We start from the raw sequence: 144,179 nt of genomic DNA on the forward strand, positions 1-144,179 counted from the left end.
CAAAGTCAATGCGGGTCAACCCTGCTTTTCACGTCAACCTGCTCAAGCCAGCCCGGGTGTCCCCTCTGGTCCCGCCTTCCAGGACCCCTCCCCCCCCCCGGTTTGTGGATGGGGGCCCTGTCTTCACTGTGAGGCGGCTGTTGTCGTCTCGTCGGAGGGGGAGGGGGTTTCAATATCTGGTGGACTGGGAGGGCTGCGAGCCTGAGGAACGTTCATGGGTGCTGTCTGCATTTATCATGGATGACTCGCTCATTCGGGACTTCCACGTTGCCCATCCAGGGGCTCCAGGGCCGTCTGGGGCCGGCCGTTAAGGAGGGGGGTACTGTCATGGGTGTGTGTTCCGGTTTTTGTCTTCCCCCTGTATCATACACAACTGCTCCTGAGAGCATCTTCACCACCTGTGCCTTGTTCAGCCTAATTACCCCTTGCATTTAACCTCGTGTCTCATTCTTTCTCATCGCCAGTTCGTTGTACCTTGCCGTCGCGTTCCAGCATTCCTTGTTTCCACGTCAAAGACTCACTGTAAGACTAGACCCTGTTCCGATTATTGACCTCGCCTTTTTGTCTCATGTTTTTGGATACCGTTTCCTTTTTTGGGTTGCCTGCCTGTGGACCGACCTCTGCCCCTTTATTAAACCTCTCTTTTTTGAAACTGTCCATTTGTTTTGGAGTCGTGCATTTTTGGGTCCTATGCTCTGTTCCGTTCATTACAGAAATGGTTTGAATTGGTCAATGTTGAAGGAGGAAGGAATAATCTAGAATGTCTGAATGTGGGAAAACTGTGGGTAAATTTGCAAAGTTTTGAATATCATGAAAATTTGTGAAATTTGGCGAATGGGAGTGGTTCACAGGATGGCTAAAACAAGCTGTACACGAAGTTGAAAATGTGTGAATCTGTTCAGAAATAAGAACACTGTAGCTAAATTTGTAAACATTTGCAGTTTGGGCTTTTATTTAGAAAATTTGTGAAATTTTGGGAATGGGTGTGGTTCACAGGATGGCTTGAAATAGCGGAACGCATAGAAGTAGAAATGGTGCGAATTGGTTGAGAAATAAGGAAACTAACTAAATAAAATGTTTTAAAAGTGAATTTCAGGCTTTTCTTTTGAAAATTTGTGAAATTTGGAGAACAAGATACAATAGAGTGGAATGTGGGGAAATGTGGGTATTTTAACAGGATAAAATGTGAAATGTGGTTGAAGAATGTGGGGAATGTGAAAAAATGTGTTGTTGGAAAGGTTTGAATGGGTCAAGAAATGTGGAAGCAGGAGGGAACAAGGTAGAACAAAGTGGAATGTGGAAAAATGTGGGTATTTTAACATGATAAAGTATGAAATGTGGGTGAAGAATGTGGAATGTGGGGAATGTGAAAAATGCGTCATAGTTGGAAAGGTTTTAATTAACATTTCACATTTAGATTTAACATTTTGAAATGTACTTCACATTTAGATATATAACATTTAGATATATATTTCACAATTAGATTTAACATTTAGCTAAATATTGAACATTTCCATTCAACTTTTAACATTTAGATTTACCATTTATAATTTACATATATATTTAACATTTAGAATTTACCTTTAACATTTAGATATGTATTTAATATTTAGGGTTTATATTTATCATTTACATTAACAATTTTATATATATATAAATATATGTAAATGTTAAATATAAAATCTAAATATTAAATATTTTAAGCACCTCGGTGAACTCAACCCCAGAGATAGGAGAGCCCGCCTCAGAGAACCCAGACTCTGCTCCCTCATGGGAAGGCGTGTCGGTGGAATTGAGGAGGTCTTCGAAGTATTCTCCCCACCGGCTCACAACGTCCCGAGTCGAGGTCAGCAGCGCCCCATCCCCACTATACACAGTGTTGATGGTGCACTGCTTTCCCCTCCTGAGATGTCGGATGGTGGACCAGAATTTCCTCGAAGCCGTCCGGAAGTCTTTCTCCATGGCCTCACCAAACTCCTCCCATGCCCGAGTTTTTGCCTCAGGAGTCCCACAGGGAAAAAAGGCCCGATAGGACTCCTTCTTCAGTTTGACGGCATCTCTCACTGCTGGTGTCCATCAACGAGTTCGGGGATTGCCGCCACGACAGGCACCGACAACCTTACGGCCACAAGAACAGTCACGGAGTTGTTTTGAAACCACTCCTTCATAATTTTAGCTGTGTGCTTAGGGTCATTGTCTTGTTGGAAGGTGAACCTTCGGCCCAGTCTGAGGTCCTGAGCACGCTGGAGAAGGTTTTCGTCCAGGATATCCCTGTACTTGGCCGCATTAATCTTTCCTTCGATTGCAACCAGTCGTTGTGTCCCTGCAGCTGAAAAACACCCCTACAGCATGATGCTGCCACCACCATGCTTCATTGTTGGGACTGTATTGGACAGGTGATGAGCAGTGCCTGGTTTTCTCCAGACATACCGCTTAGAATTAAGGCCAAAAAACTTCTATCTTGGTCTCATCAGAAGAGAGAATCTTATTTCTCACCATCTTGGAGTTCTTCAGCTGTTTTTTTGTTTTTGTTTTTTGGCAAACTCCATATGGGCTTTTATGCGTCTTGCACTGACTTTCTAGAACTTTCTCCCATCTCCCGACTGCATCTCTGGAGCTCAGCCACATTGATCTTTGGGTTCTTCTTTACCTCTCTCACCAAGACTCCTCTCCCCCGATTGCTCAGTTTGGCCGGACTGCCAGCTCTAAGAAGGGTTCGGATCGTCCCAAACGTCTTCCATTTCAGGATTATGGAGGCCACTGTGCTCTTAGGAAACTTAAGTGCAGCAGAATTATTTTTGTAACCTTGGCCAGATCTGTGCCTTGCCATAATTCTGTCTCTGATCTCTTCAGGCAGTTCCTTTGACCTCATGATTCTAATTTCCTCTGACATGCACTGTGAGGTGTAAGGTCTTATATAGACATGTGTGTAGCTTTCCTAATGAAGTCCAATCAGTGTAATCAAACATAGACGGACTCCAATGAAGTTGTAGAACCATCTCAAGGATGATCAGAAGAAATGGTAAACATCCGATTTAAATATGAGTGTTACAGCAAAGCGTCTGAATACTTATGTCTGTGTGATATTTCAGTTTTTAATTTTTTAATAAATCTGCAAAGATTTCAACAATTCAATTTTTTTCCTGTCAATATGGGGTGCTGTGTGTACATTAATGAGGGAAAATACACTTTAATGATTTTAGCAAATGGCTGCAATATAACAAAGAGTGAAAAATGTAAGGGCGTCTGAATACTTTCCGTACCCACTGTATATATAAATAATTTCCCAAAATATGTGGTCACTGCTTTGCGGATTTCACCTATTGTGGGGTTAGTCTGGAACTTAAACCCCACGATAAATGAGGGGTTACTGTATGAACATGAACATATAAGCAAACGTTACAACAATGGAGTCCTACAGAACAGTACTAATGTGAATATTAAAATGTGTGTGTGAATATTAAAAATAGCTTCTGTAATTGTAAGATTAACATTATGATGCATACAGTAAACAACAGCTGTAAACATGAAATAGTATAAAATAAAAGAAAGAAATGTGCAAGGGATAAATTAGTTCAAGATAAAGGACAGAAAAAGTCAGGAAAGCATGCTTAATTAATACTGGCAATTCAAAATGTTAGATAGCTGTGAGTTTTAGACCCCCACAGCGAGATGGCGGCAGCAAACGCCACAACATCCAGCCATCATCAATTCGGTGTATGCACGACCTACTTCCACATTGGCGTTTTATTATTATTATTTATGTATGCACCATTAATTTGGTTTGCCAACTGCCAGTCGACCCCACAAAAGAAGAAAAAGGAAAGACATTCGGAAAAGCTAATTTTTGTGCTCACATTTTTCATGGTTGCAGTTCATGTGGAGAGCAAATGTTATAACTGTGTGTTTTTATACACCACAGTATTGTTGAGTGCAATATTTATTATGGGGAAAAAAACTTTGAAACAAACTATTTTGGGGGGTTGGAACGCATTAATTGCATTTCCATTCATTTAAATGGGGACAGTTGATTTGAGATGAGTGTTTTGCGATACGAGCGTGGTCATGTAACAAATTAAACTCGTATCTCATTGGCACCCTTGTAGACATATATTTTGAAATATTTTGTTTTATTGTTAAAGAAGTTGACATATACAGACACATTAACATTGTGGCACAGAAGTAGAATAATGATAATGCTCATTTAAAAAATGGATCGGAGATATGCTTTTACTTTGGAAGACCCACTTCCTGAAGTGCTTCTTGTTAAGGTGGTTCTGGTAAACACCATATCCGGAAGCAGCCCAGCAGAGATTTTGACAATCCTCGAATCTGACGGGTTTGTCCCATTCAGCACCAATGAGTCCTGGTGATCCAGGTCCGGATGTAAGCGGCTATGCTGATGCGACTCGGTGCCGTGTGTTGGGCTGTTAGCTTGTTAGCGTTTTAGCTCCCCGTGTTAAGTTTATCATTCGGAGTTGAAGTTCCCGAAGAAAATGTCTCGAGGAGACGTCAGAAGACACTTCTTGTACAACCTACCGGCCCCTGTACTCTGGGAATTCTGCCGGATAATGGATGGATTGTCAGACCTGGACTGGACCCGCTTTGGTGAGCCAGAACCCGACATGGAACTGGACTGTATTCATTTCTGCGCCTGGGAAAGTCGTAATTAGTTCGTATGTATCTGTTCAAACTTGTTTAGTAGTTTTTTTGGGTCAAAACCACGATTTGAAATCCTTATTAATACAGCTGAAGGCCCTTATATTAACCAGCTAACTTTTATTGACAAAACAAGCTTTTTATATAGTACAGTGTAGGCCTACAGATCAGGGTTCGCCATTTTTTTTTTTTTTTTTTTTGGATTACTGATTGGTACTTCTTGGGTAGGCTACTGACTAATACAAATAACAAATTTGCTCCAAATTACCAAAATTTGTTATTCATAATATCAGTGATATTCATCTATTTTAAGACACTGATGTTAATTCTTTCCTCACAATATTTATCAGCAACGATTTAATTATTTTTAAGTAGGAAAAAGATCAATCTCAATATGCAAGATTATTTCTATAAATCTCTTCAAATGTTAACATTTTCAATTACATTCTAAGGAAATCACAATGTCCCATCACTGGTGAGCTATTTTTAGAAGAGGCCAACAGGCTATTCGTGTGGTCATTAAGGGCTACTTGGTACCCACTGGTAACATGTTGGTGACACCTGGTATACTGTAGATACACTTCAGGGACAAAGATATTCAGACACAGCTGTTAATCTTTTATCAATCAGTCAAGCAATCAATCATTCATTCAGAGGTTTGACTAAATTCGTCCTTAAGACTTTTTGGATAATTGAGGAGGCTGTAATACATTACAGAATAATATACTGTATATTACTACTAACAACTATAATAAGTATTATCCTGTGATATTAAAACTACCCATTCATTTTCTGTAGCCTTTGTCCTCATTCAGGGATGTCATTATTTAGAATATTATTGAAACAAAGACATGTCTGTCATTTTGAAAATGGATACCGTGTGATTTACCGACGATCATTTGTGCGAGTACGTTTTAGTGGTTTAAAGTCACCTTTTTATCCACTGCAATCTTCTCCTGCGAGACAGAGAGAGAGAGAGCGAGAGAGAGAGTGAGCGAGCAAGCGCTGTGACGCCGTCTCAATTAGACATTACACCGATCTGATCAGTATCGGCTGATAATTCGCATTTTATGCTGATCGGCTTTAATGTCATAAATCGCCAACATTGATCGGCTATGCAAAATACATTTAGTTCGCGTCGCCATCGTTTACAGTATATTTGAATCCAAAAGATGGTTTATTTTTAACCTTGTCGCGTGTCTTTTGACGTACTACTTTAAATATCTGACAGCCAATAAAGTTATAAATAAAAGAAAAAAACAGACAGCACGTAATTGTGAGGGGCCGCTAGGGACATTATTCAGGATTAGATCTTACACTTACGATTCAAATGCTTTCACACACACACAAACTACTGAAAGGCTCTCATAAGGACGACTCAAACACTCTCATACACACAAGTCTTGCTCTCATTAACACTACTCAAATGCTCTCATTAACACTACTCAAATGCTCTCATTAACACTACTCAAATGCTCTCATTAACACTACTCAAATGCTCTCATTTACACTACTCAAATGCTCTCATTTACACTAGTCAAATGTTCTCATTTACACAACTCAAATTCTCTCATTGACATGAGTCAAATGCTCTCATTTAGACTACTCAAATGCTCTCATACGCACGCGCCTTGCTCTCATCAACACTACTCAAATGCGTTCATGCGAGCACGTCAATCAAATTCTCGCACACGTCACTGGCATTCACGAGTTCATGTCAATCATGCTCACACGTGAATAGTGTAAATCTTTTATTAGGTAGTTCAATTCAAAAAGTGAAATTATAGAGATACACTGCACACACTCAGAGTGAAGTATTTCATATTTAAAATATGTATTATTTTGATGATTGCAGCACATAGCAAATAAAAAAAATCCAGATATTGAGAAACTAAAATATAACGTCAAACGAAATAGTCAATTAATTCAAGAAATAAAGTGATTTTCTAATGTACAAATTAGGCTGGAATTTTCCCTCTGAAAAGTACTTCAGCGTTTAATCACTCTATGAGTACTGAAGAAAAACGTTTCAACTATATTCTAATTCATTGAGGTACCTATAGTTAAAAAAGTCATGAAATATTTGACTGACTGTGTGTAGTCTGGCGGCACGGTGGACGACTGGTTAGAGCGTCAGCCTCACAGTTCTGAGGACCCGGGTTCAATCCCCGGCCCCGCCTGTGTGGAGTTTGCATGTTCTCCCCGTGCCTGCGTGGGTTTTCTCCGGGCACTCTGGTTTCCTCCCACATCCCAAAAACATGCATTAATTGGAGACTCTAAATTGCCCGTAGGCATGACTGTGAGTGCGAATGGTTGTTTGTTTCTATGTGCCCTGCGATTGGCTGGCAACCAGTTCAGGGTGTACCCCGCCTCCTGCCCGATGACAGCTGGGATAGGCTCCAGCACGTCCGCGACCCTCGTGAGGAGAAGCGGCTCAGAAAATGGATGGATGGATGGATGTGTGTAGTCTGGAGTGCATATCGATGATACAATTTTCACTACGACAATTAAATTCCTTCTTTCCCTTTGGACACCTCACTAGGTACACCGACGCAGGGGAGCTTAAACGCGACTATCCGGCCATCCTGCCTGCAACAACGTTTCAGATTGTAACGCAGCGGTGTTGAAACTCTGTCTTGAGTCCAGGAGTAAACACACGTCCACTGCGCTTTAGCCTGAAAGGCGCACTTATTCGGCAGCATCCGCGTCGGAATAATGGCGTCTCGCTCTTGATAGATGAGCCAGCCTAGCCCTACGTCATAAACGACACGGCTTCTAATTGGCCATATCCTACAGCACTTACACATTAAAAGCAGTCATTTTAAATCAATGAGGAAAAGCGTTATTGTAACACAATAATCAACAAGTATACGACATATATACATTAACAATATATATGTATGTATAATGCTATGTAACGCTACTGCTTAAGTTATAACTATAGATAGATAGAGAGAGAGAGAGAGAGAGAGAGATTTGGACAAATATTTATAGACATAACTATAGATAGAGAGAGATAGAGAGAGATAGACGGACAGACAGACCGCCTGTCGCATTTGACACCGTTCTGATGGTCTCCGCTGATGCCAGAATGTTACGAAATAAAGCTGCTGCTTCAGTTAAGTTACTTGTGGGATGTTGAGCCGCCATAGTGATTTCAATAACGAGTTGATGCGCCCTATAAAATGTTTTATGTTTTATGGGGTGTTCTAGTTTGTAAAGGAAGTAGACGGGTAGTACTTCCTGTTAAATTACGACCTAAAATAAAACTTAACTCTTCAAGTACCACACAGTAGTACAGTATGGTACTGTACTACTGTGTAGTAGTACAATAGTAGTAGTACAGTAGTAGTGTTAGTATTAGTAGTAGTGTTGGTTTAAGCCACTGTAACATTATGAACAGTTTGAACCTTAACACTGCGCATGAATATGAGAACATAAAATAAACTGTACTGAAATAATGATAAATTAAAACATAAGGTCATATAAAATATTACAAATTTAAACTAGATATTTGAAAAAAACCCTGTACTAAATGATTAAATGTTACTGGATTATATTAAAACTTTAATACAACTGTACTGTTATTTCCAAATGTACTGTTCTTGATTAAAAACATGAAGTCACTATAACATTATGCAGTGGCACGGTGGACGACTGATTAGAGCGTCTGCCTCACAGTTCTGAGGACCGGGGTTCAATCCCCGGCCCCGCCTGTGTGGAGTTTGCATGTTCTCCCCGTGCCTGCGTGGGTTTTCTCCGGGTAGTCCGGTTTCTTCCCGCATCCCCAAAACATGCATGGTAGTGTTAATTGAAGACTCTAAATAGCCCGTAGGTGTGAATGTGAGTGCCAATGGTTGTTTGTTTATATGTGCCCTGCTATTGGGTGGCAACCAGTTCAGGGTGAACCCCGCCTCCTGCCCAATGATAGCTGGGATCGGCTCCATTGCTCCCGCGGCCCTTGTGAGGATAAGCGGTTCAGAAAATGGATGGATGGATGGACTATCTATCTATCTATCTATCTATCTATCTATCTATCTATCTATCTATCTATCCATCCATCCATCCATCCATCCATCCATCCATCCATCCATCCGTCTCTCTGTAGTTATAAGGCTATAACTATTTTTCAAAATGTGTCTTTCTGTCTGTCTCTATCTATCGAGCTATCTTATAATAAGTCTCCCGCAAGTATGTATGCGAGCATTTGAGATGGAAATGTGAAAGGATTTGAGTATATTTTATGAATGGATTAGAGGATGGTATGTGAATAGATCTGACATGTTCATGTGAGTGTGTTTGAGGTGTATGTGTGCAAACATTTGAGGCGTGTATGTGAGCGTGTATTTTACATGAGTTGAAAAGTAAGTGGTTTCAAAATAAAATATGGCATTGACTAACAGCCATAAAGTACACAAGCCTAACTTAAGCAGTAGCGTTACATAGCATTATACATACATATATATTTTTAATGTATATATGTTGTATACTTGTTGATTATTGTGTTACAATAACGCTTTTCCTCATTGATTTAAAATGACTGCTTTCAATGTTTAAGTGCTGTAGGATATGACGTAATGGTCGGCCAATCAGAAGCCGTGTCGTGTATGACGTAGGCTGGCTTGTCTATCAAGAGCAAGACGCCATTATTCAGACGCGGATGCTGACGAATAAATGTGCCTTTTATGGTAAAGCGCAGTGGACGTGTGTTTACTCCTGGACTCAAGACAGAGTTTAAACAGCGCTGCGTTACAATCTGAAACGTATACGGTTCGTTGCAGGCAGGATGGCCGGATAGTCGCGTTTAAGCTTCACTGCGCCGGTGTACCTAATGAGGTGTCCAAAGGGAATGAAGGAATTTAATTGTCGTAGTGAAACTTGTATCATAGATATGCACTCCAGACTACACACAGTCAGAGTCAAATATTTCATGACTTTTTTAAATATAGGTACATCTCAATCAATTAGAATATAGTTGAAAAGTTTTTCTTCAGTACTCATAGAGTGATTAAACACTGAAGTACTTTTCAGAGGGCAAATTCCAGCCTAATTTGTACATTAAAAATCACAATTTTTTCAATTCATTCACTATTTTGTTTGACGTTGTATTTTAGTTTCTCAATATGGGGATTTTTTTTTAATTGCTATGTGCTGCAATCATCAAAATAATACATATTTTAAATATGAAATACTTCACTCTGAGTGTGTGCAGTGTGCAGTTCATCTCTATAATTTCACTTTTTGAATTTAACTACTTAATAAAAGATTTACACTATTCACGTGTGAGCATGATTGACATGAACTCGTGAATGCCAGTGATGTGTGTGAGAATGTGATTGACGTGCATTTGAGTAGTGTTGATGAGAGCAAGACGCGTGTGTATGAGAGCATTTGAGTAGTGGAAATGAGAGCATTTGAGTCATGTCAATGAGAGCATTTGAGTCGTGTCAATGAGAGCATTTGCGTCGTGGAAATGAGAGCATTTGCGTCGTGGAAATGAGCATTTGAGTCGTGGAAATGAGAGCATTTGAGTCGTGGAAATGAGAGCATTTGAGTCGTGGAAATGAGAGCATTTGAGTCGTGGAAATGAGAGCATTTGAGTCGTGGAAATGAGAGCATTTGAGTAGTGGAAATGAGAGCATTTGAGTAGTGGAAATGAGAGCATTTGAGTAGTGGAAATGAGAGCATTTGAGTAGTGGAAATGAGAGCATTTGACTCGTGGAAATGAGAGCATTTGACTCGTGGAAATGAGAGCATTTGACTCGTGGAAATGAGAGCATTTGACTCGTGGAAATGAGAGCATTTGACTCGTCGAAATGAGGGCATTTGACTCGTGTCAATGAGCATGTTCGAGTAGTCCTTATGAGAGCCTTTCAGTAGTTTGTGTGTGTGTGTGTGAAAGCATTTGAATAGTAAGTGTGAGAGCTAATCCTGAATAAAACAAGACAAACTTGGTCTTTCACGATTGCACTATGTCAGACTACTGCAATAAAATATTGTATTCCGATACCACCGTATGCCGTCTTTTACGATTACTGGGCTTTATCTTGTTAACCCAAAGGCGACCGAATACACTCGTTACCACGGCCACGACAACAATAATCGATCGCGTCGTGTGTATTATAAGAACAAAATGGGGAAAAACTTGTGCTAGTGGTCATCGGTGCTCGGGAGAGGACTTTAATTCAAGGCTTGCTTGAGGTATGTTCACATACCTTTAATACGATACAGCTCGCAAGCAGGCAACAAAACGTAATGTAGCCTACCGAGCTAGTGCTAGCACTAACGGTTGAAAGAGTTGAATGAGGCGGGCGTTCTGTCAAATCATGCTTTAAAGTTTCGGTGTGTGTGAAGTAATTTAATTACAATAAAGTAATTTAATTACAGTAAGTTATGTTGTAATGTTGATTTGACCTTAGTGATTAGAATACATGACCTGACAAGATATTTTTGGAGAATACCACTAGTAATACGTAAATGAACAAGTCATTTAAATAGACACATTGCTCCATCTTGTGATCGGATCGGTGATTGGTTATCGTTTTTGTTTTTTTTAACTCTGTGATCGGTTATCTTTTTTTTTTTTTTTTTAAACTCGTTACCACGGCCACGACAACAATAATCGATCGCGTCGTGTGTATTATAAGAACAAAATGGAGAAAAACGGTGATCGGCCCCAAAAATCCTGATCGTGTAAAGCCTAGTCTCAATCATAGTTATGAATTACATTTGAGTTAAAAGCAACCCGCTGCAATATGATTGGGTGCCTGCTGCAACATACAGTAATTGACTGCTTCTTCCAGAAAGGACACGGTTTTATCAACAGCACCATCGTGTACATGTGCACCACATATGCACGCCACAGACAGAAGCCGTTGTACCTGACCAGTGGCCAACACATACATTCAGACCCTTACCAAAATTTTTTTTTTTAAATTTCCATAATTCCATTCAAAAGTTAAACTTTCATAGATTATATATTCAGGGCCCACAATTTAATCAATTATTAAGTATTTATTTGTTTATTTTTACATAATTTGGGCTTCCAGCTCATAAAACCCACAAAATCAAGAATTCAAAAAATTTGAATACTGTGAAGAAATCAGCCCAAATTTTGCAGGCCATAAATGTTTAAAACTGAGTGTCACACACTAATCATCGACTAAAGTCAAAGCACCTGCACAGGTTTCCCCTGGTGTCATTAAATTGTTTCAGTTTGGTTCAGTTGTCTCAGTTGGGTTCAATATGGGGAAGATTGCAGACTTGACAACTGGCCAGAAGACCATCTTTGATACCCTCCATAGGATGGGTAAGCCACAAAGGTTCATAGCTAAGGAGGCTGGCTGTTCACAGAGTGCTGTGTCCAAACATATCAATGGAAAGTCAAGTGGAAGGACAAAATGTGGCAGGAGAAGATAAACCAGCAAAAGAGATGACCGTGAGTTTCGGCGGATTATCAAACAGAGAAGACTCAAGAATCTAGCAGAGATCCTGAAAGAGTTGAATGACGCGGGAGTTACAGCTTCAAAAACCACCACATTCAGATGCATCCGGGAGATCAGCTACAACTGTCGGGTTCCTCGCGTCAAGCCACTTTTGAGCCTGACTTGATGTAAGAAGTGTCTCAACTGGGCCAAGGAGAAGAAGGACTGGACTGTCGGTCCTCTCTTCCGAAGAAAGTAAAGTGAGCCTTTCATTCGGGAATCAAGGTCTAAGGGTTTGGCGGAAGATGGGTGAAGAACAGAACTCAACCTGCTTGAGGTCCAGTGTGAAATATCCACAGTCAGTCATGATTTGGGGTGCAATGTCCAGTGCAGGTGTTGGTAAACTCTACTTCATGATTCCTTCTGCTGAGGACCTGTATGGAGATGCAGATTTCATCTTCCAGCAGGACCTGGCCCACCTGCCCTTACTGCCAGAAGCGCCAAAGGCTGGTTTGATGGCCATGCCATCACAGTGCTTGACTGGCCAGCCAACTCGCCGGATCTGAACCCCATTGAGAATCTATGGGGTGTTATCAAGAGGAAAATGAGGGGCACCAGACCCAAAAACAAAGAACTGACAGCAAGCGTGAAGGAAATCTGGGCTTCCATAACTCCCAGGCAATGCCACAGGGTGATTGCCTCAATGCCACGGCGCATCTAGTCAGTGATTAAAGTAAAGGGATTCCCAACCAAGTATTGAAGATTAACATAGTGTTTTGAAAGTACCATATTTTGATTGATTTAATGTGACCCTAATTTCTTTCTTTTTTTTCAACAAAAACTGAGAAGTAAATGGTGATTTCTTCACAGTATTAAATTTTTTTTAGTTCCTGAGTTTGTGGGTTTTATGAGCTGGAAGCCCAAATTATGTAAAAATAAACAAATAAATACTTGAAATTGTTTAAATTGTGGGCCCTGAATCTATAATTTATGAAAGTTTAACTTTTTGAATGGAATTATGGAAATAAAGAAACTTTTCTATGATATTCTATGTTTTTGGAAAGGGTCTGTGTATTGACGCTGGCCCGCTACTTTTTCATTTTAAATGGCAAGTGTGAGCCGTAAACTCATCTGGACTACTGGTGAGCAGGCTAGCTAGCCCGCACCTACCTTGTAAAGTCCAGTAGCTCTTCTCCCCGCAAGTCACCTCCAGCTTTTGTTTTTAGACACAACATTATCATTATCAATGCTGCTACATTTGTCAATGGACTAAAACCCAAAATTTCCCCGAGTGACGTCTCGTATGATTGTCTCAAAATTCTGAGGGTGTGTGTGTGTTGGGGGGGGGGGGTATACTGCTAACTGAAAAGATTACCTGCTTAATTTGTCTCTTGTTTTCATTTCTCATTATTACAAACACAGAATCATGTGCCAAGGTTTTAATAACTTTGTTATGAAGCTAGAAAAGCTAAGAATTCTATCTATCTATTTATCTTCTTTTCCTTTCGGGTTGTCCTGTTAGGGGTCGCCATAGCGTGTCATCCTTTTCCAACTAAGCCTATCTCCTGCATCCTCCTCTCTAACACCAACTGCCCTCATGTCTTCCCTCACTACAGCCATCAACCTTCTCTTGTGTCTTCCTCTAGCCCTCTTGCCTGGCAGCTACATCCTCATCATCCTTATACCACTATACTCTCCTCTGGATGTGTCCAAACCATCGAAGTCTGCTCTCTCTAACTTTGTCTCCAAAACATCTAACCTTGGCTGTCCCTCTGATGAGCTCATTTCTAATTTTATCCAACCTGGTCACTCCTAGAACGAACCGCAACATCTTATTTTCCGCCACCTCCAGCTCTGCTTCCTGTTGTCTCTTCAGTGCCACTGTCTCTAATCCGTACATCATGGCTGGCCTCGCCACTGTCTTATAAACGTTCCCCTTCAACCTAGCAGAGACTCTTCTGTCACATAACACACCTGACAGCTTCCTCCACCCGTTCCAACCTGCTTGGACCGGTGTCTTCACTTCCTGACCACACTCACAATTGATCTGTTGGACTGTTGACCCCAAGTATTTAAAGTTCTCCACCCTTGCTCTCTCTTCTCCCTGTAGCCACACTCTCCCCCCTCCACCCCTCTCATTCATGCACACTCGGTCTTACTTCGGCTAATCTTCATTCCTCTCCTTTCCAGTGCATGCCTCCATCTTTCTAACTGTTGCACCACCTGCTCCTTGCTTTCACTGGAGATCATGTCATCTGCAAACATCATGGTCCAAGGGGATTCCAGTCTGACCTCATCTGTCAGCCTATCCATCACCACTGCAAACAGGAAGGGGCTCAGGGATGATCCCTGGTGCAGTCCCACCTCCACCTTAAATTTCTCTTTCACACCTACAGCACACCTCACCACTGTTCTGCTGCCCTTGTACATGTCCTGTATTATTCTAACATACTTATCTGCCACTCCAAACTTCCGCATGCAGTACCACGGTTCCTCTCTGGGTACTCTGGCATGGGCTTTCTCTAGATCCACAAAGACACAATGTAGCTCCTTCTGACGTTCTCTGTACATTTCATTAACATCCTCAAGGCAAATAATGCATCTGTGGTACTCTTTCTAGGCATGAAACCATACTGTTGCTCGCAAATACTCACTTCTGTCCTGCTCACTTCTGTCCTGTCTTTCTAGGCATGAAACCATACTGTTGCTCGCAAATACTCACTTCTGTCCTGCGTCTAGCCTGCACGACCCTTTCCCATAACTCAATTGTGTGGCTCATCAACTTTATTCCTCTATAGTTCCCACAGCACATCACCCTTGTTCTAAAAAATGGGCACCAGCGCACTTTTCTTCCATTCCTCAGGCATCTTCTCACCTGCGAGAATTCTGTTGAACAAGCTGGTCAAAAACTCCTCAGTCACCTCTCCTAGATGCTTCCATACCTCCACGAGAATGTCATCAGGACCAACTGCCTTTCAATTTTTCATCTTCTTTAATGCCTTTCTAACTTCCCCCTTACTAATAATTGCCACTTCATGGTCCACCAGAAATGCCTCTTCTACTCTGCCTTCTCTCTCATTTTCCTCATTCATCAACTCCTCAAATTATTCTTTCCATCTGTCTGGCACACTACTGGCACCAGTCAACACATTTCTATCTCTATCCTTAATCACCCTAACCTGCTGTACATCCTTCCCATCTCTATCCTTCTGTCTGGCCAACCTGTAGAGATAATTTTCTCCTTCTTTAGTGTCCAACCTGGCATACATGTAATCATATGCCTCTTGTTTGGACTGTGCCACCTCTACCTTTGCCCTACTTCACATCTCAATGTATTCCTTTCGCCTCTCCTCGGTCCTCTCAGTGCTCCACTTATTCTTAGCTAATTTCCTGTACTGTGAGGTTCCACCACCAAGTCTCTCCTTTCCTACCAGAAGATACACCAAGTACTCTCCTGCCTGTTTCTCTGATCACCTTGGCTGTAGTGGTCCAGTCTTCTGAATGTTCCTCCTGTCCACCGAGAGCCTGTCTCAGCTCTTCCCGACAAGCCACACAACACTCTTCCTTCCACCACATGGTTCTATGCTCTGCCTTTGTCTTCTTAATCTTTCTCCCCACCACCAGAGTCATCTTACACACCACCATCCTATGCTGTCTAGCTACACTCTGCGCTACCACTACCTTACAGTCGGTAACCTCCTTCAGATTACATCGTCTGCACAATATGTAATCCACCTGAGTGTTTCTACCGACACTCTTGTAGGTCACCCTATTTTCCTGCCTCTTCTGGGGAAAATTTTTTTTCACTACAGCCATGTCCATCCTTTTTGCAAAGTCTACCACCATCTGTCCCTCCAAGTTCATTTCCTGGATGACGTACTTACCCATCACTTCTTCATCACCCCTGTTTCCTTCACCAACATGTCCATTACAATCTGCACCAATCACGACTCTTTCGCTGTATGGGATGCTCAGAAGTACTTTGTCTAGGTCCTTCCAGAATTTCTCTTTCACTTCTTGGTCACATCCTACCTGTGGGGCATAGCCACTAATCACATTATACATAACACCCTCAATTTCAAGTTTCAGCCTCATCACTCGATCTGATACTCTTTTCACCTCGAAGACATTCTTAGCTAACGCTTCCTTTAAAATAAACCCAACTCCGTTTCTCTTCCCATCGACACCATGGTAAAATAATTTAAACCCTGCCCCTAAACTTCTAGCCGTACTGCCTTTCCACCTTTCTTCTAATCATCATGTCAACCAACTCCCGAGATTTTCCTGTCATAGTCCCAACATTCAAAGTCCCCATATTCAATTCTAGGCTCTGTGTTTTCCTCTTCTCTTTCTGCCAAAGAACCCGCTTTCCACCTCTTCTTCGTGTTTGACCCACAGTAGCTGAATTTCCACCGGCGCACTGCAGGTTAACGGTGCCGGGGGCGGACGTTGTTAACCCGGGTCACGACCGATCCGGTATGGAATTCTTTCGATGAAATCTGTCTATCTTGCTATAAAGTATATAATAATTGCAGTCATAATGATTTATCCCTGTTCTATTTGGGACTATGATTTTAAATCGGTAAATTGCTTTGCAATCATTGCAAAATAGTGTGAATAATCATAAATGATACTTTTTCTATGGTTTTGGTACACTTATGTAATCATTTTCAAATGTATGTCAATCATATGGTCGTGGTAATGCTCAAAATTAGGTGATTTTCCCAGGGGAAGAGGGTTCGGAGCCTTCACTATAACTGGCCCCTCTCAGTTGAACAAATGATCAAATAAAAGTAATTCCTTTGTTTTTTTGTTTTTTTTTTTAATTTAATTGACCTGTTTTGTCTGCGACTGCTTGTTGTTGACAATCTTATGATTCACAGTAAAATATTTTGCAAATATAGCTCGTCACTGTCAATCTTCATACGTAACTGTGGTACTGTATGCCATGGTCATGCAGTACATACTCAAAAATGGGTGTGACCAAATCATGTGCTACTTGTGAAAAGTTAAGGTGTCGTGAACGGAACAGAGGATAGGACCCAAAAATGCAAGACTCCAAAACAAATGGACAGTTTCCAAAAAGAGAGGTTTAATAGACGGGCATAGGTCGGTACACGGGCAGGCAATCCAAGAAGGGCAACAGTATCCAAGAACATGAGGCAAAGAGGCAAGGTCGATAATCGGAACAGGGTCAAAGTCTTACTGTGAGTCTGTGACAAGGAATGCTGGAACGTGACGACAAGGTACAACGAACTAGCAACGAGTGAGAATGAGACACAAGGTTAAATACAATCGGTAATTAGGTATGAACGAGGCACAGGTGGTGAAGATGCTCACAGAAGCAGGTGTGTGAGAAACGAGAGAGAGGAAGACAAAACCTGGAACACACGCACACACACACACAGACACACACACACACACACATGACATAAGGTCTCCATAAACTGCTGCGCTTGCACGGCCGACAACGCCCGCATTACATCACGTGACCGACGCATTGTAGCATAATTAAACGTATCATCTGGTCATCTCAGTCCATTTGTTCTTGCAGACACTGTTCCACGGTCGCCATTGTTGTTGCGTTGTTCCTTGTTACGGAAAGTAAAGTAAAAACGGCTACAGGAAATGGCCAAAAAATGCAGCGGAAAGTCCACCCTATGGCGTCCTAGCCAATACCAGCCGTAGCGATTTTGAAAACTGCGCGCGTGGATTGCGCTCGACTATAAAGGCAAACTGCGTGCGGGATAGCTGCAGTGACGTCAGCGCGGTTGCTGCCCGCGTGAGTATAAGGAAGCCTTTAGTGTAGAGCCCTGCAATGTCTGCTGGGATAGACTACAGCTCATCTGAGACACGAATGATGACAAGTGCTATGAAAAAGTTAAATACAAATGCATTTGTACAAAAACAAATACAAATTAAGTCGGCCTCTCAAGTAAAGACCTTGTGGGCAGTAGATAGGGCAGATTCACATTCACAGGTCCTCAAAGGCATGCTTGGTTGGTGTTTGTGTGGAAGAACAACTTGGGGACGAACTGGAACAGAGATAGTCGAACATTGTGTAGAAAGTCTTCCCAGAAGAGTGAAAGCTGCTATAAATGACAGTTACTTTATTAATCCTGTGAGAAAAATTAAGGGCTAAAACGGATTCATAAGTTTGCGTAATGGCCTTCTACTAGACTACTTTTACCCATTTTGGAATCCACTTTCTGTCTCAGCTTCAGAGGTCCTGGGAGATCAACTCAACGTGCGATTGGCTGAGAGGAAGGAGAGGCGGACCGACTATGTCATGAGCCAATGGGCCAACAGGAACGGTTGCGTTGGTGAGCTGCTGGACCTGCTGGAACATCACCAGCTTCTCCACCCGAGAGACGTGATCCTTCGCTGTGCGTCTTCTGACCTCTGACCTCTGAATCGGTCACACGATCACTGCTAAATGTCATTTCGTCCACTTAGGGGCATTGTCTTTGAAGGCTTCTCCTCTTGCTCCTCCTCCTGTTATACTTTCTCACTTTGATCCTCCCGCCAAGTCAGTGGTGGCGCCGCACACAATGACGATCAGCACTACAGGTAGTACGACATGCTACCATTATCATTTACTTACTAACCACACTGAACTAACCACTGGACTGCACTACTGTTATAGACGTTTGAATTAAGAAAAACATAAAATCAAATGAATAGAATGAATAAATAGAATAGCTCATAGAAGAGAGAATAGAGAATATCAGCTTTCATTAGTCCTGCAATGGGGACATTTTTACTGCAGCAAAGTGGACCGTAGCAGCACACAAGAATCGAAAATCCACAAATGATCGATTTATTTATTCAGGCAATCAGCCAATGAGAATTCAGAACGCGAGCAGCAGTGGATGTGGCAACTTTACATGAATAATAAATACTATATAAGGTAATCGCTCTTTGCGTGGACTAAGGACCGACCTCTGCCGCAAATAGTAAAAAAAATAAAATTAAAATTATGAAAAAATTTTTTTTATAATTGTACATATTATAAACATAACAAACAACTATAGATGCCACTAGATGGCACCAAATATCTGTTTCTATTATGGCTTTGGCCCATTTAAAGGCCTTTTCACACTGCACTGACCATTATTCAAACACAACTGTATAGTAACCTGCCTCTTATTCTGTGACTATTTGTATACATGTCAGTAGATTTTAAAACAAAGATACATTTATTGTAAATATTTTTTTTGAGCAATTAAGTACACAAGTATATACAGTAAATGAACAAGTCATTTAAATAGACGCATTGCTCAATCTTATCGTTTTTTTAAACTCTGTGATCGGCCCCAAAAATCCTGATTGTGTAAAGCCTACATGTCAGAATACAGCAGTATAAAATGTGTACATATTATAAACAAAAACACTACCTGTGTAACAGTTGAGTTAAGCATGGGTCGATTGGTCAGGCCTGCACCCCACTCTGAATTAAGGTCATCACTCTGCACTTGATTTCTTGCTGTTCGCCATGAGGCAGCGCGCAAGGAAGACAGTGTCCCAAGGCAAGCTTGCCTATGTTTGGAAGCGCTTTGCGTAGCAGCCATCCGGAGAGTATCAGGGAGGCTTTTCCCGCTGGTTGGTCTAATTCAAGGATTCATCCATCCATTTACTTCCACTTATCCAAGGTCCGGTCGTGGGGGCAGCAGCTTAAGCAGGCAAGCCCAGACTTCCCTCTCCCCAGCCACTACATCCAGCTCTTCCAGGGAATTCCAGAGGTGTTCCTAGGCCAGCCGGGAGACATCCAGCGTGTCCCGGGTCATCCCCTGGGCCTCCCGGTGGGATGTGCCCGGAACATCTCACTAGGGAAGTGTCAAGGGGACATCCTAACCAGATGCCTGAGCCACCTCAATGCGGAGGAGCAGTGGCTCGAATCTGAGCCCCTCCCAGATAGAGTTTCTCACCCTATCCCTAAGGGAGAGCCCGGACACTTGGCCTGTCACGATAATTGTTATATCGACCTGTCGTTCGATAAATAAAATTGACACGATGGTTTTTCCGGACTTGATAAATTATAATTGTTGTGGTGACCCAGCATGTGGATCACACAGTGAGCTGACAGAGTTGGACGGCTGTGTCATTAGCTGCTAGTGGGCTCATGGAAGAACGGCGGACCGGTACACTTTTGCCTGTGTTGGCTCCGTCCAATACAGCCTTGCTTCATATGTAGCGCGTAGATTCACACAACAGAGACACTTAAGGAAAAGTTAACGGTTTGTTGTCGCGAGCTAACAAGGTAGCCTGCGAGCTAACGAGCGAGCGAGTTGAGCTAAACAGCTCGCTCTACCGCTGCGATGTCGTTCAAAACATCAGCACTTTGCTCTGTATTGGTGTGCGTGTCCCCAATAAACACAAACACGGGAACGAGAAGTGTTTATTAACCATAACCTCAGTGGCACACATTATTCAGCCAGTAGTTGACAACAGTGAACGTCAATGTATATTTGATTGACAGGTGAAGGGCTCGTTTTCAGCGGACTAACCACACAGTAGCTGGGTTTACATGGAGACTTTTTTGCCATTCGATTGAAATCATTCATCTGTTCATCATCGTTCGTCTTTGGTCAACTGTTTACATGTGATGTGATCTATTCCGATCAGGTATATACAACCCCAATTCCAATGAAGTTGGGATGGTGTGTTAAACATAAATAAAAACATAATACAATGATTTGCAAATCATGTTCAACCGATATTTAATCGAATACACAACAAAAAAGATATTTAATGTTCAAATCAATAATGATTATTTGCTAAAATCAATAAAGTTTAACTTAAAATGTTATGGCTCCAACATGTTCAAAAAAGCTGGGACAGGTGGCAAAAAAGAGTTGAGGAATGCTCATCAAACACCTGTTTGGAACATCCCACAGGTGAACAGGCTAATTGGGAACAGGTGGGTGCCATGATTGGGTAAAAAAGGAGATTCCCTGAATTACTCAGTCATTCACAAGCAAAGATGGAGCTAGGGTCACCTCTTTATGAACAAGTGCGTGAGAAAATAGTCAAACAGTTTAAGGACAATATTCCTCAACGTACAATTGCAAGGAATTTAGGGATTTCATCATCTACGGTCCATAATATCATCAAAAGGTTCAGAGAATCTGGAGAAATCACTGCATGTAAGCGGCAAGGCCGAAAACCAACATTGAATGCCCGTGACCTTCGATCCCTCAGGGGGCACTGCATCAAAAACCGACATCAATGTGTAAAGGCTATCACCACATGGGCTCAGGAACACTTCAGAAAACCAATGTCAGTAAATACAGTTCGGCGCTACATCCGTAAGTGCAACTTGAAACTACAATACAATTCAAAAGTTATTTATCAACAACACCCAGAAACGCCGCCAGCTTCTCTGGGCCCGAGCTCATCGAAGATGGACTGATGCAAATTGGAAAAGTGTTCTGTGGTCCGATGAGTTTTTGGAAATTGTGGATGTCGTGTCATCCGGGCCAAAGAGGAAAAGAACCATCCGGACTGTTATGGACGCAAAGTTCAAAAGCCAGCATCTGTGATGGTATAGGGCTGCGTTAGTGCCAATGGCATGGCTAACTTACATATTGGTGAAGGCACCATTAATGCTGAAAGGTACATACAGGATTTGGAGAAACATATGCTGCCATCCAAGCAACGTCTTTCTCATGGACGCCCCTGCTTATTTGAGCAAGACAATGCCAAACCACATTCTGCACGTGTTACAACAGTGTGACTTCGTAGTAACAGAGTGCGGGTACGAGACTGGCCTGCCTGCAGTCCAGATCTGTCTCCCATTGAAAATGTGTGGTGCATTATGAAGCGTAAAATACAACAACGGAGACCCCTGACTGTTGAACAGCTGAAGCTGTACATCAAGCAAGAAAGGGAAATAATTCCACCTACAAAGCTTCAACAATTAGTGTCCTCAGTTCCCAAACGTTTATTGAATGTTGTTAAAAGAAAAGGTGATGTATCACAGTGGTAAACATGACCCTGCCCCAGCTTTTTTGGAACGTGTTGGAGCCATAAAATTCTAAGTTAATGATTATTTTCTAAAAACAAAGTTTATCACTTTGAACATTAAATATCTTGTCTTTGTAGTGCATTCAATTAAATATAGGGTGAACATGATTTGCAAATCATTTTATTCTGTTTTTTATTCATGTTTAACACAACTTAATTGGAATTGGCGTTGCAAATGATGTGCACTACGTTTATTCGGAACAGTCGTCTTGAACCTCACGTCATTTATCAAGATAGTGGTCCATCGTCTATTCAGCACAGTCATTGGGATTGTTTTTATACATTTAAAAAATGCTTGATTAAAAATAACTTAGAAGTAGTTAAAAACAAGAACTCCGTTGCATACGAGCGCCGTGCGTAAACAATGACATCACCGAGCAGTTACGTCAAGACGAAGCCATCCTGTGAAACCAAATTAAATTTGGATTCGGCCTGTTTATTCCGATTGTGGTGTTTATATGGAGCATTTTCATTCAGTTTAAACCGATTATAATCAGAATAGAAGGCTTCATATAAACCAGACTAGTCTTGGAGCTCTTTATTCTTTATTTTAGACCAAGGGGGATTTATATCACCGAGTAAAGAAAAACAATTTAATTAAGAAACAAGAAAGTAAATTAAAATCATAACAACAATAATAATAATATCAACAATACTGATTTAAAGGCCAAAACATTAAATCAAATAATAAAAAATTGGCAAGGAAGAGTGATGGTATCTGCGGTTAGCCTTTACCTGACCTAGCCAGCCAGCCTGTTTTCCTCGCTTCTGCTTCCGTGAGCATCACTTCCTCCTGCTGGCGTCTCCTCTCTTGTTCTCAAGAACTGCAGTCTGCTGAGAATATTTTTCAATGTAGATGGAATAGTTGTTCTCACTAAATTGGAATAGTTCGTCCGAGCTGTACTTCACACACGTTTCCGGCGTAAAGATGGAACTAAAATCGGCTTCTAAGTCCTTATAAAAGGGCATAACCTAGGGAGCTCGAGAAGCCGCTGCATTGCCAGGCACTGCCATCATCATCATCATTTAATTGCTATTAGCACTGTGAAATCACTCCAATATCATCATCCCAGTCCCTCCTATTGAGAGGGACTCTACCACAAAAAGAAAATAATAATAATGGTAATAGAACGAAAATAAGCATACGTAAAGAAAAATAGGACATCGTTTGTAGCTGGACTAAAAATGAACGTGAATAGGTTACAGCTTGTTGAGCTCGTACAAAGTTGGAACTTGTGTGAAGCTGGTATTTTACCCCAAAATTATTAGGCACTAATGTTGTACATTCTGGCATCGATTGCCATGCTCTACTCACGACCGTAGATTAGTTGGCCCTGGGGATGGTCTGTCTCCGAGCATCTCAGGAGGACAAGAGGCACGTTTAGTTGAAGAAGATGATGCACAAAAAGTAAAAACAAAAGAGAGATAAAAATCCATCCATCCATTTTCTATACTACTTATCCTCACTAGGGTTGCAGGTGAGCTGGAGTGTATTGACATCCGGCTCGAAGGACCAATTTAATGTTGGATCTATCTTACCCAACATTATAAAAAATAGACACAAAAGGAATGAAGACGCTGGTTTCTTTTTCTCATGAGGAGGGCGTATGGGTGATTGTTCAGATTACAGCCTCTCATCACGCTCTCAACAATCTCTCCCGTCGCTCCTGTATTTGTTTGAAATAGGGAGGTTACTGAGTTTACAAGACATAACGTACTAAGCTACAAGACACAACACACTAAGGGTAGGGTTTCAAGGTGAAGACATGGGACCAACACCTGCCACGTCCTTGGTCAAGGTGCCCTTCTCTCTGATGATTCCTGCTGAGTCATCTTCTTGAAGGAGAGACATCTTCCTTTTCTCAAAATCATCCATAATACTAATGCAAGCTAAGCAAATAAATGATAACTTCTACAATATATTTAACACTATCCCAGCTGACTGGCGAGAGGCATCTTGCACCTGGAACAATTAACCCAAGAAACATGTTTTTGGAATGTGGGAGGAAGCCGGTGTCCCCAGAGAAAAACCCATGCAAGGACGAAAAGAACATGCAAACAGCACACAGAAATTCAAACCCCTGACCCTATCAGTAAATCAATATTTTTTATTTACATAACACTTTTCATACATGGAATGCAACCCAAAGTGCTTTACGTGACTTAAAATCATCCCCAACCACACAGACATACAGGTGAAAAGAACTTGTAATGACATAGAACATACATGCTCACACACATACCAGTAAAAACACCATACCTTAAATGACCGAAGATACCTGAGGTTGGGCACAAAGCAATCAGGTAAGGAAACACCACCTCAAGGAGCCCTCTGCACTAAGGCACTACCATAGGCCCACCAGCATGGAGCCCCCAGTGCAGCGGCGCAGAAAATACCCGCACACAAAGCAGACCAATGAGACGAAAGCACGACCATGGCCAACCGCAGCTCCCAGTGCAGAGTGCTCCCTCTGGGAAAGCACTGAAAGTAGTAAAATATTATAAAACAGTAGAATCAATGTAAGAGAAATGATCGAAAAGAAATTATCTGGAAGAAAAAAAGGCAGGACTTAAACTATTAGGCTAAAAAGACATAAGTAGTAGACCAGGAGAGATCAAAACATAAATAACAGACCAAAAAAATATAAAAGCCGAAATAAATAAATAACAGACCTAAGAATATAAAAGCAGGAAGTAAAAATTAAAGCGACGATGAATCCATCCATCAATCCATTTTCCATACCGCTTTTCCTCACTAGGGTTGCAGGTGTGATGGAGCCTATCCCAGCGAAAGGCGGAGTACACCGAACTGGTTGCCAGCCAATCGCAGCTACAATATATATATATATATATATATATATATATATATATATATATATATATATATATATATTATATATAAAAAATAAATGTATAGTTAAAAGCTAAATTTAAAAGGTAGGTATTTACCCTAGAATTGTGAGGTGGATGTATGAACCACTCGGCCAAGCATGCCACTGGTAGAACAGAATGCCTAAGTCATACACTAACGTGTGTGCAGACTGTTGTCACTAAAGGAGCTGCAGAGTGCATTGATCTAAAATGTGATATGTTGATTGTGTTTCTCAGTTGATGAAAGAGCACTACCCCGACCAGCCCCACCCCCCTCAAGTTTGCAGTCTGGTCAACCTCGAACACTCCAGGTTAATTAACACTCATCAATAACTAATATTGATTACACAGGGCTCATGTCACCAATCACTCAATCCTCTAGGGCCCTCCGGTGATTTCGTGTGGTGATGCTGGCTATGGGGTGATGTGCTGGTCATATGAAGAGGTCCATGCTGGAACCAAGGGGTTCTCGCCAGCCCTACAGGTCGGTGAGGGGGGCTTTGGAGTCGTGTACAGAGCGTCCCTAAGGAATACTGACTGCGCAGTCAAGAAACTCAAACAGGTCAGGAAATCACACACATTACGCATGCGACAATGTTGGAGTGGAGTTTTGCATGGATGTGGTTGGCTAGTTTATAGGAGTTAAAACATTTCACTGGACTAGTATCATCCCAGTGTACATGAAGAGTAAAGGAGTCAATGGACGTTTCTGTAAAGCATTCCGATTTTTATTTTTATTTTTTTTTATTTTCATGATTCTTGTCCATCAATCTAGATTTTACCATACTTATCCATACATCTGCAAATGACAATTGTATCCATACAGATATAACCCACCGTACCTTAATTTTACAGACATGAATATTAGTTTTTTCCACCATAATATGAATACAACATTACACTTAAAACACAGTAGAACAAGAACACCAGTGTGCAACTTTATGATAAAGAAAAACGGGATTATTGTTTAATGACTCACAATACAGCATTAAATATAAGATGGTCTTCTTCTTCTTCTTTTCCTTTCGGCTTGTCCCGTTAGGGGTCGCCACAGTGTGTCATCCTTTTCCATGTAAGCCTATCTTCTGCATCCTCCTCTCTAACACCAGAGGATAACACCCTCATGTCTTCCCTCACGACATCCATCAACCTTCTCTTTGGTCTTCCTCTAGCTCTCTAGCCTGGCAGCTCCATCCTCATTATCCTTTTACCAATATACTCACTATCTCTCCTCTGGATGTGTCCAAACTATCGAAGTCTGCTCTCTCTAACTTTGTCTCCAAAACATCCAACCTTGGCTGTCCCTCTGAGCTCATTTCTAATTTAATCCAACCTGGTCACTCCTAGAGCGAACCTCAACGTCTTAATTTCCGCCACATCCACCTCTTCTTCCTGTTGTCTCTTCAGTGCCACAATTTCTGTATGAGATTATTTCCCAGGCAAACAAAAATCAAGCTTCAAGGTTCACCATCTTAATGAAAGGTGACCAATCTTCCTTCGTTATCCATTTGCTTATTACGTTTGGCAGAGATATTTTCTAATGTTATATACTCTGACAATATTTTGCCATTGGTTAATGTTGCACGCTTGTTAATCTTTCCAGTTTAACAATATTGTTTTTTAGTAATTGCTAGAATATTGGTTGAACATGTTTACATGGAAGATCTATACCTTTCAAATCACCCAATATACAAAGATTAGGAGAAATCTGAATCTTACAGTTAAAAACTGAGGAAGGTTTCTGTGTAATAAGTGACCATAAACGCCGTACGGGTGTACTTTATCTTTCCAGTTTAACAATATTGTTGTTTAGTAATTGCTAGAATATTGGTTGAACATGTTTACATGGAAGATCTATACCTTTCAAATCACCCAATATACAAAGATTAGGAGAAATCTGAATCCTACAGTTAAAAACTGAGGAAGGTTTCTGTGTAATAAGTGACCATAAACGCTGTACGGGTGTACAATGCCAAAGATTGTTTTGTTAATTTCCTCTTTAATCTCTTTAAGATGGTGGCCATTGTCTCTCCTAAACTCCCTCAGTTCTTTCAATATCAGCCCCAAGCCCGCTTCTTCCCTCTGCTCCTTGTCGTTATCGGCGTGAGTGGCGATATCCTACATTATGGTAGCCAGGGGTTCTCGGCTAACTCCAGCCTGCTTGAATAAGTTGAACTGTGTTGACTTTCTTGGCTTTATTTTGGCATTATTATAAACCCACTATCTTAAATCAACTTCTATTTAAAGTTTTCAATTTATTTGAGTTGTAGTGGGTAAATATTTATCGAGCAGTCGGGAGCCCACTTTCCTACACCGCCAACGCTTTGTTCGCTCAACCGGAGGTCCTCCGCATCACGATGCTTAATCTCAAAGTTGATTTTTAAATGAGACCCCACACGACTAAGGATAAATGGTCATCTTTGTTCTTACTGCTTATAGTGTGTGGTGTACTCAAGATGACCAACAAACCACAGACATAACCATATCTCCACTGAGAATAGTGAGGCTCATCCCTCAAACCAGATGTCAGTTGCAGTACCAAGGCTGACCTGATAGAGGCAGCACTGTGCCACAGGGCATCCAGATTGGTGGAACATATGTAGATGAAGAAAGAGTAGTAGAAGAAGAAATGGAAGCAGCTACGCTAACTGTTAGCATATATGGTAACTACATTGCAGTGGTTGTATTTTTTATTGTGGTGAAAGACTTGTGAGACGTGTCTAGCAACAACAACAGATTCAGGTCACTTTGTAATTGGCTATTGTTTTGTTTCATGCCAGAGTCAAGGAGTAATAATAATAATAATTAATAATACATTTTATTTATAGGCACCTTTCAGGGCACTAAAGGTCACCGTACAATCGTAATAAAAGAAAACAAGCTGTACAATAAAGAACATTAAAACATCACTTAAAATGGCAAATGGTATGGGCAAAGTGAATAGGCAGTCCGGAATAGGTAAATCTTGAGTCTGGATTTGAAGATGGCTAATCCGTGGTTCGGCCTAACACAACCTTTTCCCAGCAGATTTGGGAGGCAAAATCACTGAACACACCCAGCACTACAGGATAATTACTCAGGATCTTCTTAAGAGACACCCAATAATCGGGCCTTTGCGGACTTTGATCGTTAAGGGGTAAAAACGTTTAAATTCAGCCTGATGATTAGTATGTGTGTACCCCGCTGTGGCACTAGTCCCCCTTTCAGCGTCATAGTATTTTCAATTGTGTGTCAAATGACCACAGATGCTTCTTCCTGGTCCACCAGCTTCCTGTAGTATACTTCCTATTCAAAGCTTTTCCAATTTGCTCTTTGCATGCCTGTGCATGCTAGTTCCACTTCCAACCTCATTCATCAGTAGGTTTGGTCATCGTTTGAATTTTAATGATTCCGGTTCCTCGTTTCAATTCCGGTTCCAAACATTTCTTGATTCTGATTCTTTTTGTGGACAGGGTCAAAAAAAGTTTGCACGGTTTAATTAGGGTGTGTCCAATGTACAGCCATCCATTTTTTTTAGGAGCCCGCAGCATAGACTAAAATGAATATATAGCACGGCTCTTGTCATTTGCCTGCACCGTATTCCAGTACTTGCTTTCTACACTGGGTGGGAAGGTAGGAGCGAGTTCTCATCTCTCACTCCCTTGTTTTCAATCAATCACACATCATTAAGTAGTGCCATTAGTGCCTTTTTGCTTTATTACCTAGCTGTTTTTTTAACTACATAGGATATATAAAATAAAAATTGCTTCAGATATCTACACTGATGGATTTTTATATGCCATTACATTTCTTTTCACAGCAGTATAGGTTACATTTTCACAAGAGAGCCTTATTTTTTTGAATAGCTCATTAAAATAAATTTACACACGAGTGTCTATAAACATGTTACTGAGCTGTGCTCCCACTGTTGCCTGCTGTATACTGATATCAGAGTAAGGTAAAACTTACAACAATAGTTAGCAATAATTAGCATATTCCGATTTTGTAGTTTTGTCTATTTAATTTTCATGTGCTATTTAAATAAATCAGAAATTACTTACCAGTCAGTATTTGAGTAGTTTTTCTATTATTTTTTTTAATTCAATACTCCGCTACGCTACCCACCTCTGCTTCATAGTATCACCCAATAATTTGATGTTGCAAACACACGGAGTCTTGTTGACAGGACTGCATGGTGGACCTGACCGTGGTCACGGAGAGCTTCAACACCGAAGTGGAAAAACTCTCAAAGTGAGCGTCCTCACGCATGCATACATACACTGGCATAAACTTAACACTCATGTATAAAACATGTGCTCCGGTACATGTAACTATGCAATATTTGTCATCGCACTCTGTGGCTGACAAGGTTAAGACACCCGAACATTGTGGACTTGCTTGGATTCTGTCAAGGACCAAGTGTTTGCCTCATCTACAGCTACATGGAGAACCGATCCCTAGAAGATAACCTGCACAACGTAATACATGCATGCATAGATACATAAACATACGTGCCCACGCACACACACGGCTAGAGATGTCTGCGTGTGTGTGTTTAGGTGTCTTTTGCCCTGGCCTGGAATCTGCGGGTCCGTATCGTTCATGAAGCATCAGCAGCGTTGCAGTTCCTTCACTCTCCTCCAGATGGACATAAGTCTGTCATTCATGGCGATGTCAAGAGGTTGGCACAACAGAGCACACACTGCATTCCAGACTGTTGGGAAATAGGAAATATTCTACTTGTTTCTGACAAGATCTGACATTAAAATTGTTCCAGTCAAACATAAATTAGTAAAACATGGCCCACAAGTGGCGGCATGGTTGCTGACCGGTTAGCACATCTGCCTCACAGTTCTGAGGACCTGGGTTAAAATCTGGCGTCACCTGTGTGGAGTTTGCATGTTCTCCGGATGCCTACGTGGGTTTTCTCCGGGTGTGCCGATGTCCTCCCAAAAACAATGAGTGGTAGGTTAATTGAAGACTCTAAATTGCCCGTAGGTTTGAATGTGAGTGGTTATTTGTTTATTATATGTGGCCTGCGATTGGCAGGCGACCAGTTCAGGGTGTACCCTGCCACTCACCCACAGTCAGCTACGATAGGCTCCAGCAAGCCCGCGACCCTAGTAAAGAGAAGCGGTACAGAAAAAAAGATGAATGGATGGTCCACAAAAGCATGACCATGTGGTACCTGAAAGTTGCATTTCAGTCTGTTCAGTGACACTGGTCTGTCATTTTTTGGATTGAATTTGGTCGACTTAAAATAAAAGTTTGAGTTGAGTTCAATTTTAGTCGGAGTAATTCATACTACATCTATAATAACAAAATAATTCACAGAAATGCGCTTTATTCAGTCTTGTAGTGTACTGCCACTCGCGGAGTATTTCACGATACAATTATTATGATATTTTGCCAATACCACAGTCCTCATAATAGTGGGATTGTGCAGTAATTTATATATTTAACTGGAATACCAGGAATGTCCATCTATTTTTATTGCTGTAACCACTGTATGTTTATGTAGACTTGGGCAGTATGTATAAAAACAATAAAACCGTTTTCATAGGCACGACTGAAAGTACATAGAGAATACTGACATTCACATCATATTCAATGGTCAAAATTTACGTAAAATGAACAGCAGTGATATCAATATTTGTTACTGAGATATTGACAGATGTTGTACTATGACAGAATGATACAGCACAGTAGTACGAATTGCGACTTCAGAAATTTCTTCTATGTTTTCCAGAAGACGTGCGACTTAAATAATCATCAAATAGTTTACTTGTGTCCTTGTAATTCCACTTCCTCTTGCAGTTCAAACATCCTGTTGGACCGCCACCTGGTGGCAAAGCTGGCTGATTTTGGCTTGGCTCGTTTTGTGTCTACCAACTCATCGTGCCATCTGTCCTCCAAGACGACCACAGTGGGTCGAACGTCCACGGTGAGAGGAACGCTGGCATACCTGCCAGAGGAGTACGTGAGGAATGGACAGCTGGGGACGGCAGTGGATGTCTACAGCTTTGGTGTGGTGAGTCCCTATAATAGCTAATGGTGTAGATAGATGAGATTGTTGAGAGCAGTGGCATTAGGATGTAAAGCTGCAAGGAGGTGACAACATGAGCGTGGTGACCAAACCGGTCAGACTTAAATGTTGTCTCCTTTTCCTCAAGGCCGGGTGATGCCGCTCCTCACGGTGTGTGTGTGTGTGTGTGTGTGTCTGTGTGTGTGTGTGTGTGTGTGTGTGTGTGTGTGTGTGTGTATATATATATATATATATGTGTGTTGCAGGTGTTGTTGGAGGTACTGACTGGTCGGCGAGCTCTGGAGAAAGACAGGAAGTCAGGAGATATTTACCTGGTTTGAACTTTTATTCCAACACATGCTCACACGTGCGAGTGTACACACCTCACAAAGGTTCCCATGGTTCTGCAGAAGGATGTAGTCCAGGAGGTCCAGGAAGGCTTGACTGATTCTTATGCAGCTGCCTGGAGCAAACAGCTGGACCGGCGGCTGATCACAGGTCAGTGCTTTCCCATTAGGCTGTCCTCCGACCTCACAAAGTCACCGCTGACAGGGCTTGTGGCATCAGCAGGGGGGTCCACGGAGCTGGGTGGGAGCATGCAGATGGCGGCGCTGGCCTGCAGGTGCCTGGACAGGAAATGGAAGAAGAGGCCTGCCATGACTGAGGTTTGTTTATGGTTTGCTTTATGGTGAATAATAATAATGCATATTATTTGTAGGTTCCTTTTTCGGGGCACTGAAGGTCACCTTAAAACGCACTAAAATAATTACGTGTAATAATAAAATATAATGAAATGTGTAATAATAATAATAATGAAATGTGTAACAATAAAATAATGAACTGTGTAAAAGTCAGATGGAGTATGCAGATTGAAAAAGATGAGTTTTCAGATGGGACTTATAATTGTGGAGCGTATTAGTACCTCTGATTGATTTTTTTTAAATTATTATATATTTTTAAGTGAATTTCATGGATGAGGAAATGCACAGTTGAAATAATAGCAGAGAGTATGGGAAGGAATGTATGTTTGAATGAAGGCAGAGCGGTATCGAGAGACTTGAAGGTGACTTGAAAGATTTCCCTTTTTGACGGTAGCAAGTGCAGGTTCTTGACTATAGGGGTCATGTGTTCAAAGGAAGGAGTTCTGGTAATGATGCAGGCAAGTTCTGGACAAGTTGGAGTTTATGTAAAGGTTTGAGTGACTGTGACAAAAGCCTTTTTCACACTGTAACTTTCACACAGCCACCATCGCACCTCTTCCACACCTCAGATACCACAGCCGAAGCCGGGAAATTCACAGGGCGAACCCTCATTCCATGTTGTTTGTTACCTTTAACATGGAACAGCAATATGGGGGAAAAAAGCCGTCTTTGATCGGCAGAGTTAAAGCTGTTAAAAGAAAGGGGTGCTGAGCATGGATTCCTGACACTGACTTTTGACCTCCTCTCAGGTGTATAACAAACTTCAGGACATCAATGACCTGGTGAGGAAGAGTGACCTCCTTGCTCCTCACTGTGTCCCCCCTGGATCCTGTGACTTTTCAGACTCCAGCGTGGAGGTCGTGACCCAGTGTTTGTCCAAACTGGGACCCCGAGAGGACACCTACCAGCCACCCTTAGGCTGCCTCCCCCTGCCTCCTTCCTTCTCTAATACCTCCTTCCATTCTTCCGTACCTACTCCACCACTCCCTGCTCAGTACTCCTCTCTACCACCTCACCCATCCTCCCTCCATGCTCCCTCCTCCACCTCCCTCCCTCCGCTCACATCCTCTCTCCATGCTCCCTCCTCCTCGTTTGACGGTCCATGTGAAACAGATGAGAGTCGAGGTTTCTCCCAGTATGACCTTTCTAGTGGGTGCCAGTTCAACTCCAAAATGTTATCCCCATACACCAGAGACCAGTACCATAATCAACCTGGGCCCACAAATTCCCAATCCAAAAAGCTGTCTGAGGACCAGTATAACTTTCATGACAGAATGGGATCTGGTCTGTCACACAGGCCCCCCAGCAGCCCTCAGATTGGACCAAGACTGGGACCGGTTGTCCCAGAAATCTTTTCTCCTCCAGGTCCTCTCCAGTCACTGTGTCCACAGACCTCAGGTAAGATTAAAAAAAATCTCTGAAATGACATCCATCAGTACATGCCTCACATTATTACAGGCCATATATTGGTTTGTACTTGTGGAACACTAGACGGTGTGCGTTCTCGCAAGGAAATCAGGGGTCCAGAAGAAAGTGACGAACTGGAATATCTTGCTGCTACAAACACCTGACTGGTGGATATGATGGAAATACATGGACTTTTTGCTCGAGTCAACTTGTTTCGGCCAAGACACAATCAAGTATCTGGCCTACTCACATGTTGTATCTGGATTACATCCTACTTGTGACTCACAATGTTCTCACTTCCTGTCTGGCTGTGTGAAATCAGAAAAATGTCCCCTGAAAGCTTGCGGAAGTTTCACACTCCAAATGTCACATAAAGATGACAACTGATTCATTCCTCTTGATTGACACTCAATCAGTCCCTGTTTTCAATGATGAGGGCTGGAATACCAAACAGATACAGTTAAATGTATTCATCCTGTTCATTTATCAACAGTTTATAAAACTGTACATTGCAGTGTACAAACTGTGTCTTATCCAGAGAATGACTTGTGTTGAGTGCTAATAACATGACCAAAACTTGCAGGGTTCTGCAACTAGTTTTCTTGAGACGCCGACCATCGGTCACTTGTTTTGATGCTATTCGAAATTTTAATCAGAGGTGAATGGTGTCGTAATATTGCAGATGTAACTGCCACTCAAAAATTTAATTTCTTATCAAACGATCTTTTACAACAAAAATTACATTTCTGGTCCACAGAGTTTTACCGTTAACACGCACACAACAGCTGAAATAAGTATTTAACACGTCACCATTTCTCTCACTAAATATATTTCCAAAGGTGCTATTGACATGAAATTTTCAACAGATGTTAGGAACAACCCAAGTAATCCATACATTCAAAGAAAGTTGACCAATTAAGATTAGAAATTAAGTTGTGTGTAATAATGTGGAAAGACACGGAAAAAGTATTGAACACAAAGAAAGGGAGGTGCAAAAAGGCATGGAAAGCCAAGACAACACCTAAAATCTATCAATAATCAAACAGCCGTCCAGCCCCTTCTCACTGCAAATGAATATTAGCTGGTTCAGTCCTAATTGATGGCTGACAGAAAGGTCTCATTGCCAAGGTGTGAGGCAAGACACATCTCATGATGGGGAGGAGCGAAGAGCTGTCTCAAGACCATTGCAAACTTAATTTTTGCAAAACATAATGTTTTGCAAACATCAGGATACTTTTTCCCTGTGTCATTTCACATTATTACACATTATTAATTTGTTTTACTGTATTTTCACGACCATAGGGCACCCTGCACAGTCTCAGTTACGGGGTCTATTTCTGTATTTAACACATACATACATTATTGGGCGCAGGCATGGTAAAACATACGCTAGCTTAAAACATACGGTAGCATGCATGCATGCACGCTAAGACAATGTTTTAAAAAGGCAGCACGAGCAAAACTGAGTTCGGTTGTACTTTATTGACGTATTTACCAATGTACTCATGTTATTTTTTGATCAACCCTTATCCACAAATCCATCAAAGTCCTCATCTTCTCTATCCGAAATGAACAGATGGGCAAGTTCTCAATCAAACGCGCCAGGTTCGAGTCAGTCTCATTGCCGTGCGGCTCCTCAGAAATGATGCCGGCTTTTACGAAAGCTCAAACAACAATGCAAGCAGACACGTTAGCCCCAGCATCCACAACCCATTCACAAATTGAGGTGTAACTCACACACACACATAAATTGGAGACTCTAAATTGCCCGTAGGTGTGCATGTGAGTGCGAATCTGTTTGTATGTGCCCTGCGATTGGCTGGCAACCAGTTCAGGGTGTACCCCGCCTCCTGCCCGATGACAGCTGGGATAGGCTCCAGCACGCCCGCCACCCTAGTGAGGATAAGCGGCTCAGAAAATCGATGGATTGATATATGTCAGCCTCACAGTTCTGAGGACCGGGGTTCAATCCCCGGCGCCGCCTGTGTGGAGTTTGCATGTCTCCCCGTGCCTCCGTGAGTTTTTCACATAAACGTCCTTCGGCTGGGCTGGGAACGCCACGGGATCCACCCCGGAAGAGCTGGATGAAGTGGCTGGGGAGAGGGAAGTCTGGGCGTCCCTGCTAAAGCTACTGCCCCCGCGACCCGATCCGGATAAGCGTTAGAAAATGGATGGATGGATGGATTGGTAACAACATGGTGCCCATAAACCATGTGACGCCAATTTAACCAATGACAGAGCTGTAGCGGTTAGCCACTTGCTAGCACCCTGCTGCCATATAAGTTCGTCTCGCGCTGTTTTGTTTGGTTAGCGTTAGTAGCAAAATGGCGGCTCCCTTCCCTGCGCAGAGACGTGCCGCTATGTATTTTTAACTGCAGTGTTCTGCTTCCTCGGTCCTCTGCTGCACGTGTGCATACAGCCGCCCGTGAGGCTGTCGCTTAGGTCAGAAGAGATGCACGTCCTTTTCTTCGTGTTAACGTGAACCTGCAGCGTCTGGCTGCGGTGGTCACTTCCCTATCGCTCTGTTTTTACCGGGCAGAAAATGGTAGACTGGCCGCTATGCCAGTAAGCGACACAATGTAACATTTAAAAACGATTGAGCCGGGTAAAGATGTTTGTTTACACGGTGGTATCAAAGGGAATCCACCTAGAGTAAACAGCAATTCGTTGCCGTACAATTTTACGAAAAGGTAACTGGTTAGCCGCTGAGCCACTTCGAATTGGCCGGCTCGTTCGCGAGCGAGAACTAAACCACTGCGACTCAAGGCACGGACGAAGCCTTTTAAGGCAAACGTTTCCTTCGGTCCCCTCTCAACAAAGTCCATTAGTGGTGGACTCTGACAAAAGCGACATGGAAGTCGAGTCCGTGGTGCTTCATCCCCGCTGGAAGCGTGTCCTTGGCTCGAGCGGTCCAGTACCGCGGCCCCGTCATGGACACCGGGCCGTGGCAATCAAAGAGCTGATGGTGGTGTTTGGTGGAGGTAACGAGGGCATCGTGGACGAGCTTCATGTGTACAACACAGGTACCGGTAACGACGATCCAGACTGAGCTTCTACACGTTCGAAAAGTGGCTCTTGTTGTGCACATCACTTATAGATGCTAGCGGTACTACTTAGGTTGCTGAACGCTTTTGTGACCGTGTATGCGGTTATGGTAATAATGCAACTTTTATGTTCGTATTTCAGGGAATTACATTCACGTAGTTGTGAACACACAATGTTGTATGGTTCGAGGGTGGACGTGTTAGGCTAACTGCTGGTTGCTAATTTGGAGGCAGGCAGGAACTCCACAGAGAAATGGCGCGTTTTTAATGAAAACAATCTCACGTCACCGCGACACTCCCCACCCACACCTTCTGTGGACGAAGATATGGCTTCCACACTTCTCTGAAGGCAAAACATTGGCAATCAATTCATATTGTTACATATCATTCTTGATGCAGAACATGAAATTTTCTATAATTAAATTGAAATGTTATATGTTTAAAGGAGAAAAGAAAGAAACCCAGCATATTCGCTTCAATTCTTTTTCAAGTTTTTGTGGGACACGCAAAGTGGTGGCATATCCCTGCTTATTGAAGTTTTTGAGGTATATTGTTTTTCAATGCAATTGTAATGGGTATCAATTATTCGCTGATTTTTGCTATTTGACATAGGGCCTGGATGCTCGCCCCCGTGAATAGCTAGGATCAACTGTAAATCTTCACTGTTACTGGCTTGTTTGTAAATTGAAAGCTTTTGTTGTTGGACAATTTAACATGCATCCTCCCAGCATGCCAGCACACCCCATCACCCCTCTTCTCCCCATCTGACCTACCTACCACCCACAGCTACCAACCAGTGGTTCATCCCTGCTGTGCGAGGGGACATCCCGCCTGGCTGCGCTGCTTACGGCTTTGCGTGTGACAGTACCAGACTTTTGGTGTTTGGTGGAATGGTGGAATATGGAAAGTACAGCAACGACCTATATGAGCTGCAGGTTAGCGAGAATCTTGTGGGGGAGAGGGGTAACAGGTATATTAGTGGAAATAGTTGTGATATAAACTTTAAACATTCCCATCAGGCCAGTCGCTGGGAATGGAAGCGTCTGAAAGCTAAGGCTCCAAAGAACAACCCGCCTCCTTGCCCCCGCCTCGGCCATAGCTTCTCTCTGATTGGAAGTCGCTGCTTCTTATTTGGAGGCCTGGCCAATGACAGTGAAGACCCCAAGAACAACATTCCCAGGTAAGAAGCGTGAATCAGTTGTCCTTGTGTGTTTTTGTTGTCTTTGAATGATGTCATATTAGTGAGCACATCAGCAGTCAACTGACAGCACCAGGGTGACCTCGGACTTCTCCTCAGGTACCTGAATGACCTCTACTTCCTGGAGTTGCGGCAGGGCTCCAGCGTGGTCAGCTGGGACATTCCATTGACGTCTGGGCAGCCGCCGCCACCCAGAGAAAGTCACACGGCCGTGGTGGCAAGCGGTTGTCGAGGCAACCGTCTAATAATCTACGGGGGAATGAGCGGCTGCAGGCTGGGGGACGTATGGGTGCTCGACATTGGTGAGTCCTCCGTCACAATGATGCCACGCCATCACGGGTCATGTGGTGCATGTACAGTGACAATCATTGTGTGTCCTGATGTCACAGACTCTCTTGTCTGGAGCAAACCAGCGTCCAGTGGGACTGCCCCCTTGCCTCGCAGCTTGCACTCGGCCACCACTGTCCATAACAAGTAACGTTGCTCAAAAGAGCTTTGTACCTGCCCCACTTCACCCACCTGTTTGCCTCACCCTCTCCACCTGTTTGTCAGGATGTATGTGTTTGGAGGTTGGGTTCCTCTGCTGACGGATGATGTCAAAGTGGCAACACATGAGAAGGAGTGGAAGTGCACCAACACACTGGCTTGCCTCAATCTTGGTAAAAACAACAACTGCTGCCATTTGATGTATATACACACACACACACAAACTTTTATTATTATATGGTTGAAAGAGAAAGTAATGTAAGTGTGTGAGCAGGAATAACCGATCTAAAGCAGACTTAACTGTTCCACTTGATAAGACATAATTTCTGTCTGTGTGGGCAGACACACTGTGCTGGGAGATGGTGCAGATAGACAGCATGGAGGAAAACATTCCGCGAGCTCGTGCCGGTCACTGCAGTGTAGCCATCAACTCCAGACTTTACATTTGGAGCGGGAGAGATGGCTACAGGAAGGCCTGGAACAACCAGGTGTGCTGCAAGGACCTCTGGTACTTGGAGACAGGTGGGTGACTGGTATCAGTTTACAGCATATTCCACCTTCCTCTCACTTGTTTGAACTAGTACCACCTGTGTGTCCCCAGAGCGTCCCAGTGCACCGTCCCGGGTTCAGCTGGTACGAGCCAACACGTCATCTCTCGAGGTGAGCTGGGGACCATCGCAGACCGCTGACACCTACCTGCTGCAGATACAGAAGTACGACATTCCCGCCACGTCTGTGGCAACCGCAGCCGTTTCCACAGCTGCCACAGCAGCAAACTCTCTCAAGAGCTCTGCTTCCGTCGCAGCAAGTCTGACAAACCAAATCCCTCACATCGCGTTAGTCTCCTCTTCCACAGCAGCCATATCTGCAAACCCATTGGCAGATGCTGCTAAAGGTCTAGGTAAGTTTGTTTGACTGTCTCTCTTTGGTTCTGAGTTACTTCCTGCCTTTATCGCGGGGGGGGGGGGGGCTGACGTCATAGGCTGTTTCGTACTCCTTGAACGCTGGCAGTAAGATCCATTCCACACGTCCACCATCTGCACACAGATCTAATTGTGAATATTAGTCCGCCGCGGACTAATATGCAAGCGCATTGGCCTGCAGTTACACCTGTGCGCTCGGAACCTGCTTTGTTTGAATAAGTCACAGGAGTTGACGAGACCAGAAAAAACACTTCCGCCGCTTCTGCTAAGAAGTAATGGTACGTTTACTCCGTTACAATGATCTAAATGTCGCTCGCTCCTTTTATTGCTCAATTATTGCTTCACAACTAATTCATGCGCGAGACTACGACTTCCGCATTGGGCGCCAATCTAATTTAATTGCTAGTGATGTTTAAGTCTAGTTCACCAATCAAACGACACAAGAAAGTCACATGGCCTCACACAAGGTCTTCTATTGGGCTTCCCGGCCATAGGTATGAACACTAAGCCAGCCCGGCTAATCTTCGTGTCTAAATGGCGGCCATGTTGGGAAGGTCGTTGTTACCATGAAGGCAACGGCGCGCTACTCTTGTTTACATTTAGACGAACAAAAACAACAGCTTTCATGTATTGTGGTATTTGTCTGGCACGGTCTGCCCAAATGTGGATATTGCAGCTCACTTATAACTTTAGAAAACACCGTGTAGTAAATTGCAAATGTTGTTATTAAAAAAAAAAAAAAATATATATATTTATTAAATTTTTTATTGTTTGTGCTGTTTACTCTGTACTTGAGTAATTATTTCACGGTGTACTTTATACTGTTACTCAAGTTTTTTTTTTTGACTACTTTTTACTTTCACTTGAGTCACATTATTGTCAAGTAACAGTACTCTTACTTGAGTACAATATTTGGCTACTCTACCCACCTCGGGAGCGGACTTCCTCTATTGCTACTCTTCGTTTAAGCAACGTTTTTGCTCATCAATCAGCCAGTATCGTATTTGTTGCACTGGTCTTGTATTTTCGCGTTGAGGTGCTGTGGGTCATGGCCTTGGTTATGGTCCTAGCGGAACCGCGACGCACACGTAACATCGGCGACAAGAATTGATCCGCAAGTACATTTTGTATTAATTAGCAAACGTGCCTACCTACTAAATTGGAGGCCAGAACAAAAAAGCAAAGAAATTAGGCAAATTTAATTTTAATCTTAACTTTCTACATAAACATGTACTTTAGCAATGTAAATAAATGTTTTTCTGCGTGAAGAAATTTTATTTTGCCTTATTGTACTCTTCAGAGTCTTCCAGGTTGCTTAATTTGTTAAAATAAAAAAAATTCTCTGTGGGGGCCGGGGATCCCCCCCCCCCCCAGACGGCCCTACAATGTTTTTTTTTTTCCTTTCTTTTTTTTGTCACCTTTCTCATGCCTTTGGTGTTTGCTTGTCTGCTTTTTACCCGGTGTGGTTCCGTTTTGTTATTGTACTGACTTGTTTTTTTTGTTTTTTTTTATAAACTTCTATTTTGTAGCCCCTTAGCTTGCTTCATGTTTTGTATTTTTTTGGCATTACCTCTCCATTGTCACACAAAGTCCTGATAAGTCACTGCTGAGTGTCTTCAAATGTAATGATTTCGGAAACATAAATCCATAAATTTTTTACCGCTTATTCTGTTCATGGTCCCTAGTGAGCTCGCGTCTATCCCAGCAGACTGGGCGAGAGACATGCTGGTCTGGTCACCAGTCAATCACAGAGCACATGTTGTTATACAGCCATTCACAATCTAAGACCAGTTTCAGACAATTTGGAGTCTTAAATTAACCTAATATGCATCTTTTTGGAATGTGTCAGGAATCAGAAATAGTGTTTGAGTGTGTATGTGATGTGACTGCGCTTTATTCAAGTGTTAATGTGAGAACTGTTTGAGGGTTGTAGAGCTGGAGCATATAGAGCAGGTGCCACTGATTCTTTCTCATCTGGGTATTTCTTTGTACAGCTGTCTTGAAGGTGGCCACTCAAGGAGCAAGAAGTGACACCTCCAATGTCACAGTGCGACAGGCCATGCCAAAATACCCAGTTGCCGTGACCACACTTCCTGCAGGTGTTCGCATGATGGTCCCCGCCCAGGTTGGACAAGCTACAGTAAGTGGAGCTCCACTTTTGAGATGGTGTCATTTTGACAAGAGACATAAACATTCTGCTTCTCGTTTGCTCTCAGCCACTCAGCAGCAGTCCTCAGATGAGCGGCATGGCGGCGCTGGCAGCAGCGGCTGCAGCTACCTGCAAGATCCCGCCTGCCACAGCGACCATGTTCAACGTCCCGGCAGGGGCCTCCATCATGAAGACTGCGGCAGTCAGTTCTGGATCCGGCAGCCTTCCCGTCACAATGGTAGGCTTCATCGTTTAAGCAGATGTGACATGGTCTCACACAGTCCAGTCCTTGACGCCTTGTCCTGGCAGGTCAACAACTATGCAACTCGTATCCTGAAAACAGCCGTTGCACAGGTGGACGGGGCAACTGTTGTCTCAAACCCCGGCACGGGCAGCCGACCAATTATCACAGTGCACAAGTCTGGAACGGTGACAGTTTCCCCGCAGACTCAGATGGTCACCACAGTGGTAGGGGGAGTCACCAAGACCTACACACTGGTTAACAGCCCACTGGGTATGGGAGCGGGCGGTGCTCTGGTGAGTGATGTCACCTGATACTGATCTTAGACCTGTCAGGCTATATGCGTTTTGATCTTAAAGTGAGCTTTTACAATTTGTCTTCCACAACAGCACACAAAAAGCTTTTGTGCTAATTTCAGTTGTTCACACTAGGGCTGCAACTATTGAATATATTGGTATTCGGGTATCATACTAAAATTATCAAATAATCAGGTATTCGGATAAAAGAGCAATTCTGAATACACAAGGAAAAATAAGCCATTTCACTTAATGAATGACCAATTGCTTTTCTTTTTTTACACAAGCAACTATTTCTTTAATTGACATTAAGCAGAAAACTATGTGAAAGAGTTAAAAAGGTAGATCCTGAGACAGAAAAAAAATCCAAGAATTTTCTATACTCGAAAGATTTGAGGACTCCCATAGATCATTTTACACTTGAAACTATTTGAGTCCCAGGGTGGACATGTTTGGCAACAATGAGTCCCTGCAACTGATCATCACGGAATACAGATACAGTATACTGCCAATCAAGTTTTCCTGTTGGTTAAGAAAAAAAAACAGCACAAGTAGATCAAAGCCTCCTGTTTTGATTCAAGATTTGTATTACTTTTCAAAAGTCTGCAGTCTTTCTTTAAAAACTGCTTGTCGACATGTTAAATGGCTACATCTTTTACAATAGTGAGTATGCTATACTATACATAATGTGAGCTTACGTGCGACATATGCACTGTCACATTTGTATTTGCATTGTTTGTGCCAACATTTCCATAATTGTAAGCTGACAGGAAACGGGAACTGTCCCACTGTTTTTTTTTTTTTTTTTTTTTTTTTTTTTGCTCCCAGTTGAAGAATTTTTTTCAGATGTGGGACGCACATCAAACAATATCCCTGACTTGTTGCAGCCCTTTATCCCATGTACAAATCTAACAGCATGGCCATGTGTGGAGCAAAATAAATAAATAAATAAAACAAAAGAATTTTGACCAATCATGGCGCCAGATTCTTCTCAAAATTAACCAGGATGAGCGAGGCTACAGCTATTCCCTACATTACCATATTACAATTCAGTTGTCTAGGTTTGAGCATTTTTGTATTCTTCTAATTTATGAATTTATAGTCTTATTATTAACTACCCTAATGTAGATTTTCACTTCACTTAAAGTGTACTGAAAATGTGCATGCGCCCAAATGTTTGGTAGGACTGTGATCTTGTTCAGGTCACTCTGTCAACTGATGATGACATACTTTCGTGCTTCTTTAGATCAGCAACCTGGGGAAGGTGATGTCTGTGGTGCAGACTAAACCTGTCCAGAGTGGAATGCACACCGGTCAGACAGGGAGTAGCTCTGTTGCACAGATCCTGCAGGTACTTTTTAGAGACTAGTGTTGCCGTTAGTGACCGAATCCACGCTAACAATGTTTATGTATGTTAGGCAAAGGGTGCCCTCCCAACTGGAACTATCTTGAAGCTGGTGACCTCTGCCGATGGCAAACAGACCACTGTGCTCAGCAGCCCGCAGACTGGCTCTGTTGTAACCAAACCTGGTGCCACCATCATAAAGACCATCCCTGTGTCTGCGCTGCAGGGGGGTGCAGGTAAAAAATAAAAAATACATTTTATTTTATTTTATTTATTTATTTTTTTAAACAGAGTTTATTTCCCCAGGCTAGTAGCATTTAGACTGTCTTTACTTGGAAACATCTGGACAAGATTGGCAATAAGCATTTAATTTTGCACATGTAACACAAACTCTGTAATATCCAGTATGTTTTTGAGCTGTACATACACCAATTTACATCCAGTAATTGTGTAGCCTATATACAGTGGAGGAAATAATTTAATCCCTCTCTGATTTTATAAATTCACCCACTGACAAAGACATGAGCGTTCTATAATTTTAATGGTAGGTTTATGTTAACAGTGTGAGACAGAATATCTAAAAGAAAATCTAGCTCACATTTTTAAAAAAGATAAATGTATTTGCAATGCATTGAGAGAAATAAGTATTTGATCCCCGACCAACAATAAAGAATTCTGGGTCCCACAAACTAGCCCTCTCACTTTCATAAAGTACTGCTGTTCTAAACTCGTTAGCTAAATGAAAGTCACCCAGCCCAACTTATTACCTGTATAAAAACACTTGTCCACAGAATCAGTAAATCATACACCAACCTCTCCATCATGGGCAAGACCAGAGAACTTTCTAAGGACATCAGGGAGAAGATTGTAGACCTGCACAAGGTTGGAATGGGCTACAAGACCATTGGCAAGAGGCTGGGTGACAAGGAGACAACTGTTGGTGCAATAATTGGAAAATGGAATAAACATAAAATGAAATCTCCCCCGGTCGGGGGCTCAGAGGAAGATTTCACCTCATTGGGTATCAATAAACATGAGAGATGTTAGGCATAAGGCCAGAACTACATGGGAGGACCTTGTTAATGATCTCATAGCAGTTGGGACCACATTCACCAAGAAAAACATTGATAACACACCAAAGTTTGCCATTGTACACCTGAATGATTCAGAGAATGATCGAGACAAGGTGATATGGTCAGATGAGACAAAAATCGAGCTGTTTGGAATCAATTTGACTTGCCATGTTTGGAGAATGGGGAATTCAGGCTATGAGCCCAAGAACACCATCTCCACTGTCAAGCATGGTGGTGGAAGCATTATGCTTTGGGGGTGTTTCTCTGCAAAGGGGACAGGTCAACTTCACCACATCGAGGGAAATCCGGATGGAGCCTTGTACTGTAAAATCGTGGGTGACAACCATCTCCTCTCAGCCACAAAACTTAAAATGGGTCGTGGATGGGGCTTCCAGCACGACGATGACCCAAAGCATACAGCCAAGGGGAAATACGTGGTTAACTCATTCACTGCCAGCCGCTTCGTGAGCAGGGACTGCCAGGGATTTTCGAGCAATTTCATGAATTTTTCAAGCCACTGAATATTGTGTACTGACTACATAAACGCCAAAACCACCGAAAGAAAGATCTGACTAATCAGAAAAAGTTTCTCTAGTTTATACCGTTCTTTCGTAAGTAGCAGTCAAATATAGGCTTGTTTCAGCCAAATCTGTTTCTGAAGAAAGAAATCTGAGAAAACAGCCTTTTTGTGAAAGCAGACAGATCAAGCAGAACAATGACTGACACCAATATTTTTTTTCTTTAGTGAAAATCTCAAACATCTGAACATAAAAAAACAGTACTTTTGACAGAAAAATAATTTATTATGTATAACTATGTACAGAATTTACAATAGGCAAAAATGCATGAGCAAATGGGGCTCCCACACTTGCACTTTCTTGCTCCTAATTCTCCTCCTCTACCGTTTGCTTTATAGTCCAGGTTTTTATTACCTTGCGCATATAATCTAGCAAGGTTTTATCCACATCTGGATTTTAGTATTTGGTGGCAGTGAATGGGATCTTGTGTGGTTGTCATTGTCCTTGAAGCCAGTCCCTATTTCTGCTCGAAGCACAACTTGTGCAGTTTAGAAATATAACTGTTACGATAAAAATACCTTGTTAAAATTGCTGTAGTGGGACGTGGAGGAAAAAAAAGATTTCAATTACCTTTTTTGTTTGCACTGCGTACTGGAATGTGAGTCACATGTCTTCTGGTTGCATAACCTGTAAGTTTAAAAAAAAATACGATTACTAGAGAATACTTTTGTGTTTTGCAAGGGGGAAAAAAAAAACCCAAAACCTTTTTTTCCCGTCGCAATCTTAAAAGACGTTCGATTTGCGGGTGTTAAATTACTGCAAGATGGACCAGCTGGAAATGGAAAATTCAAATAAATATTGGCAACAGATGTTAAATTGTAATGTGAACTAGTGGGACTAAATGATGTTTAGGTATCAAGGGTTGAAGGAGCGTGTTTGATCGCTAAATGTAGCTAACGCGAGCTGGAAACGAGTTGCCTTCGTCTCCATTATCATCTGGAGGAACCTTGGGATGAAGCTCGGCTGCTTCCAGGTGATCCAGAGGGAGTTCACTCATCACGATTCCGGATCCCATTTACTCAATTCCTGGTCGGCAGACGATCAACTTGAAAAGCGGCCGAGAGCATCTCTCAATACGGCCCGGCATTTTGGGCGATAGCTTTGCAACAAAGCTTGGAGCGTCATCATTTATTCCCTTGCATGATCTAAGGCGTCATTCCTGTCGGTCGCAGGAATATTTTTCTTGCCTTGACGCAATAAATTTCGAGTACCAAAAGTTTATTTATTTATATATATATTTTAAAGATTTTGTCTTTTCCGCCATTATGCTTGCCTCTTCTCATTGTCTACTCCACTCCGCCTCTTCCTTCTTCTTCCTCTGAGGGAGGGATGTTCACCTCAAGGCATTGTTGCCCTCTACAGCGTGCTATTCATCATTGCAGTTATTCAGAGGCTTGACGATCACATAAACTGCACAAGACCCTCCCCCACCCATACTCATTAAAAAACGCCATTGACGTCTTTAGGCGGCATTGGCAGGAAATAGCTCGATTCTGAATTATGTCTTTGGACGGCATTGGCAAGGAATGAGTTACAGAAGAAGCACATTAAGGTTGTGGCGTGGCCTAGCCAGTCTCCAGACCGAAACCCCTCAGAAAATCTGTGGAGGGAACTGGAGCTTCGAGTTGCAAAGGCGCAGCTTCTAAACCTGAAGGATTTTGAGAGGATCTGCAAAGAGAAGTGGTCCAAAATTCTTCCTGAGATTTGTGCCAACCTGGTGATCAACTACAAGAAATATCTTACCTTTGTACTGGCCAACAAAGGGTTCTCCACCAAGTACCAAGTAATGTTTTTATAGGGGTTCAAATACTTATTTTCCTCAATGTATTGCAAAATAATTGTAATCTTTTGTTTTATGTGATATTCTAGATTTTCGTTTTAGTATTTTGTCTCTCCCTGTTAAAATACATCCATCCACTAAAATTATAGACCGTTCATGTCTTTGTCAGTGGGTAAACTAACAAAATCAGTGAGGGATCAAATAATTATTTCCTCCTCTGTAAACCTTCTGAATAAAAATACATCAGTGACTAAGTAGTTGAAATGGCAAAGATGGACCCTTGACTCTAGAATACAAGGTGCAATATGCGTTACCTATACAATGGAACTTCGATTTAAAAACTTGTTTCTTCAACGGGGCTTGTAAATTGAAAAGTTTGTAAACTGAACAAAATTTTACCATAAATAAAGTGAACATAAAGAATTGGTTCCCGCATCGACAAAGGTCCCTATTTTAGTAAAAGTTTGGAGACTTTGAACACAGTGTAAAGCTATACAGTACTGTGTAGCGTATATTGGTTTTGGATAAAAACGTAATTTGGAAACAAGATTAAGCCTGAAGTTAACGCCTGTGTTACTTCTGGTTTAGTTTGATTTACGTTCAAAGTTAGAAGCAAACTCTGTCTCGTAAAGGAGGCACCACGTCTCTTTTTTTAGATGTGTAAAATTTAGGAAAAAGGGACGAAAAACCTCGGATCAGTCTCATAATTTAGAAGGCTGCTACATTTATGAAATACGAGTCCTCCATTACAGAGGTTTATGACAAACTGAAAACACACACAAAACACAACAAGAAGTTGAATTTTATAGAAAATTTAATTATGTCTAAAGGGAAATCTACAGGGAAACCATACGAAGGGATAGAACTACAAAAAGAAAACACGAATAATGGTGAAATAAAGAAACAACAGATAAGGCCGTGAAAACCGATCGAAGCCGCCGGGTCGGCTTCTTTGACCGGAAAACGCCGCCGTCTGTCCAGGGGTTGCTCGCGCACGTGGTGTCAACGGTGGACAAAGGGAAAAGGGGACGGGGGAGGGTGGGCCAAAGGCCGCCCTGTAGCTGGAGAGCTGTTAGCCAAGAGCACAACAAAAAGAGCCTGGAAAGAGGCGAGAGCCAAAGGTTAAATACCCTGAGGGCGATCGAAGGGACTGAGAAACTGGAGAAGACCATGTCCATCGACTTGAATTTCGGTCTACAATTTAGCCATAAAAATGGTGTAAAATATATCTTAATATAAAATACTCCCTACTTTGAACTCTTACTCATAAATCAAGCATAAAGAATGATTGTTTAAACCTTAGTCCTTGCAGATCAACTGCTTATTGTTCAATACATTTCATACTGTTTGGCTTCAAATCAAGACGAACGGTTCTCAAAGTCTTGCAGCTAAACTTGTAAAGCTGAAACAATGACACAGACAAGGCCTACATTTGGAATATTTCTGCAGAGTTGGTAAAATATCAAAACAGACATTTATCTTCAGTTAAAGAAACTTCAAATGAGAGTCCACAGGTTTGCAGTAACTCTCAAACGCCAGTGGGTGATGCCTGTGTCCCAGCAATTGTTCCCAGTGAGTGTTGGCCGCCCCTTGCGTGTATGTTTTATTATTAAAACAAATAGTTCATAGCTGTGTTTCAGTTTGTGAAAAAGGCGGTGATTGAACATAACTCAAGATCCAGGAGAAATAGTTCAAGCTGTGGCATATCCAACGAATAAATCTATCGTTGTCGATATGACCCAGCTTGGTCTTATTGGAGAGAGGATCTCCCAACCTTTTGGTCGCTATCAGTTCTGCACATAAAACGTTTTTTTTTAATGTCTCGAATCAAGATTTGTCGGGGAGCTGCTAACTAGTTTGAGGTCCGGGTGAGATAAATAAGCCATCCATGTGGCCGTCTTGCACAGCGGGGCGGCTTGGAAGAATGCAGTTTATCACGTAGTTGGGGGGGGGGGGGGGGGTTACTATGACAACTGCACGATTGTCACTACAACTGTATAGCTATCTAATAATCTTTTTGAACCAAGTTAACAACAGAATGGAACTGACGACGACCTCATTCAAATGTAGCTGCCCTGCTGACACGCACCCAAACTGTCACATCACAAGTTCTTCGGGTGCGTTCACAGCCAGTCGGAAATCACAAAACCCCTCAACTTTAACAACCAGGTTGCTACAGTTATGAAGAATAAGTAATGAAATCAACTTTAGCTTGACTTACTGGCTTGAATCGTCTTCTCTTGGCCACAAGTTGGCATGTACAGTGGGTATGGAATGTATTCAGACCCCCTTAAATGTTCCACTCTTTGTTATATTGCAGCCATTTGCTAAAATATTTTTCCCCCCTCATTACTGTACACACAGCACCCCATATTGACAGAAAAATATGGATTTGATGAAACTTTTGCAGATTAAAAGAGAAAAAACTGAAATATCACACAGCCATAAGTTTTCAGACCCTTTGCTGTGACACATATATTTAACTCGGGTGCTGTCCATTTCTTCTGATCGTCCTTGAGATGGTTCTACAGCTTCATTGGAGTCCATCTGTGTTTGATTATACTGATTGGACTTGATTAGGAAAGCTACACACCTGTCTATATAAGACCTTACAGCTCACAGTGCATGTCAGAGCAAATGAGAATCATAAGGTCAAAGGAACTGCCTGGAGAGCTTATGGTTCCTAAGAGTACAGTGGCCTCCATCTTCCTTAAATGGAAGACGTTTGGGATGACCAGGGGCCTCATGTACAAAGACTTGTGTGGATTTCCTCCTAAAACATGGTGTACGCACAAAAATATTCCGATGTATGAAACTGTGCGTACTCATGAATCCAAGCACATTTCCTTCGTACATTCCAATCAACGTGGAAATGACCGCACATGTTGGAGTAGCCGACTCCTCCCTGACCACGCCCACATTTGAATATGCAAATCACATTTAAATGAACCCTGCACCTGAGATGCCGATCTCTGCATGATCAGAAAAAAAGGAAAATGAGCAAGGTAATGAAGAAAAATATTTTTTCTGAATGTGAAGTTTCTCAATGAAGTGGAGACACGCAAGACAATCCTCTTTGGCACGCTGTCTTACGGCGTTAACAACACGCGAAACAGGAGCGAATGGGACAGCGCTTGTGCGGCTGTCAATGTTGTGGAGACAGAATAGCGCGACACACTGAACTAAAAAAAGAATTGGTCAGACATTAAGGTGGATGTGAAGCGGAGGACAGCTGCCCACCGCCAAACTGTGGCCAAAAAAAGGCGGAAGAACCAGCGCGGAGAGCCTCACCCCGTTCGAGGGGAGAATCGCTGCGATCATGGGTGACGCTGCTCTCTCAGGGGTGATGGGAGGATGTGGCTGACTATGATCACCCCACAAGGCTAATATCATGTATTTTTTTAGGACACATAACAAATGTGTTCATACAGTAACCTGCACTCAGCCCTGTGAGATAAAGGTTCATGCGTAAATGTTGTATTTGTGGTATTTGTAATAAATCTTTTGAATTCAAATAGAATCACATCAGCATATCAAAGAGGATATCAAAAACTTTGACTCCTTTTTGATTACTCTATTATTTTAATACACAGGAGTGGACACACACACTGACAAAAAAAATCATGTTTTTCATAAATGATCGACTTGATCAATTAATAGGTGTCCTCACAAATATCAGTGGTTCATTAAATACACTGGTTAACAAATGAATTCTCAGTCCTTGCCTCAATTGCATTGTTGAAATTAAATGTTGCCGGGCATAAATTGTTCATCAGTGCTAATTATTCATGTGTCTCTGGTGTGCAGATTTATGAGAACAGTTTCCCAACATCACCTCTAAGTGTCGCCAAAGCATCAAAAGCTGCAGAAACGTGCGTAAGCCAGCCATGCAGTTGGCATGAGGCACCACACATTTCCACGGTCATTTCACTCTTGATACATCTGAACTTTGCCGTGAAAAAGAAAGGACGCCACGTTTTTGTGCGTATGAACCTTTTGTACATGAGGCCCCAGAACCCTTCCTAGAGCTGGTCGTCCGGCCAAACTGAGCAATCGGGGAAGAGAAGAGCCTTGGTGAGAGAGGCAAAGAAGAACACAAAGATCACTGTGGCTGAGCTCCAGTGATGCAGTCGGGAGATGGTAGAAAGTTCTAGAAAGTCAACCATCATTGCAGCCCTCCACCAGTCGGGGCCAGACATTGCTCATCACCTGTCCAATACAGTCCCAACAGTGAAGCATGGTGGTGGTAGCATCATGCTGTGGGGGTGTTTTTCAGCTGAAGGGACAGGACGAACGATTGCAATCGAAGGAAAGATGTATGCGGCCAAGTATAGAGATATCCTGGACGAAAACCTTCTCCAGAGTGCTCAGGACCTCAGACTGGGCCGAAGGTTCACCTTCCAACAAGACAATGACCCTAAGCACCAGCTAAAATAACAAAGGAGTGGCTTCAAAACAACTCTGTGACTATTCTTGAATGGCCCAGCCAAAGCCCTGACTTACACTCAATTGAGAATCTCTGGAGAGACCTGAAAATGGCTGCCCACCAACATTCACCATCCAACCTGACAGAACTGGAGAGGATCCCCAAATCCAGGTGTGAAAAACTTGTTGAATCATTCCCAAAAAGACTCATGGCTGTATTATCTCAAAAGGGTGCTTCTAAAAAATACTGAGCACAGGGTCTGAATACTTATGGCTGTTTGATATTTCAGTTTTTCTTTTGTAATAAATCTGCAAATATTTCAACAATTCCGTTTTTTATGTGAATATTTCCATACTCTACACAAATAGTCTTTAAGTCCACAGTGAGTCCCTCCCTCTTGCCACGCTTGTCTGTTGCATCCATGTTGAGCTAGCAAAATGCAGGAAAGGCTCACAATGATGCACTAAGCAAAGTAGTGGCTGAGAGTGAGCCACCTCCCCACGATGGGCGCACTGCCCGGCATAAAATGTATGAATGAAATGTTTGCACATTGCGATGAGAGGTTCACCCATTGGGCAATATTTTGTTCTGTCTGTGGTTTGTAAACAGAATAGTTCAAACATTGAGGCGTTCGTAAATCTGGGTTCCTCTGTACACCTTTCGGCTCCATGAGACACATTATCTAACCTATGCCGAGAGCGGGATATCTAAGACGTGTGGCGCTAATCAATCTTTTAGTTGCAATACTTACAAATAAAAACACAACCCACGCTTCATTTCAGCAGTGCACACCTGACTAAAGCTCCTCCCCCAACAGGTGGACCAATCACAATCATCACCACCAAGGTGGTGACACCTGGGGCTGCTGGGAAATTTATCACTACGGTCCCCAAAATCTCAGCGGGACAGCAGGGTGTCACACAGGTAAGACGTTCCCTGTGGTTACAGTGGAAACAAGAGGACATCGAACAAGGCCCATGCAACGCCACTTCTCTTGCTGTGTCCAGGTCGTGTTGAAAGGGAATACAGGTGCTTCAGGTACCATCCTCAGGACCATCCCGAAGGGCGGAGTCAGACTGGTGTCACCAGGCGCCATCGGCGCCAAGCCTGTAGTCACCACACTGGTTGTCAGGGGGGCGACAGGTAAACACCCGATGCTCCTGCTGGCCCATCATTGTGCGCATGTAAACCCAGCAGCGTCTCTTGCCTGTCTCTACAGGTGTGTCCAGTCTGGGGACGGTAACGGGAAGTGGGTCCACCATGGTGGCAGAATTAGCCACCAACACCAACGCCTCCCTAGGCACGTCCATCACCACTCTGCCGACCATCGCTGCGCTCACCGGCCAGGTCACCACGGCGACTGCTGCATCTGCTGGACCCAAGCAGGTTGGACACAAGCATCCTGTCCCCTAATACCCTTTTCTGTCTGGCAGCAATTTCAGTAAACATCAGAATAATTACCAAAAGTCATAAAAAATTAAACTGGGAGAATTTCAAACTCCCCTGTTACACAGCAAAACTGTTCCAGCACAAAAGGCATACAGATCCACCATTCTGCATTGCCATGCAGCTGAAGAGGACAGGTTATTATTATTATTTCTTTTAAACTGTCGCTGGTTGTGGTTCTGATTCTGAAAGGTTATGCAGTACAGCATTTGTGTTCTTACAGGTAACTTTAATCATGACACCGAGCGGAGCAGAAGCCCAGCCGCTGGTCCAGGATCTGCCTGTCTCCATCATGGCGTCACCCACCTCAGAAGAAGCAGGAAGTACGACGGGCATGCTGACAAGTAGTGGTCCGGAAGGCGTTAATGGAGATGCTGTGACTGCCTGTAAGTTGATCCTACACAACTGTAACCACAAGCATAGATGGGAAGAGAGCATCTTCTAAAATCAATTTTCATCCTAATCTTCATCAGCATTGTGGATCAAACTCCAGATGCATTGTAGTTTATTAGTAGCCAAAAAAATATATTTTTTTTGAAAAATCATTACCTGCGGCTGGCGTGGCTCAAATGAAATGGTGTGGAAAGACATGAGTTTGACACGTGTATGTTTACTGCAGTTACTGAGGTCTGCTCCAACCCGCCCTGTGAGACGCACGACACGGGAACCACCAACACCGCCACTGTGGTGATGGCAGGCACTGGTCAAGTGTTGCAGGTGAGCTGTCAAGGAAGTCAGCTCGTGCTTAAATGTAGAGATGGGGACTCGAGTCATTGCGACTTGGGCTCGAGTCACCATTTTGATGACTTGTGACTTGACAAAAACTCGGACTTGACTTGGGATTTACACTTGGGACTTGCCTTGAGACATGTCTTGAAATAATTGATTGTTGTTTATTTTATATGTTTGGTGGAAAAATAAATTACAATATCAATTAGTTATTGTCTATATGTGAACCCACGCTGGGAATGGCACTGTCATGACTGGAGGATTAGCCTGCTAATCATCAAACCCCTCGCGTCGGAGAATTACGTCTTCATATCAGATGGCATCATGTCGGCGGGAGCAGGAAGGTGTGCAGAGTGTTATTACTTTGAGCTATAAAAACTGCCAGTGTGATATTAACTGGTGAAGAGAGAACGGACAGCCAGGCTACAACGCTAAACACGTTTTTTCATTTGAAGACCCATTCTGCTCAGTAAATATTTATTAATTTGTGAGCCTTTTTTTTTTTTTAACTCAATACAGCAGTTACAGTAGCTAACGTTAGTTTATACAAAGTTCAAGGTTGCTGACATCAGACATTGACTCAAGTCCATTTTGATAATGGATATTGATAAACTGGAATTGATAATTGTAGACATTGGTTTGAAATGGTGAGTTAATTGGTTTTAAAACGAGGTACATTTTAGTTAAAAACTACATGGATTACATTAAGTCTTTAATAAGTAGTTTTAAGTGTAACACAGTACATGGAATCAATTTGGTTTTCAAATGAACTAAAATGATGTTTAGAATCCAGTACATTTTGAATTTGGTTTTATGAATGGATGAATCAAATTTATAAAAACTGCATTTCAAAACTAGTTTTCCCAGTTTCAGTGGGAGCACTTGCAGTGCCAGGATGCCAAGTTGCGATACCCTTTTTAGCCATGGTGGAATCCTTATGAGGCCACATTGTGTACGGCTCGCAGTTAACCCAGGAGTAGTTTGGTTTTTGTGCCACAGTTTGGTACATTTTCAGTATACTGTATGTTTTGTGCATAAACAGAACAACCTTTTTCTCACACATTATCTCTGTTTTGTGTGTCAGCAAAAACTGCATTTTGTAGTGTACTGAATAATGTAACTTATTTTAAGTTAGTTATTTAAACAAATTTCAAATTGTAAACTGCCGATTATTCCTTGACTATTTGTATACACATGACAATATATGGCACTATAAAATATCACAAATTAAAACTGACTAAAATTTAAACAGAAGTATATGTATATAAATGGCAAATATTCCCGTTATTTGAAATTAGTCTCTCTTAATGAAGACCAGATACTGCAGTTAAGACTGCATTAATCTAGTGTAGACGCTCTCGTACAGTGCAGACACTTTTCTGCTCGCTCTGCTTGCTTCGCCCATGTTTACCTTTTTCCTGCTGATAAGATTTTGTTCTTCTTCCAAAGAAATTAGAACTTGGAGGGACAGATGGTGGTAGACTTTGCAAAAAGGATGGAAATGGTTGTAGTGAGCACTTTTTTCCAGAAAAGGCAAGAACATAGGGTGACCTACAAGAGCGAAGGTCGAAGCACGCAGGTGGATTACATCTTGTGCAGACGATGTAATCTGAAGGAGGTTACCGACTGTAAGGTAGTGGGAGGGGAGTGTGTGGTTAGACAGCATAGGGTGTTGGTGTCTAAGATGACTCTGGTGGTGGGGAGGAAGATTAAGAAGACAAAGGCAGAGCAGAGAACCATGTGGTGGAAGCTGAGAAAGGAATAGTGTTGTGAGGCTTTTTTTATTTTATTTTTTTTTATATTTTTTTTACCAGCTTGTTCATAAGAATTCTAGCAGGTGAGAAGATGCCTAAGGAATGGAGAGAATGTGTGCTGGTGCCCATTTTGAAGAACAAGGGTGATGTGCAGAGCTGTGGGAACGATAGAGGAATAAACTTGATGAGCCACACAATGAAGTTAAGGGAAAGAGTAGTGGGCGCTAGACTGAGGACAGAAGTATTTGCGAGCAACAGTGTGGTTTCATGCCTAGAAAGACTACCACAGATGCATTATTTGGCTTGAGGTCAGAAGGAGTGTCTTTGTGGATCTACAGAAAGCCTATCTCAGTGTCCCCAGAGAGGAGCTGTGGTACTGCATGCGGAAGTCTGGAGTGGCAGAGAAGTATGTTAGAATAATATAGGACATGTACGAGGGCAGCAGAACAGCGGTGAGGTATGCTGTAGGTGTGACAGACGAATTTAAGGTGGAGGTGGGACTGCATCAGGGATCAGACCTGAGACCCTTCCTGTTTGCAGTGGTGATGGATAGGCTGACAGATGAGGTTAGACTGCAATCCCCGTGGACCATGATGTTTGCAGATGACATTGTGATCTGCAGTGAAAGCAGGGAGCAGGTGGAGGAACACTGGAAAGGAGAGGAATGAAGATTAGCCGAAGTAAGACAGAATATCTGTGCATGAATGAGAGGGGTAGAGGGGGAAGAGTGAGGCTACAAGGAGAAGAGATGGCAAGGGTGGAAGAGTTAGGATGAAGGGCAAGGTTTATAAGATAGTGGTGAGGCTAGCCATGATGTACGGATTAGAGGCAGTGGCACTGAAGAGACAACAGGAAGCAGAGCTGGACGTGGCGGAAATTAAGATATTAAGGTTCGCTCTCGGGCTGACCAGGTTGGATAAAATTAGAAATCAGAGGGGCGCCAAGATTAGAAGTTTTGGAGACAAAGTTAGAGAGAGCAGACTTCTATGGTTTGGACCCGTCCAGAGGAGAGCGAGTCAGTATATTGGTAGAAGGGTGATGAGGATGCAGCTGCCAGGGAAGAGAGCAAGAGGAAGACCATAGCGAAGATTGATTGATGTCGCGAGGGAAGACATGAGGGCAGTTGGTGTAAGAGAGGAAGATGCAGGAGATAGGCTGACATGGAAAAGGAAGATGCGCTGTGGCGACCCCTAATGGGACAAGCCGAAAGGAAAAGAAGAAGAAAACCTAAACATATGTAACATCTAAAAGGGAGGACAGAACACCAGCAGATTATCGAGGAATCCGGCTGGCCTGCGTTGCGTACTTCAACCCCGAGATAGCGGCCGTGGACGGTCGCTACAGCGAAGGGCAAGAGGACACAAGTCAATGCAAAACATTGACATCAACTTAGAACTAGATTTGAGCCACTTTTACAATACCCTGGCCAAGAATGCTCATCCCAACCACCACTGAAAGGAATGAAACTAAATCATACAAGAAATAAATGGCACCCCAAACGTTAATAGTTGGTGATGAAGCTCTCAAGGATGTGAAACGTTTTTGTAGTGAGAAGAACACCAAAGTACTGTGTTTTACCAATGATATGGTGTCTGATATCTCTACAAAAAATCCTGGAGACCACTAAGGAGCATACAACTGTGAAATCTGACATTTTACACAAAGGGGTCCTGGATGTTGTCAAGCAGCAATCAAGAGGTCCTGAAGCGAGATTACATTGATCTCCTAACAAAGGTGCAGTGTTTAGGTGCTGAGGTTTTCATAAGTGGACTTCTCCCAATGGTACAATTTAGAGATAATCGTTTCAGTAGGCTCGCTCAGTTAAATAAGTGGCTCAGCACTGCTCTATCCGTGAGCTTCATTGACAATTTCTAAATTTCTTTGGGAGCGCAGACCTCTTTACAAGGCAGATGGTTTCTCTCCATAGACAAGGAGTTAAGTTATTGGCTGCCAAAATTTTTTACTGTGTACCTCATTCAGCGGCCCGAAAGGAAAACATTGGCCTTGCTCGTGATCGAGTTGTTCCCAAACAATCGGAGGAACAAGAAAAGAGATAAGGCGACACGAGGCGCAGATGGAGTCACCAGCGTCACCCAAACAATTGGCGGGACGAATGAATAATGCGAATGAGGCAGCACTGGGAATCTCCCACACCTCTCCCTGCCCCATTGGAGCAAAACCCAATGCAAAACTCACTCTCTACTAGCCTAAATGCACTGTTAGATGTGACGGACAGGATGAAGGCTATTGTCAATATTGGAATCCAATGCACACCACGCCAAGATCTTCATCCCATCGCCTGAAACCAATGTCCACTAAGATGCGAAGGGCCCCTCCTCCACCCATGAAGAATCATATCTGCAAATCTGGCTTATATGTGCGGGGTCTTTTCCAGAATAAATCAGACCCCTATGGAGATCTGGCATTTTTCATCCCTGTAATTACAAGGGACAGAAAGTTGGTCAAAGAAATATGGCACAAAAAAAGTAGAACTACAAGCTTAGTGAGGAGAAAATGTGACTATCAAACCATTGTCTCCAGTTATACCAGTGAGACTAGCACTTTTCAATATCAAGTGTCCGAGTAATAAATCAATGTTGATTAATGACATCATTAAAACCTATGATCTAGACGTTTTGCTACTAATTGAAACGTTAACAGAAAGTAGCTGTAATACCATTTTAAATGAGGCAACAAGCAAATTGTAATTTTAATGAACAAGTATCGAAGAGACAAAAGGTGGTGGTGTTGCTGTCATTATTTCAGTGGAAAGAAATTATAGTGGGTCATTTTAGCTCTTTTCTTTTTTTTACTTAAAGGTGACCCAAAGGTCATTGTTTTAATATTATATAGACTTTGAAGCTACAATGGAAAATTTATGGAGGATTTTTCAGAACTGCTGTCAGTTATTTGTACTGACAACTATTTTGTCATAACGGGAGACTTTTAACATTCATGTTGAAAATAACATGGGGGGGGAAAATAGTGGTTGAAGTGTACACCAGAAATGTTTTATAGAATTCAGTGGAAAACCCATCATTGCCTGAAGCTCTTCTGTTGGCATATCATTTAAGGCCTTATGTCACTCTGCGAGAGTTCATGGGGCATCTAAAAACTCTTCACTTTCTGAAGTTATTTGAGGGATGTTTAGGTTATTTAAAAAAGTTTCAATGTTGTGTTGATTCGGCGTATTATGGGATGAATATAAGCTACTAGTTGTAAAATATATTAATATCCTGTGGTGATTAAGTATATTTGCCATTTGAGTCTTGGACAGATGTAATTAGTGTTTTTTCTTTGTTACGTTGAAGTTGGTGTGCAAGAAATTTTGCTGATTGATTATTGTGCTCGAAATTAGTGTATCCAAGCTGTTGTAGTAGGAAGTCCGTTCTTTTTGATAATATGAAATCAAATTGTTGTTTAGCATTATAAAGTTGGTTCCTAAGGAGGTCTGTCGGGTTCATCGCATATTCCTCTGTGAATTGTTTGATTTTCATCTCCAATTCATGGTCTAATTTTGTTTCTTGTTTTTTTCTTGTAGGTAGAGTATGTAATTTTGCCTTTGATTAGAGCGTTCCCTGTTTCCAAAAATAAGGATGGGGATAGAATCATTCATCCATCCCTCCATATTCTGAGCCGCTTATCCTCACTAGGGACGCGGGAGTGCTGGAGCCTATCCCAGCTATCATTGGGCAGGAGGCGGGGTACACCCTGAACTGGTTGCCAGCCAATCGCAGGGCACATATAAACAAATAACCATTCGCACTCACAGTCACACCTACGGGCAATTTAGAGTCTTCATTTAACCTACCATGCATGTTTTTGGGATGTGGGAGGAAACCGGAGTACCCGGAGAAAACCGCAGGCACGGGGAGAACATGCAAACTCCACACAGGCGGGGTCGGGGATTGAACCCCGGACCTCAGAACTGTGAGGCAGACGCTCTAACCAGTCGTTCACCGTGCCGCTAAAATCATTCATTTCTAGAAAATCTTCCCATTCCTTCCTGACAAATATATTGAACTCTGGATCTTTCAGGAGAGAAGTATTAAAGCGCCAGGTTGGAGACTGTAACATGTTTGATTCAAGTTTGAGGCAGAGATAAAATTGGAGCATGATTGCTAATTATTATTGGATGTATTTTGGAAGTGCTGTTTTGAGCAATTGAGTTATTTGTGAGAAAGTAGTCAATTCTAGAGAAGGAGCGGTGAACTGAAGAAAAGAAAGTGTATACCTTTTTGTATGATTTTCTATTCTCCATATGTCAGCAAGTCCGAAATCATGCATATATTTGGGAAGACTGTGATTGTTTGGAATTTTTTTAGTTTGAACGGTCTGTGGTTGGATTAAATACAATATTAAAGTCACCACTGATAATAATTGTTTAATTAGTTGACAAATTGGTCAGATGTGAAAAAAGTGTGAGTAAAGGTTGGATCAATATTAAGGGCGTATACATTAACTAATCCGAATCAGAATCATCTTTATTTGCCTTTATGTATGTCCAAAAAAACACAAGGAATTTGTCTCCTGTAGTTGGAGCCGCTCCAGTACGACGACAGTCAAATGACAGAGAAGACTTTTGAGACATAAAGACATTGACAAAAAAAAAACAGTCACTGAGCAATAAAGGGTTGCTAGTTGTCTGGTAATGTTTAGCATTATAAAGTTGGTTCCTAAGGAAGATTTTTTTTTTGACAATTGTGCAAAAGATGCAGAGTCCTCTAGCACTTAGAGCTGTTCGAATTACTAATATTGCAATAGTCCAGTGCAATGACCATTGTGCAAAGGGCGGCGAGACTTCAAGGAGTGTATGCAGTTTAAAGTGACGAGTAGTGCGATAATCTGGGACAATGTTGATTGTGCAAATGTTGCAGATACTCCTCAATCAGTGTACAAATGGAGCAGATGCTACTCTGGCTTGAGTGGCCAGTTTTGGTGAGCAACAGATATGCAAATAGTGCAGCATGGCAAGACTACTACAGTGAGTGCACGAGTAACATATAATTGGCCCCACAGAAATGTGACACCAAACTCAAGTAAAAAAAATTGCCAGCATGTTGTAATGGAATTGTAGGTTAGGTGTTTAAGAAGTTGATTGCAAGAGGGAAGAAGCTGTTGGAATGTCTGCCAGTTCTAGTTTGCATTGATCGTTAGTGCCTACCTGAGGGAAGGAGCTGGAAGAGCTGGTGACCGGGATGCGGAGGGTCCGAGAGCATTTTGCACGCTCTTGTCTTAGTTCTGGCAGCGTGCAAGTCCTCAAGGGTGGGTAGGGGGGTACCCACAATCCTTTCAGCAGTTTTGATTGTCCGTTGCAGTCGGAGTTTGTCCTTTTTGTAGCAGCACCAAACCAGACTGTGATGGAAGAACACAGGACTGATTCGATAACCGCTGTGTAGAACTGTCTCAGCAGCTCGTGTGGCAGGCCGTGCTTCCTTTTTGAGGACGTAGTTGATGTTGATCGCCCACTTCAGGTCCTGAGAGACTATAATTCCCAGGAACTTGAAGGTCTCGACGGTTGACACAAGGCAGCTGGACAGCTTGAGGGGCAGCTGTGGCGAAGGATGCTTCCTGAAGTCCACAATCATCTCTACAGTCTTGAGCGTGTTCAGCTCCAGGTTGTTTCGGCCGCACCACAGATCCAGCCGCTCTATTTCCTGTTGATATGCAGACTCGTCACCGTCTTTGAAGAGGCCGATGACAGTGGTTTCATCTGCAAACTTCAGGAGTTTGACAGCCGGGTGCATTGAGGTGCAGTCGTTCATGTAGCGAGAGAAGAGCAGCGGAGAGAGGACACAACCTTGGGGTGCCCCGGTGCTGATGCTGCGTGTGGAGGAGGTGGCCTCCCCCAGCCTCACCTGCTGTGTCCTGCCCGTCAGAAAGCTGTAAATCCACTGGCGGATGGCAGGCGAGATGCACCATCTCTAAACAAGCTCTTTATGTGCATTGCCCAAAAACTTTTTTTTTTTTCCTCATCTGTCCGTAAAATTTTCATTTGGTCTTTTGTATCAAACGCAAGTTCTCCATAGAAAGATTTTTCACTTGATTTATTTTCTTCAAGAGATATTTCACATTTAGTACTGAAACTTCATGAGTGCCAATAATGGTGACCAAGACTGTAAGTAACATATATATCACATTGTCCAATTTTCTTTTTTTTTTTTTTTTTGTATATGTATTTTTTTTTACTGGATTTATTTGTATTTGCTTGTATTTTGCCTTGTTTTACTCTGTTCTCTGCAGCTAGGTCGGCATTGCAAATCGCAATCTGTTCTCAGTTGCCTTACCTAGATAAATAAAGGTTGGAAAAAAAAAACTGTGACTTGACTTGCCCAGGACAAAATGACTTATGACTTGAGACTTTTACATGTGACTTGATCCCATCTCTGCTTAAAGGTGGGGACTGGCATCATTACTTTGCCCACCCACTTGTTGTGACTGACTGTCCTCTTTCTCCTCAGGTGTGCTCCAATCCACCATGTGAGACCCACGAAACTGGAACCACCAACACTGCCACTACGGTGGGAGCGGGAGGACTGAACCAGGTAAGCCAGCTGTGTCCACACCACCCGTTTGGCCTTATAAGAGGAGTTTGTCTTTCCAAAGATAGAGTTTGACAAAGATGTTAAAAAATTTCTAAACTCTAGAAACCCTTTACAAGCCACATCTGCCATTTCAAAGTTATTATATAGCAGATATACAGCAGTTAAATCGATTTGATTCAGAATGCGCCTTCTGGTCTTTGGCTCTATCCGAAACTGTATCCATAACAGTATCCAAACACCCTGTTCATTCGGCGTTGTGTGCTATTGTTCCATGCTTTTCCCGTTCTTGTATATTTGTTGTCATATGATTTAGCGATTTCATGATGGTTTATTGTGTGGCATTTGGTTGTACAAATGGTTCAGGCTGTGGCAATAGTTTTATTTTGGCTTTTCAAGTGAAAAAGGAATACCAGTGGATAGGGAAAGTCAATTGACAGGGGAAGAAACGTGGTCAGCTATGGGTGCCTAGCAAGGATTCCAAACTCTGTGCTGATCACTTCCAACCGGTGTGTTTTGAGAAAGACTTAGCAGAAAGCATTGGATACACAGGTGTGGTTAGGCACAGGCTGAAACCAGTTGCAGTGTCAACTATTTTTCCTTCTGCCATTGGGACCTCAACTGCCAGCAAGAGAACTAAATACAGCTCATTTAACGCCACACTCCATATCGGTCCAACCGGTCAACCGATGACGCCATCTCCACCGCCCTCCACTCTGCCCTCAGACACCTGGACTCACAGGACTCATATGTCCGACTGCTGTTCATAGACCTCAACTCAGCATTCAATACCATCATCCCTCAACTACTGATCTACAAATTGGACCTGTCAGGGCTCAACACTTTGATGTGCAACTGGCTGCTGGACTTTCTGACAGGGAGACTGCAGGCTGTACGGGTCGACAGCAACACATCGAGCACCATCACTCTGAACATGGGGGGCCCGTCAAGGTTGTGTGTTGAGTCCCCTCCTCTTCACCCTGCTGACCTATGACTGCACACTGACATACATCTCTAACTTCTTCAAGTTTGCAGACGACATAACTGCGGTGGGTCTCATCAGCAACGGAGACGAGACAGACAACAGGAGTGAGGTGACCCGTCTGTCTGGGTGGTGCACAGACAACAATCTGTCCCTAAATGTGGAAAAAAAACAAGGAGATTGTTGTGGACTTAAGGAGACCGAACTCCCAGCATGCTCATCAACAGTGCTGTGGTGGAGCGAGTGCGCAACACCAAGTTCCTGGGAGTGCACATCACCGAGAACCTCTCCTGGACCAACAACACCTCATCACTGGCCAATAAAGTTCACCAGCGTCTCTACTTCTTGCGCAAGCTGAGAAGAGCCAGAGCCGCGACCCCCATCATGTGCTTGTTCTACAGAGGAATCATAGAGAGCATCCTAACCAACTGTATCGCTATGTGCTACCAAACCTGCACCGCATCCTGCCGCAAGACTCTTCATCGCATCGACAGGGCAGCTGAGATCATCGGAACCCCTCTTCCCTCCATTTACAGCAACCGCCTCACCCGAAAAGCCCTCCGCATAGTGGGGGATGCCACCCATCCATCACAAAGCCTCTTCAGTCTGCTGCCATCAGGGAGGAGTCTGCGGGCCAGGACTAGCCGACTCAAAGACAGTTTTATTCATCAGGCTGTCAGGAACCTTAACTCTGCCTGCTCTGCCCCCTCTACCTCTTCTGTCCTCTGCCCACCTGAACTCTGACGGCCCACATACATGGACATGCGCGCACACACACACACACACACACACACACACACACACACACACACACATCAGGTCGGACCAGCCACTTTAGCAGCATTTGGGTTTTGCCATCTAATTAGATGCCTTGGTTCTCTGACCTTGAATATGTTGCACACATCACCTGATCTTTGATATTTGCACATTCAATTAATACTCTTTAAACTGTATATACCATAGTTTTATTTAGCTTTTTATATTGATATTTGTACTGTCTTTGTAGCACCGCGGGCCCTTGAGTACCGTAATTTCAATCCTCAGTATGTTACGCATATTGAAGAATTGACAATAAGCACCTTGAACCTTAAATCTTGCAGCCGCCATGGTGTAGCTTGTATAGTACTACGACTCTATTATGGTTATTATGCACCTGGGCAGTAGGAAAAAAAGACCCACACAGTATTTTTCAGTACTGTCGTCTGTACTTTTGCCTAAATGACAAGCCAACAGACACGTCAAAGACTTTCTGTGCTGCGTGTTATAAGGCAACTTGAGCGAGGGGCACGCAATATATAGGAATACTGCATACTATATAAACGTTTGTGCCATGTCAGTGAAACATATGAATATATAATACGTATAGTCGTGCTAAAAAATATTGGCACCCCTGGGGTGCCATTATTTCAAGCCATGACTGTATAAAAAGGCATGCTTTTGACATACCGTCACATCGAGCCAGTGGCCACCCCCTTTTTCTGTTGTACAGCTGCTACTTGGCTGCTTGTCGTCGTCATTGTCAGGTTCCGACCTCCTGATCGGCTCAAACGTGTACGCTTTGACGATGCCAAGTTCAGTTGGGTGCTCCTGTACGTCGAAAGCCTCCTCCTCCTCATATTCCAACACGTTGCTCGCCATTGCGTGTAGAGTGTAGCGCGCTGTGTTGTCAATTGCAACGTCCCTTCCGGTAGCCCTTTGCGGTGGATAACCACACCCCGGTGTCTTGAGCGTTGGGTATGTTCGGGCAGTGTTCAATACGCGTAATAAAAACCAAATTTTTAGCTAAACTATAGTTGACAACTTGCTGCAAGTGACGTGCATGTATTACATATATAAACAATGCAGATATGAATTTTAATTGACTCCATAACATCTTTGTCCTCTGACCTTTAATTCAGGCCAAAAATCCAACAGTGTGTCAAATAACAATGCAGATTTTCATTCATTATGTTGATGTATGTATTTAGATTCCTACGATCCAACTGGATCAATCTGTGCACCGCAAGTTAGCCTTCCGGATGTAAATATATTGATTTTAATCGTTTTAAAAGGTAATCAATCGATTGTATCAATACTAGGAAATAATGCATTAGATTTAAACACGGCAGGCTTTATATGGAGGTGTGTGTGTTATATTTCCAAGAAAAACGCTTGTAATTCCTTTTACTTTGCTTGCTTTTTCAGTTAGAACACAGCAGTTAGCACAACCCTACTTTCATCATTGTCTCTTTTCTTCCTGATGTCCTAACCTACACCCCACATCGAGTCACTCCTTTCCATAGTGCTCCTAGTGGTTAAACAAGACATGACAGTGTGTGTGTGTTGTTTTTTAAATAATTTTTTATTGATGTTTAAGATGTTGGTCTATTCTGTTGGATAATGGATGAAGAGGAGGCTAGCGAGAAACTATCATTAAGAAAGCGTGTCTGTGACTTGGGGAAACTCGCCATGCACTTTGAAGCCTTTCAAGCTGGTTATCTTAGCTCGCTGGCCGCTAACAACAATAGGCCAATACGAGGAGGGCAAACTAAGTCGAACACCGCATTGCATCACGTGACCGACGAATTGCCCCGCGCGGCCCCTCTGCATAGCTTGACGCGCGCACACGCAAAAATAGTTGCTGCGTGTCGAACGCCGCAGAGATCATCTCTCGTGATTGGTCCATTTTAGTCACATGCTGTGATGACGTACTCAGCGTGCCCCTTGGTTCTACATACCATCTACGCCGGCGCCTTCTCGATCGATTTTGCAGCATAATTAAACGTATCATTTGGTCATCTCGGTCCATTTGTTCTAGCAGACTCTGTTCCACGGTCGCCATTGTTGTTGCTTTGTTCCTTGTGACTGAAAGGTAAGTAAAAACGGCTACCGGAAATGGCCAAGAAAATGCAGAGGAAACTCCACCCTGTGGTGTCCTAGCCAATACCAGCCGTAGCGACACCCCGACTTGGAGGTGACTGCAGTAGATTTTCAAAACTGCGTGCGTGGGTTGCGCTTGAGTATAAAGGCAAACTACTAGTCCGCATAGAGGATAAGATGACCGCTGCCAAATATAGAGAAAATCTTCAAGAGAACCTGCTCCAGAGTTCTCTGGAACACAGACGAGGGCGTCGATTCACCTTCCAACACAACACAACCGTGGACCATGATGTTCGGGAGCAGGGAGCCGGTGGAGGAACAGTTAAAGATGGAAACACATGGCAGCAGTTAAAGATGGAACCACATGGCAGCCCCCTTGGAGTTTGCCAAAAGGCACCTTAAGGAGGCTCAGACCTGCAGAAACAAAATTCTCTGGTCTGATGAAACCGAAACTTTTTGGCCTTAATTGCAAGTGTCATATCTGGAGAAGAAGAGGCACTGCTTATCACCTGGCTAACACCATCCCTACTGTGAAGCATGGTGGTGGCAGCATCATCTGGAAAAAAAGAGACTGCTTCTCACCTGGCTAACACCATCCTGACTGTGAAGCATGGTGGTGGCAGCATCATGCTGTGGGGCTGTTTTTCTGCTGCAGGAACTGGGAAATTCTTCAAGAGAACTTGCTCCAGAGTGCTCTGGAACTCAGACTAGGGTGTCGATTCACTTTCCAACACAACAATGACCCAAAGCACACAGCCAAGATAACAAAGGAGTGGCTTTAGGAACAGCCGTGAATGTCCTTGAGTGGCCCAGCCAGAGCCCGGACTTGAATCCAGTCGAACATTTCTGAAAAGACCTAAAAATGGCTGTCCACCGACGCTGCCCATTCAACCTGACTGGCCTTGAGAGGATCTGCAGAGATGAATGGACGAAAATGCCCCAGAACTGGTGTGTCAAGCTCAGAGACATACCCAAGAAGACTTAAGGCTGTGATTGCTGCCAAAGGTGCTTCAACAAAATATTAAACCATGTGTGTGAATACTTATGTAACTATTATGTTTAAATGTTTACATTTTCAATAAATTTGCACTACTGTCTGTTTTTACTTTGTCATTATGGGATATTTTATGTAGGTTTTTTTTTTTTTTTTTTTTTTGAAGAAAACTATACTCAAATCAGCTTTAGAATAAGTCTGTAACAGCAAAATGTGGAAAAAGTGAAAGGGTGTGAATACTTTCGTGTGTGTCTGTGCGTGCGCGTGTGTATTTTTATCTATATTCAAAGTATTGGAACAGCAAGGGTAATAATTTTTTTGTTGTTGGCTACTGAAGACATTTGGATTTTAGATCAAAAGATGAATATGAGACAATAGTTCAGAATTCCAGCTTTTATTTTATATTTACATCTAAATGTTAAACAACTCAGGACACAGCACCTTTTGTTTGAACCCACCCATTGATTGCTTAAACATTAGACAGTGCTTGTTCTTGGCTTTCGGTTTCACTTGTGAAAACTGCATTTGCTGTTACCCAAACATGAAGACCAGAGAGCTGTCTATGGGAGAAAAGCAAACCATTTTGCAGCTGAGAGAAGAGGGAAAATCCATTAGCGCTATTGCAAAAACATTGGAACAGTTTGGAATGTCCTGAAAAAGAAAAACTACTGGTCGACTGAGCAGCAGACATCGAACAGGTAGGCCAATCGTATCAACAGCAGTTGATAACAGAAAAATTGCGAGAGCTGTGAAGAAAGACAAAGTCAACAGTCAGTGATATCACTGCCTACCTCCACAGGGCAGGGGTGACGGTATAACAATCCACAAGACTTTGAAAGACAAGAAATATACAGGCCATACAACAAGATGCAAACTAGTCATCGGCAAAAAATATCAGAAGCCCAGATTTGGAGTTTGTACAGAGACAGTACAGAGATGAGCCACAAAAGTTTTGGAACAAAGTTTTCTGGACTGACAAGACCAAGATTAATCTCTACCAAAATGATTGAAAGGCAAAAGTATGGCAAAAGAAAGGATCTGCCGATCATCCAAAGTAAACAAGCTCATCTGTGAAGCATGGTGGAGGTAATGTCATGGCTTGGGTTTTCATGGCTGCTTCAAGAACAGGCTCACTCGTCTTTATTGATGACGTAAACTCATGATAGTAGCAGTCTACAAAACCATTTTATCTGGTAATTTACAGAAAAATGCATCCAAACTAATAGAGAGAAGCTTTATCTTGCAACAAGCCTTTCGGCTTGTCCCTTTAGGGGTCGCCAGAGCGCGTCATCCTTTTCCATGGAAGCCTATCTCCTGCATCCTCCTCTCGAACACCAACTGCCCTCATGTCTTCCCTCACGACATCCATCAACCTTCTCTTTGGTCTTTCTCTAGCTCTCTTGCCTGGCAGCTCCATCCTCATCGTCCTTCTACCAATATACTCACTATTTCTCCTCTGGACGTGACCAAACCATCGAAGTCTGCTCTCTCTAACTGTCTCCAAAACATCGAACATCGGGTGTCTCTCTTATGAGCTCATTTCTAATTTTATCCAACTTGGTCACTCCGAGAGCGAACCGCAAACATCTTCATTTCCGCCACCTCCAGCTCTGCTTCCTGTTGTCTCTAATCCGTACATCATGGCTGGCCTCAACACGGTTTTATAAACTTTGCATTCATCCTAGCAGAGACTCTTCTGTCACATAACACCTGACACCTTCCTCCACCCATTCCAACCTGCTTGGACCCGTTTCTTCACTTCCTGACCACACTCATCATTGCTCTGGACGGTTGACCCCAAGTATTTCAAGTCTTCCACCCTTGCTATCTCGTCTCCCTGGAGCCTCACTCTTCCCCCACCATCCGTCTCATTCATGCACTTGTATTCTGTCTTACTTTGGCTTATCAGAATCAGAATCAGAATCATCTTTATTTGCCAAGTATGTCCAAAACACACAAGGAATTTGTCTCCGGTAGTTGGAGCCGCTCTAGTACAACAGACAGTCAATTTACAGAACACTTTGGAGACATAAAGACATTGACAAAAAACAATTGTGCAAAAAGATGCAGAGTCCTCTAGCACTTAGAGCAGTTCGAACGACTAATATTGCAATAGTCCGGTGCAATGACCATTGTGCAAAGGGCGCTGAGACTTCAAGGAGTGTATGCGGTTTAAAGTGACGAATAGTGCGATCATCTGGGACAATGTTGGTTGTGCAAATGTTACAGATACTCCTCAATCAGTGTGCAAATGGAGCAGATGCTACTCTGGCATGAGTGGCCAGTATATGCAAATAGTGCAGCATGGCGAGACAACTACAGTGAGTGCACGAGTAATACATAATTGGCCCCACAGAAATGTGACAACGAACTCAAGTCAAAAAATTGCCAGCTTGTTGTAATGGAATTATAGGTTAGGTGTTTAAGAAGTTGATCGCAAGAGGGAAGAAGCTGTTGGAACGTCTACTAGTTCTAGTTTGCGTTGATCGGTAGCGCCTACCTGAGGGAAGGAGCTGGAAGAGCTGGTGACCGGGGTGCAGACGGTCCGAGAGGATTTTGCACGCCCTTGTCTTAGTTCTGGCAGCGTGCAAGTCCTCAATGGTGGGTAGGGGGGTACCGACAATCCTTTCAGCAGTTTTGATTGTCCGTTGCAGTCGGAGTTTGTCCTTTTTTGTAGCAGCACCAAACCAGACTGTGATGGAAGAACACAGGACTGATTTGATGACCGCTGTGTAGAACTGTCTCAGCAGCTCCGATGGCAGGCCGTGCTTTCTCAGAAGCCGCAGGAAGTACATCCTCTGCTGGGCCTTTTTGAGGACGGAGTTGATGTTGTTCGCCCACTTCAGGTCCTGAGAGATTGTAATTCCCAGGAACTTGAAGGTCTCGACGGTTGACACAAGGCAGCTGGACAACGTGAGGGGCAGCTGTGGCGAAGGATGCCTCCTGAAGTCCACGATCATCTCTACCGTCTTGAGCGTGTTCAGCTCCAGGTTGTGTCGGCCGCACCACAGCTCCAGCCGCTCCGCTTCCTGTCGATATGCAGACTCGTCACCGTCCTTGATGAGGCCGATGACAGTGGTGTCATCTGCAAACTTCAGGAGCTTGACAGTCGGGTTCGCTGAGGTGCAGTCGTTCGTGTAGAGAGAGAAGAGCAGCGGAGAGAGGACACAACCTTGGGGCGCCCCAGTGCTGATGCTGCGTGTGGATGAGGTGGCCTCCCCCAGCCTGACCTGCTGTGTCCTGCCCGTCAGAAAGCTGTAAATCCACTGGCAGATGGCAGGTGAGACGCTGAGCTGGAGAAGCTTTGTTGAAAGGAGTTCAGGGATGATGGTGTTGAACGCTGAGCTGAAGTCCACGAACAGGATCCTCGCGTAGGTCCCTGCACTGTCGAGGTGTTCTAGGATGAAGTGCAGTCCCATGTTGACCGCATCATCCGCAGACCTGTTCGCTTGGTAGGCAAACTGCAGGGGGTCCATCAGGGGACCTGTGACACTCTTGAGGTGGTCCAGCACGAGACTTTCAAAGGACTTCATGACCACAGATGTCAAAGCGACAGGCCTGTAGTCATTCAGACCAGAGATTGCAGGTTTCTTGGGGACTGGAATGATGGTGGAGCGTTTGAAACAGGATGGAACTTCGCACATTTCCAAAGATCTGTTAAAGATCTGAGTGAAGACTGGAGCGAGCTGGTCCGCGCAGACTTTGAGGCAGGACGGGGACACATGGTCCGGTCCTGTCGCTTTGTTAATCTTCTGTTGTTTGAAGATGCGTCTCACATCCTGTTCATGGATGGTTAACGCAGAAGTCAGAGGTGTGGTTGTGGTCGCGGGTGCGGCCGGGTGGGTGTGTGGAGTGAAACTGTCCTTTTCAAATCTGCAATAGAAGGTATTCAAGTCGTTGGCTAGTGTGCTATTGTTCTCAGCTTGGGGGGATCGTCGCTTGTAATTAGTCAGCGATTGGAATGCACGCCAGACTGATTTTGAGTCGTTCGCGCTAAACTGTTTTTCCAACTTTGCTGCATAGATCCTCTTTGCAATGTTAATTTCTTTAGTAAGGTGGTTTCTAGCTCGATTATACAGGGCCCTGTCCCCGCTCTGATATGCGTCTTCCTTAGCTTGGCGAAGCTGCTTAAGTTTAGCAGTGAACCACGGCTTGTTGTTGTTGAATGTCCGAAATGATTTTGTTGGTACACAAACCTCTTCACAGAAACTGATGTAGGATGTGACAGTGTCCGTATATTCATCCAGGCTGCCAGCTGAATTTTCAAAGACACTCCAGTCTGTGCAGTCTAAACAGCTTTGAAGTTCCATCTTGGCTTCATTGGTCCACTTTTTGACTGTTCACTGTAGGCTTCGCACATTTAAGTTCTTGCTTGTACGTCGGTATTAAGTGAATTAAGCAGTGATCAGACGAGCCCAGGGCTGCACGAGGTATAGCACGGTATGCGTTTTTTACCGTAGTGTAGCAGTGGTCTAAAGTATTATTTTCCCTGGTAGGACAGTCGATGTGCTGCTTGTATTTAGGGAGTTCGTGGTTGAGTTTAGCTTTGTTAAAGTCCCCGAGAATAATGAGGGGTGCGTCAGGGTGTTTTTTTTTAATTTCGTTGACTTGTTCGGCGAGCGTTAGCAATGCGGCGTTCGTGTTAGCTTGCGGTGTAATATAGACTCCAGCCAGTATAAACGATGCAAACTCACGTGGCGAGTAAAATGGTTTACAGTTCAAAAACAGCGACTCCAAATGCGGGCTGGAGTGTGTGCTGAGCACCGTGACGTCCGTACACCATTTTTCGTTTATATGGAGGCATATCCCGCCGCCCTTCGTTTTCCCCGATGATTCCATGTCGCGGTCCGCTCGATGAATGTTGAAGCCGGGAAGCATGACGGCGCCATCGGGTACAGCGTCGCAAAGCCAGGTCTCCGTGAAGCACATGGCCGCGGAACGTCCGAAGTCTTTACTGGTCTTTAACAGAAGATGAAGCTCGTCCATTTTGTTGGGTAGGGAGCGTACATTCGCGAGGTGGATCGACGGGAACGCCAATCTGTGTCCTCTCTTGCGGAGTTTCACCTGAATGCCGGCTCGTTTTCCTCTGTGGCGCCGCTTCCGCATCCATGCGCCGAAAACCTTCACCTTATCTTCATTCCTGTGCTGTATTATTCCAACATACTTCTCTGCCACTCCAGACTTCCGCATGCAGTACCACAGTTCCTCTCTGTGTACTCTGTCATAGGCTTTCTCTAGATCTACAAAGACACAATGTAGCTCCTTCTGCCCTTCTCTCTACTTTTCCATCAACATCCTCAAGGCAAATAATGCATCTGTGGTACTCTTTCTAGGCAAGAAACCATACTGTTGCTCGCAAATACTCACTTCTGTCCTGAGTCTAGCCTCCACTACTTTTTCCCAAAACTTCATTGTGTGGCTCATCAACTTTATTCCTCTATAGTTCCTCTTGTTTGGCCTTTGCCACCTCTACCTTTGCCCTGTGTCGCATCTCAATGTATTCCTTTCGCCTCTCCTCGGCCCTCTCAGTGTCCCACTTCTTCTTAGCTAACCTTTTTCCTTGTAGGATTTCCTGGACTGTATGGTTCCACCACCAAGTCTCCTTCTCTCCTTTCCTGCCAGAGGATACACCAAGTACTCTCCTGCCTGCCTCTCTGATCACCTTGGCTGCAGTGGTCCAGTCTTCTGGAAGCTGCTCATGTCCACCGAGAGCCTGTCTCACCTCTTCCCGAAAAGCTGCCCAACACTCGTCCTATCTCAGCTTCCACCACATCGTTCTCTTGTTTTCCTAATCTTCATCCCCACCACCAGAGTCATTTCACACACCACCATCCTATGCTGTCTAGCCACACTCTCTCCTACCACTACCTTACAGTCGGTAACCTCCTTCAGATTACATCGTCTGCACAAAATGTAATCCACCTGCGTGCTTCTACCTCCGCTCTTTTAGGTCACCCTATGTTCCTGCCTCTTCTGGAACATGTTCACTACAGCTATTTGCATCCTTTTTGCAATGTCTACCACCATCTGTCCCTCCAATGTCCTTTCCTGGATGCCGTACTTACCCATCACTTCTTCATCACCCCTATTTCCTTCTCCAACATGTCCATTACAATCTGCACCAATTACGACTCTCTCTCTCTGTCTGGGACGCTCAAAACTACTTCGTCTAGCTCCTTCCAGAATTTCTCTTTCACCTCTAGGTCACATCCTACCTGTGGGGCATAGCCACTAATCACATTACACATAACACCCTCAATTTCAAGTTTCAGCCTCATCACTCAATCTTATACTCTTTTCACCTCCCAGACATTTTGAGCCAACTCTTCTTTTAAAATAACCCCGACTCCATTTCTCTTCCCATCTACACCATGGTAAAATAATTTAAACCCTGCCCCTAAACTTCTAGCCTTACTGCCTTTCCACCTGGTCTCCTGGACACACAATATATCAACCTTTCTCTTAATTATCATGTCAACCAACTCCCGAGATTTTCCTGTCAAAATCCCAACATTCAAAGTCCCCACATTCAGTGGCTCTGTGCTTTCCTCTTCTCTTTCTGCCAAAGAACCCGCTTTCCACCTCTTCTTCTTCTTCGACCCACAGTAGCTGAATTTCCAACGGCTCCCTGCAGGTTGACGGCGCCGGTGGCAGACGTTGTTAACCCAGGCCACGACCGATCCGGTATGGAATTCTTTGGATGAACGCTTATATTTGTTTGGCAAAGTTTTAAGACTGATGCCCTTCCTGACGCAACCCTCTGCATTTATCCGGGCTTGGCACCGGCCTACAGTTTGCACTGGCTTGTGGCCCCCATCGAGCTGCATTTCTTGCAACAAGACAATGACCTAAAATACACTGCCAAAACAACAAAGGACTTCATCAGGGGAGAAAAGTGGAACGTCTTAGACTGGCCAAGTCAATCACCAGACCTTAACCCAATGGAGTATGCATCTTACATCCTGAAGAGAAAACTGAAGGGAGAAACCCCCAGAAACAAACAAGAACTAAAAGAGGCTGCAGTAAAGGCCTGGAAAAGCATTTCAAATTAAGATTGAAACAGTCTGGTGAAGTCAATGGGTTGTAGGCTTGATGAAGGTAGGGTTATGCCACCCATTATTTAAAGTTATTTCATTTGTTAATTTCAGACATTAAATTACAATGTAAATTCCAATACTTTGAAGCCACACACCTGAAAAGTGTGTGGCTTCAAACAAAAGGTGCTTTGTTCTGAGTTGTTTACAAATCTAGATGTAAATACCATGAAATAAAAGCTGCTATTATGAACTTTTATCTCTTATTGATCTTTTGATCTGTAACCCAAATGTCTTCAGTATGCAACAAAAACAAAGGAATTGACCTTGCCATTCCAATACTTTTGCAGGGGACTGTAACAAATTTTCAGAGAGAATACTGGGTATGTCTGAGAGCTTTGTCATATTGCCTGTTTGTATGCATGGGACGTTATCAGATTCTAACGGTACGATAACCTTGAGCAAAAATACCATGCTGTCACGGTATTTAAATTCCAACTATCTATTATTTTGAAATAATTTGATATAAATAAATTATATATTTTTTTATTATAAATTATATATTTTTTTTCTATTGAACACAATTTTTTATTTTTAAACACAGGTTTCTTACTATTCTTTTTGCCGATATCTATCAAATATCTGATCTGGACACCCCTAGTATTATCAACTAAACATCTGCTCCATTTTCTTCCATGGTTTGCACTCACGCCACTCACAATGCTGCTCTGAATATACCTTTGACTTATGTCACATGAGAAGAGTTACAGCAGTAACGGTTGCACAGGTTCAATGACATGTTTATGAAAATAATCTACGAAAGGGTCTGCACATCCAGACCACAGTCCACTTGCCGAGAACCACTGCCTTCTAATACGACAGTGATTGCAGGTGTGCTCCAATCCACCGTGTGAGACCCACAAGACCAGAACCACCAACACTGCCACCACGGCCACAGGTAGCCTGTGACTCCTCTGCAGCGCAACACCAGGCCTTTGTTTTAAAATTATCTTACTTCCGGTCTTCTGTCTGGAAAGTTATTTTGAAATTACCTCATTCCCGTCTTGCCTGTAGCTCAGCAGGGTGGCGACATGATGCAAGGAGACTCCACTGAGCCCTCCTCCTCCGACCCTGCTTCCTCTGTTGCCATCAGCCAAGGCAGAGCCATTACCACTGTTACACAGGCCACGCCCACACCTGGTCCAGCCATACCAGTAAGCGGGGCCCACACCTTCTCCTCATCATCATTGTCGTCATCATCATCATCATCATCATTAGTTTTGGTGTGTGTTGGCAGGAAATCTCCTCATTGGTCAGAGAGTATGCAGTCAAGAGTGAGGAGGAGGCCTTCGCAATGGCCGCTACAGAGGAGCCCATGCAAATGGAAAGCCAATCAGAGGATGTGATGTCATCATCTGCAGCGGTGTTGTTGCAAGGCAATGAGGTTGTTCAGGAACACAATACTTACTGTAGATGTAAGGAAGTATGCGTCGACTGATCCGTCTGTCTGATGCTTAGATGGCGTCCATGGACACGCCTCCTCAGGAGCTTATGTCATCTGAAGGGGACGGCAGCGAGATGGACTCTGGGTTGACGACGACACTGATGGTGACTGCTGATGGGCTGTGTCCAGATGAGTCTCAGCGTCTGACCATCCAGGCCTTCCTGGCAAGACACACAGGTAAAACGCACATCTCTCAAAGCATACGATGTATGGGAACGCTAATGTATTTGTGCAGGTGGTGCCGAGTCGGCGCAGTCCATTCCCATCGTGCTGACACAGCAGGAGCTCGCTGCTCTGGTCCAACAACAGCAGCTACAAGACTTGCACTGCCAAGCAGAAGAGGAGGCGGAGTCTGGTGCCGCGCCTACAGGTATACGTCCACTGTCATACCTGCGTGTCGCCTCGCGCATGTCAAAGCATTCACAATTCTCGGGTTGGACTTCATGACAGGGTCCACAAAGTTTGCATGGTTTAAATAAGAGGTGACCAAACTATAGCCATCGTTTTTTGTTGTTTCTGTTTTTTTTGTTTTGTTTGTTTTTTTTACATCCTGCGACATAGATGAAAATGAACATTTGACACAGCCTGTGTTGCAATTGCCCCAATATTTTGGATTTTATGGATGTTATGCGTGTTGCTTTTTCTCAAATGATCATCTATGGAGAGGAAAACGTTTTGGGTCGTAAAATCATAAATCCTGGGCTGATTGTTCTAATATTTATAGAGGTGTAGGTGTAGCTGGGTATAAATAGGGATGTCCACTTAAATTTTGGTGACGATCTGTCACGGTTTTGAGACATTAAGTGACGTAACGCTTTTTGGCCGGGATCGAGGCTGTCGTCATCCAACGTTATGACAGCCAGCCATAGTCTGCGTCCGTTAACAATGTCACTCACACAAACGCCTTTGTCATCCTTAGGAACTCTTTTGTAACATATTAGAGACATTTCTGGTGCAATCCATATCAAATTGAGCTGATGAAACTCATTTATATATGTGGAAATAAAACTGAAAAGAACTACCTCGTGGGATGACGTGGCAACGCTCAGCGTCCATAAAATCATAAATGCCGGGCTGAGTGTTCTGATATTGTCAGAGTTGTAAGTGTGCATAAATAGGGATGTCGATATAAACTTTGGTGACGATTGGTCATGGTTTTGGGATATTAAGCGACGTAATGCTTCTGGGTGGGAGACCATGTTGTGACAGCCAGAGGTGCGCATCGAAGTCCATGTCTATCACACAATGCCACCTACAGAAACGCTCTTGTCATCCATAGGAACTCTTTTAAACCATCTTAGAGGCATTTGTAGTGTAATCAATACAAAATTGAGCTGACAAAACCAGTTTATAAAAGCATAAATTAATCTGCAAACCACTACCTAGTGTAACATGACATGGCTGACATGGGAAACGTCACCATAAAATCATAAATACCACGCCGATCGGTTATTCTATTTGTTTTTATTTCAGCATTATTTACCAGGAATATTCCCATTGAGATTCAGAATCTCTTTTGCAAGGGAATCCTGACCAAGACAGCAGCACAATAGTTCAAAATAAAATACATGAAATACTGATCTGCTCTGATATTTTCAGAGGTGTAAGTGGAAATAAAGAGGGATATCCAGATAAAGTTTGGTGATGATTGGTTGCAGTTTTGGGACATTAAGCGACGTACCGTTTTTGGCTGGCAGGCCCTGCTCTAACAGCCACCGGTGCGTGTCTTTCTGCGCTTGTCACACAATGCCACCATGCACCCTACAGAAACACTTTTGCCATCTATAGGAACTCTTTTCAAACGTCTTTGAAGCATTTGTAATGCAATCAATAAAAAATTGAGCTATGCATAAATGAATCTGCAAGAATTACTTTGTGGGATGACATGAGTACCTTCTTTCCTCAAAGGCATTTCATTGGTCTTTTTTTTCTCTTTCTAACAAGCCTTCCAACATGTTTCATTATCACTATTTTCACTCATTGTCTAAAAAAAAAAATCCAGACTTTCAATATAGGCAAGAATTGCACCGCAAAATACATAAAGTTTAATGAGGAAATGTAATCGGCTGCTGCTCGTTACATGTCAGACTGACAGGCTGATGTGTCCAAAATCTGGCTGAAAATCCAATATTTCATCAGAAAACAATCTTAAAATTACTACTGGGTCTAATTTGGGGTGATATTTTTTTTCTGCAGAGAACTGTGGAATATAAGTGCCAATGTTCAAATTACAACAACAGGGCTGTCGCTTCGATGTGACGTAGGCTATGCATTTCATGCCCCTTGATTGTTATTCTACAACAATCCTGTTTTGAAGGACAGCTGGTGGGGGGAAAAGATGGATTCTTCGGAAAATCTCATTGTTGTAAATTCCCTATTATTGCTGTATTTTGTACATGTGTTGTTCAGAGGGTGCTGAACTTGGTGTATTTAACTTCAGGCACCTTTTTGGGCAGTTAGGGGCTCCTCTGAAAGATGTGTGAATTTTGTTTGCGCCAGACTGCTGTTATTGATTTCTGTTGTCATCGAAGCCTGTCTGCGTTTGTGATAAAGGTATCAGACAGAAATATCCCAGGCAGTATATTGCAGACAGAGTGAGTCATTTCCTATTGTTGCTGCGTTTTCTGCATGCATTGTTCGGTGTGTGTATTTGACAACAGGCACTTTGATGCGCAGCTAAGAGGTCTTCAGAAAGATGTTTTTCAAAAATATTTGTTGAACATTGATTTTACAAAAAAACAGACATCCTTGGAAGGTCGTGTTGAGTTTGATCGTGGCAAGGTTTTTTTCGTTTGCACAGTAATTGCGTATGATTATTATCTCCTACAATTTCTTTTTTTTAAATGTCTTAGCTTTTTACAAATGGGAGACAAAGGGCTTCGCTCCTGAGTTATTTAACACATCTAGATGTAAATACCATGAAATAAAAGCTGGAATTCTGAACTTTTGTCTCATATTCATCTTTTGATCTGAAACCCAAATGTCTTCAGTATAAAACAAAAACAAAGGACTTGACCTTTCCGTTCCAATACTTTTGGAGGGGACTCTAGCTGGGATAGGCTCCAGCATACCCATGGCCCGAGTGAGGATAAGCAGTGTAGAAAATGGATGGATGGATTAATTCAAGTTCATAGGTTATAGGTTCATAGTGGTTAAAAAATAACCCTGTGAGAAATTAATATCAATATCATTATCAATATCATTAATATCCTAAAAAAGTAAAACGTTAATAAAATCAAGTCGAGTAATTAAATACACTGGTTAACAAGTGAATTCTGAGTACTTGCCTTTTACATTGTTGAAATCAAATGTTGCCGGGCGTTAATTGTTCGTGTCTCTGATGTGCAGATTGATTGATTATAACGGTTTCCCAGCATCACCTCTATGTGTCGCCAAAGGACCAACGGCTGTAGAAACGTGCGTACGGCAGCCATGAAGTTGGCATGAGGCACCACACATTTCCACGGTCATTTCACTCTTGATACATTTGAACTTTGCCGTGAAAAAGAACCTTTGCCATGTTTTTGTCCATATGCACGTTTTGTACCTGAGGCCCCATATTATATCTTCACTGAAGTTCGCAGTGCTGTAGGCAGAGGCTTGAAGTGGGAGGGAGCAGGTCAAAGACTGCACTGAGGTGACTGGTCATTTGTTTTAACAAAGTCAAGACACACTTTTAATCACTACTGTATACACCATTGGGCACATGCACTTCTTCGTGCGTGCGCGCACCTCTTCTTCGTTGATTTTTGACAAGTTCTTCATCAAGGCAGTGGGCATCAAAACTAGTAACCGAAATGTTAAGATTTTAACGATTCCGGGAGAATTGGAACGTTAGTCCCCGTTCCATTCATTCTCGAGACTCGATGTCCAACCGTAATTCTGACATATCATTTTCCCAGAAGCCCTCGCTCCAGCAGACAGTCTGAATGACTCGGTAGCGGAGAACAACAGCCATGAGGTGACCTCATCTGCCGTGACTAGCGCCGTGGCTCGACTGGCGAGCACCTTTGGCCCTGCCCCTCCCCTGACAGCTAGCTCTAAGACCGAGCGTGCTGCCCCGCTCTGCGATGTGTCCAACGGCATCGGCGCCAATGAGGTGGTGAGACGGCGGACAGTTCAACACGCCAAGTAAAACAGTGTGACAACACGTGCGTTGTGTGTTTATGTATGTAGTGGTTTGACGTTGGGATTGTCAGGGTGACCAACATGGCAGTTTTTCACTACTATGTCCCTGATGACGACGTCACTATTGATGTAAGAGCACTTATCCCAAAATAAAATAATTTTGCTTTTTCAAATACAGTACGAGCTCACTGGTTGTACTTCCTGTAGCACCACTCAGGCATGATGCCGGACTACAGTCGGATGAAGAAAGTGGAGCTTCAACCAGGGACGGCGTACAAATTCCGTGTGGCGGGGATAAATATCTGTGGCCGCGGACCCTTCTCAGAGGTGTCTGCATTTAAAACATGTCTGCCTGGTTTCCCGGGAGCGCCGTGCGGCATCAAGATCAGCAAGGTGAGGCCCACTTCCTGTTTTCATAACCTGCTGGATGGTCCAAATATTAGGACCAAGTGCCTCCTGAGTATATTGTTCAGGGTGTTTTTTTTTTTTAATCTTTTTTTTATATTGGAAAGAAGCAAAATATTTCAAACTGTAAAGTGCTCTCCCAAAATTTTCCATATTGAATTGTTCCAAATGACTTACTTTGTGGAAAAACAAAAACGAGACACACACTACCTTTTGTCATTCTGACTACATAAAAACATACAAATTACCTTGTATTTCAGTTGAAATTAGATTTAATAGATTTTCCGAACGCTGTTCATTTGGCTGATACCCTTTAAAAATTAGGCTTTACACGATCAGGATTTTTGGGACCGATCAGTGAGTTTAAAAAACTGATCATCGATCCGATCACAAGATGGAGCAATGTGTCTATTTAAATGACTTGTTCATTTACTGTGTATACTTGTGTACTGTATACTGATTATCTTCAAAGCATTTTAATGACCTCTAGGGGGCATTCAAGGATTGGGCACTGACATAAGTTCAAGTTTTCAGTCAAGTCAAACCAACATTACAACATGACAGACCTAATGGGTGATAACCGAGTAAAGTAACCTAAGTAATTAAATTATTGTATTTAAATTACTTAACACACACCGAAACTTTAGAGCATGATGCAACAGAACGCAGACATGTTTACTACAACCCTTAGTGCTAGCACTAGCTTGCTAGGCTACAGAACGTTTTGTTGTCTGAGCCGTATCGTATTAAAAGTACGTGAACATACCTCAAGCAATCCTTGAATGAAAGTCCTCTCCCGAGCACTGGTGACCACCACCACGTTTTTCCTGACATTCCCCACCCCCCCCTCCCCTCCTACAATAAATTTTTGTGATCTATTGTTGTTGCCGTCGCCATGGTAACGAGTGTATCCGGTCACATTTGAGTTGACAAGCTAAAGCCCAGTGATCGTAAAAGACGGGATGCGGTGGTATCGGAATACAAGATTTTATTGCAGTAGTCTGACATAGTGTAATCGTGAAAGACCGAATTTGCCTTGTAGTCTGATCCAGGCATTACGTGTTTTCCATCTTGGACGTGTTGTCTGTCCCACACCGACGACATTTTATTTATTTATTTTTTAAATCTTTATTGGTGGTCAGATATTTATAGTACTATGTCAAAAGACACACGACAAGGCTAAAAAGACACACGACAAGGCTTTTGAACACAAATATTCTGTACACGGCGACGCGGAGTAAATGTCTTTGGTGGAGCGTCATTGATCGGATCGCCGAATTATGACATTAAAGCCGATCAACATCGGTGTAAAGTCTAGTAAAAATTTTCGTCTCAGGGAAAATGACAGTTTTTCCTTAATGTAAAAAAATCCATGCTTCAGTGGTGGGTGATTCTAATTCTAAACATTTTCTTTTACATTTTTACTCCGAACTTGCTGCCCCAATTATATTAAGCAATTTTCTTATCATTACATTTCCAATTCTCCTGCCGTAAGTCACCCAAATTCATGCATTCATGTTTAAAAACGAAATTTTACACCGAATACATTCTTTATATGCGTGTGGCTCTCTTTCCAATAACTCCCGACAGTGTGTGAGTGCTCGACTCTATTGGTCCCGCAAGAAGTCGAATAAGTGTCTCCGTTGCCCTGATGTTATTTCTGGACGAGTGTAATAACAAAATGTCACATTTTTATTCCAACGTAACTCCGGCCTAATTTTGTTCATTCTATGCATTACGGTAATAGGTCGCCAACTCGCGGCGAAAGCCACCTTCAAAATAAAAGCTTCCCAATAATACGGACGTCAGTGCTCTTCGGTTAAGGAACCAGCAAACTTAATTTGAATCTTGAGATACATTAAAAAATTTTGTTTATTTGATATCTTAGGAAAAATAAATGGTAAATGGACTGCACTTATATAGCACTTCATCACTGTGCCCAAAGTGCTTTACAAAGCCACACATTCATAAACCATTGGGCGACTGCTGCCATGCGAGGCGCTGCCTGGCCCACTGGGAGCAAATTAGGGTTCATTGTCTTGCCCAAGGACACTTCGACATGCGGACAGTCGTAGCAGGGTTTCGAACCTGTTCTACCTACTGAGCTAAAGTCACCCCAACATAATCCTATTGGTATTGCAAGACAAGTCCAGATCTGAGTGACAGACCACCAAGGACTCCACTACAAGAGGTTTGATGAAGATCTGATATTGTATTTCAAAATAAATGTCTCCAAAAACTAATAAACCACATTTTTTAATGCATCTCAAGATTCAAATTAACGTTGCTGGTTGCATTCCTTAACCGAAGAGCATTGACGTCCGTATTATTGGGAAGCTTTTATTTTGAAGGTGGCTTTCGCCGCACATTGGCGACCTATTACCGTAATGCCTAGTACGAACAAAATTAGGGGCGGCTCGCTTGATTGCTACTTTACGAGTGGAGGCTGGCTTGACCAGCGCGATATACCTACTGGGGACGTTCCTTTAGCGTCCTCCTTCACGCGCACCCTTCCCCCTTTAGGTCCGCATGCTGTCCTCAGCCACGTCCTTTTCCTCTGTATAAGCAGCGTGTCGGCAGGAAATGCTCCCAGTCAGTCAAGCGGAGCGCTCATCACACAACCTTTATAGATTTTGAAACTCTGCACACATAAGGTGCCCCGTCCATTTTGGAGAAAATTTGCGACTTTTAAGTGCGCCGTATGGTCATGAAAATACGGTATTTGACCCCGTTGAGAGCCATTGGAGGTGGCATATTTTCTCCAAACTCCCCTCATGAATCAACATACAGTGGGTACCAAAAGTATTCAGACCTCCTTAAATTTTTCACTCTTTGTTATATTGCAGCCATTGGCTAAAATCATTTAAGTTAATTTTTTTCCCTCAGTGTACACAGCACCCCATATTGACAGAAAAAAACGGAATTGTCGAAATCTTTTCAGATTTATTAAAAAAGAAAAACTGAAATATCACACAGCCATAAATATTCAGACCCTTTGCTCAGTATTTAGTCGAAGCACCCTTTTGAGCTAATACAGCCATGAGTCTTTTTGGGAATGATGCAACAAGTTTTTCACACCTGGATTTGGGGATCCTCTGCCTGTCCTCCTTGCAGATCCTCTCCAGGTCTTTCAGGTTGGATGGCGAATGTTGGTGGACAGCCAGTTTAAGTCTCTCCAGAGATGCTCAATTGGGTTTAAGTCAGGGCTCTGGCTGGGCCATTCAAGAACAGTCACAGAGTTGTTCTGAAACCGCTCCTTCATTATTTTAGCTGTGTGCTTAGGGTCATGTCTTGTTGGAAGGTGAACCTTCGGCCTAGTCTGAGATCCTGAGCACTCTGGAAAAAGTCGTCCTGTCCTTGCAGCTGCAAACCACCCCCACAGCATGATGCTGCCACCGCCATGCTTCACTGTTGGGACTGTATTTGACAGGTAATGAACAGTGCATGGTTTTCTCCACACATACCGCTTAGAATTAAGGTAAAAAAGTTCTATCTTGGTCTCATGAGTCCAGAGAATCTTATTTCTCACCGTCTTGGAGTCCTTCAGGTGTTTTTTAGCAAACTCCATGGGGGCTTTCATGTGTCTTGCACTGATGAGAGGCTTCCGTCGGGCCATAAAACCCCGACTGGTGAAAGGCTGCAGTGATGGTTGACTTTCTTCCTTCTCCCGACGGCATCTCTGGAGCTCAGCCACAGTGATCTTTTGGTTCTTCTTCACCTCTCTCACCAAGGCTCTTCTCCCCCGATTGCTCAGTTTGGCCGGATGGCCAGCTCTAGGAAGAGTTCTGGTCGTCCCAAACATCTTCCATTTAAGGATTATGGAGGACTGGTTAGTCTGCCTCACAGTTCTGAGGACTGGGATTCAAATCCCGGCCCCGCCTGTGTGCAGTTTGCATGTTCTCACCGTGCCTGCGCGGGTTTTCTCCGGGCACTATATATATATATATATATATATATATATATATATATAGACAGACATATATACAGACATACGAATATGTACCTATGTGTACGTATACGTACCCATATGTATGTGTACGAAACAAGCAAGATTTCTGGCTCTCACAGACCTGTAACTTGTTCTTTCAGAGACTCCTTTATCCTCCACTCCTCTGTATTAATGGTACCTGTTTGAACTCGTTATCAGTATAAAAGACACCTGTCCACAACCTCAAACAGTCACACTCCAAACTCCACGATGGCCAAGGCCAAAGAGCTGTCAAAGGACACCAGAAACAAAATTGTAGACCAGCACCAGGCTGGGAAGACTGAAACTGCAATAGGTAAGCAGCTTGGTGTGGGGAAATCAACGGTGGGAGCAATTATTAGGAAATGGAAGCCATTCATACATATAGTCTCCCTCGATCTGTGGCTCCACGAAAGATCTCACCCCATGATCACAAGAACGGTGAGCAAAAATCCCAAAACCACATGGGGGGACCTAGTGAATGACCTGCAGAGAGCTGGGACCAAAGTAACAAAGGCTACCATCAATAACACACTACGCCACCAGGGACTCAAATCCTGGAGTGCCCTGATGTGTCCCTCTGCTGAAGACAGTACATGTCCAGGCCCATCTGAAAATTTCTAGAGAGCATTTGGATGATCCATAAGAGGATTGGGAGAATTTCATATGGTCACATGAAACCAAACGAGAACATTTTGGTAAAAACTCATCTTGTCATGTTTGGAGGCGAAGGAATGCTGAGGAATGTCCATACCTACTGTGAAGCATGGGGTTTGAAACATCATGGTTGAGAGCTGTTTTTCTGCAAAGGGACCAGGATGACTGATCTGTGTAAAGAAAAGAATGAATGGGGCCATGTATCGTGAGATTTATTAAAAAAAAAAAAAAAAAAGTATCTCGAAAAGTGGCACGTCTCTTTTTACATGTGTAAAACTTCAGGACAAAGTGACGAAAACCTCTGTCTCGTTATATGAAGGTTGCTACAGGAATTAGATAAGACTTCTCGGTAACCAGAGGTCTTTTGTCGAACCCAAACACACACAAATGATACAAGTAGTGACTTTTTATAGAAAATGTTATGAGATCTAACAGGGGAATCTACAGGGGAACAATGCAGGGAAAAATCAAAGCAAAGGACAGACAAACATTGGTCAAAGGAGGCTGCACTTCTGATGTGAGGGTGGAATGAGTGTGCAATGACATTGCATAGAGCTAGGGGTTCCTGTTCTTGTTAATTTAAACCCAAATATGGACCAATCTGTACTTTAGCAGATCGAGTTGGACTCACGTGTGTGGAACACAATTTAGGCAGGGTGGTCTACTCCCGAATAATGCAGCCCTATGGGGGGCACAAGCCAGTGCAAACTGTAGGCCGGTCCCAAGCCCGGATAAATGCAGAGGGTTGCGTCAGGAAGGGCATCCGGCTTAAAACTTTGCCAAAATGAGTGTTCATCCAAAGAATTCCATACATGATCGGCCGTGGCCCGGGTTAACAACGTCGGCCACCGGTGCCGTCAACCTGCAGGGCGCTGTTGGAAATTCAGCTACTGTGGGTCGAAGAAGAAGAATAAGAGGTGGAAAGCGGGTTCTTTGGCAGAAAGAGAAGAGGAAAGCACAGAGCCTAGAACTGAATGTGGGGACTTTGAATGTTGGGACTATGACAGAAAAATCCTGGGAGTTGGTTGACATGATGATTAGGAGAAAGGTTGATATATTGTGTCTGTAGATGGGAAAAGAAATGGAGTCGGGGTTATTTTAAAAGAAGAGTTGGCTAAGAATGTCTTGGAGGTGAAAAGAGTATCAGATTGAGTGATGAGGCTGAAACTTCAAATTAAAGGTGTTATGTATCATGTGATTAGTGGCTATGCCCCACAGGTAGCATGTGACCTAGAGGTGAAGGAGAAATTCTGGAAGGAGCTAGACAAAGTAGTTCTGATCATCCCAGACAGAGAGAGGGTCGTGATTGGTGCAGATTTTAATGGACATCTTGGTGAAGGAAATAGGGGTGATGAAGAAGTGATGGGTAAGTACGGCATCCAGGAAAGGAACTTGGAGGGACAGATGATGGTAGACTTTGCAAAAAGGAAGCAAATGGCTGTAGCGAACACGTTTATCCAGAAGAGGCACGAACATAGGGTGAAAAATGGACAGGCAGTTGGTTCTGATGACATTCCTGTGGAGGTATGGAAGCATCCTGGAGAGGTGGCTGTGGAGTTTTTGACCAGCTTGTTCAATAGAATTCTAGCGCGTGAGAAGATGCCTGAGGAATGGAGGAAATGTGTGCTGGTGCCCATTTTTAAGACAAGGGTGATGTGCAGAGCTGTGGGAACTATAGAGGAATAAAGTTGATGAGCCACACAATGAAGTTATGGGAAAGAGTAGTGGAGGCTAGACTCAGGACAGAAGTGAGTATTTGCGAGCAACAGTATGGTTTCATGCCTAGAAAGAGTACCACAGATGCATTATTTGCCTTGAGGATGTTGATGGAAAAGTACAGAGAAGGTCAGAAGGAGCTAAATTGTGTCTTTGTAGATCTAGAGAAAGCCTCTGACAGAGTACCCAGAGAGGAACTGTGGTACTGCATGCGGAAGTCTGGAGTGGCAGAGAAGTATGTTAGAATAATACAGGACATGTACGAGGGCAGCAGAACAGCGGTGAGGTGTGCTGTAGGTGTGACAGACGAATTTGAGGTGGGACTGCTTCAGGGATCAGCCCTGAGCCCCTTCCTGTTTGCAGTGGTGATGGATAGGCTGACAGGTGAGGTTAGACTGGAATCCCCGTGGACCATGATGTTTGCAGATGACATTGTGATCTGCAGTGAAAGCAGGTAGCAGGTGGAGGAACAGTTAGAAAGATAGAGGCATGCACAGGAATGAAGATGAGCCAAAGTAAGACAGAATATATGTGCATGAATGAGAGGGGTCGTGGGGGAAGAGTGAGGCTACAGGGAGAAGAGATAGCAAGGGAGGACTTTAGATACTTAGGGTCAACCATCCAGAGCAATGGTGAGTGTGGTCAGGAAGTGAAGAAACGGGTCCTAGCAGGTTGGAACAGGTGGAGGAAGGATTCAGGTGTGTTATGTGACAGAAGAGTCTCTGCTAGGATGAAGGGCAAAGTTTATAAAACCATGGTGAGGCCAGCCATGATGTACGGGTTAGAGACAGTGGCACTAAAGAGACAACAGGAAGCAGAGCTGGTGGTGGCGGAAATGCAGATGTTGAGGTTCGCTCTCGGAGTGACCAGGTTGGATAAAATTAGAAAGAGGGACAGCCAAGGTTCGATGTTTAGGAGACAAAGTTAGAGAGTGCAGACTTCGATGGTTTGGACACATCCAGAGGAGAAATGGAGAATATATTGGTAGAAGGATGATGAGGATGGAGCTGCCATGCAAGTGAGTTTGAGGAAGACCAAAGAGAAGGTTGATGGATGTTGTGACATGAAGACATGACATGAGGGCAGTTGGTGTTCGAAAGGAGGATGCAGGAGATAGGCTTACATGGAAAAGGATGACGCGCTGTGGCGACCCCTAAAGGGACAAGCCGAAAGGAAAAGAAGAAGAAGAGGTCTACTCCCGAGTGTTTGGCCGGTCCGGTGCGCACGGGGAACAGGTGGATTTGGTGGAAAAAAGAAAAAAAGTTCCAAGGCAGGGCGGCCGAGGGCCCGGGTATCGCTGTTCGCAAGATGCTCGGAGCGGACGTGCGCAGCCTGTTTCCTTCCAAACAGAGCTTGCCTGTGAGCTGGCCAGGCACCCAGAATGTTAGCTCGGGGCGCTGCCAGGATGCCCTGCGGCAGGGAAAGGTCCGATGTGTCCTCGCCACCACTTGGTGTGAGGTGGGGCTTCCTGGCTGAGCCAGTCTTCGGCAACTTGGTCGAACGAGCGCGCACAACAAAGTGCGGTCTCCGGCCTTTATGCCCAGCCAAAAAGAGGGGGAGTGGGTGGCCCCACCCCCCTCCAGGGGCTAAAAGGGGAGATAGACCACCTCTTAATGTTACTTTTCCATCCTAAGATTATTTTGTGGTTTACAACCAGTGGGGTTAATTATTGGATTTAGGATAATGAGACCAGTTACCAGCTTTGCATTGTCATGCACACATCCTCTTTAATCACTGTAATGAATGTTTCAATTGTATGTGGTTGTTGAGAACACTGTAATATTTGCAATGTGGGGTTTGTGTTGTGTGAGGTGAAACATCCCATCTGGCCCAGTTGACAAACAGATTTGACATCAGACATTAAAATTTGCAGAAACACATTGACTAGTGCCGCTGTTGTGATGGTGAACACTGGGAACGTTCATGCAAAGTTCTTAAAATAACATGCAACATTCAAATTCGGTGAAGATTGTGATTAGTTCCCCGGAATCGCAGGAGCTCTCCACCACCTGTGGGTGTCGCTCGTGTCCCATCCATTGTCCCAGATGTCTTGCATTTCAGTTGCATTTCAGAGGACAAATGGCCCTTTGAACTTTTCTCTTGGCATGCCTGGGAGTCCAGGTTTCTGGAGGAGCTACTAATTTAAAGTCCGGTGAGGAGTCAGAATTCCAAGTATCCGCTTTGATGAGTTCTTTCGGACTGGCTGGTAATTAATTTAGCGTCCGTGTGAGATAAACCAGGCAACCCCATGGCCGTCTGTCTCGGCGGGGGAGCGCAGACACGGAATGCAGTCCGAGTCCGAGGTTGGGGGTCATGGTCCCATCTGGCGAGAGCATGTCCGCTGTGTGAAAACCTTGTGAAGACTTACAGAAAACGTTTGACCTCTGTCATTGCCAACAAAGGGTGTATAACAAAGTATGTTTGTAAGTAGGTAAGTATATAACGGAGCTCAGCACACACTGCAGCCCGGATTGAGAGTCGCTGTTTTTGTTTTTTGCCGTGCTACTCACCTCGTGAGTTCGCAATTTTCATTTTCGTCGGTGTTTACATTCCTCCTCAAGCTAACACAAATACCGCACTGTTAACGCTCCCTGAACAAGTAAACAAAATGGGGGGGGAAAACACCCAAACTCATCCTTCATTATTCTCGGGGACTTTCACAAAGCTAAACTCAACCGTGAACTCTCTAAATAAAAGCAGCACATCGACTGTCCTATCAGTGAAAATAATATTTTAGACCACTGCTATACTACGCTAAGTAATGCATACCGTGCCATACCTCGTGCTTGTCTGATTACTTCTTAATTCACTTAATACCAACATACAGGCAAGAAGTTAAATGTGCGAAGCCGACGTTGAAAGCAGTGAAAAAGTGGACCAACAAAGCAAAGATAGAACTTCAAAGTGTGGAGTGTCATTGAAAATACAGCTGGTACCCTGGATGAATATACGGACACAGTCACATCCTCATATCATCATATCAGTTTCTGTGAAGAGGTGTGTGTACCAACAGTCATTTCACACGTTCAATAACAAAAAGCCAGGGTTCACTGCCAAACTTAAGCAAGTTTGCCAGGCTAAAAAGGTCGCATATTGAAGTGGGGATAGGGCCCTGTATAATCGCGCTAGAAACCAGCTGACTAAAGAAATTGACATTGCAAAGAGAAACTATGCAGTCGAGTTAGAAAAACAAGTTTCCCGCTAAGGACTTGAAATCGAATCAGTCTGGCATACATTACAATCGTTAACCAATAACAAGCGACCAACCCCCCACAAGCTGAGAACAAAAAAAGACTAGCCGACGACTTGAACACCTTCGACTGCAGATTTGAAAAGGACACTTTCACACCCCACACCCACCCAGCCGCACCACCAACCACCATCACACCTCTGACTTCTGCGTTGACCATCCACAAACAGGATGTGAGACATCTTCAAACAACAAAAGATCAACAAAGCGGCAGGCCCAAACCTGGTGAAACAAACTCTTCACACAGCTCTTCAATAGCTCTCTGGAACTGTGTGAAATACCATCCTGTTTCAAATGCTCCACCATCTTCTCAGTCCCCAAGAAACTTGCAATCTCTGGTCTGAATGACTACAGGCCTGTTGCCATGACATCTGTGGTCATGAAGTCCTTTGAACGCCTCGTATTGGACCACCTCAAGAGCGTCACAAGTCCCCTGCATGACCCCCTGCAGTTTGCCTACCGAGCAAACAGGTCTGCGGATGATGGTCAACATGGGGCTGCACTTCATCCGAGAACACCTCGACAGCGCGGGGACCTATGCGAGGATCCTGTTCGTGGACTTCAGCTGTGCGTTCAACACCATCATCCCCAAACTCCTCTCCTCCAAGTTTCTCCAGCTCAGCATCTCGCCTGCAATCTGCCAGTGGATTTACAGCTTCCTGACGGGTAGGCCACAGCAGGTGAGGCTGGGGACACCACCTCATCTACATGCACCACCAGCACGCCTCAAGGTTGTGGCCTCTCTCGGCTGCTCTTCTCTCTCTACCCGAACCACTACACCCGACTGTCAAACTCCTGAAGTTTGCAGACGACAACACTGTCATCGGCCTCATCAAAGACTGAGCTGAACACGCTCAAGATTGTAGAGATGATCGTGGACTTCAAGAGGCATCCTTCGCCCCTCACGCTGTCCAACTGCCCTGTGTCAACCATCGAGACCTTCAAGTGCCTGGGAATTACAGTGTCTCAGGACCTGAAGTGGGAGATCAACATCAACTCCATCTTCAAAAAAGTCCAGCAGAGGATGTACTTCCTGCGTCTTCTGAGGAAACAGCCACAGGAGCTGTTGAGGCAGTTCTACACAGCAGTCATCGAATCAGTCGTGTGTTCTTCCAAGAGTCTGGTTTGGTGCTGCTACAAAAAAGGACAAACTCCGACTGCAACGTACAATCAAAACTGCTGAAAAGTTTGTCGGTACCCGTCTACCCACCCTTGAGGACTTGCACGCTGCCAGAACTAAGACGAGCATGCAAAATCCTCTTGGACCTTCCACATCCTGGTCACCACCTCTTCCAGCTCCTTCCCTCAGTTAGGCGCTACCGAACAATGCAAACTAAAACAAGCAGACATTCCAACAGCTTCTTCCCTCTTGCCATTAACTTCTTAATCAGTTAACTTACAACCCCATTGCAACATGGTGCCAATTTTGTCTTGAGTTTGTTGTCACATCTCTGTTGAGTCAATTTTCATTACTCGTGCACTCACTGTAGTAATTTCGCCACGCTGCACTATTTGGATATCTGTTGTTGACCAATACTGGCCACTCATGTGCCTGAGTAGCATCTGCAACATTTGCACAATCGACGTCCCAGATTATCGCACTACTTGTCACTTTAAACTGCGTCAATTACTTGAAGTCCTTTGCACAATGGTCATTGGACCAGACTATTGTTCAATTAGCCATTTCAAACTGCTCTAATTGCTAGAGGACTATGCATCTTTTTGCAAAATTGTTAAAAAAAATAAATAAAATTGTCCGGCATTGTGACTGTTTTTTATGTCTTTGTTTCAAAAGTATTCTTTGTCAATTGACCGTTGTCATACTCGAGCAGGTCCAACAACCAGAGACAAATTCCTCGTGTGTTTTTGACATACTCGCCGAACAAGTCAACGAAATGGGAAAAAAAACACCCGGACTCACCCCTCATTATTCTCGGGGACTTTAACAAAGCTAAACTCAACCACGAACTCCCTAAATACAAGCAGCACATCGACTATCCTACCAGAGAAACTAACATTTTGGACCACTGCTATACGACGCTAAAAAACGCATACCGTGCTGTACCTCGTGCAGCCCTGGGCTCGTCTGATCACTGCTTAATTCACTTAATACCGACGTACAGGCAAGAACTTAAATGTGCAAAGCCTACAGTGAAAAAGTGGACCAATGAAGCAAAGATGGAACTACAAAGCTGTTTAGACTGCACAGACTGGAGTGTCTTTGAAAATTCAGCTGGCAGCCTGGATGAATATACGGACACTGTCACATCCTATATCAGTTTCTGTGAAGATGTGTGTGTACCAACAAAGTCATTTCGCACTTTCAACAACAGCAAGCCGTGGTTCACTGCTAAACTTAAGCAGCTTCGCCAAGCTAAGGAGGACGCATATCAGAGCGGGGACAGGGCCGTGTATAATCTCACAAGAAACCTGCTGACTAAAGAAATTAACATTGCAAAGAGGAACTATGCAGCAAAGTTGAAAAAACAGTTTAGCGCTAACGACTAAATCAGTCTGGCATGCATTCCAATAGCTGACTAATTACAAGCGACGATCCCCACAAGAATTGTTACAAGAACAATAGCACACAAGCCAACGACTTGAATACCTTCTACTGCAGATTTGAAAAGGACACTTTCACACCCCACGCCCATCCGGCTGCACCCCCGACCACAATCACACCTCTGACTTCTGCGTTAACCATCCACGAACAGGATGTGAGACGCATCTTCAAACAAAAAAAGATTAACAAAGCGGCAGGCCCAGACCATGTGTCCCCATCCTGCCTCAAAGTCTGCATGGACCAGCTTGTGCCAGTCTTCACTCAGATCTTCAATAGATCTCTGGAACTGTGCGAAGTTCCATCCTGTTTCAAACGCGCCACCATCATTCCAGTCCCCAAGAAACCTGCAATCTCGGGTCTAAATGACTACAGGCCTGTCGCCTTGACATCTGTGGTCATGAAGTCCTTTGAACGTCTTGTGCTGGACCACCTCAAGAGCGTCACAGGTCCCCTGCTGCACCCCCTGCAGTTGGCCTACCGAGCGAACAGGTCTGCGGATGACGCAGTCACCATGGGACTGCACTTCATCCTTGAACACCTCGACAGTGGAGGGACCTACGTGAGGATCCTGTTCGTGGACTTCAGCTCAGTGTTCAACACCATCATCCCTGAACTCCTTTAATCCATGCTTCTCTAGCTCAGCGTCTCACCTGCCATCTGCCAGTGGATCTACAGCTTCCTGACGGGCAGGACACAGCAGGTGAGGCTGGGAGAGACCACCTCATCCACACGCAGCATCAGCACTGGGGCGCCCCAAGGTTGTGTCCTCTCTCCGCTGCTCTTCTCTCTATATACGAACGACTGCACCTCAGCGCACCCGGGTGTCAAACTCCTCAGGTTTGCAGATGACACCACTGTCATCGGCCTCATCAAGGACGGTGACGAGTCTGCATATCGACAGGAAGTGGAGCGGCTAGAGCTGTGGTGCAGTCTGAGCAGTCTCTCAGGAGCTGAAGTGGACGGCCAACATCAACTCAGTCCTCAAAAAGGCCCTGCAGAGGATGTACTTCCTGCGGCTTCTGAGAAAGCATGGCCTGCCACAGGAGCTGCCGAGGCAGTTCTACACAGCGGTCATCGAATCGGTCCTGTGTTCTTCCATCACAGTCTGGTTCGGTGCTGCTGCAATAAAGGACAAACTCCGACTGCAACGGACAATCAAAAGGTACCCCCCTACCAACCCTTGAGGACTTGCACGCTGCCAGAACTAAGACAAGAGCGTGCAAAATCCTCTCGGACCCTCCACATCCCGGTCACCAGCTCCTTCCCTCAGGTAGGCACTACCGATCAAAGCAAACTAGACCTAGCAGACATTCCAACAGCTTCTTCCCTCTTGCAATCAACTTCTTTAACACCAAACCTACAATTCGATTACAACATGCTGGCAATTTGACCAATACTGGCCACTCGTGCCAGAGTAGCATCTGCTCCATTTGCACACTGATTGAGGAGTATCTGCAACATTTGCACAATCAACATTATCCCAGATTATCACACTACTCTTCACTTTAAACCGCATACACTCCTTGAAGTCTCGGCGTCCTTTGCACAATGGTCATTGCACCGGACTATTGCAATATTAGTCATTCGAACTGCTCTAAGTGCTAGAGGACTCTGCATCTTTTGCACAATTGTCAAAAAAAAATAAAAAGACTACCGACATTACCAGATAACTATTCACCCTTTATTGCTCAGTGACTGTTTTTTGTCAATGTCTTTATGTCTCAAAAGTGTTCTCTGTCAATTGACTGTCTGTTGTCGTACTACAGCGGCTCCAACTACCGGAGACAAATTCCTTGTGTGTTTTTTGGACATACTTGGCAAATAAAGATGATTCTGATTCTGATACTAGGCAAATAAAGATGATTCTAATTCTGAGATCCAACATCATAAGTGACACCTTTTCCAAGTCAGTGTTCAATCTTATATTACTTAGTACTTTGATAAGAGCTGATTCTGTCTTGTGATGGGGTCTGAAACCTGTTTGAAAATTGTCAAAAAAGTTGATTAAAAACCACTTTCCTGACAATCTTGGCAATGAATAGGACGTTGGAGATGGGTCTATAGTTTGCTAACATGGAAGCATCCAGCATTCTGTTTTTGGCAGCTACTTTCATAGGTTTAGGAAACTCACCTTACTGAAGTGAGCATTTATTTATTATATATATTTATTATTTATTTATATTCTATATGCAAATCAGCGAGCTTGTTTTGAAAAAGTCAGATGGTATTGAGTCCAGACACCTTGTTGAGGGTTTCAGCTGCTGAACCGTTTTCTCTACAGCTTTTCTTTCAACTGTATCAAATTCTGACATAGTAATACAGTATTTCCTGGGTGGTTTTAGGTTTTATATCATTCTGCTGATTGTGCTAATATTTGACCTGATGGGTTGTATTTTTTCACTAAAACAGCAAGCAAATTCATTACATTTATCTGTTGTGAGGAGCTCTTTAGCTGTCTGAATAGGGGGGTTTGTGAGCTTGTCAATCACCGCAAACAGAGTGAGTATTCCTAAATTCTTACTAATGATTTCAGAACAAATTTGCTATCTCTGAATAACTCTTGGTTAAAACTACAAAGTATTTTTCTGTAGAGGTCATAGTCAATTTGGAGTTTAGTTTTCCCCACTTAGTCTCTGCTGTCCTACAACCCCAATTCCATTGAAGTTGGGACATTGTGTTAAACATAAATAAAAACAGAATACAATGATTTGCAAATCATGTTCAACCTATATTTAATTGAATACACTACAAAGACAAGATATTTAATGTTCAAACTGATAAACTTTATTGTTTTTAGCAAATAATCATGAACTGAGAATTTTATGGCTGTAACACATTCCAAAAAAGCTGGGACAGGTGGCAAAAAAAGACTGAGAAAATTGAGGAATTCTAATTTTAAGTGGCGGGAAAAAATATGCATAGGGCCTTACAGAAAGATTTGCTTTATCCACTAAAATGGCTGAATGAAGAAGCTGTTTGCTGACCGAAGAGTTTTTGTGTGTGTGTGTGTGTGTGTGTGTGTGTGTGTGTGTGTGTGTGAGAGAGAGAGAGAGAGAGACACAGAGAACACGATGGATGTTTTACTGTTACGTGTGACCATATAATAGTGCTAATGTTGCCATATGCACAGCCAGAAAGACCGCAGAAACATCTGCAACTTACCGCAAAGTGTTTTCTGAAGTTAGAAGTTGGCTGAAATACCCAAGTTTCGGCAGTGATAAAACTACGTTGCATGTTAAAGCTGTTGTTTTTCGTTGGCTGTAATGTAAATAAAAGTCGGGCGCAGCTGTGACGACTCACTTTGATTGGCCCGTGAAGCCCAATAGAAGACTTTGTGTGCGGACATGTGACTTTCTTTTGATTGGTTAACTTGTGTCAAATATGACTGTGGTAATCATGGTGGATTGGAGCAATGGCACCCGATGCGTAAGTCGAAAACGGAAGTCTAAAAATAGATTGCGCACGGAATTATTGATAAATGAAAGTACCGAACGACATGTAGATTGTATCCATCCATCCATTTTCTGAGCCGCTTCTCCTCACTAGGGTCGCGGGCGTGCTGGAGCCTATCCCAGCTGTCATCGGGCAGGAGGCGGGGTACACCTTGAACTGTTTGCCAGCCAATCGCAGGGCACATACAAACAAACGACCATTTGCACTGACATTCACACCTGCGGGCAATTTAGAGTCATCAATTTACCTACCATGCATGTTTTTGGGATGTGGGAGGAAATTGGAGTGCCCGGAGAAAACCCACCCAGGCACAGGGAAAACAGGCAAACTTCACACAGGCGGGGCCGGGGATTGAACCTCCGGTCCTCAGAACTGTGAGGCAGACACTCTAACCAGTCGTCCACCGTGCTGCGTAGATTATTGTAATGGGGTAAAAGTATCGTTTCTTCTTAACAAAAATACTTGAGTAAAGGGGGGGGGGTGTAAAAACAAAGCTTGGATTTTTGTAACAAAAAATCTTATTTTATATTAAGGCTGGCCCCTACTTACCTTGTTGTACTCCTGCAGAATCTGGGTGGAGCTCAGCTTACTTGGGAGCCTCCGGCTGTCACATCGGGGAAGATCACAGAATATTCCGTGTACCTGGCAATACAGTCGAGCCAGGCCACTGCCGCCTCTGGGTCTGGTCCGGCACAGCTAGCCTTTATGAGGGTGTACTGCGGCGCCAGCCCATCCTGCCTGGTCCAGACTTGCAGTCTCACCAACGCCCACATCGACCATACCACCAAGCCCGCCATCATCTTCCGCATCGCCGCTCGCAACCAGAAGGGCTACGGGCCGGCCACACAGGTGCGGTGGCTTCAAGGTGAGCAATATTACTTCTGCCGTACAGGTCCCCATCGTGCTTGTGTAGCTCTTGACCTCTTGTTTGTTTTCTGCAGAAACCAGCAAAGATGCCAAAGCAGCCAGCAAGCGACCGGTGTCTTCTCCTGACTTGTGAGTGCAATTACTTTATTGATTGGTCGTGTGACTGATCAGGAATGATTTGTTCTCATGAGGGTCCAGATGAAATGATTCTTATAATCTTATTTCCTCAGTAAATCTGTCACACCAAAGAAGTTCAGAGCTGACCAATCAGAGGACTCCAAGCTGTGCTGAGGACTTCTCGGATATTTGTACATTGACCCGTCACAACCTTCTTTTGTTCATTTCTCCCCCTCTGTGACGCTCATCATGGAGACGTGGAAAAAATACACAAAACAACTGTCCTCTCTGAGATAATTAATTGTTGAAAGGTCAACGGTCTCTTATACACATGGGTGGAGCATCTGCAGAGCGGTTAGGAGTAACTTATTTTCTTGCAATTGCAAAAAAATATTACTAAATATCTAGCATTACTTACGTTTTACTTCCCTTTATTTTTATATACAGTAGGTACGGAAAGTGTTCAGACATTTTTTCCCCTCATTAATGTACACACAGCACCCCATATTGACAGAAAAAAAACAGAATTGTTGAAATTTTTGCAGATTCATTCAAAAAGAAAAACTTAAATATCACACAGCCTTAAGTATTCAGACCCTTTGCTCAGTATTTAGTCGAAGCACCCTTTTGAGCTAATACACCCATGAGTGTTTTTGAGAATGCAGCAACAGATTTTTCACACCTGGATTTGGCGATCCTCTGCCATTCCCACTTACAGATCCTCTCCAGTTCTGTCAGGTTGGATCGTGAACATTGGTGGATGGCCATTTTCAGGTCTCTCCAGAGGTGCTCAATTGGGTTTAAGTCAGGGCTCTGGCTGGGCCATTCAAGAACAGTCATAGAGTTGTTCTGAAGCCACGCCTTCATTATTTTAGCTGTGTGCTTAGGGTCATTGTCTTGTTGGAAGGTGAACCTTCGGCCCAGTCTGAGGTCCTGAGCACTCTGGAGAAGGTTTTCGTCCAGGATATCCCTGTAGTTGGCCGCATTCATCTTTCCTTTGATTGCAACCAGCTGTCCGTCCCTACAGCTGAAAAACACCCCCACAGCATGATGCTGCCACCACCATGCTTCACTATTGGGACTGTATTGAACAGGTGATGAGCAGTGCCTGGTTTTCTCCACACATCCATCCATCCATCCATTTTCTGAGCCGCTTCTCCTCACTCGGGTCACGGGCGTGCTGGAGCCTACCCCAGCTGTCATCGGGCAGGAGGCGGGGTACAGCCTGAACTGGTTGCCAGCCAATCGCAGGGCACATACAAACAAAAATTCGCACACACAGCCACTCCTACGGGCAATTTAGAGTCTCCAATTAATGCATGTTTTTGGAATGTGGGAGGAAACCGGAGTGCCGGAGAAAACCCACGCAGGCACGGGGAGAACATGCAAACTCCAACCAGGCGGGGCCGGTGATTGAACCCGGGTCCTCAGAACTGTGAGGCTGACGCTCTAACCAGTCGCCCACCGTGCCGCGCCTTCTCCACACAAACCGCTTAGAATTAAGGCCAAAAAGTTCTATCTTGGTCTCATCAGGCCAGAAAATCTTATTTCTCACCATCTTGGAGTCCTTCAAGGCCCGGTTGTTCAAAACTCGTTTATTTTTTAACCACTGGTTAAGTAGACTTAACTGACCGTTAACTTTAACGGCACCGTTATCTTGTTGTCCAAAACTCTGTTAACTTTAACCGGCTGTTAACTTGACATTAACGTTAACACACCAAAGCACCGCCGCTAACATTTTAACAGTGCGGTTAACTCTAATGATGGTGTTCGCAGCTAACCCTGCCTTCATTTTATTGTCACACTTTCTGTTAGTTCCTCTCATAAACAGATATTACTGATACCAATAATGCTAAGTCAAATTTACTGTCAATGTTCTTTCCATGGTAACTCAGATAAGCTAAGACAGAAGCATATTAGATTTTCTTGTTGCAGTTTATTACTGTGTTCTGGCGCAAAAGTGAGTGTTACAGAGAAATTACCGTGTATAGGAAGTAAACTTGTCAGTTTATGCTATAAAATGTTGACTAACTTAACAGGAACGTCCAAAGTCGTCGAACATTATCTATTTTGGGATACAAATTGACTACCAACTTGTTCCCATTTCATGCCTATTAATTCATTGTAAATCAGTTTTAACTGAAATATGTTCCAGAGTCAAACTGTCACCATTATAAAACTTTTGATACAGATCGTTTTTTTATGCAGTGCATGTGAGTATTCTAAAAAATAGCTGACTGGTATACATTTTGTTCTTTTGTTCATGATATTGATGTAGTCACTTTTGCCATATTGTAGGACGCAGTCAGGACCGGATGTGTACCATGTTAATGCATCACAAATACATTGCACTTCTATGGTTGTCGTCTTGCTATTCATCTTTGCCTTCACTGATAAGTAGGTGTACAGTGGTGGCATCACAAAAATAACCCAGTAAAAATCAAAACACTTGCCCAGTAAAGGGTTTAGTTTGAAACTTATTTTCCATGAAAATGTTCGTTTTTGAAATCTTCAGTTCCACTGTATCTTGGCAGGTAAACTTAACATAAAAATATCCTTTTGCGAAGGGTGTAATAATACATTTGCTTGGTAAAACCCTTGTAACAAACATTCATTTCCACTGAAGGCTTGAGGCAGGTTGTGTCATCTCTTTGTTAGACTGATCAAGGTTTTGGATGATTATCATCCAATCTACAGTAAATCAAGTTCAAGGGCACTCGATAGTCGTCATAGTAACAAAAGTAATTCTGGCTTGTTATAGAGGTAAAGCTAGAAATCTGCTTGAGTAAATAGATGCTCTTTAGTGAGACAAAAGTAAATCTTTAGACCCATGCTGTTTTAATGAACTTGTGCGACTGCTAAATTAAGATGCGTAATATGTTTCAGAAGTGCAAGGTATTGTACACTGTACTAGGGCCGGGTGATTGTGGAAAAAGTAATTATCACGATTATTCACTGATTTCGAAACTTTGCATTTATTTAACGACCAAAACTCTACATTAAATATAACTTGATAGAACAACCAGAAAATAAATTGGTAACAAGTAAAACTGATATTGTGAAGTGAACTGATATTACTGCTACCGACAATCTGTCTCGAGGCCATCAGAATCTGGGACACCGTTGAAACTCGCCGAGTCACGCACGATGTCTATGATGCGGGTCGTTGTATGACTGAGTTCTGGCGGCGGTGGTCCTCCCCCGGTCTTCCACGACTGAATTCGGTAGTCTGTGTAACTTTTCTTGGCCTGCCGAGTCTTATTGGTCCATTTCTCCTTTACCTCATCCAACGTTCTTGGTCCTATTCCCTCGGTGTTTACCTCCTTTACTTTCTTGGCCCAAATGGTATTTTTACGCTTCTTGGTCACTTCATTGGAATGTTTTTCTGTCAGCAATGACCATTTCGGTTCAACCATTGACTGAATTACATTTTCCTCGTCAGCAGAAAAATTCATGCTTCTTTTTTTCCTCTGAGTGCTCGTTTCCATTTTTTTCGCTAAACCGGAAGTCAACCAAATGAGGAATTGTGGAATATATTGGCGCTGACCAGTGACGTCAACCACACTGTTAACTTTGACGATGCCGTTAATTAACGACGTGACTGACCATGTTTTCAACAACGCGTATTTAACGGTCGGTTAGCTAACGGCAGGTTGCAGGCTTTCATGTGTCTTTCACTGAGGCGATGCTTCCGTTGGGCCACTCTGCCATAAAGCCCCGACTGGAGGAGGGCTACAGTGGTGGTTGACTTTCTATAACTTTCTCCAATCTCCTGACTGCATCTCTGGAGCTCAGACAGTGATCTTTGGGTTCTTCTATTGCTCTCTCAACAAGGCTCTTCTCGCCCAATTGCTCAGTTTGCCAGGACAGCCAGCTTTAGGAAGGGGTCTGATCATCCCAAACATCTTCCATTTCAGAATTATGGAAGCCACTGTGTTCTTTGGAACCTTAAGTGCAGCAAAATCTTTTTTGTAACCCTGGCCAGATCTGTGACTTGCCACAATTCTGTTTCTGAGCTCTTCAGGCAGTTCCTTTGACCTCATGATTCTCATTTGCTCTGACATGCACTGTGAGCTGTAAGGTCTTATATAGACAGGTGTGTGGCTTTCCTAATCATGTCCAATCAGTATCATCGAACACAGCTGGACTCCAATGAAGGTGTAGAACCATTTCAAGGATGATCAGAAGAAATGGACAGCACCTGAGTTAAATGTGTCACAGCAAAGGGTCTGAATACTTATGGCTGTGATATTTCAGTTCTTTAATAAATCTGCAAAAATGTCAACGATTCAGTTTTTCAATATGGGGTGCTGTGTGTACATTAATGAGGAAAAAAATAACTTAAATGATTTTAGCAAAAGGCTGCATGGTTGGTGTGGCTACTTTACCCACTGTACATATTTGTACTGTAACAGTACAGCAAAGTTAAAATTCCATTCAATTTCTAATGTGCAGTTTGATACACAATTAAATTTTGTATACATATAATAAATATAATACCGTATGCAGGTATGTACGAGGAGCAGTCAAAATCTAATGAGACCAATTTAATTTAACCTGCTAATAATTGAAATATTTTTTCTCAAATTTTCACTGTAGTTTAAATACTTGTTTGAAGGTTGGGGGGGGGGGGGGGGGGGGGGATTAAGCCTCTCCTCTTCCTTTCAGCCATTTGGGAAATGACATCATTGTTGGATGCTGTCATAGGTAGAGCCTGTGATTGAATTTCTTGCTTTGGAAGGGGAACCAAACGAAACATTTTCACATGGTGGATTGGAGCAACGGCACCCGATGAGGATGCAAACTGTTTTTGGGGTTAGGGAGGTTATGTCATCAATAATGACTTTATGATGATGATCTCTGATCAGTGCCTCGACCCAAAGCACTAGTCCCAGGATTGCGCACTGATGATGGTCTGCCGCTCCTTTGTTGTCATGGCGGTCACTCAAAGCAGGCTCTCATTCTTTGCCTTTTATCCTAGACACCCACTTTTTCACTGTGCTGTAGCCTATTGCAGCTTCCCCATACACATTTTTCAACCTTTTGAAAATGTTTTGTGGTGGTTCTCCTTCCAAAGTAAGCAATTCAGTCACAGCTCTCTGCTTCTGACGGGCGTCCAACAATGACCTAATTTCCAGGCTTTCATCATCAAAAAAGAAAAGAAAAAAAACTAGTATTTATACTACAACTGTGAATATTTCTGGAAATAAATTGAAATAATTAGTAGATTAAATTAATTTGGGCTCATTACTTTTTCACTGTCCCACATATATAATATATTTGTAGTAATATATTGATTCAATTGAATGATAGATATATTCATTATAAATTTAGTTTTAATATATTTATAATATATTAATATGATAAATACATTCATCAGATTAGACTGTGCCTGTGTTTTCTTCCGTGTCCCACTTAAATCTTGAGATAGTGTCTTTGAAGGTGCATGAACATGTTTGTGACTTAGTTTTTCGAACTCAGAAAATTATCTGGGTCTTTGCAACTACCCAATTTCCATCTGTTCTTAACCAGGTAGCTACAAATCATCCTATACTGCTGCTTAAAGTATAGGAGCATTTTTAGCTACCTGGTTAAGAACAGATGGAAATTACAAGGTTATTAGTAGTACCAGCAATGTTTGTTCCTCTCCTCTGCTTCTCGTAGATGAACTAGCATTAGCGGTAGCCACAGTTTTGCTCACTCAGGTCAGATGACCGTCACCGGAAAAACTAGAAAATAAATGTATTTTCAATCCAGGCAAATCTTTTTTGTTAGATTAATTTAAATATTATTACAACCCCAATTCCAATGAAGTTGGGACGTTGTGTTAAACATAAATAAACAGAATACAATGATTTGCAAATCATGTTCAATCTATAGTTAATTGAATACACTACAAAGACAAGATAGTTAATGTTCAAACTGATAAAGGAAGGAATTTAGGGATTTCATCATCTACGGTCCATAATATCTTCAAAAGGTTCAGAGAATCTGGAGAAGTCACTGCATGTAAGCGGCAAGGCAGAAAACCAAGATTGAATGCCCGTGACCTTCGATCCCTCAGGGGGCACTGCATCAAAAACCGACATCAATGTGTAAAGGATATCACCACATAGGTTCAGGAACACTTCAGAAAACCAATGTCAGTAAATACAGTTCGGCGCTGCATCCGTAAGTGCAACTTGAAACTCTACAAAGCAAAAGCCATTTATCAACAACACCCAGAAACGCCACCGGCTTCTCTGAGCCCGAGCTAATCTAAGATGGACTGATGCAAAGTGGAAAATTGTTCCGTGGTCCGATGAGTCCACATTTCAAATTGTTTTTGGAAATTGTGGACGTCGTGTCCTGCGAGCCAAAGAGGAAAAGAACCATCCGGACTGTTATGGACGCAAAGTTCAAAAGCCAGAATCTGTGATGGTATGGGGCTGTGTTAGTGCCAATGGCATGGGTAACTTACACATGTATCTCCCATTGAAAATGTGTGGCGCATTATGAAGCGTAAAATAGGACAACGGAGACCCCGGACTGTTGAACAGCTGTAGCTGTACATCAAGCAAGAATGGGAAAGAATTCCACCTACAAAGCTTCAACAATAGCACTACTGCCCAGAGGTGGGTAGTAACGCCCTACATTTACTCCGTTACATTTACTCAAGTAACATTTTCGATAAACTGTACTTGTCTGTACTTTAAATGCACTGTACTTTTTACTCTAACGTGAGTATTTATGTTAAGGATCGATGCTTTTACTCCATTACAATGCTGTTCGCTACTTTTATTTATCCATTCATGCATGTGCGCATCTATTTTTAGACTCCATCTTCGACGTCCGCATTTATGGCGCCCGTTGCGCCAATCAAACGTGAATACTGTCATTTGACCACCAATCAGACGACAAGGCAGTCACATGACCATGCACGTAGCCTTCACGGGCCAATCAAAATGACACATTTTTGGGGGTGGTGGGGGACAGCCGCAGGAGTGTGTTTACAGATGAAAAAACAACAGCTTTTTCATGCAGCTCTTGTGACTGCCGAAACATGGATATTTCAGCCCACTTCTAACTTGAGAAAACAACTTACGATAAGTTGCAGATGTTTTTGCTGTTGTTTTGCCAGTGGATGTGGCAAAATGAGCACACGCACACACACAATAACTAAGTCTGGTCGGCAAACATTTTAATGAAGTAATTGAATAAAGCAAATAATGTTTCTGTAGGGCCCAATGCATGTTTTTTTGGCAGTTAAAAATTGAAATGATGGCAGGTGTGTGTCGACTCCCATATTTATATATTTTTTAAATTTTATGTTCATGCTCTGATTTAAAAAAAATATTTAAAAAAATCAGAAATTACTCACAAATTTATTACTTAATTTACTTACTTGAGTACAATATTTGGCAACTCTACCCACCTCTGCTACTGCCCCATTCAACACTCATATGTTTCATCGTTCTAGATATAAAATGATTTATTTTTCTCATATTGTTTAATCTTTTGTTTTATTTTCTCACTCCCCTCGAGAAACATTGTTCTGATCAACTGATTCTCAATAAATATCCATTATAATACTTAGAAAGGCGGCACGGTGGACGACTGGTTAGAGCGTCTGCTCACAGTTCTGAGGACCGGGGTTCAATCCCCGGCCCCGCCTGTGTGGAGTTTGCATGTTCTCCCCGTGCCTGGGTGGGTTTCGAGTCCGAGTGGACCATGTTCCGCGCCTCCATTGCTGAGGTGGCCGACCGGAGTTGTGGCCGTAAGGTGGTCGGTGCCTGTCGTGGCAGCAATCCCCGAACCCGTTGGTGGACACTATCGGGCCTTTTTGGCCTGTGGGACTCCTGAGGCAGCTGATGGGTACCAGCTGGCCAAGCGGAATGCAGCTTTGGTGGTCGGTGAAGCAAAAACTCGGGCATGGAAGGAGTTCGGTGAAGCCAAGGAGAAAGACCTCCGGACGGCTTCGAGGAAATTCTGGTCCACCATCTGACGTCTCAGGAGGGGAAAGCAGTGCACCATCAACACTGTGTATAGTGGGGATGTGGCGCTGCTGACCTCGACTCGGGACGTTGTGAGCCGGTGGGGAGAATACTTCTAAGACCTCCTCAATTCCACCTACACGCCTTCCCATGAGGGAGCAGAGACTGGGTTCTCTGAGGCGGGCTCTCCTATCTCTGGGGTTGAGGTCACCAAGGTGGTTAAAAAGCTCCTCGGTGGCAGGGCCCCGGGGATGGATGAGATTCGCCCGGAGTTCCTCAAGGCTCTGGATGTTGTAGGGCTGTCCTGGTTGACACGCCTCTGCAACATCGCATGGACATCGGGGACAGTGCCTCTGGATTGGCAGACTGGGGTGGTGGTCTCCCTTTTTAAGAAGGGGGACCGGAGGGTGTGTTCCAGCTACAGGGGGATCACACTCCTCAGCCTCCCTGGTAAGGTCTATTCAAGGGTGCTGGAGAGGAGGGTCCGTCGGGAAGTTGAATCCCAGATTCAGGAGGAGCAGTGTGGTTTTCGTCCTGGCCGTGGAACAGTGGACCAGCTCTACACCCTCGGCAGGGTCCTCGAGGGTGCATGGGAGTTCGCCCAACCAGTCTACATGTGTTTTGTGGACTTGGAGAAGGCGTTTGACCGTGTCCCTCGGGTGGTCCTGTGGGGGGTGCTTCGGGAGTATGGAGTAAAGTTCATAACTTTGATGGACAGAATTTCTAGGCGCAGCCGAGGCGTAGAGGGGTTCCGGTTTGGTGGCCTCAGTATTGCATCTCTGCCTGATGATGTGGTTATGTTGGCTTCATCAAGCCGTGACCTCCAACTTTCATTGGAGCAGTTCGCAGCCGAGTTTGAAGTGGCTGGGATGAAAATCAGCACCTCCAAATCTGAGACCATGGTCCTCAGTCGGAAAAGGGTGGCGTGCCCTCTCCAGGTCGGGGATGAGATCCTGCCCCAAGTGGAGGAGTTCAAGTATCTTGGGGTCTTGTTCACTAGTGAGGGAAGAATGGAACGGGAGATCGACAGGCGGATCGGTGCAGCGTCTGCAGTGATGCGGACTTTGTATCGATCCGTTGTGGTAAAGAAGGAGCTAAGCCGAAAGGCAAAGCTCTCAATTTACCGGTCGATCGAGGTTCCTACCCTCACCTATGGTCACGAGCTGTGGGTCGTGACCGAAAGAACGAGATCCCGGATACAAGCGGCCGAAATGAGTTTCCTCCTCAGGGTGTCCGGGCTCTCCTTTAGAGATAGGGTGAGAAGCTCGGTTATCCGGGAGGATCTCACATCGAGAGGAGCCAGATGAGGTGGCTGGGGCATCTGATTCGGATGCCTCCCGGACGCCTCCCCAGTGAGGTGTTCCGGGCACATCCCACCGGGAGGAGACCCCGGGGACGACCCGGGACACGCTGGAGAAACTACGTCTCTCGGCTGGCATGGGAACGCCTCGGGATCCCCCCAGAAGAGATGGATGAAGTGGCTGGGGAAAGGGAAGTCTGGGCGTCCCTGCTAAAGCTACTGCCCCTGCGACCCGATCTCGGATAAGCGGTAGAAGATGGATGGCTGGATGGGAAATCCTCCATTCTGCTTGACCTAACAGCTGAACAGGACAAAAAAAAAGAAAATGTTACTTGACGAAATATATGAATGGAGTAAATGTAGCGCGTTACTACACACCTCTGCAAATGCCCCATGCAATGCTATACAGTATCTGGTTAAAAATATATGTTTTTTAGGGTTAGTCCAGGAGGCATCCTAATCAGATGCCCAAGCCACCTCATCTGGGTCCTCTCAATGTGGAGGAGCAGCAGCTCTACTCTGAGCCCCTCGTGGATGACCAAGCTTCTCACCCTATCTCTAATGGAGAGCCCGGACACCCTGTGGAGGAAACTAATTTCGGCCGCTTGTAACCGGGATCTTGTTCTTTCGATCATGACCCACGGCTCGTGACCATAGGTGAGGGTAGGAACGTTGATCGACTGGTAAATTGAGAGCTTCACCTTTCGGCTAAGCTTCTTCTTTACCACAACAGACCGATACAAAGTCTGCATCACTGCAGACAGGTACTGAACAGCCTGTATCAGGGGGTTCGTTACCCCATACTCCTGAAGCACCATCTACCACACCCACCCACCCTGATACAGCCCACAGGACTCCCCGAGGGACACGGTCCAACGCTTTCTCCAAGTCCACAAAACACATGTAGACTGGTTGGGTAGAGCTGGTCCACTGTTCCACGGCCAGGACAAAAACCACACTGCTCCTCCTGGATTTGCGATTCGACTTCCCGACGGACCCTTCTCTCCAGCACCCCTGAATAGACCTTACCAGGGAGGCTGAGGAGTGTGATTCCCCCTGTAGTTGGAACACACCCTGCGGTCCCCCTTCTTAAAAATGCTGTCAAGCTGAGGGATTTCTATCGGGCCTTTTTGGCCTGTGGGACTCCTGAGTCAGCTGGTGGGTACTGGCTGGCCAAGCGGAATGGAAAATCTCTCATCCATGTCTTTATGGACCTTGCTTTGTGCACTTGTGTACAGGTATGTTGGAACAGGGAGGGATAATTCCCAAACTGTCCAAAATCTCCTCGTGTGCTGAAATATTCAGAGTTCCTTTCACTGGAGCTCAGGGGCTAATGTTTTGGACATTACCAACTTTGTGGGAGCAGTTTGGAGATGGTCTATTCCTGTTCCAACATGAAGTCAGGTTCTTGGATGAACTTGACTGTTCTGCACAATCCTGACCTCAACCTACAGAAAACTTTTGGATGAATTAGAGCGGAGACTGAGGGCCAAGCCTTCTCGTACAACATCAGTGTGTAACCTCACAAATGCACTTCTGGAAAAATGGTCATAAATTCACATCGGCACACTCCTCAACCTTGAGGAAAATCTTCCCTGAAGAATTTAAGATGTTTAAGCACTTTAATTCATATCTGAGTCAAGGCAGGTGAGCGAAAACTTTTTACAATATAGTGTATATGTACATATACAGTGTCGTGAAAAAGTATTTGCCCCCTTCTCAAGTTCTTATTTTAGAATTAAACAAATGTAAATATCAGACAACGAAAGCCCATATAAACATTAAATGCAGTGTTTAAACAGTGATTTTATTTAATAAGGGGGGAAAAATGTATGCAAAGCTAGCTGGCCCTGTGTGGAAAAGTAAATTCATGAGCCAGATTGGATTTTGGAAAGTACAGAGATGAGTCACAAAAGACTGATGACACCAAGATTAACCTCTACCAAAGTGATGGAAAGGCCAAAGTATGGAGAAAGAGAGGATCTGCTTATGATCCAAAACACACAAGCTCATCTGTGAAGCGTGGTGGAGATAATGTCATGGCTTGGGTTTGCATGGCTGCTTCTGGAACGAGCTCACTTGTCTTTATTGATGAACTTATGATGGTAGGAGCAGAATGAATTCTGAAGTCTAAAAAAATAAAAAACATTTTGTCTGACAATTTAAAAAGAAATGCATCCAAACTAATCGGGAGACGCTTCATCATGCAACAAGACAATGACCCAAAACACACTGCCAAAACAACAAAGGACTTCATCAGGGGCGAAAAGTGCAAGGTCTTCGACTGGCCAAGTCAATCACCAGACCTTAACCCAATAGAGCATGCATTTTACTTCCTGAAGAAGAGACTGAAAGGAGAAACCCCGAGAAACAAACAAGAGCTGAAAAAGGCTGCAGTAAAGGTCAGGAAAAGCATTTCAAATGAAGAATGCAACAGTCTGACAAAGTCAATGGGTCACAGGCTTGATGCAGTTATTGCAAGTAACGATAATGCCACCAAATACTGAATGTTCTTCACTTTTAAGTTAATTTAATAATGTCTGTTCCAATACGTTTGCTCACTTGAAAAGTGGGTGGGTTCAAACAAAAGGTGCTCTGTCCCGTATTAAAAGGCGCAGTCTCAGTTACGAGGTCTAGTTCTGTATTTAACGCATACATAAGGCGCACACTATTATTGGGCACAGGCATGGTCAAACATAAGCTAACTTAAAACATACGTTAGCATGCATGCACGCTAAAACAATGTTTTTAAAAAGTCAGCGGGAGCAAAACTGAGTTTGGTTGTACTTTATTAAAGTATTTAACAATGTACTCATGTTATTTTTTGATCACTCCTCATCCACAAATCCATCAAAGTCCTCATCTACTGTATCTGAAATGAACAGCTGGGCAATTTCTCCATCAAACATGCCAGGTTCCCTCTCGTCATTGTCGGAGTCAGTCTCGTTGCCGTGCGGCTCCTCAGAAATGATGCCGGCTTTTACGAAAGCTCGAACAACAGTGCAAGCAGACATGTTAGCCCAAGCATCCACACTCCATTCACAAATTGTGGCGTAATTGGCCCGGTGCTGCCTCCTAATCTTAGTAAACCTGCGTTCGCCATCTGTCATCCATCTCTCCCACGCCACTCACAACATTACTTTGCACGCCCTGTTTACACCGATGTCCAGCGGTTGGAGTTCCTTCGTCAAGCCTCCTGGAATGATGGCAAGCTCCAAGTTATTGCCCTCAGTCGAATGGTGACTGTAGAGACGCTTCTCCCGGCTGTTCTTTGATCATTAATCCATTGCTCGAGTTGGTCTTCCAACTCGGGCCACCTCGCCTTGTTTCCGCGGAAACTCCGATTCGTCTTCTTGACTTGGTGAAGCTGGTTTTCCTGCTCCCTCCACTTGCGGACCATGGATTCGTTGATCTTGAATTCTCTCGCGGCTGCTCGATTCCCATGTTCCTCTGCGTAACTGATAGCTTGCAGTTTAAACTGTGCTTCGTAAGCGTGTCTCTTCGTAGGTGCCATTTTCGGGGGTCCTTAGCCAAACCGATGTTGTTTTGCACAATGCACATACTGGCGCTATATACCTACTTGGGGCGTGCCTTTAGCGTCCTCTTCACACACACCCTTCCCCCTTTAACGTCCGCATGCTGTCCTCAGTCATGTCCGCCTTTCCTATATATAAGCAGCGTGTCGGCAGGAAATGCTCCCAGTCAGTCAAGCGGAGCGCTCATCGAAGTCACACAACAACTTTTATAGATTTTGGAACATAAGGCGCCTCGTCCATTTTGGAGACTTTTAAGTGCGCCTTATAGTCGTGAAAATACGGTACTTGAAAAGTGGGTGGCTTCAAACAGAAGGTGCTCTGTCCTGAGTTGTTGAACACATCTAAATGTAAATACCATGGGGGGTAAAAAGCTGGAATTCTGAACTTTTGTCTCATTTTCATCTTTTGATCTGAAACTCAAATGTCTTCAGTATACAACAAAAACAAAGGAATTGATGTTGCCGTTCCAATACATTTGGAGAAGACTGTATCTCCATAGAAATGTGAAAGAAACTTGTTACTGCTGAGGAGGGCCCAAACAGTTATTAGGTTTCGTGGTCAATTACTTTCTCACACAGGGCTAGGTAGGTAATCTTTGAATAGTTTTTTTTTTTACTTTAATAAATAAAATCACCGTCTAAAAACTGCATTTTATGGTTACTTGTGTTATCTTTGTCTGATATTTACATACTGTATGTTTGATAATCTTAAAGTGGGGAAACTGCAAAAAGAAAAAAATAATTTGAGAAGGGGCAAAATAGTTTTTTCACGACACTGGTATTTTATATATACCGTGCCTCCAGAAAGTATTCACACCCATTCACGTTTTCCACATTTTATTGAACAGACTTATTCTAAAGCTGATTTGAGGATAGTCTTCTTTTTAAAAAAATCTACATAAAATATCCCATAACAACAAAGTAAAAACATATTTTCAGACATTTGTGTAAATTTATAAAAAAAATTAAAATTCAAACATAAGAGGTACGCAAGTATTCACACCCTTTGCTATGACACTCGAAGTTAAGCTGAGGTGTATCTGATTTCCACTGATCATCCTTGAGATGCTTCTACAATTTGAATGGAGTCAACCTGTGCTAAATTCAGTTGATTGAACACTTGGAATGGCACACACTTGTCTATATTAGGTCTCGTAGTTGGCAGTGCATATCAGAGCAGAAAGATTGCGCATGCATACGCAGCAGCTGCTCTCTGTCCCAAACAAACGGTGTTTTCATGTTTTCGTCTTATACGTCAGCGTGTTTTAGTCAGTTTTCGTAATGTCTACATGTTCCAAGACGCAGATACAGTCGTAAGCTTCTACTCGACATCGGCAGAACTACTTTTACGGAGTTAAACTCAACTCTCACTGAAGAGCTATGGAACTGCGGTCTGCACCGGGTGCCGACAACAGCTCCGAACTCCACTCCTGTGTCGCGCTACGCCCGACGAAGGAGGAAGCAGAAACGTGACAAGCGCGGAGGTATCATAGCTAGGCTAGCAGCGAAACCACACAAGCCGGCTATTCCTTCCATCGTGTATGCTCTCTGGACAACAAGCTGTATTACATTCGACTACTCCGCTCTGCTCGTAAGACTGTGTGAGAGTGCTGTGTTTGTGGAAACATGGCTTAACAGCAGCGTTACAGACAGCGTCATTCAGCTCGACCGGCAAGCATGCGACCGAGCGGACAGAACTATCGCGGGAGGCAAAACCCGCGGCAGCGGACTGTGTGTTTACATCAATGACGCCTGGTGCCGGTACGCTATCTTGGTCAGTCAACACTGCTCAAAGCTACTGGAGTTTATGGCTCTGAAGTGCCGGTCATTTAATTATTTATTTAATTCACTGCCATACTGCTTGTGGCAGTCTACATTCCTCCAAACTCCAGCAATAACAGGAGTGAGGCGCTAAATGAGCTATACCATCATATCAGTGAACAGCTTACGGCCCTCCGAGCTGGGGAATTTAACAATGCTGACCCCAATGTTTCCTGAACTCGACTCAAACATTGACTTTCCAACACGGAGAAATAACACTCTGGATAATGCTTTTACCCCCACAAGAGGGGCCTACCAGGCCCTTCCCCTCCCCCATGTTGGTGCCTCAGACCATCTCACTGTTATGCTAATGCCATTTTACAGTTCAAACAGGCTGCCACCTACAACTCCATCACAGACCTTCAGGAGTACACAGAGACTGTTACTGCCTACATCAGCAAGTGTGTGGATGATGTCACCATCACCGTCCGTTCTAACCAGAAGCCATGGCTGTCGGGGGAGGTCTACAGACTACTGAAGGTCCGCAACGCGGCTTTTAGATCTTGGGATGAGGAGTGCCTGAGGACAGCCAGGGCCAATTTGTCCCGTGGTAACAGGGCGGCCAAGAGGGAGTATTCCACTCCTTCAGTGACAGCAGTGACCAGGAGTCTGTTGCATGGCATTCAGACCATTACGGACTATAAACTCTCACCATAGACCTGCGATAGCGCCACCTCCCTGCTAAATGAGCTAAATGACTTCTTTGCTCGCTTTGAGGCACACAACAGCACCCCTGCACACAAGACTCCACCACCTCCTGGTGACCAAGTGCTGAAACTGACCCGGGACGGCATGAAAAGATCTCTCGACAGCATCAACACAGGAAAAGCCCCGGGCCCAGATAAGATAACCTGGTCGTGTTCTGAGGGACTGTGCAGCTGAACTCACAGATGTCTTAACGGACATCTTTAACACCTCCTTGAGTCAGGGTGTTGTCCCCACGTGCTTCAAAGCCACCACCATCATCCCGTAGAAGTCGTCTCCCTCCTGCTTCAATGACAACTGTCCGGTAGCACTCACAATCTCTCCCTAAATGTGTATGAGGGTGGGGGGGGTGGGGGACAAGGAGATTGTTGTGGACTTCAGGAGAGCGCAATCCCAGCATGTTTCCCTGAACATCAACGGTGCTGTAGTGGAGAGAGTGCACAGCACCAAGTTCCTGGGAGTGCACATCACCGAGAATCTCTCCTGGACCAGCAACACCTCATCACTGGCCAAGAAAGCTCACCAGCGTCTCTACTTCCTGCGCAAGCTGAGACGAGCCAGGGCCCCAACCCCCATCATGTGATCCTTCGACAGACGGTACATAGAGAGCATCCTGACCAACTGCATCACTGTGTGGTACGGAGCCTGTATCGCATCCTCCCGCAAGACTCTCCATCGCATAGTGAGGGCAGCTTAGAAGATCGGAACCTCTCTTCCTTCCCTGCAGGGACATTTACAGCACCCGCCTCACCCGCAAAGCCCTCCGCATCGCGGGGGATGCCACCCATCCATCACACAGCCTCTTCAGTTTTCTGCCATCAGGGAGGAGTCTGCGGGCCAGGACTCGCCGACTCAAAGACAGTTTTATTCATCAGGCTCTCAGGAATCTGAATGTTCTGCGTGCTCTGCCCCCTCTACCTCTTCTGTCCTCTGCCCTCTGAAGTCTGACGCCCACAATCACCAGCCACTTTAGCAGCATTGGGGTTTTGTCATCTTATTTGTCTTATTTGGCTTGGTTCTCTGACCTTGACTATGTTGCACACATCACCTGATCTTTGATATTGCACATTCAATTAATACTTTTTATACTATATATACCATTGTTTTATTTAGATTTTTATATTATTATTTGTACTGGCTTTGTAGCACTGGCCCTTGTCGCGTAATTTCAATCCTCTGTATGTGTTACGCATATGAAAGAATTGACAATAAAAGCACCTTGACCTTGAAACCAAGCAATGAAGTCTAAGGAATTGTCTGCAGACCTCTGGGACCAGATTGTGTCAAGGCAAAAATCTGGGGACAGATACAAACGAATTTCAGCAGCATTGAACGTTCCGAAAAGCACTGTGGTCTCAATTATTCAGAAATGCTAGCAATTTGGAACCACCAGGGGCCTCGTACAAAAGGTGCGTACGCACAAAACGTGGCGTCCGTTCTTTTTCACGGTTCAGAATTATCAAGAGTGACATGACCGTGGAAATGTGCGGTCCCTCACGCCAACTGCATGGCTGGCGTATGCACGTTTCTGCAGCTTTTGGTGCTTTGGTGACACTTAGAGGTGATGCTGGGAAACTGTTCTCATAAATCTGCACACCAGAGACAATTCATGCCCGGCAACATTTGATTTCAACAATGCGATTGAGGCAAAGACTGAGAATTCATTTGTTAACCAGTGTATTTAATGAACCACTGATATTTGTGCGGACACTTATTAATTGATCAAGGTGCTCATTTATGCCGCCTATTGCCCTCACAAACGCTTTGTGACTCCAGCACATGCAGTGGAAAAAAAAAAAAAGAGTCTTCTGAATTTACTTCATTTGAACATCTCCATCGGTTGCACATGATTAAAATGTTTAAATTGACATAATTTACCCCTCTTCTCCTAAAAACAAAACATGATTTTGTATTGTCAGTGTGCGTGTTCTCTTCTGTGTATTAAAATAATAGAGTAATCAAAAAGGAGTCAAAGTCTTTGATATCCTCTTTGATATGCTGATGTGCTTCGATTTGAATTCAAAAGATTGATTACAAATACCACACACACAACATTTATGCATGAACCTTTATCTCACAGGGCTGAGTGTAGGTTACTTTATGAATACATTTGTTATGAGTTCTAAAAATACATGGTATTAACCTTGTGGGGTGATCATAGTCAGCCACGTCCTCCCATCACCCCTAAGAGAGCAGCGTCACCCATGATCGCAGCGATTCTCTCCTCGAACGCGCCGTTCTTCCGCCTTTTTTTTGGCCACACTTTGGCGGTGGGCAGCTTTCCTCCGCTTCACATTCACCTTAATGTCTGACCACTTCTTTTTTTAGTTCAAAGTGTGCGCGCTGTTCTTTCTCCACAGCATTGACAGCCACACACACGTTGTCCCATTCGCTCCTCTTTCGCGTGTTGTTAACGCCTTAAGACAGCGTGCCAAAGAGGATTTTCTTGCATGCCTCCACTTCATTGAGCAACTTCACATTCAGAAAAATTAGTTTTCTTCATTACCTTTTTCATTTTCCTTTTTTTCTGATCATGCAGAGATCGGCATCTCCGGTGCAGGGTTCATTTAAATATGATTTGCATATTCAAATGTGGGCGTGGACAGGGAGGAGTCGGCTCCTTCAATATGTGCGCTCATTTCCACGTTGGTTGGAATGTACGAAGGAAATGTGCTTGGATTCATGAGTACGCAGAGTTTCATACATATGAATATTTTTGTGCGTACGACGTTTTCTGGATTTGAGCGTACGCTATGTTTTAGTAGGAAATCCACGCAAGTCTTTGTACATGAGGCCCCAGGACCCTTCCTAGATCTGGCCGTCTGACCAAGCTGAGTAACCGGGGAAGAAGGGCCTTGGTCATAGAGGTGAACAAGAACCCTATGGTCACTGAGGAAGAGCTCCAGTGTTCCCTTGTGGAGATAGGAGAACCATCCAGAAGGTCAACCATTGGTAACACACTCCACTGATCAGGCCTTTATGGTAGAGTGACCAGAGGGAAGCCACTTCTCACGAAAAGGCACATGGCAGCCTACTTAGTTTGCCAAAAGGGGACCTTAAAGATTCTCACACCTGCAGAAATAAAATTCTCTGGTCTGATGAAACCAAAATAGAACTTTTCGGCATGAATTACAAGCATCATATCTGCAGAAGTAGAGGCACTGCTCATCACCGGGCTGATTTTCTGTTGCAGGAACTGCGCAACTAGTCCACATAGAGGGTAAGATAACAGCTGCCAAATATAAAGAAATTCTTCGAGAACTTGCGCCACTGTGCTCTGGAACTCAACTCGGGCGTCGATTCACCTTCCAACATGACAATAACCCAAATCACACAGCCAAGATAACAAACTGGTCCTAGCATTTCTGGATTATTTTTTTTTCTCATTTTGTCTCTTAGGTGAGATATACCTATGATGAAAATTACAGGCGCGGCACGGTGGACGACTGGTTAGAGTGTCAGTCTCCCAGTTCTGAGGACCCGGGTTCAATCCCCGGCCCCGCCTGTGTGGAGTTTGCACGTTCTCCCCGTGCCTGCGTGGGTTTTCTCCGGGCACTCCGGTTTCCTCCCACATCCCAAAAACATGCATTAATTGGAGACTCTAAATTGCCCGTAGGTGTGACTGTGAGTGCAAATGGTTGTTTGTTTGTATGTGCCCTGCGATTGGCTGGCAACCAGTTCAGGGTGTACCCCGCCTCCTGCCCGATGACAGCTGGGATAGGCTCCAGCACGCCCGCGACCCTAGTGAGGAGAAGCGGCTCAGAAAATGGATGGATGGATGGATGGAAAATTACAGGCCTCACTCATCTTTTTAAGTGGGAGAATTTGCACAATTGGTGGCTGAGTAAACTTCTAAACTTCTTTTTCCCCTTTGTGTATGTATGTATGTGTGTGTATATATCTATATATGTGTGTGTATATATGTGTGTGTATATATATATATATATATATATATATATATATATATATATATATATATATATATGTATATATATATATATATATATATATATATATATATATATATAAAGCCAGCATCTGTGATGGTATGGGGCTGTGTTATTGCCAAGGGCATGGCTAACTTAAACATCTGTGAAGGCACCATTAATGCTGAAAGGTACATACAGTTTTTGGAGAAACATATGCTGCCATCCAAGCAATGTCTTTTTCATGGACGCCCCTGCTTATTTCAGCAAGACAATGCCAAACCACATTCTGCACGTGTTACAACAGTGTGACTTCGTCGTAACAGAGTGCGGGTACGAGACTGGCCTGCCTGCAGTCCAGACCTGTCTCCCATTGAAAATGTGTGGCGCATTATGAAGCGAAAAATACGACAAAGGAGACCGCAAACTATTGAAAAGCTGAACCTGTACATCAACCAAGAATGGGAAAGAATTCCACCTTCAAAGCTTCAACAATTAGTGTTCTCATCCTTTATTCTTCTTCTTCTTTTCTTTTCGGCTTGTCCCGTTAGGGGTCGCCACAGCGCGTCATCCTTTTCCATGTAAGACTATCTCCTGCATCCTCCTCTCGAACACCAACTGCCATCATGTCTTCCCTCACGACATCCATCAACCTTCTCTTTGGTCTTCCTCTAGTTCTCTTGCCTGGCAGCTCCATCCTCATCATCCTTCTACCAATATACTCACTATTTCTCCTCTGGACGTGTCCAAACCATTGAAGTCTGCTCTCTCTAACTTTGTCTCCAAAACATCCAACCTTGGCTGTCCCTCTGATGAGCTCATTTCTAATTTTATCCAACCTGGTCACTCCGAGAGCGAACCTCAACATCTTCAATTCCGCCACCTACAGCTCTTCCTCCTGTTGTCTCTTCAGTGCCACTTTCTCTAATCCGTACATCATGGCTGGCCTCACCACTGTCTTATAAACTTTGCCCTTCATCCTAGCAGAGACTCTTCTGTCAAATAACACACCTGACACCTTCCGCCACCCGTTCCAACGTGCTTGGACCTGTTTCTTCACTTCCTGACCACACTCACCATTGCTCTGGACGGTTGACCCCAAGTATTTAAAGTCCTCCACCTTTGCTATCTCTTCTCCCTGTAGCCTCATTCTTCCCCCACCACCCCTCTCATTCATGCACATATATTCTGTTTTACTTCGGCTAATCTTCATTCCTCTTCTTTCCAGTGCATGCCTCCATCTTTCTAACTGTTCCTCCACCTGCTCCCCGCTTTCACTGCAGATCACAATGTCATCTGCAAACATCATGGTCCACGGGGATTCCAGTCTAACCTCATCTGTCAGCCTATCCATCACCACTGCAAAAAGGAAGGGGCTCAGGGCTGATCCCTGATCCCTTTTCCATCAACATCCTCAAGGCAAATAATGCATCTGTGGTACTCTTTCTAGGCATGAAACCATACTGTTGCTCGCAAATACTCACTTCTGTCCTGAGTCTAGCCTTCACTACTCTTTCCCATAACTTCATTGTGTGGCTCATCAACTTTATTCCTCGATAGTTGCCACAGCTCTGCACATCACCTTTGTTCTGAAAAATGGGCACCAGTACGCTTTTCCTCCATTCCTCAGGCATCTTCTCACCCGCTAGAATTCTATTGAACAAGCTAGTCAAAAACTCCACAGCCACCTCTCCTAGATGCTTCCATACCCTCCACAGGAATGTCATCAGGACCAACTGCCTTTCCATTTTTCATTCTCTTTAATGCCTTTCTAACTTCCCCCTGACTAATCATTGCCACTTCCTGGTCCACCACACTGCCCTCTTCTACTCTCCCTTTTCTCTCATTTTCCTCATTCAACTCCTCGAAGTATTCTTTCCATCCAGCTAGCACATTGGTGGCACCAGTCAACATATTTCCATCTCTATCCTTAATCACCCTAACCTGCTGCACATCATTCCCATTGCTATTCCTCTGTCTGGCCAGCCTGTATAGATCCTTTTCTCCTTCTTTAGTGTCCAACCTGCCATATATGTCATCATATGCCTCTTGTTTTGCCTTTGCCACCTCTACCTTTGCCCTGTGTCACATCTCAATGTATTCCTTTCGCCTCTCCTCGGTCCTCTCAGTGTCCCACTTCTTCTTAGCTAACATTTTTCCTTGTATGATTTCCTGTACTGTGAGGTTCCACCACCAAGTCTCATTCTCTCCTTTCCTGCCAGAAGATACACCAAGTACTCTCCTCCCTGCTTCTCTGATCACCTTGGCTGCAGTGGTCCAGTCTTCTGGAAGCTCCTCCCGTCCACCGAGAGCCTGTATCACCTCTTGCATTTATCCGGGCTTGGGACCGGCCTACAGTTTGCACTGACTTGTGCCCCCCATAGGGCTGCATTTTCTCATCCTTTATTGAATGTTGTTAAAAGAAAAGGTAACACAGTGGAAAGCATTACCCTGTCCCAGCTTTTTTGGAACGTGTTTCAGCCACAAAATTCTAAGTTTATGATTATTTGCTAAAAACAATAAAGTTTATCAGTTTGAACATTAAATATCCTGTCTTTGTAGTGTATTCAATTAAATATAGGTTGAACATGATTTGCAAATCATTGTATTTGTTTTTTATTTATTAAAAAAAAAAAAAAAAAAAAAAAACGGACGCCCAGACTTCCCTCTCCTCAGACACTTCATCCAACTCTTCCGGGGGGATCCCGAGGCGTTTCCAGGCCAACCGAAGGATGTAGTCTCTCCAGCGTTTCCTGGGTCGTCCCTGTGGTCTCCTCCCGGTGGGACGTGCCCGGAACACCTCACCAGGGAGGCGTCCGGGAGGCATCCGAATCAGATGCCCCAGCCACCTCATCTGGCTCCTCTCGATGTGAAGGAGCAACTGCTCTACTCTGAGATCCTCCCGGATGACCGAGCTTCTCACCCTATCTCTAAGGGAGAGCCCGGACACCCTGCAGAGGAAACTCATTTCGGCCGCTTGTATCCGGGATCTCGTTCTTTCGGTCACGACCCACAGCTCGTGACCATAGGTGAGGGTAGGAACGTAGATCGACCGGTAAATTGAGAGCTTCGCCTTTCGGCTTAGCTCCTTCTTTACCACTACGGATCGATACAAAGTCCGTATCACTGCAGACGCTGCACCGATCCGCCTGTCGATCTCCAGTTCCATTCTTCCCTCACTCGTGAACAAGACCCCAAGATACTTGAACTCCTCCACTTGGGGCAGGATCACATCCCCGACCTGGAGAGGGCACGCCACCCTTTTCCGACTGAGGACTATGGTCTCAGATTTGGAGGTGCTGTTTTTCATCCCAGCCGCTTCACACTCGGCTGCGAACTGCTCCAATGAGAGTAGGAGGTCACGGCTTGATGAAGCCAACAGAACCACATCATCTGCAAAAAGCAGAGATGCAATACTGAGGCCACCAAAACGGACCCCCTCTATGTCTCGGCTGCGCCTAGAAATTCTGTCCATAAAAGTTATGAACAGGATCGGTGACAAAGTGCAGCCTTGGCGGAGTCCAACCCTCACCGGAAACGAGTCCGAATTACTGCCGGATATGCGAACCAAACTCTGACTCCGGTCGTACAGGGACCGAACAGCCCGTATCAGGGGGTTCGGTACCCCATACTCCTGAAGCACCCCCCCACAGGACCACCCGAGGGACACGGTCGAAGGCCTTCTCCAAGTCCACAAAACACATGTAGACTGGTTGGGCGAACTCCCATGCACCCTCGAGGACCCTGCCAAGGGTGTAGAGCTGGTCCACTGTTCCACTGCAAGGACGAAAACCACACTGCTCCTCCTGAATCTGGGATTCAACTTCCCGACGTACCCTCCTCTCCAGCATCCCTGAATAGACCTTACCAGGGAGGCTGAGGAGTGTGATGCCCCTGTAGTTGGAACACACCCTCCGGTCCCCCTTCTTAAAAAGGGGGACCACCACCCAGTCTGCCAATCCAGGGGCACTGTCCCCGATTTCCACGCGATGTTGCAGAGGCGTGTCAACCAGGACAGCCCTACAACATCCAGAGCCTTGAGGAACTCCGGGCGAATCTCATCCACCCCTTTGGCCTTGCCACCGAGGAGCTTTTTAACCACCTCGGTGACCTCAACCCCAGAGATAGGAGAGCCTACCTCAGAGAACCCAGACTCTGCTCCCTCATGGAAAGGCGTGTCGGTTGAATTGAGGAGGTCTTCGAAGTATTCTCCCCACCGGCTCACAACGTCCCGAGTCGAGGTCAGCAGCGCCACATCCCCACTATACACAGTGTTGACGGTGCACTGCTTTCCCCTCCTGAGACGTCGGATGGTGGACCAGAATTTCCTCGAAGCCATCCGGAAATCTTTCTCCATGGCCTCACCGAACTCCTCCCATGCCCGGGTTTTTGCTTCAGCGACCACCAAAGCTGCATTCCAAATAGCCAGCCAGTACCCATCAGCTGCCTCAGGAGTCCCACAGGCCAAAAAGGCCCGATAGGACTCCTTCTTCAGCTTGACGGCATCCCTCACCATTGGTGTCCACCAACGGGTTCGGGGATTGCCGCCACGACAGGCACCGACCACCTTACGGCCACAGCTCTGGTCGGCCGCCTCAGGAATGGAGGCATGGTCCACTCGGACTCGATGTCCCCCGCCTCCCCTGGAACATGAGCAAAGTTCTGTCGGAGGTGGGAGTTGAAACTCCTTCTGACCGGGGATTGCGCCAGACGTTCCCAGCAGATCCTCACAATACGTTTGGGCCTGCCACGTCGGACCGGCATCTTCCCCCACCATCGGAGCCAACTCACCACCAGGTGGTGATCAGTTGACAGCTTCGCCCCTCTCTTTACCCAAGTGTCCAAGACATGCGGCCGCAAGTCCGATGACACGACCACAAAGTCGATCATCGAACTGCGACCTCGGGTATCCTGGTGCTAAGTGCACGTGTGGACACCATTATGCTTGAACATGGTGTTCGTTATGGACAATCCGTGACGAGCACAGAAGTCCAATAACAGAACACCGGTCGGGTTCTGATTGGGGGGCGCTCTCCTTCGAGCCCCAATTCCAGGCAAAAATAATTAATTAGTTAAAACTTGACCATGCCAAGCCAAAAGCCTAATATCAACAACACCCAGAAACACCGCTGCCTTAGTGTCCACAGTTCCCAAACGTTTATTGAATGAAGAAAAGGTGATGTAGCACAGTAGTAAACATGACCCTGTCCCAGCTTTTTTGGAATGTGTTGCAGCCATAAAATTCTAAGTTAATGATTATTTGCTAAAAACAATAAAGTTTATCGGTTTGAACATTAAATATCTTTGTAGTGAGGTGGATTTTTCTTCTTTTGTGGTTCTGAGTCGATGGTCCCCCGGGAGAACACCGGCTTCCGTTGGGCAGGAATGAATGAAGACTTCGAGACAGTTGGCTTTTGGGCTAATTAAATTTATTGAACAAGCCTTAGTGTCATAGAAGTTGCTTACAACCCAGGACAACGAAAAGGCCCCGAAACTCCTGGATGCCAGTTTAGAAAGGTTTAATTATCTGGGCGTGGAATTAGCCTCGCCCCTGGGTTTACCCAGAAGGTGGTCGCGCCACGTGACCATATTTGGAGTGTTCTGCTGGTCACAAGGTGACACACTGTGTCCGTGAAATACCCACACCCGCCTGCTGGCGTCTAACAGACTGGCTTGGTGCCCAACTGGTACCCTTATCTTGTAAAATGCAAATCAGTCCTCTTTGAAGACTCAAACCTCTGCTGTAAACCAAAGACAGGTTATGGTCTGAGAAGAGAAGGAAAACCCTAATTAAGATACAAATGGCTGAAGGAATTCATTTGATGTAGAAATAAAAAGAAAAGATGGTTGGCTTGAATACGGACACTCAAAACATTTGATCCTCTCAAAGGAATTCTGACTTCGGTACTATTTAAATATACTACATATCCCACCTTTAATGAGATCCCCGAACTCATTACAAGACATAGAAACAGCAACTGACACCTGGCAAGAAACAACAACCTGTATTAGCCCAAAAATGCAACCTATTATCTACAATTTGGAAGAACCTACTTGGTCAAGAAAGTCTAGCATGCTCCAAGGCATCTAATTAAGGTTAACCATTAACTAGGAAAAACAATTATCTTAATAAGCCTGAATTACTCCCTCCGTCCCCTCGTTGCCCCCTGAGGCCCCATGTGAGTACCAAACAGCCAAATAAACCAAATCTCCTCCCCGCGAACAATAACGACACGACGCTAGCCAAACCTAAATCTATGCATTTGTACATCCGGCCTCGTGGAAGCGCCAAGTTTTCGCGGCTGTCCGTCAAAAAAACTCTCTCTTAAGAGACGAGAAAAAGGGAGAGAGCCATATCAAGCTTCCTTCAGAGCCCCTTACAGCAAATCGCCCAAAGGGACCCTGACACGGATGACAAAACATACACAACAGAATAATACAATCATCGAAATAAATCAACAAAAACAGTGTAAACCACAATAAACAACCGTGGAAGCAAACATATTAAAATACACACAAACGAAAATAGAAAATATTCTTAATGGTGGTCTCCCTTCATATGGTCTAGAGTTCGTAACATTGATGAAGAAATTCTGAACCCATTCTGCCCAGTGCCCGCTGTCCATAATCACAGTCCATGAACAAGTCCCAGAGTCCAGGTTCATACAAGCGGGACCCCGAACCACTCCAGAACACTTCTGGAAAAACAAAAACATCTGCCAGTATTTTGCAACAAAATCAAACATAATACAACAAATTGTCAAATGGATATCTAACCATACATCATATGGAGGGCAGTCATGTCCACAGAGCTGGAGCAGACACAGTAGGGGGAGTCGTTTCATACCCCCCTTGCATCGCCTTAGGCCTCCAAACCAATGTGGACATGACTCCTGTGTGTACCACCGCTGAACATTACTCTTTGAAACAAAATAGCACGAATAAATCTTTGTAAAGAAAATGACTTGACTTCCAACTAAAAACAATCCACAAAAGTTCACATTGGATATGCATCTAGTACAGTGGACTCTATTGATACCATGTCACCATTAGTTTTAGCCCCCTTTCATACTGGCAATTGTACTTTGTCTCCCGGCATTACAATGCCAACCCACCTAAGGATCATGGCCTTTGCAACTGTGAGCAGCTATGTGCAGAAGCAAAACATCACACACAAAGCCAATACGAGCGCTGCTAAAATTTTAACTAACACTGCACCCATAGGCCCAAACCTATCCTGTAACCAGGTATTGGCTGAGCAGCCTGCTTCAGCCGAATGCCCAAAAGCATCTCTTATGATCTTTAACACTTCCACTACGCTGGTGATATTATCTGAGTTGTCTGGTATCAAAGTGTAACAAGCATCTGCAGTCAAATTCAGACAAAATTCACACAAACCACCCTGCCTGTCCAAAATGTAGTCAAGTGCCATATCGTGTTTGAGCTAAGTTAGTCGATGGCTTCTCTGTGTATTCGACAAAAGCTCAAATCCCTAATCGTTTCATTAGCAAAACCCTGCAAAGTGTACATTATATTATCAGTGTAATCAGTCAAAAATGGCCAAGCCAAAACCGCCGACAGACCAGCGGCTGTAACAGAATATGAGATGGGGCACACAGGGTTTTCACTTGTCAATAAGGTCAAGCTAACACTACCAGAGCCTCCCATAGTCACCTGTTCAGCAAACGGCATTTCTGTCTAATGCATACCTTCTAAGGTCTTCTTATATCCGCTTACCTTCTAACTTGTTCAACTAAGCCCCCATTTTTAAGTCTAGCTAACCTTTGTTCTTACTCTCCATTTTACCATTGTGCATGCTCTGCAACCTCCTGACCTCAGTCCCTTACACTCAACATCTGCGCCGCCGATCGTAAACTCGCACACGCGCCCGGTCGTAAATCTGGCCCCCCAGCTGGGACGTCTGCATCCTATCAAACATTTTGGTGCCATTTCCCTGCAATTTTAGGGCTCTGGGGCAAAGAAGGACTTTTCAGGTTCTTCTGTCTGCTATGGCTTCAAGAAGCATTAACTAGTACTTATTAATCAATATATTGTGCTCTACTATTACCCTTTAATGTATTATAACTTTATGTCACACATGATCAACGGCTTGACTAAGCCTCCCCAACCTCTGGAGTAAACTAGTCCCAAATAACTGTAGCAACAATGTTATCTTAACCTCGAGCCAATACCATAACTAATGATTATGAAGTCAAATGGGCAAGGTTCGCACACATTGCCTTTGAGTTCATTGGTTTGATAGTGATACTGGTTATAAAGAATCCAGAGTCAAATGTTCAGTCTAGTCTATGGGTTGGACTGCTAGGAAAATGGATGTTCGGAATTTGGAGACTATCTAATCCATACAAATCTCTTTTCTCCACAACTTCCTAACCAAATCGGATTTGCTCAAATACAGGCAATGCCCAACCCTCCCAACTTAAGTTTTTCGAAATGTAAGAATACAAACTGTGATAAATTTGTCCCCTTTGTTCAAAAAGTAACTCTACGCTTGCCCACAAATTATTGTAATCAACCTTATTTAATAGACAGAATGCAAATAAATAAACCTCCTCAAAATTTACTTGCCAGACAGATGGAAAAATCCTCTTTGTCCTCCCTGCTCTAATGCTGAATCTGGGGAGACAATCAAACAGATTAATCCTCATACCAAATTAGTCATTCTCATAGACATGTCCTCCACATAATTTCCCTTGTACATGATGCCAATTAGGCACTGTCTCATGGCGTATGTAGCTGGTCATTATAAACACCCTAAATCCCTCTATTGTATTTTTCCCTTCCTACCTAACTGGCAAGTCACTATGCTAAGTAGCAAATCAACTTGACACCTCTGGCACATCCTCCCTCTTCTGTGAATGGAAAGTATTGCATTCACTATACTTTATTAATATTCACTATACTGTCTCAACTTAATATTGTAAGGATGTCTATAGTCGACTTGTCCCTTGAGTAATTTTCTTAATCCGGTTTGCCACAAACAGGAACTTCTATATATATCTACTTACTATAATTACAGACTCTCTTTATACTCCCAAATTTTCATGTAGCATAGACTGGTTGACAGCCTAATGTAATCACAAAGGTGCTTTTGTCACGTACGTGGTTAAGGCGAGGGCGAGTAACACAAGGTAAGAACATGGTGGACCCAATTGCAGGGAAGCAGGGAGGCAAGGCAGGAGTGCGGGAGTCTCAAAATAATATTTAATCTTAGAAAAGGGAAAACTGAACAAAGTCCCACAACAGATACCAATCAAATCAAAGTAACAAAGAAACACTCAAATATCTAAAACTGGAAACAAACTATGACCTGTGAGTAAGACGTGGAATAGAAAGGGAAAATGACACCTGACAATGACATACCACAATGATAAAGACAACTGACGACTATGACATGGCAAAGACATGTGACAACGACAATGAACCGACAAGAACTGAAAGAAACCAGGGAACTAAATACAAACAGATAGACGAGACAACGAGGAACACCTGGACAAGACATGAGTGGCTGGAGAGAGCTGATTGGTCGACACAAAGCAGACGAGAACAGGTGGACACAACAACTTAATGAGCACACGACAAACATGGAACACAGAAAAACATGGAACAAAACTAAACACAACCCAAACTAAAACACAGACCATGACAGTACCCCCCCTCTAAAGGAACGGATCCCAGACGTTCCCCAAACAACAACCAAAAAGTCACCAACCCAGGGTGGGCGGAAGGGGGCCTGGAGGAGGGTACAGAGTCCACCCCTCAGGTCAGTCTGGTGGCCATCCAGGCCACCCAGGGTGAGGTGCTTGGCTGAGCGCTTCAGGAGGTCGTCCAGGACGCCAAGCACCAGGGTCTTTACAGGGCCATTCAGGCGGACGGCCACGGTGCCGAAGCCAATGGTAATGCAGGGGCCAGGCAATAGGGTTGGGTGGCGGCCGCTGGACGAACGCCGCCGGAGCAAGGACGGGTGACGGCCGCTGGGCAAGAGCCGCCGGAGCAAGGACGGGTGACGGCCGCTGGGCAAGAGCCGCCGGAGCAAGGACGGGTGACGGCCGCTGGACGAGCGCCGCCGGAGCAAGGACGGGTGGCGGCCGCTGGGCGAGCGCCGCCGGAGCAAGGACGGGTGACGGCCGCTGGACGAGCGCCGCCGGAGCAAGGGCGGGTGGCGACCGCTGGACGACCGCCGCCGGAGCAAGGGCGGGTGGCGGCCGCTGGACGAGCGCCGCCGAAGCGGGGTCGGGTGGCGGCCGCTGGACGAGCGCCGCCGAAGCGGGGTCGGGTGGCGGCCGCTGGACGAGCGCCGCCGAAGCGGGGTCGGGTGGCGGCCGCTGGACGAGCGCCGCCGGAGCGGGGTCGGGTGGCGGCCGCTGGACGAGCGCCGCCGGAGCGGGGTCGGGTGGCGGCCGCTGGACGAGCGCCGCCGGAGCAAGGACGGGTGGCGGCCGCTGGACGAGCGCCGCCGGAGCAAGGACGGGTGGCGGCCGCTGGACGAGCGCCGCCGGAGCAAGGACGGGTGGCGGCCGGTGGAGGAGGAGCAGGAACGGGAGCCTGCCGCAGCTGCCGAGGAGCAGGAACGGGAGCCTGCCGCAGCTGCCGAGGAGCAGGAACGGGAGCCTGCCGCAGCTGCCGAGGAACAGGAACGGGGCCTGCAGTCGCTTCCTCAGCCTGCCGCCATTGAGGTTTGGGAGTAGAGGGTGCGGGAGTGGAAGAGTGCACAAGGTCTCGGGAAGATGAGCTAGGAAAAATGGCTGGTACTGAACATAATGGCTTGGGGGCAGGTTTGACTGGACGTGACTTAATTGGAGCCGTGGAACAACGTGTGGGAACAGGTGACAAATTAAGTGACTTGTGAACAGGGAAAAAACGAGGGGGCAAAATTTGACCTTTACTTGGGCGCCTCCGTTGGCCACCACGCGGCGGTCCCGGGTAGATGGCCAAACGGGTGCCCAAGAAAAGGTCAGAGGGAAAGGTTTTGGACTCACTGGGGTTGGAAACGGGGAGACGTGACAAAAACTGACAAGGACGGGATAAAGTAGGGAAGGAACCAGAAAAATTTAAGTCTGTGTCAGAGTCAGAATCAGACAGAAGGTTAACTAAATCGGGGCCATCTTCACAATGAGAAAAATCTGAATCTAAAGAAATGTGAACGTAAAATAGTAGGGCATGGTGAATAACTAGGACAAGTTGGGGGACCAGATGAAAAGGACAGAAAAGACTGAACGATAGGGCTTACTGGAGGAGGGTAGGTATGGATGGCAGGCTGAGGACAGTGGGAGGCAGTTTGGTGGTGTCCAGGGTGACGCCATCTTCTTCCCGCTGGGTCGTGTTCTGGTCGGTTCATTCTGTCACGTACGTGGTTAAGGCGAGGGCGAGTAACACAAGGTAAGAACATGGTGGACCCAATTGCAGGGAAGCAGGGAGGCAAGGCAGGAGTGCGGGAGTCTCAAAATAATATTTAATCTTAGAAAAGGGAAAACTGAACAAAGTCCCACAACAGATACCAATCAAATCAAAGTAACAAAGAAACACTCGAATATCTAAAACTGGAAACAAACTATGACCTGTGAGTAAGACGTGGAATAGAAAGGGAAAATGACACCTGACAATGACATACCACAATGATAAAGACAACTGATGACTATGACATGGCAAAGACATGTGACAACGACAATGAACCGACAAGAACTGAAAGAAACCAGGGAACTAAATACAAACAGATAGACGAGACAACGAGGAACACCTGGACAAGACATGAGTGCCTGGAGAGAGCTGATTGGTCGACACAAAGCAGACGAGAACAGGTGGACACAACAACTTAATGAGCACACGACAAACATGGAACACAGGAAAACATGGAACAAAACTCAACACAACCTAAACCAAAACACAGACCATGACAGCTTTTATATTACAAATATGCTCTTCCCTCATTACTTCACTTTATTATCCTTAATTACAGTCTTCTGGCCACTTACTTGTGTGCCACTCTGTAAAACGAAAAATGACTACCTCTGACATACAAGTTAACACATCTTTCATTACTTTGCAACCTATGTCAAAGCTCTTCTTCTTGGCACAAACAAGACTAGAGCCACCGTATGCGTTAATGTGCTTCTCACGATCCTCTATCATTTCAAGTGCTCTCTAAGCAATACATTTCAAATCCCCGATCCAACATGCATTAACAAATCATTTATCAAGTTCTCCCTACGAGCTGAGCTCACCACAAAGCCCTTTACTCACTTTCTAACTTCATTGTCATCACACGCGTCGAGTATTAAACTTTCATACTTTTTAATGTCAATCCCTTCGGTACTGCACTAAAGTAATTCTGTAACCCTGACTATTGTCTTTAACATTTCCCCTTTTTGACTTTCAAAACTCCTTTACACCACTTTTAACCACCTCCAGTTCATCAATCGAAAACATTCAAACTCCGCGTACAGCCCGAAGCGGACCGGAAACGCCCCGACCTACATCGAAACTTCTCTGACCGGTTTGGAAAGGCGCCTTAACATAGCCACGGCTCCACAACAGCGTTAACTGCCTCCTTTATCCAAACAGTGAAGCGTCTTCTGACAACAAAAATGTACGTTACTGTTTTCAGGCTGCTTCCCCGGGCACGCAGAGCCGTGGCTGGTCCGCTCCGCCAACCTGGAAGTAGAAAGCCACGACGCAACCCTGGCGTGATCACATCCGCCAGGCACACGCATTATCCATCCATCCATTTTCTGAGCCGCTTCTCCTCACGAGGGTCGCGGGCGTGCTGGAGTCTATCCCAGCTATCATCGGGCAGGAGGCGGGGTACAACCTGAACTAGTTGCCAGCCAATCGCAGGGCACATACAAACAAACAACCATTCGCACTCCCATTCACACCTACGGGCAATTTAGATTTGTCAATTAACCTACTATGCATGTTTTTTTTTAATTATCTGGCCATGGAATTAGCCCCGCCCCGTGGAACAGTGGACCAGCTGTACACCCTCGGCAAGGTCCTTGAGGATGCATGGGAGTTCATCCAACCAGTCTACATGTGTTTTGTGGACTTGGAGAAGGCATTCAACCGTGTCTCTCGGATTGTCCTGTAGGGGGTGCTTCAGGAGTATGGGGTGCTGAACCCCCTGATAGGGGCTGTTCGACAGTTTGGTCCACATTGCCAGCAGTGAGGGTTCGACTCCGCCAAGGCTGCCCTTTGTCACCGATTCTGTTCAGACGCAGGCAAGGTGTAGAAGAGGTCCGGTTTGGTGGCCTCAGTATTAGATCATTGCTTTTTTCAGATGATGTGGTTCTGTTGGCTTCATCAAGCCGTTGTAGCGTATATAGGTTAGATAAAAATCTTATTAATTTAGGAGAAAGGAATAAGACGGTAGCGACAACTGCGTTACTTCCGGTTTACCGTAATTTTAAATTTCAGCGTTACAAATCAAGCTATTTTGTGTCGTAAAGGGGGCCCACGTCGCTTTTTAGATGTATGAAATTTAGGAGACAGCGATGACAAACCTTTTATCAGACTCGTAATCTGAAGGTTGCTCCATGAATTAGATCAAATTTGTCGAACCCAAAGACACACAAATGATAGAAACATTTATAAGATCTAACATGGGAATCTACCAGTGGACCAATGCAGGGAAGAAAACACAAAGGACAGACAAACATTGGCAAAGGAGACTGACTTGTGATATGAGGGTGGAATTAGCATGTATTGACAATGCATATACCTGGGGGTTCTTGTTCTCGTTAATTTAAACCCAAATATGCACTAATCTGTACTTTTAGTAGAGCACAAACTGGACCTACGTTGAGTGGAACAGAATTTAGCCAGGCTAGGCGATCTCCCGAATGTTTCTCCGGTCCAGTCCGCATGGGGAACAGGTCAATTTGGCGGAAAAGGAGGAAGAAAAAAAAAGAAGAGCAGGCAGGGCGGCCGGAGCCCATATGTCGCTGTTCGCAAAACGTTCGGAGCAGACATGTGCTGCCCGCTTTCTTCCCAACAGAGTTTGCACAGGCACCCAAAAAGGGAGTGCTGGCAGGATTCCCTGCGGCGGGGAAGGGTCTGATGTGTCCTCGTCACCTCATGTTGCGAGGTGGGGCATCCTGGCTGACCCAGTCTTCGGCAATTGGTCGAACGAGAGCCAGCAAAACAAAGAGGGCTCCGGCATTTATGGCCAGCCTCCAAGGGGGTGGTCCCCCAATCACCCCCCACCCCCATCCCCCCTTCTTCTTAAAGTTCTTAAAATATTATATAACATTCAAGTCCAGTGAAGATTGTAATTGGTTAATCTGGGGTTGCAGTAGCTTTCCACTACCTGTGTGTGTCGCTAGTGCTCCATCCATTGTCCCAGACAGAAGGAACAAATGTCACTGAAAACAGTGGGAAAAAGAAGTATTTGTTTATGAGACTGTTCAGGGTGGCTGGGTGTGTGGAAGTTAATTAATTTAGCGTGCAAGTGAGAAACCAGTGTCTGTGTCTCAGCTTTGATGAGCGCCCTGGGACTGGCTGGTAATTCATTTCGCGTCCATGTGCGAAGTTAAACCTCCCTTGCTTCTTCTTTGATAAACAGACAAGGGTTTCCTGAGATACCTTGTGTACGCAGACTGGCTCAGCGGGGCAGCCGAGGCACGTATACGGAACAGCACGAGACTGGGGCTGCTGGGTGTCATTTTTACTGGCGTCCGTTACAACGTCATCTCCAACTCTCACTGCAACACAGTTTGCAGCCGAGTGTGGAACGGCTGGGATGAGAATTAGCACTCCATATCTGAGACCATGTCAGCAGTCGGAAAAGGGGGGAGTGTCCTCTCTGGGTCGGGGATGAGATCCTACCCCAAGTGGAGGAGTTAAAGTATCTTGGGGTCTTGTTCACGAGTGAGGGAAGAATGGAATGGGAGATTGATCAGTTCAGCGTCTGCAGTGATGTGGACTTTGTATCGGTCCGTTGTGGTGAAGAAGGAGCTAAGCGGAAAGACGAAGCTCTCTATTTACCAGTCAATTTACGTTCCTACCGTCACCTATGGTTACGAGCTGTGGGTCGTGACCGGAAGAACAAGATCCCGGATACAAGCGGCCGAAATGAGTTTCCACCGCAGGGTGTCCGGGCTCTCCCTTAGAGATAGGGTGAGAAGCTCGTCATCCGGGAGGGGTTCAGAGTAGAGCCACTGCTCCTCCGCATTGAGAGGAGTCATATGAGGTGGCTCGGGCATCTGTTTGGGATGCCTCCTTGGTAAGGCATGTCCCACCGGGAGAAGACCCCGGGGACGACCCTGGACATGCTGGAGAAGACTACATCTCTCAGCTGGCCTGGGAACGCTTCGGGATCTCCTTGGAAGAGCTGGAGGAAGCGGCTGGGGAGCAGGAAGTCTGGGCTTTCCTGCTAAAGCTACTGCCCCCGCAACCTGACCTCGGATAAGCGGAGGAAAATGGATGGCTGGATGGATGATATTTTTTGTAACGCAATATAGTCTATGATGAGATTTAGCCAGTGATTGATGTTCATAGCTTGTTTGTTTTTCCACTTTAATGGAATTGTTTTCTTAGCGGTAGCTAACACGATGAGTAATGATTGTGAATATTTATTAGGGAGGTCGATTGTGCTTAGGAATGCCTCCCTATGGGGGGCACAAGCCAGTGCAAACTGTAGGCCGGTCCCAAGCCCGGATAAATGCAGAGGGTTGCGTCAGGAAGGGCATCTGGCTTAAAACTTTGCCAAACAAATATGAGCGTTCATCCAAAGAATTCCATACCGGAAAGGTTGATATATTGTGTGTCCAGGAGACCAGGTGGAAAGGCAGTAAAGGCTAGAAGTTTAGGGACAGGGTTTAAATTATTTTACCATGGTGTAGATGGGAAGAGAAATTGAGTCGGGGTTATTTCAAAAGAAGAGTGGGCTAAGAATGTTTTGGAGGTGAAAAGATTATCAGATCGAGTGATGAGGCTGAAACTTGAAATTGAGGGTGTTATGTATAATGTGATTAGTGGCTATGCCCCACAGGTAGAATGTGACCTAGAGGTGAAAGAAAAATTCTGGAAGAAGCTAGCCCAAGTAGTTCTGAGCATCCCAGACAGAGTGTTAGATATATTTTAGTAGTTATCATTTATTTGCTTAGCTTGCATTAGTATTTTGCATTAGTAGCTTGCATTAGTATTTTGCATTAGTAGCTTGCATTAGTATTATGGACAATATTTAGATAGAAAGATGTCTCGCCTTCAAGAAGATGACTCAGCAACATTTGATGGAAGGGCGCCTTGACCAAGGACGTGATCGGATGTGGTCGGGGACGGGACAGGTGTCGTCTGGTCCTATGTTTTGTGTTGTGTCTTAATGCTTAGAATATTATGTCTTGTAGAACCCTCCTATTTTCAAATAAATGTAGGAGCGACGGGGGAGATTGTTTAGAGCGTGTTGAGAGGCTGTAACCTGAACAATCTCCCATGCGCCCTCCTCATGAGTAAAATGACCAACGTCTTCATTCCTTTTGTGTTTATTCATTATAATGTTTGGTGAGATAAATCCAACATTAAATTGGTCCTTCGAGCCGGATGTCAACACACCCGAGGATTCCAGTTGTGGAGCCGACACCCAGTTAAGAGACCGTGGCCACGGCAATTGAGACCCTTTCCGGGACTGGTCTTCGTTCTTCTCAACTGGGATCTGAAGGTTGACGACAATCCACAGGATTGAAGACGACTGGTGAGTTAAATTTTTTAAATTTTTTTGAAGAATGAATGTATCGCGCGACAAAGAAGTCTGCGGCGAAATAAACCTTGTGTAATACTAGTCACTGGCAAGTAACTGATGGACGGCGGAGTCCGACAAATTCCGCATGGACGGCGGAGTCCTATACGTGCTAAAATTCCGTGTTAAAATAAAAAAATAATTTAAAAAAATAAAGGACGGCGGAGTCCTAGACGTACTTAAAATTCCGTGCCTTCGTGTTTCCGTGTTTCCATGTTTTCATGTGTTTGTTAAAACGTTACTAATATCGTGTGTGTGTGTGTGTAAAAGTTTGGATGTAAGAGACTGGATTGTAAGTGACAACTGAGTTTGGAAGCAGAGGCAAGAAACCTCCGCCCCATTCGGGGTAGAAGGTTGAGGTTTACCAGAACTCAGACATTCATTGTCACCCAGTCATATTTTGAATAAAGTCAGTATTAGGTCACTCTAGGTGCAAATAAACTGACTTCCAAATTCACAAAAATGGGAAACAATAACAGTAAAACGAATCCAACAGAAAGCCTGACGTGTAAAGATTGGAAATATGTACAACTACAAAACCCTTCCAAAATAAAACATTTAAACACGTGGATAACCAAATACAGTTTCGCTGGCCAGCTGAATTCGAGAAAATTAGTTCAACTTCGAAACAAAATAAAGGAACGGCACAATAATAATATATCACAAATGGGAAAAGATGGATTTGACGACTTACTTTTTTGGCTAAATATGGCGTCTAAAAGAGAAAAGGAAGAAGAGAAAAAGAAAAACTTAACAGATGAACTAAAAGAGCAAACAGACAAGGATAAAAATATATTGTTCCAAAGACAGGAAGATGACGAGACAGGACTAATGATAAGAAATGTTAAAACAAAGATAGTTGAAAAACGAAGTGAGAAAAATGATGAGACACAAGCATCAGCGCCCTTGTACCCGGTTTTGCCACCTCATGAGCATCCTCCAACTTGTGAATCAGAAACTCATCGAGTTTTACGATCAGGAGGAGTACAAATGCATTGGTCTAAAAATATGGGGGAAACATTTTCTCCCGTTCCCAAAATGGCAAATACAACCTCAAACGAGGGGGACATGGATTTATATCCGATGATTGAGGTGGCAAATCCAAATGTACAAGAGGATCGCAAAGAAACTATTTTGGTCTATAGAACTTGGACTAATGAGGATGTGAAAAAGGCCGTAGCCGGCCTCATATCCTACAAAGTAGACATTGTCCAGTTTGTTGAGGACATGGAAAATCTTAGACATTCCTACCATTTAAACGGTGCAGAAACACAACAAATTTGGATGACTGCAATGGGGCCTGATTGGCATCTTTGCCGTGGAGATTGGGATCCAAAACATCATGGTGTTATAATGCCACATGATGACAGAGAATTACACCATCGAGTTAGAGCCTTGATAGAAAGAACCACAACCAGGTTCCGCAAAAGGGCGAATTACACGGAAATTGCAAGGATAAAACAAAAAGACGATGAACTATTTGAAGAATACAGGGTTAGAATGACCGCTTGTTTTAAAGCAAACAGCGGATTGACTGAGGATGCAAATCCTCAGGGCCCTTATCAACAACAGTTGAAAAATACTTTACATGCGAACTCGAGAGAGCACATTAACAAATGGGTCGATAAACATTGGATAAACCTAGCAACTGGCTCTCTGGAGGAATATGTTAATCATGCCCTCCATGCAGAAAGAGTGTTAAGACAGAAGAAAAAAAATAATAATAATGTAGATGTCTTCCTCAACGGAGGAGCAGAAATTTACTATCAAGGCAAAAAGAGAGATAATTTTAGAGGACGCGGCAGAGGCCGTGGGATGGTAAGATATGGTCGAAAATATTATGATAATAACATCTGTTGGTATAATAAAAAAAATAGGAACCATGTTCCACATTAATTTGAAAAACCATTGTGCTTACCACCCTCAGAGTGCAGGTCTCGTGGAAAGAATGAATGGGACAATAAAAAATAGATTGAAAAAATGTATGGAAGAGACAGGAAGGTCATGGACACAGTGTCTGGACCTCGTTAAAATGTACATCAACATTACAAGTACCACAGGTTTAACACCTTACGAAACATTGTTTGGAAGACCTTATAGACTTCCGTTGTTTAAACAAAAATGGGAACTTGATGACGAAACAAACCTAGCTGATTACATGAGAAAGTTGTTAGAGAAACAAAATGATTTAAAAGTATCTGCTGAAAGTAAACATGTTTCCCAGCAGGAAACCAAGTTGGTTGGACCGGGAGACTGGGTCCTAATTCGAAGCATCAAAAAGAAGCACTGGCATTCACCGAAGTGGGAAGGACCGTATCAAGTGTTATTGACAACTCCAACAGCCCTAAAAATAGCAGAAAGAAATACGTGGGTTCATTTAACACACTGTAAAAGGGTCATTTCAGCTGAGTACTCAAATAGGGAAGGTGAGCAAAAGTCTGATAACGGAGCGGGAGCAGATGTGTAGATTCTGAAAACGCTTGCTGGTCAGTGAAGAAAAAAGACACCAACCCGTTTAGTGAGAACTCAGCAGAATGGCACACCCACGTTGGTTACGAGATTCGATAAGTTGTTACGCAGCAACTTTGGTTACTATAGTGTTGGTTTTGTTTATGTGGTACGTGGGAAGTCCCACCCTAAACGATACAACGCATTTTTTAGATAGGAAATTACCTACCAACTGGACCAATATGACCAACCCAATAAAAAAAAAAATGTTGAATCATTAACTCGTACCAAAAGGAGTACAGTTGATGATCAGAACTGTGGGAATAGCTTCCAAATGCGGCAAAACAGGTTAATATTTTGTGCCCCCCGAAATCAAGATACTTTAATCATAATTCCATATGCGGCTCTCACCAATGAAGCTCAAGAGAATGGGCAGAATTGGGGAGATAAATATGACTGGTATGCATCTATAGGCTTTGGATGGGAATACCTCATTGGTGAAACAGGTTATGATTGGTCCAATTGGTCATTAAAAGCAGCAAAAGAACATAGAAAGAAGTTTAACTTAAGCAAAACGACCCATAATTTAATATTGACATACAAGTCGAGTCACCCAATGTGTTTGATGGTGAGTTTGTGGGCATATACTGGCGGAAAAGATCCCCACTTCCAAGTAGCATTGTGTTATGGGAACCGCGTTAAACCAGAAATGCCATTAAAAACTTCAAAGAAAGGTGGACACATGTTAATGGTTAACAAAATAACTACTGATGATTGGTTCCTTGTAGTCACAGGAGTTTCAGGACAAAATAACAATTGGTTACTATTGGTGGAACAAGCAGCAAATGTAGCAAAAAAAGATTGTGTGGTTTGCATGGGTCCAAGGCCTTTGTTGCGAATAGTTCCGGCACAATTATCACAAAATTGTATTATTCCATTAATGAACGCTACTGTACCAACTAAGGGATGTAAATCATGGGATCCTATATATCCCGTAACAGAAGCAGATAAAAACAAACCGATGTTTTCTACTCTAGTAGCACCAAATAATTTCACTTGTATAAACATGATTGGTAAAGGCAAAAAATTAGGACCACTGAATGACACACAGTGTAAAGTAACCTTAAAAGTCGGACCAAATTTTATGCCAGTATCACGGAGCGACATCTGGTGGTGGTGCGGAGATGATAGACTGTTTGATAGATTACCTAAAGATATATCTGGATTGTGTGCTATTGTCACTTTGATATTGCATGTGTCAGTATACCCTATCCCTGTTCAAGATTTAATGAAAAGGGCACCAATGTTTTTGTCTAATCTAGAACATAGACAAAAAAGAGATTTGTCCTGGCAGGGGCAAAATAATCCGACGTACATCGACGCCATAGGTGTTCCTCGTGGGGTTCCAAATCAATACAAATTGGCTGACCAAGTTGCAGGAGGATTTGAGTCTTTCATATGCTGGTGGTGTACGATTAATAAAAATGTTGATAGGATAAACTACATCCACTTCAATGTACAGAGATTAGGAAATTGGACTCAGAGTGGGTTGGAAGCTGTACATGAGCAGCTCAAGGCTACCTCTTTAATGACGTTCCAGAATCGCATAGCTGTCGACATGCTCCTCGCAAGAGAGGGAGGTGTTTGTGGTATGTTTGGAGAACAATGTTGTACATACATTCCAAACAATACTGCTGCGGATGGCAGCTTGACCAGAGCCATCGATGGTCTACGGACCCTCAATCACAAGATGAAGAGCCACTCTGGGGTAGACACTTCTTTGTGGGACAGCTGGATGGACGTTTTTGGTAAATATAAAACCCTAATTTCACCAATATTGATATCAATTGCTGTTTTTGCAGCCATTCTGACATTTTGTGGATGTTGTTGTATCCCATGCATTCGAGCTTTAATCAGTAGATTAATCACCACAGCCATAACCCCCATGGAGAACCGTATGGAGCTGATGTATCCATTACTGTTTGATAATAAAGATAATGATGATGATAATGATGATGATGATGATGATTATGCTTTAACTGATTTGTTTCCTGATCCAGATGATTACGATGTTTAAACTATAACATTCATGTATGACAAATCTACTCTGGGTGTAAATGTATTTGTTTCATAAAAATGATTCTACAGTTAAAAATCGAAATGAAGTGACTGTAAGATGATATGAGAATTTGTGCAAATACATGATAAACAGGAGGGAAATGTTAGATATATTTTAGTAGTTATCATTTATTTGCTTAGCTTGCATTAGTATTTTGCATTAGTAGCTTGCATTAGTATTATGGACAATATTTAGATAGAAAGATGTCTCGCCTTCAAGAAGATGACTCAGCAACATTTGATGGAAGGGCGCCTTGACCAAGGACGTGATCGGATGTGGTCGGGGACGGGACAGGTGTCGTCTGGTCCTATGTTTTGTGTTGTGTCTTAATGCTTAGAATATTATGTCTTGTAGAACCCTCCTATTTTCAAATAAATGTAGGAGCGACGGGGGAGATTGTTTAGAGCGTGTTGAGAGGCTGTAACCTGAACAATCTCCCATGCGCCCTCCTCATGAGTAAAATGACCAACGTCTTCATTCCTTTTGTGTTTATTCATTATAATGTTTGGTGAGATAAATCCAACACAGAGAGAGAGTCGTGATTGGTGCAGATTGTAATGCACATGTTGGTGAAGGAAACAGGGGTGATGAAGAAGTGATGGGTAAGTACGGCATCCAGGAAAGGAACTAGACTTCGCAAAAAAGGATGCAAATGGCTGTAGTGAACACTTTTTTCCAGAAGAGGCAGGAAGATATGGTGACCGACGAGAGCGGAGGTAGAAGCACGGAGGTGGATTACATCTTGTGCAGACGACGTAATCTGAAGGAGGTTACCGACTGTAAGGTAGTGGTAGGGGAGAGTGTGGAAAAAGGTTAGCTAAGAAGTAGGACACTGAGAAGACCGAGGAGAGGCGAAAGGAATACATTGAGATGCGACATAGGGCAAAGGTAGAGGTGGCAAAAGCCAAACAAGAGGCATATGATGACATGTATGCCAGGTTGGACACTAAAGAAGGAGAAAAGGATCTATACAGGTTGGCCAGACAGAGGGATAGAGATGGGAAGGATGTGCAGCAGGTTAGGTTGATTAAGGATAGAGATGGAAATATGTCGACTCGTGCCAGTAGTGTGCTACATAGATGGAAAGAATACTTGGAGGAGTTGATGAATGAGGAAAATGAGAGAGAAGGGAGATTACAAGAGGCAAGTGTGGTGGACCAGGAAGTGGCAATGATAAGTAAGGGGTAAGTTGGAAAGGCATTAAAGAGGATGAAATATGGAAAGCCAGTTGGTCCTGATGACATGACTGTGGAGGTATGGAAGCATATAGGAGAGGTGGCTGTGGAGGTTTGACCAGCTTGTTCAATAGAATTCTTGTGCTTGAGAAGATGCCTGAGGAATGGAGGAAAAGTGTGCTGGTGCCCATTTTTAAGAACATGGGTGATGTGCAGAGCTGTGGGAACTATAGAGGAATAAAGTTGATGAGTCACACAATGAAGTTATGGGAAAGATTCGTGGAGGCTAGACTCAGGACAGAAGTGAGTATTTGCGAGCAACGGTATGGTTTCATGCCTAGAAAGAGTACCACAGATGCATTATTTGCCTTGAGGATGTTGATGGAAAAGTACAGAGAGGGTCAGAAGGAGCTACATTATGTCTTTGTACATCTAGAGAAAGCCCATGACAGAGTACCCAGAGAGGAACTGTGGTACTGCATGCGGAGTTCTGGAGTCACAGAGAAGTATGTTAGAATAATGCAGGACATGTACGAGGGCAGCAGAGCAGTGGTGAGGTGTGCTGTAGGTGTGACAGACGAATTTAAGGTGGAGGTGGGACTGCATCAGGGATCACCCTTGAGCCCCTTCCTGTTTGCAGTGGTGATGAATAGGCTGACAGATGAGGTTTGACTGGAATCCCTGTGGACCATGATGTTTACAGATGACATTGTGATCTGCAGTGAAAGCAGGGAGCAGGTGGAGGAACAGTTAGAAAGATGGAGGAATGAAGATTAGCCGAAGTAAAACAGAATATATGTGCATGAATGAGAGGGCTGGTGGGGGAAGAGTGAGGCTACAGGAGAAGCGATAGCAAGGGTGGAGGACTTTAAATACTTGGGTTCAACAGTCCAGAGAAGATTGTCCTTAGGTCACCAAGTAGGGTGAAGTTGGTTCGCAAGAAATTTTCCTGATTTATTTTTGTACTCAACGTTACTGTGTCTTAACAGTTGTTGAAGAAAATCTATTCATTTTGATAACATCAACAAATTGATGTTTTGCCTTTTGAAGTTGGTTTCTAAGTGTTTCTGCCGGTTTAATGGCATATTCTTCTGTGAGGTGTTTATTTTCCTCAATTTCATTTTCTAATTTTTGTTCTTTTTTTTCTTGTACGAAGAGTATAATATGATTTGACCTCTCAATACAGCTTTCCCAGTTTCCCACAGCAGAGATGGGGATATGATTGGAGAGTCGTTGAATTTCAAAAACTTGTCCCATACCTTCCTCGGGAAAGAATCAAATTCCGGGTCCTTCAATAGGGACATCTTAAAGCGCTATGTTGGTGGGGGTCCCAGACTTGACTAAATTTTTAGATTGACAGAAATTGGTGCGTGGTCGCTGATGATGATTGGATGTATTTTGTAATTCTTTGAGCTGACGAATTGCTTGAGAGAAAAAAAATCTATTTTTGAGAAAGAGCAGTGAACGGACGAGAAAAATGTGTATTCTCTTTTTGTACGGTTTTTCAGCATCCATATGTCAACAAGACCGAAGTCGTCCATATACTGCTCTAATATATTGGGCCATTGTGGCTGATTGCTATTTTTGTGATTTGAGCGATCTATTCGGGGATTTAGCGTAAGGTTAAAGTCACCTCCCATGATAATTGTAGAATTGTATACAGTGTATACATTGACAATTGTGTAAAGTTTGTTAAATATTGTAACCTGTATAATTATGTATTGGCCTTCTGGATCTGCTACTGTACTATTTATTTTTAAAACTTGTCTTTTATGAACACTTATTGCGACTCTTCTTCGTCTACTGTTATAAAAGGCAGAGATAGCCTGAGTGAAATTAGAGTCAGTGAGGCGTTTTTCTTCTGACTCAATAAGGTGCGTTTCATGTAATAGGAGGAGGTCTGTTTTAAGTTTCGCGATACAATCCATCCATCCATCCATCCATCCATTTTCTGACCGCTACTCCTCACTCGGGTCGCGGTCGTGCTGGAGCCTATCCCAGCTATCATTGGGCAGGAGGCGGGGTACACCCTGAACTGGTTGCCAGCCAATCGCAGGGCACATACAAACAAACACCCATTCGCACTCCCATTCACACCTACGGGCAATTTAGAGTTGTCAATTAACCCACCATGCATGTTTTTGGGATGTGGGAGGAAACCGGAGTGCCCGGAGAAAACTCCACACAGATGGGACCGGGGATTGAACCCCACTCCTCAGAACTGTGAGGCAGACGCTCTAACCAGTCGGCCACCATGATACAATCCATAATATTAATTATCTTTGCCTGCGATCAAATGCCATTGACATTCCATGACACAAACGTGAAGTGAGACACATTATGGGTGCGTGTATAGTAATTTTAAATAGATGGAATACTATGTATTCTTTGTTGTTGTTGTTTTTTGACAGTTTTCGGGAGATTTTTTTGGTATTGTGTTGACAAATGTTATTCAGAGAGGGTGATAAGGATGGTATATTTAAGTACAGCAAAGCCAGGGTACATAGAAGGGTAGCGAACAAACACTGAACGAAGAAAACAAACATGAGTGACAAGGGGATAATATGGTGTGTGGTGGTTGTTTGTAGTGTGCAAGAAAACTTTTGAGTGACTTGTGTGTTTAGTGTATGTGGAAACAAGTGGAGCAGGAAAGCAGATGGGCGTGAGAATTCACGCTGGTGGCATACGTAATTCAGTTTTTGTCTAAGCAAAAGTGGAAAGAATGAAACAAAATACAATACGCTTTTGACAATTAATAACAACAGAACAGAAGAAGTATCTAGAAGAGCCAGGGCGTGACGTTGGCATCATGAAACAGCTGGCCATCGACGTATATCTTGTCTTTCTGTCGTTTGTCTTTCTCACGGTGATTCTTCATCAACGGGAATAAGGTTTTACGCCTCTTGTTGATTTCCTTGGGGAACTGGTCGTTCATTCCAAACGAAGTCCAAGTCTATCCAAGGGGCGCCACCATGTTTTTCATCTTCGGAAATTATGCAATCTCATGCTTTGTCACAGCATGCTCACCCCGTCCTGACTTGGGATTCAAACCACTCCCTGTAACAGTAAGTAATAGACATATTACAACTTATCACAAATGCTTGATTGCAGTTGTTGCTCAGGGTGGCCCAACCAGTGACAGTATTAGGTATAGGGGGCAATCACTTTTTCACACAGGGCCATGTAGGTTTGGATTTTTTTTCTCCCTGAATAATAAAAAACATTTAAAACTGCATTTTGTGTTTCCTTGTGTTGTCTTTGACTAATATTTAAATTTGTTTGATAGGCAACATTTAAGTGTGACAAATATGCAAAAAATAAGAAATCACACTCACACCACTGTATATGTGTGTATACAAACGTATGTACGGACCCTTTCCAAATAATTTGAATATCATGGAAAGGTTTTTGTTTCCATAATTCAATTCAAAAAGTTAAACTTCCGTATAGATTATTGATTTAGGGCCCACAGTTTAAACAATTTCAAGTATTTGTTTATTTTTTACATAATTTGGGCTTGTAGCTCATAAAAACCACAAAATTAGGAATTCAAAAAATTCTAATACTGTGAAGAAATCACCATTTACTATAGTTTTTGTAGAAACAAAAAAAGAGAAATTAGGGTTACAATAAATAAAAAAATGTATATATGGTACTTTCAAAACGATGTTAATCTTCAATACTTGGTTGGGAATCCGTTTGCTTTAATCAGTGCCTCGATGCGACGTGGCATAGAGTCAATCAGCCTGTGGCATTGCCTGGGAGTTATGGAAGCCCAAATTTCCTTGATGCTTGCTGTCAGTTCTTTGTTTTTGGGTCTGGTGCCCTTCATTTTCGTCTTGATAATACCCAATAGATTCTCAATGGGATTTAGATCCGGCGAGTTGGCTGGCCAGTCAAGCACTGTGATAGCATGGGCAGGTTTTGATCCTTCTGGTAGTATGCTGCGGGTCTAGGGGGGGGCTGGGGTCGGTCCTACGGGTCTAGGGGTGGGAGGGCAGGGGTTGGTGCTGCGGGTCTTGGGGGGGGGGGGGGCCTGGGGTCGGTGCTGTGGGTCTGGGGTGGGGGTGGAGGGTCTGGGTGGGGTGACCCTCTTTGTCTGTGGTTGTCCGGCCTAATGGGCCCGACCTGCAGGAGCCATGCCTCTTAATCACACACTCACACCGCTCATTGAATATATTTTTCTCACTAATCACATCTGGGCACATACATACATCAAAGGGTTACTGGGGCACTGGTATGGGATCGGGAGGGTGTAGGTGTTGGATCGGGTTTCAGCACAACTGTGCTGTTTCTTGGTCCGTGCGCCCTGCCCCGCTGCCCTGCCTGCGCCCCTGGATTTTAAATGCATCACACACACTCCCCATGTTTTAATGCACCACATACACCCATCTCTCTCTTGAAATGCGCTGTATAAATAAATTTGCTTTATATTGTAGCGGACATGCTTCCCGCAAACTGAGGTGACAGAGTGACTCCCCACGGTTTGATAAAAGGCATTCTTCGAAGCCGCCCTGCTGTGAGACTCCCCAACAAGATGCCTAGTGGACCCTAAAGTAATTAGCACGTCCCCTTGAAAACTTGGTTTACAGTCATCAGAGAGTCCCTTTCTTTGGTTGAACTAGTGGCCGCTCAAGATGGGACCGATCGACGATGGGATGCAAATACAGCAACAAACTATTTTCTTAATATCCAAATGTGCACGCAAGGCGCCACCCACTGGCGTTTGAGCGTACTGCAACCAGTGAACTCTCATTTGATGTTCAACCAAGGATAAATGTCTGTTTTGATATTTCACCAACTCTGCAGAAATATTCCAAATGTATGCCTTGATGTCTGTGTTAGTGTGTCAACTTTACAAGTGCAACGGCAAGATTTTGAGAATTGTTTGTCTTGATTTGACTCCAAGGAGCATGTGTGTGATTTGTGATTTGAACCATAAGCAGTTGATTTGCTAAAACTAAAGTAGAAACAGTCAGTCCAATATGCTTGACCTCTGAGTAAATAGAGTACCAAGCTGAGGTTATTTTCTATTAATATATATATATATATATATATATATATATATATATATAATATGATTTTAAACCCATTTTATCAAATTTTCAAGATTCAAGCTGATGGGTTTGGTCTTCTCCGTCACTCTTCGACACGCCCCTGGGGTACTTAACCCTGACACCCGCCCTGTCTCTGGCTCTTGTGTTTTTTCTCTCCTCTGACTTCTTAGCTCTTGTCTTCCTGGCCTTGGGGATGGAGACCCGTCTCCCTAGCCTTTATGGACCACCACTGCTAAGCCTCTGGAACAGTGGCTGCTGAGCTACCCAGATACGCTCCCAGCCAAACGTGAGTTTGATTCTGAACGTGCTCGCGGACCCGGCGGGGAGAGAGACGGTCATACTCTCCCAACAAGGCGTGACAAACAAAGATTTTTCCTCTTCCACCCCTTTTGTTTTGTTTCATTTTTGTGCATCTTCTGCAACCAACCCTGTCCCGTGCTTCTGAGACGTCCCCAGAGAGGCCAGTTCATTTACGTTCGTGAATTGACACGGCAATTGATTGCCAGACTGTACAATTTTGGTGCCTAATAATTTCGGGGAAATTACTAGCTTCAGACAAAATCTCAACTTTGTCCTCTCTCCCTGTCATCCAGAATGGAGGCGTTAAACGCTTGCGTTTTCCATTTTAGTCCAACACATGTTCTATATCCCTTTTCGTATGCCTATTTTACTTCTTTTTACCATTATTAGTGTTATATTCTTTCTTTAGTTATACACCTTTTGTGTGTTTCCCTCTAGAACCCTTATAGATGTCATTAAATATACTATACAATTCCACTCTTGGCTGTATTTTATGTGTTCTGAGTTTTAAGTACCGTGTTAATAGGTGCAGTCTCAGTTACGGGCTCTATTTCTGTATTTAACACATACATAAGGCGCACCGTATTATTGGGCGCAGGCATGGTAAAAGATAAGATAGCTTAAAACATACGGTAGCATGCATGCACGCTAAAACAATGTTTTTAAAAAGGCAGCAGGAGCAAAACTGAGTTTGGTTGTACTTTATTGAAGTATTTAACAATATACTCACGTTATTTTTTTATCAATCCTCATCCACAAATCCATCAAAGTCCTCATCTTGTGTATTTGAAATGAACAGCTCGGCAAGTTCTCAATCAAACACGCCAGGTTCCCTCTCATCATTGTCGGAGTCAGTCTTGTTGCCGTGCGGCTCTTCAGAAATGATGCCGGCTTTTACGAAAGCTTGAACAACAGTGCAAGCAGCCACGGTAGCCCAAGCTTCTACAATCCATTCACAAATTGTGGCGTAACTCGCCCGGCGCTGCCTCCTAGTCTTAGTAAAGCTGTGTTTGCCATCTGTCATCCATCGCCTCCACGCTGCTCGCAAATTCACTTTGAACACCCTGTTTACACCGATGTCCAGCGGTTGGCGTTCCTTAGTCGAGCCTCCCGGAATGATGGCAAGCTTCCTCACTTGCACTCAGTTGAAAAGCGGAGCGCTCATCACACAACAACATTTATAGATGTTGGAACTCGGTGCACACATAAGGCGCGCCGCATTATAAGGCGCCCCGTCCATTTTGGAGAAAATGTAAGGCTTTTAAGTGCGCCTTATGGTTGTGAAAATACGTTAAGCCTCTGTCATCTAGAACTCAAAATTTAATAAAGTGTAGCAACGTTTAGATTACTAGACTGATAAAAAGGTTTCTCGTCAAAGGCCTTCAACAATCGCAAAATGGGTCACCAATTCTGGGCGATACCTTTTCCCCTTTGTATAGCTTCTGGAGTAGCTGACCGGACTAGTTATA

The 144,179-nt window shown here is 43.9% G+C and overlaps 2 protein-coding genes and 1 long non-coding RNA gene across 6 annotated transcripts; 2 read left to right on the top strand and 1 right to left on the bottom strand.

The window, feature by feature from the left end:
• The first annotated feature begins 4,285 nt into the window (after positions 1-4,285).
• Positions 4,286-34,426, top strand: irak1 (interleukin-1 receptor-associated kinase 1). 3 transcript variants are annotated; one of them, XM_061693657.1, is made up of 15 exons: positions 4,286-4,608; positions 18,302-18,469; positions 18,540-18,653; positions 25,218-25,291; positions 25,363-25,542; positions 29,146-29,210; positions 29,329-29,437; positions 29,519-29,640; positions 30,777-30,990; positions 31,251-31,319; positions 31,395-31,482; positions 31,552-31,649; positions 32,435-32,467; positions 32,983-33,083; positions 33,177-34,426. In XM_061693657.1, exons 1-15 carry the CDS (start codon positions 4,497-4,499, stop codon positions 33,220-33,222), a joined length of 1,593 nt encoding a protein of 530 aa, XP_061549641.1. In that variant the 5' UTR covers positions 4,286-4,496; the 3' UTR covers positions 33,223-34,426. The 3 variants fall into 3 exon arrangements, with proteins under 3 accessions (XP_061549641.1, XP_061549621.1, XP_061549632.1); XM_061693637.1 differs by having other exon boundaries at positions 32,435-33,083; positions 33,177-34,422; XM_061693648.1 differs by having other exon boundaries at positions 31,555-31,649; positions 32,435-33,083; positions 33,177-34,420.
• LOC133411360 (uncharacterized) lies at positions 30,437-35,264 on the bottom strand. Its single transcript, XR_009769653.1, has 3 exons — positions 35,040-35,264; positions 31,368-31,610; positions 30,437-31,283 (listed from the first exon to the last, which is right to left on the bottom strand). It is a non-coding gene; the product is annotated as an uncharacterized LOC133411360 (long non-coding RNA).
• On the top strand, positions 35,126-97,960 carry hcfc1b (host cell factor C1b). 2 transcript variants are annotated; one of them, XM_061693614.1, is made up of 30 exons: positions 35,126-36,115; positions 36,923-37,071; positions 37,156-37,316; positions 37,434-37,636; positions 37,724-37,808; positions 37,887-37,993; positions 38,163-38,342; positions 38,422-38,721; positions 40,738-40,883; positions 40,960-41,130; positions 41,202-41,429; positions 42,676-42,780; positions 42,848-43,010; positions 51,449-51,555; positions 51,639-51,774; positions 51,851-52,017; positions 52,301-52,463; positions 52,697-52,794; positions 61,022-61,105; positions 73,863-73,929; positions 74,046-74,185; positions 74,269-74,415; positions 74,490-74,652; positions 74,711-74,845; positions 78,378-78,574; positions 78,652-78,732; positions 78,811-78,996; positions 95,182-95,479; positions 95,556-95,610; positions 95,712-97,960. In XM_061693614.1, the coding sequence occupies exons 1-30, from the start codon at positions 35,944-35,946 to the stop codon at positions 95,770-95,772; spliced, it is 4,455 nt and encodes a 1,484-aa protein (XP_061549598.1). In that variant the 5' UTR covers positions 35,126-35,943; the 3' UTR covers positions 95,773-97,960. The 2 variants fall into 2 exon arrangements, with proteins under 2 accessions (XP_061549598.1, XP_061549607.1); XM_061693623.1 differs by having other exon boundaries at positions 40,738-40,868.
• Positions 97,961-144,179: the final 46,219 nt, after the last annotated feature.

The sequence above is a fragment of the Phycodurus eques genome, chromosome 1 (assembly GCF_024500275.1).
Source record: "Phycodurus eques isolate BA_2022a chromosome 1, UOR_Pequ_1.1, whole genome shotgun sequence".
Taxonomy (NCBI): Eukaryota; Metazoa; Chordata; class Actinopteri; order Syngnathiformes; family Syngnathidae; genus Phycodurus; species Phycodurus eques.

Coding starts and splice junctions, on each gene's coding strand:
- irak1 (XM_061693637.1), top strand. CDS start 4,497: ATGTCTCGAGGAGACGTCAGAAGACACTTCTTGTACAACCTACCGGCC. Junction 25,543..29,145: donor CAGTCAAGAAACTCAAACAG/GTCAGGAAATCA, acceptor TCTTGTTGACAG/GACTGCATGGTGGACCTGAC. Junction 29,211..29,328: donor GAAGTGGAAAAACTCTCAAA/GTGAGCGTCCTC, acceptor GTGGCTGACAAG/GTTAAGACACCCGAACATTG.
- hcfc1b (XM_061693614.1), top strand. CDS start 35,944: ATGGAAGTCGAGTCCGTGGTGCTTCATCCCCGCTGGAAGCGTGTCCTT. Junction 74,416..74,489: donor TGTTGTTGCAAGGCAATGAG/GTTGTTCAGGAA, acceptor TCTGATGCTTAG/ATGGCGTCCATGGACACGCC. Junction 74,653..74,710: donor CTTCCTGGCAAGACACACAG/GTAAAACGCACA, acceptor GTATTTGTGCAG/GTGGTGCCGAGTCGGCGCAG.